At 38.0% G+C, this 144,179-nt stretch overlaps 1 protein-coding gene across 1 annotated transcript; it reads left to right on the forward strand.

Annotated features, from left to right (window-relative positions):
- The first annotated feature begins 31,198 nt into the window (after positions 1-31,198).
- On the forward strand, positions 31,199-94,780 carry FARSA (phenylalanyl-tRNA synthetase subunit alpha). The gene is made up of 13 exons (XM_053717876.1): positions 31,199-31,371; positions 33,307-33,444; positions 35,557-35,655; positions 37,776-37,894; positions 42,151-42,243; positions 46,538-46,666; positions 63,937-64,052; positions 66,476-66,560; positions 69,934-70,033; positions 70,527-70,695; positions 88,602-88,679; positions 89,696-89,810; positions 92,052-94,780. The coding sequence occupies exons 1-13, from the start codon at positions 31,222-31,224 to the stop codon at positions 92,155-92,157; spliced, it is 1,497 nt and encodes a 498-aa protein (XP_053573851.1). The 5' UTR covers positions 31,199-31,221; the 3' UTR covers positions 92,158-94,780.
- The last annotated feature ends 49,399 nt before the right edge of the window (positions 94,781-144,179 follow it).

Here is a 144,179-nt window from a genome sequence, read left to right on the forward strand (position 1 = left end):
GGGCACTGAGAGATCTGACAACACACAGCTTTATTCTGATTGCTGAGTATGATACTAGTAGACCAATATGCTACTAACTATACCAGTATTGCTACTAACTATACCAGTATTGCTACTAACTATACCAGTATTGCGCTATACCCAAAAGGGTTAAATTAAGGTGCATTAAAGTATTTATTTGATAAAAAAAATATTTAAAAAATGTAAATAATTATTACAATAATTTATTATCATTTTTAAAAACTTTAAAGGAAATGTTTTAATTAATATTTTATATGAAATAGATAATGTACCCTAATATAACTCCTGTCAGCTTTAGCATACATGCAGAACTTAGGAATCTCTATAGACATTCCTATGTTCTTCATGTGCGCTTTTCCCGACAGTAGTTATATTAAGGTGCGTTATCTGTTTTTAAAAGATTTTAATATGTTTATAAATAATTAATAATTATTAACAGAGGGTCATAAAATATATGTATATATATATATATATATACACACACACACATATATATATATATATATATATATATGTGTGTGTGTATATATATTAGGGCTGCAACTAACGATTATTTTCATAATCGATTAATCGGCCGATTATTTTTTCGATTAATCGACTAATCGGATAAAAAATAAATTAATACATTTTTTCCTATATTTAAAATAAAATCCTCATACTGAGTGTTATAAATATAAACTTCTAACTAAAACTTTACATTAAAACAACTGTTGGTCCAATTTTTTAAGCAGCAGAACAAATTTTTATAATTAAGCAAAACAAACCACAAACAGTTTGAAAAGAAGTAGAAAGAGGTAGACTATCACTGTTTATAACATTCTGTCAACATGCTCCTGGCTGAGGCTGGCTCTCTTTTTGCAGCTATTTTGCCTGCAGCAGAGAACAGGTGCTCAGATGGTGTTGAGGTGCCTGAGATGCATAAGTAGGGTTTTGCCAATATTACCAAGATGGGCTATTTATCTTTGTTAGTTCTCCACCAATGCAAGGGGCCTCTCAACAAAGTAAGCCTGTACTTCATTGTAACATAAAAATATCTTGAATATGTATATGCAGTGGTAAATAACCATCTATAAGGTTAGGGGGAAAATATCTAGTGCACTCTTAAAATAACAGATATATACTTACAAAGTTTGAATTTGGTACATATTCCAATTAATTAAAAATAGGGGAAAAAAAGAGAAACAAAAGGCAAAAGGGCTAAAGACTATATATCAGTAACAGGACACAGCCTTACACATTTATCTATAGAGTACATAGCAATAGCAAGCGATTCGCTAAAAATTGTGCAAACAGGTAATAGTGACATCAATTTATATAACAAATGCTATGAATCTAGGGCTAGGTGTAAATAAAAAGCTCAGCACTATACCATGCAAAGCATACCCCCAAATCACCTGATTTAATATTAACAATCCAAATGATGACTCCTATTTTATTTCTGGGTTGCACATAAGTAGAGCTGCAACAACTAATCGTCATAATCGATAATAATCGATTATGAAAATAGTTGTCAACGAATCTCATAATCGATTAATCGATTAGTTGGTTTGCAATTAGTTGGTCTGTGCACAACACCAGCTGCTTCACTCCAATGAACTCCTGCATATGGTATTGTGTTTTATGGTTATGTCCTTAGCCTAAAGGACGTCTACTTTTCACTTTTTCAGGACAGTATACATTTACAACTGCCCCTGGCTTATGTGCAACCCAGATATAATAGTCATCATTTGGATTGTTTATATTAAATCTGGTGATTTGGATCTATGCTTTTTCATGATATAGTGCCAAGCTTTACACTTAGCCCCTAGATTGATAGGAGTTTATTTAAATTGATGTGCACTATTGCACAATTATTAGCGTATTGCTTGCTATTGCTGATTATATGTACTGTATAAATAAATGTGTAAGGCTTTGTCCTGTTATTGATATACAGTCCTTAGCGCTTTTGATTTTGTTTTTTTATATTTTTAATAAATTGTGATAATATGTACCAGATTCAACCTTTATAAGTATATATTCGTTATTTTTAGAGCGGACTAGATATTTCCCCTCACCTTATAGCTGGTTATTTACCATTGCATATAGATATTCAAGATATTTTTATGTTACAATTAAGTCATGGGTTACTTTATTGAGAGGCCCCTTGCCAAGGTAGAAAACACTTAGCATTGGTGAAGAGCTAACAAAGATAAATATCCCACCTTGGTGAAATTGGCAAAACCCTACTTATACACCTCAACAGCCTTTTCTCTGCTGCAGGAAATATAGCTGCAAACAGAGAACCAGCCTTAGCCAGAAGCATATGGACATGTTGAGATTTTTGCATTTCAATGCAAAGTTTCTGAAAGAGTGAATAACAGAATGTTATTAACAGTGATAGTCTAACTCTTTCTAGTTCTACCTCTTTTCAAACAGTTTGTGGTTTTGTTATGTTTAATTATAAAACTGTGCTCTGCTGCTTAAAAATTGAAGAAACAGTTGTGTTAATGTAAAGTTTTAGTCTGAAGTTTATATTTGTAACACTCATTATGTGGATTTTATTTAAAACATAGAAAACTATTATTGATTCTCTTTTTATCCGATTAGTCGATTAATCGAAAAAAATAATCGGCCGATTAATCGATTATGAAAATAATCGTTAGTTGCAGCCCTACACATAAGCAAGGAGTAGTTGTGAACTTAAAAAGAAACTTATAGTGTCCTGAAAAAGTGAAAAGTAAAATGTCTGTAGATGTCCTTTAGGCTAAGGGCATAGCCATAAAACACAATACTATGTGCAGGAGCTCATTGGAGTAAAGCAGCTGGCGCTGTGCACAGACCAACTAATTGCCAACCAACTAATCGATTATGTGATTCGTTGACAACTATTTTCATAATCGATTATTATCGATTATGTCGATTAGTTGTTGCAGCTCTAATATATATATATATGTATGTATATGTGTGTGTATATGTATGTGTGGCTATGTATATTATTATTATCAGATATTTGTAGAGCGCCAACAGATTCCCCAGCGCTGTAAACATAGTCGTGTTACAGGATAGCTTTTGTAGGGGTCAAGTGGGTAGAGGGCCCTGCCGAGAGTTTCACTGTTGTAGTCGGCTCTTATGAAGCGATCTGTAAACAGCTGGGCCCATAGGCTTACATTCTAAGGGGTTCAAGGGGAAAGCAATGGCGTTAGGGAAGGTTAGGTTGGTTGTATGCATCCCTGAATAGTAGAGTTTTTAGGGAGTGCTTGAAGCTGTTAAAACTAGGGGAGAGTCTTATGGAGCGAGGCAGGGAATTCCACAAGATGGGGGCCAGTCTGGAGAAGTCCTGTAAACGTGAATGTGAGGAAGTAAGAGGGGAGGAGAGGAGGAAATCCTGAGCTGATCGAAGGGGACGGGAGGGAGAGTATCTAGAGACAAGTTCTGAGATGTAGGGGGAGCAGTGCAGTTGAGAGCTTTATATGTCAGGGTGAGGATTTTATGTTTAATCCTAGAGGCAAGAGGAAGCCAGTGAAGGGATTGGCAGAGAGGTGCAGCAGATGAAGAGCGACGAGTAAGGAAGATGAGCCTGGCAGAGACATTCATAATGGATTGTAAAGGAGCTATGCGGCAGCTAGGTAGACCAGAGAGGATGGAATTGCAGTAGTCGAGGCGGGAAAGGATGAGAGAGTGGATTAAAATCACATACATATACACTGTGTGACCACTTTATTAGGTACAGCCCTGCTGTGCACACAAATGGTTAGTTCCAGTACGTTGCACGGCACGTGACCACAGTTTTGGTATAAATGCAACAACCTTCCTTCTATCAGTTAAGCGTACAAACTGCTGCAAGAGTGGGGAAGAGCAGTGATCTAATAGACTTTGAACGTGGAATGATAGTATATGCAAGACGTGCTGGAAGAAGAGTATCTAAAACGGCGGTACTCCTGAACTTTTCACATACCACAGTTTAAAAGGTGTATCGAGAATGGTGAAATGAACAAAAAACATGCAGTCAGCTGCAGTCACGCTCTTTGATGAGAGATGTCAGAGGAGGATAGCTAGACGTGTGCAAGCAAACAGACAGGCCACAATTTCACGAATCACGTCAGAATTCAACCTTGGTGCAGAGTAAAACCATATTACAACGCACCACTAGACGCATCTTGTTGCGGATGGGCTACAACAGGTCAGACATTGAGAATAAGTTGGAACTTTACCAACTCGCAGACTATGAGAATCAAGTGAAAATTATAGAGCAGAGGTTTTCACAAAGAGTTTATGACAACTCCATAATAGAGGAAGCAGTAAATAGGGCAAGCGAGACCGAAAGAGATCTTATTAAATATAAAAGTTAGAAATACAAGATGAAAACATCAATACACCATTTGTGACCACTTACAATAGTGATCACAACTCTACTTATGTAACTTATGCCATCACCTGCATTTTGTGCAGGCGACAGTATGTTGGACAAACAACACGTGACGTGGGGTCGAGAATTAGAGAGCATTTCTCCACCATATTGATTGGTAAATCCACTACCCCTTTGGTCCAACATATTGCCCTCTGTCAAAATAAAAGTCTTGATTCTTTCAGGTGTCAGGTAATAGATAAAATTACTCTCCCTAAGAGAGGGGGTGATAAGAATAAAATTTTAAGCAAAAATGAAATGTATTGGATTTTTAGGCTGGAGACAAGAGTTCCGTCAGGATTTAACTCGGAATATGATTTGATCAACCATTGGCAGGCGTCAAATATAAAGTTCATATTCTGAATGTCTACCACCAGCTTAGAAATGTCCTTCTGCTTATCTCTGTCCTCTGTGTAGTATTATTATCCTGTTTATAATACTCAGGAATTATAATTATATCTGGGACATTGTTACATTGTTTAGAGTATTACCCTCTCACCCCTTATATTGATCTTTGCTGTTTACTACAGATAATGATGCATACTATTTTCTCCCTTCTTTCCCTATCAACTTAGCTGTAGCATAGTGCTTAGGATGTTGGATTACAGAAGCAGGGTATGGGAGTTTGATACCCTTGAGGTATCAATATAATAATTTTTGGTGTATATTGTTAGATTAATAATTGTATATATACATATGTTCCTTTAAACATCATGCACATTCCTTCCCCTGTGATGCGGGGCATTAGGTGGGCAAGTTTGTAAGAGACATTATTGAGCTATTTGTTTTCATAGCCCTAAGATTAAGTTCACCAAGTGTGGGTACGTTTTGATAATTATACCCAGATATTTAGGGAATATGCTGTGCACATATTTCTGTACATATATAAAACTTTTTTGTACTTTTGTAATTCTGTTACTATAATGTAAATGTAAATATGATCTTGATGTGACAGTAGGGTACTATACATATTATTATCATTGCACATATATATATAATACAAAGGGGATTTATTTATTAGAAATATTTGGAAAAAGATATTTCGCACTTTGGGGGGTATTGTTCCTAGCACTTAGGGAGCCCAAGTGTATGTGCTATATGATTATATTGTATTTCTCTATCTATACACTACCCTCATAATCGGATAGTTTTTTAGGGGAAATTTCTAGGTGTTTTTTTATTTACCTATTAGTATATTTCTTTCATACATCTTTTTCGTTCCTATATATATATATCAGACATTGAGAATTTTGGAATTCTTTTATAGGATTTTATTTTATATATATATTTCTACACATGTATATATAATTCATTTACTTTACATTTATACATATCATTTATATCTATATTTAGAATTGTGTATTCCCCCTTAGCTTTGCGCTTGATTAGTTCCAGAGCTTATAGCACTACTGGTTAGTGGCATATTCTACTTGTATATAGCACATATATATATGTAGTAGTGTGAGTTAGCGAGCGAGTGCTTTTTCTGTACACTTAACACATTTACACGCAAACACATTCAATACATACATACATACACTTATCAATAACACTACATACACTCCATACCCCATACCCTCTCATACTACACTCCATACCCCATTCCCTGTACTCCCATTCCCTGTAATCCCATTTACTCTTATCCCATACCCCATCCCCATCCCCTAGTTACATTGTGTTTACATATCCTCCTTTTTGTCTTCTTCTTCATTTTGTTCATTTAAATACTCCTTACCCTCTTTTATTTATATCCCTTTCACAATTTCAGCACTTTTTTGATCTTTTTAGTTCTTTATTTTGACCCCCTTTCATTTGATCACACTCACTTTTGGTTTGCTTAGTTGGGGTTTAGTTTAGGGAAGAGATGGAGGGCAGGCAGGGGAGAGGTAGAGGGGGGAGGAGAGGGAGGGGGAGAGGAACAGGGCAGGAAGGGGGGCAGGAAGCGGTGGGTGGACCCAGCCACTTGGTTCAAGATGAACAAGTGGCTGGGCCCAGTGGCGGACAGAGTAGGGCTTCACAGTCCGGGAAACAGAGGGCATCGTCACAGGGGAAGGCCAAGGCGACTAGGGAGGCGAGGTTTTCTATGGAGGAGAAGGAGGCCCTCGTAGAAGCCTATATGGCCAGGTATAGGAGGCTGCAGCATCAGAAGACCACCCCGACTGAGAAGAGGAAGCTCTGGCATGAGATAAGGAATGCAGTCAATGCCGTGGGTGGACGGAATAGAGATATGGACTCTATAAAACATCGATATCGGGACTGCAAAATGGATCTCAAGAAAAAGTTAAGCCTGGAAGCCCGACATGCCGCAGGAACCGGTGGCGGCCCTGCACTGGAAATCGAGTACTGCCGATGGGAGGAAATGTTGCGTCCCAGCATCTCCGAGGTGGATGTAGTCGGTATCGGAGGAATTGATACCGGGAACCTGCCATTCTCATCTGACGGTAAGCTCATTTAAGAATAAATTCACATACGAATGTATTTCAAGGGACACTATACGCAAACCTTTACTTTCATGATTGAGGTAGAGAATACAATTTTCAAAAACATTCAAATTTACTTATATTACCTAATTTGATTCATTCTTTAGATATACTTTAATGAAGAAATAGCCATGCACACGGTGAACCAATCACAGGAGGCAGCTATATTCAGCTACCAATCAGCAGCTTCTAAGCATATTTAGATATGCTTTTCAGCAAAGAATATCCAGAGAATGAAGCTAATTAGATAAGAAAAGGACATTAGAAAGTTGATTATAATTGTATGCTTCTAAATCATGAAAGATAAAACATTGGGTTTCATGTCCCTTTAAGGATCAGATTAATGCTATTACGTTGTTTACACGCATTCACAATTACTTTGCGATTACATCAGTATCTAGGCTATAGGTTAGGTGTGCATTTAAACAGACTGAAAACAAACGCTAAAACATTCAGATTGACCACAGATATCACAAACACGGTTTAGAAAATGCGGAAATCGTATTGATTGTTAGATTTTAAATTGGATTAATGAGGCTGCATTTGTATTTGTATCGTAAGCTAAGTAATTTAAAGCTTTATTTGGAAATATGCTAATATATACATTTATTTCTTTTTAAAATATACAGAGTCTGGGGAGGAGGCAGCACAGCAAATACAGGCTCCTCCTTTTCCCCGGGATGAGAGTGGTGGGGATGAATCTCTACCTCGGAGGGAAGAGGACCCCCGTGACGAAGAGGCCACGGAAGCAGATGAAGAGGCCCCGGAAGCAGAGGAGGCCGCGGAACCAGAGGCCCCTCAAGGACCCGCACCCCGCCGTGCACGGGTACCCCGCCAAGCACAACAAGAGGAAATAGCGGAGGTGCGGGTTCTACTAGACTACATAGACCAGATGCGTAACTCCCGGATACAAAATATAGAAGGCCGAACTAGAATTCTTGCAGGACAAAACCAAATAATTGAAGGCCAAAACCAAATAATAAACATACTTACTCGAATAGAAGAAGGGCAAAACAGAACCTTTAATCTACACCAAGAGATGTTTAATTTTTTCCGGGAGGCGCATGCTGGTCTGCCTCCTGGTCCGCCTCCTGCTGCTGGGCCTCCTGCTGCCGGGCCATCTTCTCCTGCCGGGCCATCTTCTCCTGCCGGGCCATCTTCTCCTGCCGGGCCATCTTCTCCTGCCGGGCCATCTTCTCCTGCCGGCCCATCTTCTCCTGAAGGGCCATCTTCTCCTGCCGGGACATCTCCTCCTGCCGGGCCATCTCCTCCTCCTCACCTTGGTCGTCCCAGTACTCTTCCTTCCACTCTTCCCACAACATATCCAATGAGAACTCGTCGGAGTCGGCAGTTGACCCTCCCAGAGCCTCAGCCCCGTGGGAAGAGGGGAAGGAAGAGGAAGTAAGTATTTGTTTTCATGTTTAATGTTATTTTTATTTAATGTGTAATGGATAGGTATGTAATGATGTGGTTTTCATACACTTGTGGACCATACTCTGTATATAATCGACTTCTATGGGACCGGGTCCATGGAGGCAGATTGTTTGCAGAGTGTGGGTTAGAAGTGTGTGAAAACCACATCATCACATACCTATCCTTGTTCATGATATTGATTGGTTTCTGTGATGTGATGTCCAAACTGTTTCCCGAATCGCAAACAAAATTACCATTACAATTATCCATGATGGCATATTACTGTTTGAATGCCAATAACACAGCTTAAAGGGACAGTAAAAAAATTATTGATTACAAAGAAAACACTGTATTACGCATTATCAAGTTGGAAACAACAAAACATGGAGAAATACGTGTGACTTATGTGCTTACCCTTGTAACTATGACTATGAAAAATGACCACTTATTTGTTGTTCTGACATAACAACATTTTAGACATCAATGATCAATACATGGTAAATAATATGCTGTATGAGCACAAGGTTTTAGATATACAAATGATATCCAAATGCCCTCTAGTGGTCAAATTGCATAATGATTAAATGCACTCTTCAAGCTCTAAGAAATGAGCACACGAACCTCATAGGTTTAGCTAGCAAATTAAAATAAACACAGACAAATGATTAATTGGTGAGAAACCTTTGATATCATTGAAATTACAAAATTGACTTTTATAATAATGCAAAACATGATTTGTTTTATAAACTGTCCCTTTAACAAAATTACATATGCTAACATATATTTGCAGATTGTTGGTATATCTACATGTACTTGTTCAAACAATAAATATTGAAAAAAGATTTATATTGACGTGTTAAATAAAGTCTATTTTCTTTATTTTCTTAAAGAGACATTATTGTGTTAATTTATTTTTATAAAGACATTTGTTTTAACAATGAATATGGTTTAAAGTCCTTTTAGGAGTAGGGGGTGAAAATATGCTAACAATAATATATTTGGAGATTAACCAATGTGGAACTCATACATGATACAAAAATAAACATTTGCATTAAAGGGACAGTATACTATCTTTTTAACAGAACTGTATATAATAGACACTACTAGAAACAACAAGATTAACATATACTGATATCAATATTACAAAGCTTTAAACAATTTCAAAGAAAATCGGGTTAGCTCTCTTGAAAATATAGATGAACCCCCATTACAACCGTAAAACAAGACAATACCCCATCATTAACATATGAAAAGACCCTTTACACAAACAGGAGAAAGCTGGAGATGGTACTCACATGAAACTTTGAGGCTTGGCGAGGAGTCTGAAAATTACTTACATTTTATTTGAACAGAAGCAAAATGAGACGTTTATTTGGAAAACAATGGACTATCTAACTAGAGACCAAATAAAATATTTTGATTTATAATGTGAGTGTCTAATGAACCTTTAATAAAATATAAGACGAAATTACAATTAGAAGAAGTCGGCATCATATATTTAGCATATGATAAAGATAAATGCATATTGATTACTTGATTATAACACAATAGCGCATATTTATGAATTAGATATCTTTAACATTAAACACAACAGTCATTTTTCATAAAAAGGAACATATTGTTGACAAACATATTAAACAACATGGACTATAGAGATTTGCACTTGCCTCGAAATATCTTATGCATGAAAACATTTTGCTTTCGTTCGTTTATTCAACCAGACATCCAGCAAAAGAGAATGTGGTGGTCTTTATCAGCTATGGGTCAACAATGTAACATGATGCAAAAAATCCATATTCGCCATGTTTTTAAACCTGTCTTCTCATTCACAAACGTGTTTAATATTGCGGGAATACGTAATACAATCAGACGTTTTTTTACCTTTGCATGTGACGTCTTAATTAACATGGCGCTTCCTTGATCACGTAAGAACGCAAACCAAAAAAAGGCGCATCCTTGATCGCGTAAGAACGCAAACCAAAAAAAGGCGCATCCTTGATCGCGTAAGAACGCAAACCAAAAAAAGGCGCATCCTTGATCGCGTAAGAACGCAAACCAAAAAAAGGCGCATCCTTGATCGCGTAAAAACATCACTCAATACAAGGAATCATTGGACAGCCTGGCAGGTGACGTCTTAAGCAACATGGCGCATCCGAGATCGCTGAAAAACCGCAGCCAATACAAGGACTCAGTTGACAGCTTGGCATATCAATAAGAAACGTATTTATATTTTAGTAACTAGTATGTGTCTAGATTGCTATCTAGGAATGTCACGAAATCATGAAGCATCTTTTCGGACTTGACTGTCCCTTTAACTATAGCTATGGTGTATATCTTTAACATTTAAAAGATACACATGAGAAATACATATGCCATTGATGTTTTAAGATATGTTTAGATTGTTTTGGAATAACAATAATGACACATGTATTGATCAAACGTGTCATTTATTCAAGTTGAAATATGGTCAGCCTACCTATAGCCATATATGGGAGGAGAAGTATTTTTTTAAAATATTTGTGGAAAAATATTCCTCATCTAAAATATGCGCATTACACACAGAGATTGATTTGGCTACACTTTTACAATAAGATAGAATTGAAAATGAAATACATGTGCTGTCAACATTACAATAAGATTGTTTATTAATAAGATTATATGTCCTTGTTCATGTAAAAAGGACAAAAACGCTTTAGAAATGGAAATACATTCATTAACAATTGTGCTCCCCATCACTTAAAGGGACATGATTTTTATTTATAAAAAGAGGATACACAGAGACAATACTAATTCAATAACATGAACACTTTACAGGGATTATATCATTGTATCAATCCTCAGATCATTTGTTAAAGGTGCATCAATTCATGCAGAGTTTATAAATACACACATGGATGTGAAATTTGAAATATACATATATATACACAAATAACTATCAATATATACATATATAAACAATTACTATGCTAATCATAATCATGCAATGATAAAGCTTTTCGAAAAATATATAAAGACAAATAATAAAATTACATTGGAGATGTTAATCTTAAAGTCATTTACAATTGTATTACATATATGATTCAGGAAACACCATTATTTTTGGTAAGGTCCCTTTAAGGATCAACCAGATAAAATAGAGATTTCAATCAATGACATGAATACGGAGGACAAAGAATCGTGCAATGACATGTCTTTTATTAGTATGTCAGAAAACATCAACAACGTTTATAAATAATCATGTAAATATCAGGAAAATTGGAGCCATATGAAGAGGTAAGAGAGTGCATCACAGTCCATGAAGAGAGTTGCCAAGGGCCAGCATAGCCCCATTTGAGCCATATGACAAGGTAAGAGAGTGCATCACAGTCCATGAAGAGAGTTGCCAAGGGCCAGCATAGCCCCATTTGAGCCATATGACAAGGTAAGAGAGTGCATCACAGTCCATGAAGAGAGTTGCCAAGGGCCAGCATAGCCCCATTTGAGCCATATGACAAGGTAAGAGAGTGCATCACAGTCCATGAAGAGAGTTGCCAAGGGCCAGCATAGCCCCATTTGAGCCATATGACAAGGTAAGAGAGTGCATCACAGTCCATGAAGAGAGTTGCCAAGGGCCAGCATAGCCCCATTTGAGCCATATGATAAGGTAACAGAGTGCATCACAGTCCATTAAGAGAGTTGCCAAGGGCCAGCATAGCCCCATTTGAGCCATATGACAAGGTAACAGAGTGCATCACAGTCCATGAAGAGAGTTGCCAAGGGCCAGCATAGCCCCATTTGAGCCATATGACAAGGTAAGAGAGTGCATCACAGTCCACGAAGAGAGTTGCCAAGGGCCAGCATAGCCCCATTTGAGCCATATGACAAGGTAAGAGAGTGCATCACAGTCCATGAAGAGAGTTGCCAAGGGCCAGCATAGCCCCATTTGAGCCATATGACAAGGTAAGAGAGTGCATCACAGTCCATTAAGAGAGTTGCCAAGGGCCAGCATAGCCCCATTTGAGCCATATGATAAGGTAACAGAGTGCATCACAGTCCATGAAGAGAGTTGCCAAGGGCCAGCATAGCCCCATTTGAGCCATATGACAAGGTAACAGAGTGCATCACAGTCCATGAAGAGAGTTGCCAAGGGCCAGCATAGCCCCATTTGAGCCATATGACAAGGTAAGAGAGTGCATCACAGTCCATGAAGAGAGTTGCCAAGGGCCAGCATAGCCCCATTTGAGCCATATGACAAGGTAAGAGAGTGCATCACAGTCCATGAAGAGAGTTGCCAAGGGCCAGCATAGCCCCATTTGAGCCATATGATAAGGTAACAGAGTGCATCACAGTCCATGAAGAGAGTTGCCAAGGGCCAGCATAGCCCCATTTGAGCCATATGACAAGGTAAGAGAGTGCATCACAGTCCATGAAGAGAGTTGCCAAGGGCCAGCATAGCCCCATTGTAGATATATGACAAGGTAAAAGAGTGCAACAGGCACAACAATAAACAGAAAAAAAGGCCAAATGGCAACCATAAAAAAACATCAACATGTGGACGGAGGATTCTTATCTGCGCCCTTGGAGCATCTCCAGATCCTCCACTTACTGGTCATCCCCTTCATCGTCCTGTGCATGTCCAGCTCCAGATTCAGGCATTGAATGTAATCGCATGATCTGCCGCAGAGTCAAATGCTGAACCTGGAGCTGGGCCTGCATGGTGTCGTTCATCCCTCTCAGGACAGCTGTGTTCCTCAACACGGCCTGCTCTACACGTGCTATACCTTCTAGCATGAGCCATGTTGAGTCACAGCCTAAAATAAAGAATAAATAAAATATTAAGGATAATTACACAACCGAAGAAAAAATAAGCAAAGATACATTGTCATCATAAAGACAAATCATTCTTTACATCAATTTGTTGAAATTGATTCTTTACACATTAAATATGTTATTCAGACAGACCGAAATCATTAAAGGGACAGTTTACTCAAACATGTTGTCCCCTTTAATTGGTTTTCGATGATCCACTTATACAGCTTGAGTGTATAAAATCTTGTTAAAGGATTTACATTGTACTTACATTAGCAATTTAAATATTTTAATTATACTGTGGTAGGCACACCTATCCTTAAACATTTTGGCGTTGAGGACAAGCTGTGTAAACATAGCAACCTGAAGAAATTACATTCCCACTGGGTTAGACAAGAGATAATGTATCAACATTTGTACATAAATTGTTGGATCCAAGTAGTGGTGATTGGTATATGTAGTGATATCAAATTAAAGGGACACTGAACCTAAATATTTAATTGACTGATTCAGATAGAGCATGACATTACAAATAATAAAAAATTACACATATTCTTTAAATGTTAGAATTCTCTAGCTAGATTTTGAATGCAAGAATGTAGGTTTATAGGGCAGGCCATATTTGTTTATCAACTTTGGTTGTCCCTGCTGATTGATGGATACATTCATCCAACAATAAAGAAATGATGTCCAGACTTATTTTCGATTTAAAATTAATTCTAGGCATTTCTTTGTTTCAATAAAGATAGCAAGAGAATGAAGAATAATTCATAAGAGTAGTAAATTAAAAATTTGATTAACATTGCATGCTCTATTTGAATCACAATAGAAACAATTTGACTTCAGTGTACCTTTAAGTATCTTATAATGTTGATTTTGAATGATACTTACAGCTGTGCCTGGGAAGGACAATCCGACACCCAGGACAATGAAGGTTGAGACAGGGGGGAGGGATGGGATTGGGTTGGGGAGGGATGGGATTGGGGAGGGATGGGCTGCTGCTCTGGGGTAGCCCGTACAGCTGGGGAGTGGTGAGTTGGGGGCTGGGCAGCTGGGGTAGCTGTACGGGCCAAAAGACGGGGAGAGCGGCGAAGGGGGACGAAGGGGCGTTTTTTGGGAGGGATACGACAGGACAAATGGGAAGGGCCGGGAGGGGAAGGGGACTGGGCAGGGGGCTGGGCAGGGGACTGGGCAGGGGGCTGGGCAGGGGACTGGGCAGGGGGCTGGGCAGGGGACTGGGCAGGGGAGGAACAATGATGACCAGAAGCAGAGGATCCATCTGAAATAAATATAATAAATATATTAACATCTCATACATCATGAAATCAAATCAACGCATTTCAACTTGATTATGTTTGCAATATACTTAGAAGTGTGTTTGAATTTCTAAACAATGATGACATGAGGATATGGTACGCATATAGGCACTCAGATGAATATCAATGACTGTCTGTACAATTCAAAAATTATTATTGTGGTTTGGCCTAGAATATGCATGTGACATCATGATGGCATGAATTTCAAATCCAAATATTTAAACAAATCCAAGCATATCTTCATGCTGCCTGATATATAAAGGGGGCAGTAGTGTATTTGAACAGACAAATAATATTCCTTTTTAAAGTGCAAAAGCTGTAGACTTTGAATGTCTTCAATAAAATGATTTCCAATAAAAAAACATGTTGGATACATGTTAGATATATTTCACATACCATCAGACTCCAAGGAAGCCTCTTCCTCCTCCGTCCCACATGTTAAATCAATCTCTGTAAAACATAACATGTTGTGTACACGTTAAGATCAGATATTATAACATATGTTACTGTTGCTCAAAGACACACATCAATGTTGCATTAAAGATATACACACCCAAAGTTATGATTTACATCATTTTGATGGAGCATACAAATTACATTATATTTGTTATTATCAATGATTCAGATTTTCTATTTATTGTTTGTATTAATTTTCAAATCATAAAAGCATAGTACATTGAACATTTAAGATTTCTCATGTGTGTATCACTTGATGATTGCTGTCAAAAATGAACCTGGAAACAAACATATGCTATACATCTTCTGAATAACAAAGGTGTAGACTAAGAAAGTTTTAATTCTTAATCTTTCAATATTCAAATAAAATTAATATATAATCAGAGGAGTCAATTATATGTTTGTTTCAAATGTTATGCTTCATCAGAATCATGCTCATAATATTGATTACCAATACACCTTCAATGACATATAAATGAGTCAATGGACTTACCAGAAGACCGCAAAGGCGGCTCTGTGTCAGTGCTGGATTCCTCAGGGCTCCCCACACCAACTCTCTCTATGAATGATATAGATATATATTAGTGAACACATTTGGGATAGCACTAAATCACATCTGTATCGATTTATAAGAATAATCAACTTGAAAATGTGAAGAATAGAGCAGTCATTATAAAATAAAATGCTTGATTGAATCAAGGGGATTCTGTAAAAAATGATGTATTGAACATATGTTTAATTTCTGACTATATTAGATATCAAACTCATCTCATACGATGCTATTGCATATCTAAATATACCAATTGATCAATGTTCTTCAAAGAATACACACAAACCACATTTTGAATAACAGCTGTTGACAAATATAAACAAAGACATGTGGCACATCGTACAGTAATCTTGTTTAGGACACAACACATATTGATCACAATACCAAACCAAATTGATTAGTACAAATATGTAATCATGGTGCTGTTAGAGTATGCTTATATCTAGAAAGTAACTCCAACAGTGAATATGTGAATTATATATCAATATTGTCTAATCCAAAGAATGGAAGGATTAATGAATCTATTGTTTATTAAAGGGACACTGACATGATTTATTTCAATCATTGATTTCACTGTTCAAACTGTTCCAAATGATTTAACATTGACTCCTATTATAATTTTAATGTTGCTACATTTTAATCTTAAAGGCAGATAAGCAATATTGGATTCAATAAATATTGTTTGTTGAAGGTATCCACCAATCATCAATAAAAACCCAGGTTGGTCAACCAAAATTGAGCTGCAGATAAACGTACATTCTTGATTTTAAAATACATTTAGCAATAGAATATTTCACATATGATTATAGTATTATATTTAAATGTTGCTTAATATTGCATGCTCTATCTGAATGACAACATTAATAATTTTAGCTCAGTGCCCCTTTAATATAAAAATATATTGATTTGACAAGGTTGGTGTTAATGAATTCTCTACTCCATATGTTGATGTAATGAATGGGATTGAGCATGCAATTTGAATCTAATATGTTATTTAAGGATATCCTTTGAATTATTTAATTTTCATCTATTAAAGGGACATGAAGCTCTAAATGTGTAATTGTATACTTTTTGAAACTATGTACTACTGTTATCTCAACACATGATTTTAACTTTTGATCCAATGCCAATTTATGCATAAAAAAACAGCCGGATAATACCAGTAATGCATTGTTTAACCTAAACCAAAATCAATATGTTTTTAGAAGAACTAAAACAATAGACTGAACCAATGTAGATCATAAAATGTTTAAACAAAACAATAAAATCACGTTTACAAATCATTCAATGTAAAATTTCGTTGGCATGTCCCTTAAATGACGTGATCAATTTCAAAAATGGAATCTATATTTTTAAAAACAAATCATATGCAAAAGTGTGTGAGTTTTTTTAAAAATGTATACAAATAATATTAAGCAATACACAAGGGAAGAATATAAATTGGACATTCAAAGAATCTTACCTTAAAATTAAGATATCCAGAATAGATGGGATATTTTAAATTTGATAAAAATTCAGAGTAGTCTTACAATGTAATCCTCTGTTAATTTTTTTAAAATTCTTATTTGTAAATATTTTACTAATCCATTTTGCAGATACATATAAATCTTGAACAATGTGGATTTAGTATGTAATGTTCTGTCCATGTTTCTAAGACAAATGTCAATTAAAATGAGACATACCATATTGTGACAAGCCCTGGCTTGAGGATCCAGCACCAACATCCAGATCTGTAATATATTAAATGAGGATTGGATATCATTAATACAAATCATGCCATGTTGAAAATCTTTACATTATTAGCAAATCAATTAAAAACTATTAATCTTTTGGTAGTCCCATGAGTTAATTGTTTCCTCAATTAAATTCATGATAAATATATCCTGTACTCTTATTTTCAATCAGTTGTGTTGTTTACTGTAGCTTTAATTATTTTTTGGTGTTATTTCATTCTCATCAATTGATGGGCATATGTTATTTTTTTTTTGGATTCTGCTTTTTTTTTTATTATGTATAATATTGAAAAGAAGAATACTGTATTCTTCACATATATAATAATTCACATTTCATTTTGACCAACATGTATAAAGCAATGCCACTTACAGCAAACCCATGTTAACGTGTATGCGCAATTCTAATTTTCGCGATCATTGCGCAATGATTCCTTGAGGAATTACGCATCCGTCATTTGACCAACATGTATAAAGCAATGCCACTTACAGCAAACCCATGTTAACGTGTATGCGCAATTCTAATTTTCGCGATCATTGCGCAATGATTCCTTGCGGAATTACGCATCCGTCATTTGACCAACATGTATAAAGCAATGCCACTTACAGCAAACCCATGTTAACGTGTATGTGCAATTCTAATTTTCGCGATCATTGCGCAATGATTCCAAGCGGAATTACGCATCCGTTATTTGACCAACATGTATAAAGCAATGCCACTTACAGCAAACCCATGTTAACGTGTATGCGCAATTCTAATTTTCGCGATCATTGCGCAATGATTCCTTGCGGAATTACGCATCCGTCATTTGACCAACATGTATAAAGCAATGCCACTTACAGCAAACCCATGTTAACGTGTATGCGCAATTCTAATTTTCGCGATCATTGCGCAATGATTCCAAACGGAATTACGCATCCGTCATTTGACCAACATGTATAAAGCAATGCCACTTACAGCAAACCCATGTTAACGTGTATGCGCAATTCTAATTTTCGCGATCATTGCGCAATGATTCCTTGCGGAATTACGCATCCGTCATTTGACCAACATGTATAAAGCAATGCCACTTACAGCAAACCCATGTTAACGTGTATGCGCAATTCTAATTTTCGCGATCATTGCGCAATGATTCCAAGCGGAATTACGCATCCGTCATTTGACCAACATGTATAAAGCAATGCCACTTACAGCAAACCCATGTTAATGTGTATGCGCAATTCTAATTTTCGCGATCATTGCGCAATGATTCCAAGCGGAATTACGCATCCGTCATTTGACCAACATGTATAAAGCAATGCCACTTACAGCAAGCCCATGTTAACGTGTATGCGCAATTCTAATTTTCGCTCTGTGACGCATATTCTGTAGAGCGCAAGAAACATCATTCCTATTTCATGTGTCACTAATCTAAAATCAGATATCTAAACATCATATGTAGTGTATGTTGTGAGATCTGGATAGGTTTAGTATCTGACTATATACACATTTTTAAATAAATAATCAAATATTAAGATATTATATGAAGTTGGATAGTTACCTGGTTCAGATTCTCTATCAGCTCCTCCCAGGCCACCGGACGGAGAAGCAGCTGCCCTGGCCCCCGCGTCAGGACTTTTAGATCCCGCAGCTGGGAGGGAAGAAGAGGAGGCCGAGGATGGCGAAGATCTAAATCTTTTGCGGACCCGGAGATTGAGGAGCTCGCATAAAGTCACCTCATAAGGGAGTAGGTATAGTTTCCGCGGGGCCTTTCTTTGGCCCCCTCTTTTACGGGCTTGTACCCACTCCCTTATGAGGTTGACTTTTTTGGTCAAGCGCAACCTCATATCTCTGAATCTCCTCATGATTTGATCCTGGCTCCTCCGGACGTCACACACCAATTGAACCGCATTGGTGATAGACTCCCAGAGGGCCTTCTTAACAGGCGCATCTGTCGACCTCCTCTTGTTCCCAAACAGCTGGGGATAAAAGTCCTTGACGGCGTGGACCAGTGCAGCACTCTCTGGCTTGGTGAACCTGGGAGACGTCATGCCTGCTGGGTTTTCTTATAATATATATATAAATTATATATCCAGTACGCCTGCAGGCATTAGAGAACTGACAAAGATGGCAACGTGTAATGGACTTTTATATGGTGAAGTAAACATGAGATGCACCATGGGACAAGTTATCTGTACATCTGATTGGATAAAAGTTTAAAATATTGTTAGAATGTCTGTGAGACCATCCTGACTCAAGTTGTGTTTGTGTGATGAACTCGGATTGGCCGTTCCTTAATGTTTCATATCTTAGTAACTTCCTTACACATACCGCCTGGTGGTGCTGTTACTTCATTTTTCATGTAGACTTATTTGTAACTCATGGGCCTGTCATGCGGATATGTGTGACGCAGATTTAATATCCGTGATCCGTTAAATATTAATGTTTAAATTCTCTTTAAAATCTAATACTGTCACATTATTAAATGTTGTAGACATTTTTCGGTTTAATAACGGTCTGTTTCTTTAATACAAATACACATTTAATATTGTATGTCTTTATTGTTCATAAAATCAATTTGTTGACTTATTGTGAAGTATTGACATTGCTCTATTAAATGTATTTCATAATGCACATTGATTGTGTGCTATTGCGTGACATTAGACTCTAATGTTTTAAAGATGCAAATCTGGTGTTTCAAGATCCGTTTCCCACGCAATATTTCTGAATGTTCAAATTCAGGTTATAATGTCAGTAACTTGGATAATCTGTTTATAAATGTTAAACTACAGGTTTGTTTGTTATTAGTAAATAAACCTCGAGCTTGTATTTGTCTGAACTGCTCATATATGTTATTGTGCAATGGCGTCTTTATTTTTAAATAGACATTAAAAACAAACAATTGTATCAAATGATCTGTAGAGATAGAAAATTGTTTAGACTTTAAAATGTAACTCAATTTATCTTAGTATTTAGATATCCTCAACAGAAGAAATTTAAATGCACATGGTTGAGCCAATCACATAAGGCATCTCTGTGCATCCACCAATCTTCATCTACTGAGCCTATCTCGATATGCTTTTCAAGCAAAGTATGTCAAGATAAGAAGAGAAGTAAATACACTCTTTAAATCTCTTAAAAGGACACTGCCCAAACAAATTTAGTGTTCGTGATTCAGATTGGGCATGAAATGTTAAGCAACTTTATAATTTAATCCGATTCTCAAATGTTAAGAATTATCTTGCTATCTTTCTTTGCAAATCAATAATGATATTTTAGATTACGGACAATTTTTAAAAAAAACCTGGGTTGTCCTTGATGATTGTTGGATCAATTAATCCAACCAAAAAAAACAAGTTCTGTCCAGAGTACTGAAGCAAATAAATTATCTATTTAATGCCTTATTTTTAAAGTAATGATAGCAACATCACAAGGAACATTAATAATATGAGACAATTTTTAAAGTTGCTTAAAATAGAATACTCATTCAGAATGTATAAATCATTAATTTTTTAACTGTCTCCCTTTAAGTATATTTTGAGTTCATGTCCCTTTAAAGAGACATTTCACAATAATGCTTGAAAAATCATAAACCTAGGCACCTTCCTTTTGCTAAATTAGTATAACATATGAGTAAAGCATATTTATATTAACTTCTGGATTGTTTTACACACTGACTGAAATATATATTGTAATGGATGTATTTCGCAGTCTTCAGCTTAGAGGGACATTAAGCTATATGTTATGTATGCATTTTGGATAAGATTATAATATTTTAACAACTTAATATGTTTTGGTATTCAATCATTAGATTGTAATTATATATATTCTTGGATTAAATACATATCTACATAGGCTATTTTGATGATGATGATTGTTGGTTGCACATAGATGCCTTATGTAATTGACTAAGATATGTGCATTAATGTATATTTTTATAAGTATATTTAAAGATGGAATGTAATTCTATAGTACTTTCTAAATATGTTTAAATTCTTTTATGATTTTTTTTTTAAATTAAGACACAATATACTTTGTGAATGTCCCTTTAAGGACCAAAACATTTTGAATGTTGATTTAACATTGACAAAAGAAACTAAAGGGGAATGAAAATTATATATAGATATGTGATGTCTAACCCAAGAGGTAAGATTTTAAAAACTACATAATATTAATAACTATAGTAAAATGTCCCTTTAAATGACTCCACAAGAAAATAAAATCTATTAACATGGCATCTAATAACTAGCTTGTGAAAAATATGAAGTTAAATGACCTACCATTTATAAATGTAAAAATTTATAAATTTAATAAAATAATGTTTTGAGATACCTAAGGAAGATACAAGATCTTATAAAATTAATTTAACATTCAACAACACTGTCACTTTAATGTAAGTGAACCACTTCCCCTTCTTAAAAGTGAAACGAAATAATTTATGTCAAATTTTGACTACATATCCGAAATTATTTTAACATCTAAGAATTTCAAAAGAAAAGCATCGATGGATCTCACTCCCCAATTAATTTAAAAAAGATAGTTTAATTTAATATTCTCTGAATCAGTGGATTTTCTAAAATTAATGCATTATTTGATCTTATGCATGTGCTTGTCAAATAGACAACTACTAGTCATGGGAGTCAAATTGTTTTTTATTGACACATTATATGGATATTTATTATAATCTGTTCAAAAGAGTGTATTTAATAATAAAATGTTGATTATTACCATTTAAAAAATTAAAAGTTTTTGAAACAAAAACAAGAAAATATTCCTGGAAGTCATCAGATGACAATCTGAAATTAAAAAACAAATTTTTACAAAGTTAATACACACATTGTCAAATATTCATAAAATACATTTACAATCATCTTGTGTCTATGCTCTAACTTTGTTCAACATTTTATCAAGATATTTATGATTTAAATTTTAAAATAAATAAAATAAACATACACCATTATATTGTGTAATAAAAATTAAATTTAAATATCAGAATTTCGAATTATACATAATAATGTATATCACATTCCAATAATAAATATATATGTATGCTGAACATAAATGTAATATTTCATGTCCATTCAAATACCTCTATATCAACTATAATATGTATTCCTTTTTCTGATTGTGATCCCTAAATATCTAATTATGAACTAAATATGACTAATGTATGTAAGCTACTAATATTCAACATTCTTCACTAGCATGCATTGGTACACCAACCTGGATAATGCATGGTCTTTGAAAGTCAATTCAGGGGTAAACAGTTGATCTTCAATAGGTGTCTTATTCATCAGTTCATAAAATAGAGGATTAAAATCCAATCTAAAAATTAGAAAATCATCTAAGTGTCTGATTGTGATCCCTAAATATCTAATTATGAACTAAATATGACTAATGTATGTAAGCTACTAATATTCAACAGTCTTCACTAGCATGCATTGGTACACCAACCTGGATAATGCATGGTCTTTGAAAGTCAATTCAGGGGTAAACAGTTGATCTTCAATAGGTGTCTTATTCATCAGTTCATAAAATAGAGGATTAAAATCCAATCTAAAAATTAGAAAATCATCTAAGTGTCTGATTGTGATCCCTAAATATCTAATTATGAACTAAATATGACTAATGTATGTAAGCTACTAATATTCAACAGTCTTCACTAGCATGCATTGGTACACCAACCTGGATAATGCATGGTCTTTGAAAGTCAATTCAGGGGTAAACAGTTGATCTTCAATAGGTGTCTTATTCATCAGTTCATAAAATAGAGGATTAAAATCCAATCTAAAAATTAGAAAATCATCTAAGTGTCTGATTGTGATCCCTAAATATCTAATTATGAACTAAATATGACTAATGTATGTAAGCTACTAATATTCAACAGTCTTCACTAGCATGCATTGGTACACCAACCTGGATAATGCATGGTCTTTGAAAGTCAATTCAGGGGTAAACAGTTGATCTTCAATAGGTGTCTTATTCATCAGTTCAAAAATAGAGGACTGTGAAATACCATCTAAAAATTAGAAAATAATATAAGTGTCTCCAATAGGATGCCTCCACAGCCTTATTCTATCAAATAGTTGGCACTTACCATGTGAACATGTCTTTGTATGTTTTTCAAGGTCAGCAGATTGGAAAGATAATGCCAGACATGATCCCATTGGTATACTTCAATTTCAATCTTGGCTTTTTCCACTGTCAGTCTGGGCAATCTTCACTGTCAGACTTCGAATTCTTCCCTTTCAGTCTTTAGATTAAGTCAACTCCCTAATGGCAGAAAAATTAAAAAAAAAAATATTACTACAAGTGTGGGAATCAGTTCTGTACCCCTCTCCCACCCCCCATTTCTGAATCAATTTCTGTCACTAGCTTACTAAGCGTGTGTAGCATCTTGTGTTCTGTTCTATCAAGTGTGAAGATGAGTCATATTGAGCAGAACGAACCTCTAATGTGTGACATTGAACCATAGCCATGCTAGAGGATAGTTATGCTAGAGGATCCCTTTCTGAGTATGTACATTTTAAGTAATGTGTAAACTAAATACTAGTTTTTAAAATGTATGCCATATGATGTATTTGTGTACAATTCATGCCAGCAACAGTCCATACATTTATACTTACCAGCTGATGTCCTCTTTAAAAACCAGGTGGCAAAGACTCGCTACAGGACCCAATGACCAGAGCATCACCTATATTAATAAATCAAACACATTTTTAGCATTTGATGAACAATCCTAACATGTTTGCACAATTCTCTACTTGTCATTTCCCTAGAGTTCACATCTATTTAGAGCTGCAACAACTAATCGTCATAATCGATAATAATCGATTATCAAAATAGTTGTCAACGAATCTCATAATCGATTAGTTGGTTTGCAATTAGTTGGTCTGTGCACAACAACAGCTGCTCCACTCCAATGAACTCCTGCACATGGTATTGTGTTTTATGGTTATGTCCTTAGCCTAAAGGACGTCTACAGACGTCTACTTTTCACTTTTTCAGGACAGTATACGTTTACAACTACCCCTGGCTTATGTGCAACCCAGATATAATAGTCATCATTTGGATTGTTTATATTAAATCTGGTGATTTGGAACTATGCTTTGCATGATATAGTGCTGAGCTTGTTATTTACACCTTGCCCCTAGATTGATGGGAGTTATTTAAATTGATGTCAACTATTATCTGTTTGCACAATTATTAGTGTATTGCTTGCTATTGCTGATTATATGTACTGTATAAATAAATGTGTAAGGCTTTGTCCTGTTATTGCTATACAGTCCTTAGCGCTTTTGATTTTGTTTTTTATTTTATTTTTTAATAAATTGTGATAATATGTTCCAGATTCAACCTTTAAAAGTATATATTCGTTATTTTTAGAGCGGACTAGATATTTCCCCTAACCTTATAGCTGGTTATTTACCATTGCATATAGATATTCAAGATATTTTTATGTTAGAATGAACTCAAGGGTTACTTTATTGAGAGGCCCCTTGCCAAGGTAGAAAACACTTAGCATTGGTGAAGAGCTAACAAAGATAAATATCCCACTTTGGTGAAATTGGCAAAACCCTACTTATACACCTCAACAGCCTTTTCTCTGCTGCAGGAAATATAGCTGCAAACAGAGAACCAGACTTAGCCAGGAGCATGTGGACATGTTGAGATTTTTGCATTTCAATGCAAAGTTTCTGAAAGAGTGAATAACAGAATGTTATTAGCAGTGATAGTCTAACTCTTTCTAGTCCTACCTCTTTTCAAACAGTTTGTGGTTTTGTTTTGCTTGATTATAAAACTGTGCTCTGCTGCTTAAAAATGGAAGAAACGGTTGTGTTAATGTAAAGTTTTAGTCTGAAGTTTATATTTGTAACACTCATTATGTGGATTTTATTTAAAACATAGAAAACTATTATTGATTCTCTTTTTATCCGATTAGTCGATTAATCGAAAAAAATAATCGGCCGATTAATCGATTATGAAAATAATCGTTAGTTGCAGCCCTACATCTATTGACAATACTCCAGTCTAACTTCTATTATTTACCGTCTAAAGTTGCGGTTGATGACGTCTGCTCTGACATTAAGCCCCTCGTCCCGGATTGGCCCCTCTAGAACAGGATTATCCTCCTCATCTCTGAGGAGGTTTCGGTGCGCCTGGACGCCCTGCAGCATCCCAGCCCGCTGTGCAATATTATGCAGGACACTACAGGCTACAACGATCTTAGCCACCTTCTTTGGGTTGTACTGGAGGGCTCCTCCCGACCGGTCCAGGCACCTGAACCTCATCTTCAGGAGCCCGAACATCCGTTCAACCACCGCCCTGGTTCTCTTATGAGCCCTATTGTAGCGCTCCTCAGACACATCAGTCGGGCTACGCAAGGGGGTAATAAGCCAAGGCCGGCTCATGTACCCAGAATCACCTATAAATTATGAACAGAACATAATTCAAACTGAATCCTCAAAATAGTATTTTGATTCCAATAAAAGTTTTTGTACACGATAATCCCCTACCAAATGTTTATTTTTTAAAAGAATAATCTAGTTCAATCTTATTCTCTATCTTCCCATTTCAGCTAAGACATGCTACATATGCATATTTCTCCTAAACCAAACCTTGTGTAAAATGCAAACTAAATGGTTACATTGCATTCTCTATCTGAGCATTTAAGGTAAGACATGCTACATATCTGCACTGAACTAAAAGTAGACATTAGCGGAAAGAGACAATGACATGGTTAAATTGCATTAGCTAATATCTTCCCATTTCAGCTAAGACATGCTACATATGCGTATTTCTCCTAAACCAAATCTTGTGTAAAATGCAAACTAAATGGTTACATTGCATTCTCTATCTGAGCATTTAAGGTAAGACATGCTACATATCTGCATTGAACTAAAAGTAGACATTAGCGGAAAGAGACAATGACATGGTTAAATTGCATTAGCTAATATCTTCCCATTTCAGCTAAGACATGCTACATATGCGTATTTCTCCTAAACCAAATCTTGTGTAAAATGCAAACTAAATGGTTACATTGCATTCTCTATCTGAGCATTTAAGGTAAGACATGCTACATATCTGCATTGAACTAAAAGTAGACATTAGCGGAAAGAGACAATGACATGGTTAAATTGCATTAGCTAATATCTTCCCATTTCAGCTAAGACATGCTACATATGCGTATTTCTCCAAAACCAAACCTTGTGTAAAATGCAAACTAAATGGTTACATTGCATTCTCTATCTGAGCATTTAAGGTAAGACATGCTACATATCTGCATTGAACTAAAACTAGACATTTGCGGAAATAAAAATAAATGGTTAAATTGCATCCTATAGCTGAACATTACGCTAACATTTTAAAACTACAGTGGCAATTGTCTAACTAATTAACCATGTTGTGCACAAATACTCACCAACGAGATAACCAGGGGGCATTCGTCTTTCCTCAAACGGTCTCCACAGGGACGACTGAGCGAGGATGCGGGCATCATGACAAGCCCCTCCAAAATTCGCACACACATGCATAATCCTCATCTGTGCGTCACAAACATACTGCAAGTTGAGGCTATGAAAATGTTTGCGATTTCTGAAGGGCAAGTCATCAACTGGAGCACGCAGCGCAATGTGGGTACAATCAATGGCTCCCAAGACATTGGGCAATTGAGCAATATCAAAGAATTCCCGCTTCAGGCGCCTCCAATCACCATCATTTTGTGGGAATCCTATGTATTGCTTACTGATACGTACCATGGCGTCCAGAAAGTTATCAAACACCACAGAGAATGTACCTTGAGCCAGGCCATGCATGTACATTTCTCCGGATTGAAAACTCCCGGAGGCCAGGACGTATAGACAACTTAGCATCTTACTCATGCCGGGAACAGCATTCCTTATTCGTATACGTGGCTCCAGATGAGGTTTAAGAAGATCGTAAAGGCCAATGAGCTGTTCGCGATTGAGCCGATACTTATCATAAACCTCAAAGTCGCTCATGTTTTCCAAGGTGGGTCTCACACTGTAGACACGAGGACCTCGAACCAGACAACCCCTTCGTCTCAGTCTGAGCCGCCGAGGCTGCCTGATTCGATCAACAGCTAGTTCGCCAATAGCAGCACCAGCAGCGTCTACCATGTCATCGTCATCCATCTTTCAAAACAGCGTAACAAGGTAAGCACTTGATCTGATGTGGATCACAAGTGATGCTTTGGCCATGTTGTTTGGGGGGATTTATAGTACAATTAGTCCAATGGTAGTGAGTTTGTAATGATTGCTGATTGTATTCACTTGTTTGTATGTGTGCGGCGCGAATGCTTTCAAAGTGGGCGTTTTTGTTTTTTTGGCTGAAATGTTGTTTTCCCCCCAATGAATCTCAATGTGAAAGTGTCAAATATCACACATACAGTGCATGTTTGTAATGTTTGTTCATATGCGTAATCAATATTTCTTAAACGCGATCTTATAGTAACAAGCACACGTCCAGGCTAACATGAATGAAAGTGCATAGTTGTGTATAATGTGCATCGAATGTGATCGATCAATGTTGCTGCAATATTGTTTGTAAACGATAAAGTAACATCTGCCATCTGTAGTATTGTATATATAAGTGATTGCCGAGCTGTCAATATTGTATGCGTCCCATTCAAATGGCACTAATACTGAATAACTTCCGGCTGTCATCTGTAGTATTGTATATATAAGTGATTGCCGAGATGTCAATATTGTATGCGTCCCTTTCAAATCGCAATAATAATTCCGAACTTCCCGTCTGCCATCTGTAGTATTGTATATATAAGTGATTGCCGAGATGTCAATATTGTATGCGTCCCTTTCAAATCGCAATAATAATTCCGAACTTCCCGTCTGCCATCTGTAGTATTGTATATATAAGTGATTGCCGAGATGTCAATATTGTATGCGTCCCATTCAAATCGCACTAATACTGAATAACTTCCGGCTGTCATCTGTAGTATTGTATATATAAGTGATTGCCGAGCTGTCAATATTGTATGCGTCCCATTCAAATGGCACTAATGCTGAATAACTTCCGGCTGTCATCTGTAGTATTATATATATAAGTGATTTGCGATCTGACAATATTTATTAATTGTCCCATTCAAATCTCCCTAATAATGCTGTTCCAAACTGTTATTTACGTATATGTTGTATTGTAGTATTGAGTGGTAAAGTTCAGAAAGGGGCGGTACAGTCGTGAATCTGTGATGTGTATGGTTGAATCTTCTAATGACGTCATCATATTATTAACCTGCCTATGTAGTTCTGAAATCCTCATTGTGTTGTTGTATTGTGCTACATTGTTATTGTGTGCTGAATAAAATATAAATGTGTGCTTTGTGGTTGCGTGATGGGTGATGCGTGTTATGTACATCTACGTATATATTGTGATTGTGTCCCACATATGCTGACTTCTATATAGCGGTCTGGCATTGTTGTTCCTTCCCATAAAGTGACATCTGTAATCTGGTGTAATGATGTTCTTCTTGTACGTAATTCCTAATGGTATATTGTGAGTGAATCATGATGTTAAAAGTACATTAAAATCCATATGTTCTGTTTTGTGATTCCTATAGAGAATGTAATGTGTTTTTCCCCCATCATTTGAATGCACATGTATGAGTGAATGTTAAAAGTAATGTATGTGCATCCATGACTGATCATGTGTTAAGCCTATGTAGATATGCAGTTGCTGCAAGCATATGAGTTGAATAAATGAAATGCAATAATAAAGGTAAATGAGAGGTGTTTCCCATTGTGTACTGTTTGTGAATCCTGAAAAGTTTAAATTATTTTTGTGTCCGTTTAAATGTAATATTTTTTTTAAAAAAATGTGTTACTAGTGATGTTGATTTGTAGTTGATGTAATATAAAAGTCTGAAACAATTTAATGGTGTTGTGAATATTCAATAAGTAAAATCCCTAAGTCCACCATAGGGAAATAGTCATTTCTTGATCTATTTATCATAGCTGGGTGCAACGCAGAAAAGCATGTATTTTTTTCCTATTTCTAGCGCTGGTATTTGGAGTTTTTTTGTCTACGCTATTTGCGTGTGTTAGGGAAATCGGTCTGTCGCGTGCACGAGCACGTCTTCCCCATAGAAGTCAATGGAGGCTCCAAATTTTGGTCAATTTTTTTTTCTAAGACTGGTTTTCCTCGTAAAGTGAGTGACGTCATGAGCTTGTGTTAAAAAGTAGCTAAATCGTGTTCATTTTATGATAAATAACTTTTTAGTGTATGTAATGTGGTGTATATTGTTTGTATGCATCGATGAGTGTATGTTTGTGATAATCTTATTAGTTAGATGTAGCTATATGAGGGTCTTTTCCCGTGTGTCAATGTAAGTCAATGGGAAAATGGATTTGTGTTGTTTTTTTTCTAACACCCGAGATCTCACAACTTTGATCCTTTGTATTTGGATGAAAAATTATTAAATCATAAAAATAAATATTGTGTTGTGTTTGTATGAGTGTAAGTGTAGTTTGTGTAATATTTGTTTTGTGATTCGTGGATGTTTATTTTGTCGGTATATGTTTACTACTGGGTTTGAGCTGTCGGTAAAGATTTGTGCGTTGGGTGATTTTTGAGTGTCGGTAAATGAACTCTAAATACCGGAGTCCGTAAGAAACCCGCGTTAGGAGCCTCTAACGCTGGTTTTCACGGCTAACGCCAAACTCCAAATCTAGGCCTTAGCTAATTAACAAACTATCTTTCAGCTGTAATAGTTTTTTGTTTTAACCAATAGCTGTTTAGTTTGGGAGATAAAGAGTGAGTTTTTCACTTCCAAGTTAAGCAATGATTATGGCTCTTTAGCTGAAACGTGTAAGCTTAACCTATTCAGCTGTTTTTAATGTTTTGTTTTTTTTTTTAATTCCTGGTGGTGTGATTATGGACTTTTAAATATCATTTTGGATTCAATAAACGTTATGTTTTATACATTTGGATATTGCTTCGCTCTCTTTTCCTCTCATAGTAATACCTAAACCAGGTAATCATTTGAAGAAATTTGATTATTTTTGCTCTATCTCTTGAATCAATATAAATGTTAAAGGGACACTGAACCCCAATTTTTTCTTTTGTGATTCAGATAGAGCATGCAATTTTAAGCAACTTTCTAATTTACACCTATTATCAATTTGTCTTTGTTCTCTTGCTTTCTTTATTTGAAAAAGAAGGCATCTAAGCTTTTTTTTTTGGTTCAGTACCATGGAAAGCACTTGATTATTGGTGGGTGAATTTATCCACCAATCAGCAAGAACAACCCAGTTTGTTCACCAAAAATGGGCCTGCATCTAAACTTACATTCTTGCATTTCAAATAAAGATACCAAGAGAATGAAGACAATTTGATAATAGGAGTCAATTAGAAAGTTGCTTAAAATTGCATGCTCTGATCAATTGTGTCCAATATATATTTTAAACATTTTGCTAAAATTTGGGGTTGAGTTTTCTCTCTCCAGTCACTTTAAGTTCTAACAGTACAAGACATTGTTGCTCAATATACCATATAATTTGTATTCTTCTTATGGAAGCCTTGGCATTTGACATTAGATAACATAGACATCCATGAAATTAGTTTGAATGGTATTACCCTCCAAAAAGTAGCATTATTCACAGATTTTGTATTTATATTTGCATCTGTCCTATAGTTGTCCTATCTCAGTGTTGGAATATTTCGAGTAACAAAATAAACTGATCATTTTACAGTACGAAATGACAAGCTGTAACTCAAGAAAGCAAAAATTTCAGCCGCATATAAAAATATATTGAATACGTCTATTTTTATTTTTGTCACACTGTGTGTAACAGCATAATATTGATATTTACAAGATGAACACTAAAATCTTCACCCATTAGCTTCTTTATATGCAATATTACTAGGAGGAAGAGGATACAGGTTTCAGCATGGCGTATTTCCTACCTACAGCGAAAAAGTGAGAGCACAAAGATGGAATTAGCGTAAAACGGTGTGCTGGTAAGACAGACTTCTCAGCAATGAGAGCACCAAGATGGCATCTGGTGTAAGGGAATGTCATTTCCGTATTAGGGAAGCGCATGCGCAGTCAGAAAGCCGGTGGGCAGCATGGCGGATAACTCAGTGTCAGAGCTGCTCCTACAGAGACTACAGGATGGGGACTCAGAAGGCCTGGACAGTCTGGATCTGGCAGCTGAGTTGGGTGTGGATCATCAGCAAGTCGTTGGGGCCGTGAAGAGTCTGCAGTCCCTGGGAGAGGTGAGGGGAAATGAGGCTTAAAAAGGCTGATGCAATACGGTTGTCATAGGCACTGATACATGATGTCCTATAAGCAAATAATATAAATGACTAATATAGTTATCTGTCAAATAAAGGTGCTATTTGACAGAATAATATGTTTCCAAGAAAAAGACAACCACCACCCATCAGCACATTTTTTTTGATGACATATCTCATTGGACTTGAAATATCACAGGGGGATAACTGGAGTTGGACCTAATTTTAATACCTGGCTGTATTATTCGTAAAAATTAATAACAAAAGCCCTGGTGCTGCCTTAGAAACTAATTGTATTAGACCTTTATGGTGTAGTTCTACAAGAGTAGGTGACATCCAGACTGTGAACAGCAGAATGTGTTCCAGGCTCCAGCCCTCTTTCTTGGCAGGCAAAATATTAAACTGTGATAGCAAATGTAAATATTGTGGTAAGAAGTAAATATAGATTGAAATTAAAACGTGAACATTGTGCAACAGTATGGATAAACATTGTATTGATATGTTATTACACATGCATGTTTAGATGACAAATTTAGTAGTGGTGAGCATAAATCTGCAAGGAGAGAAAGTAATTCTACAGTTTATTAACTTCATATAGCTTACTATTATTTAGTTGTATTATTTAAAGGGACATGAAACCCCAGGTTTTTCTTTTGTTATTGAAACCTAGTTAGACAATGGAGCAGTATTGCACTACTGGGAGCAAGCCGCAGATTGGTGCATCTTCTCATTGGCCCAGGCCCACTCACTGTTTTCAGCTAGCTCCCATTAATGCATTGCTGCTCTTGCAACAAAGAATATCAAGATAATAATGACAATTTGATAATAAAATAAGTAAATAATAAAGAAAAATGTATGCTCTGTCTGTATTGCAAAAGAAAAAAATATTTATCAGATTAACTTTGTCAGTAACTATTATATTGCAACATTATGATGAGGATGTTCTATGGATGTCTAATTGGGTGACTTAACCCCTTCATTACTGCAAATTTTCGAGAAAAACTTGCCCAAAATACAGGAGAATTTTTAGCATTCTTTATATCACTCCGTTTAAACAGAAATGGAACGTTTTGCTTATTTTGATTTACCTATGAAAACAATGTTTTTAGGATCGATCTAGGACCATTTTGATATATTTCATACCACTGTTTCGCCGCCATATGCGATCATATTAAAAAAAATTAACTTTTTCACGGACTGGGTTTCCCACTGAAATCATTTACATGACACTTGTGCAATCATGCAACTTTTTTTTTTTCTTTCTTTCTTTCATGATTCAGATAGAGCATACAATTTTATTATTTACTTCTATTATCTAGTTTGTTTGTTTTTTTTCTTTTTCAATTTATTTCTATTTAACTTGTTTTGTTCTTTGTATCCTTTGTTGAATAGAATACCTAGGTAGGCTCAGAAGCTGCTGATTGGTGGCTGTACAGATTTGCATCTTGTCTTGGATTTTAGCTAGCTCCCAGTAGTGCATCACTGCTCCTTCAACAAAAGATAACAGTTTCTTTATTAAAATATACCTCTCCTGTTTTTATACGTTTATTCTATGTGTTTAACCTCTGCAAAGAGGTTAAAACGCTTAGTTAAGGTACCGTTTGGGTACTGCAGAAAACTGCCGGTCTTGAGCAGCGCCAGTAACTCAATCCAGCCCTTTAAGCAAACCTAGGTTACAGAATTGCATTTTGTCCTTTCTTGGGAGTATGAGATGAGCACAATTTTACACAAAAGTAAGAAAAGTTTACAGCGCAACTGCGCAAATAATGAAAAAAAATGATTGTATATTGTAAAGTTGCTTTTACTATGTGTAAGTGTTGTATGTCACTTTAAGATGAATGACCTATATATATATATTTCCCATTAAATATGTTTGTCTCCCATATATTATTTATTTTTTTATAATTGCTTATGCAGATAATTGAAGCAGAGCAGAGGTCCAGTAAGCGCTGGGAACTAACTGCAGAGGGTGAAGAAATTGCACGTGAGGGCAGTCATGAGGCCAGAGTCTTTTACAGTCTTCCTCAGGATGGATTGGCACAGACTGAGCTAATGGTAAATATATAAAAAACATACATAAAATTATATAATAAAAGAAAGAAAACACCAGCGCTAGTATACTCCAAGAGAAAAACAAATAAATATTTGAGACCAGTACATTTCAACAAGAAATGCTTTGTGGTATTAATATCCTTATATAAAATATTCAAAGATTGTACAGCACTTCTATTAAAAAATTGTTAACACAAAATTAAATTAATACAAATATATGTAAAAAAAAACAAAAAAACATGCAATTGATCATGAAACTAAAAAGTAAAAAAAATTAAATGACAACTCATGCTGCTATGGAAAGAGGCAGTGTACCCCTTGACTCTGTAAAATATAGAAAAATAAAGATAAAATCTAAAAACAAAGCACACTGAGGTTATAGTCTCTAATCAGAGTGAAATGGTATGGTCCATCCAGTGATGTAATTAGGATAGGTTCCACCTCCACATTTATTTTAAGTGAGGATATATCCCAAATAGAAAGATGGCTTTAGGCTTACCAGATTCTACCTCAATCAAATGAGGTAAGTTGAATACTCCAGGAGAGGCAAATGGCGCCACCCTTCGTCCTCCCGATGTGAATTATCGGATGCAGTTCCTCTTGGTAGGAGGATGGTCTTTGTAGGGGGATACACTCAAAGATATGTATTTTGAAGGAAAAAAATAAAAAATCGCATAGTGTGATACAGTATAACAAAAGTGAAAATTTATTGAAACAAGATAGTTATACACACACTTTAGGACCTCAATCACAATGAGGTACGGTACAGGCAAAATTAATCCCAATCCGACTTTAGGGAACAGGACTGCAGTGTAAAAAATGCAGCAGTATACCGAGTATATACACTGGTGCACATCAACAGCTCCTGTCGTATTTGTTACTGTTACCCGGGGACGGGATGTGTGTCATATCTCTCTTTAGATGAATTTGCTCTGTTAAGACATATTTCTTTAAATGTGGTATTTTTATATGTGAAATTTGTGATTTTGTTTATTTTAGAACTAGGAAGTTTTTTATTTCACCACTTTTTTTTTTTACCACACTGTTTTTACAATACTGTTTTGCATTATCGGTATTGCTTTTATTATGCTTATATTATGTATTATTAAATGTATCATTATATGCTTATAAGTCTTAAATCCATGGATTGTTATTAAGATACTACACTTGATATTTAGTAGATTTTGGTCAGTATTTTGATTTGTACTTGGATTTAGTTAATTAGCAGATATTGGTCAGCAGGTTTTAAATAGGAGAATTTCACTGCTCCCTATTTTTTACTAGCGCTTCCTTTTGTTGTTGTAATAGTTGTCTTTATCTTTTGATTTTTTTTTTCTCTGAATCAAAATTTTAAAGGAAGTACAATATCCCATAATTTTTTGCACTAAGAATCAGTTCCTATTTTTTAACTATGCTTATAAATTACCAATGCATGTCATTAGCAATCCATGGGGGATTGCCTGCTTCATTGCAGTTTCTGGAATATACATGGTTAAAACTAACCTAAAGATCTCTTTTCTTTTTCTCTTTTTTCTTTTTCTCTCTCTTTCTCTCTCTCTCTCTTTCTCTTTCTCTTTCTCTTTCTCTTTTTCTCTCTTTCTCTTTCTCTTTTTCTCTCTCTTTCTCTTTTTCTCTCTCTCTCTCTCTTTCTCTCTTTCTCTTTTTCTCTTTTTCTCTCTTTCTCTCTTTTTCTCTCTCTTTCTCTCTTTTTCTCTCTCTTTCTCTCTTTTTCTCTCTCTTTCTCTCTCTTTCTCTCTTTTTCTCTCTTTTTCTCTCTCTTTCTCTCTTTTTCTCTCTTTTTCTCTCTCTTTCTCTCTTTTTCTCTCTCTTTCTCTCTTTTTCTCTCTCTCTCTCTCTTTTTCTCTCTCTCTTTTTCTCTCTCTCTCTCTCTCTCTCTCTCTCTCTCTCTCTCTCTCTCTCTCTCTCTCTCTCTCTCTCTCTCTCTCTCTCTCTCTCTCTCTCTCTCTCTCTCTCTCTCTCTCTCTCTCTCTCTCTCTCTCTCTCTCTCTCTCTCTCTCTCTCTCTCTCTCTCTCAGCTAATATTTCATAAACATATATTGTGTGTATGCTATTTAGCAACTTCATAAATTTGTATATCCATTTTGTTTCTTGTAGAAATTATCCTTTGGAAAAGTTGGATTTAGTAAAGCCATGTCGAACCGCTGGATTCGTTTAGACAAATCTGCAGAAGGGGGACCTCGTGTTTTCCAAATTGTAAGTAGGAAATTACTATCCCTCCACATATTTCTATTGGCTTTAAAAAGGCTTCTTTTATTTTCCATTTGTCCTTTGCTTCTTAGTTTGAAATATTACGTCCTGTACCGTATACTTTTTTTATTTTTAGTTTAAAGGGACAGTCAACACCAGAATTTTTGTTGTTTAAAAAGATAGATAATCAACTTATTACCAATTCCCCAGTTTTGCATAACCAACACAGTTATAATAATACAAATTTTACCTCTCTAATTACCTTGTATATATGCCTCTGCAAATTTGCCCCCTTATTTCAGTTCTTTTGACAGACTTGCATTTTAGCCAATCAGTGCTCACTCCTAGGAACTTTACGTGTGTGAGCGCAATGTTATCTATATGAAACACATGAACTTACGCACTCTAGTGGTGAAAAACTGTCAAAATGCATTTAGATTAAAGGGGGTGTTCTAAAATAAGTTGTATACCATAAGAATGAGGGTACTACGTCTCTTCTGGTGACGTGAAATCAGCTGTTGGAGGTGTGTGTCGCTCACTGCTATATTTATATACTTTTTACCTCTGTGATTATCTTGTATCTAAGCCTCTGCAAACTGCCCCTTTATTTCAGTTCTTTTGAAAGACTTGCAGTTTAGCCAATCAGTGCTGGCTCCCAGGTAACTTCACGTGCATGAGCACAGTGTTATCTATATGAAACACATGAACTAACACCCTCTAGTGGTGAAAAACTGTTCAAATGCATTCTGAAAAGAGGTGGCCTTCAAGGTCTAAGAAATTATCATATGAACCTCCTAGATTAAGCTTTCAACTAAGAATACCAAGAGAACAAAGCAAAATTGGTGATAAAAGTAAATTGGAAAATTGTTTAAAATTATATGCCCTATCTGAATCATGAAAGTTTATTTTGGACTAGACTGTCCCTTTAAGGCTACTTATTTTAGAACGGGTCGAGGAATTCTATGGCCCGTAATCTTCATTGCGCATGCGCGAACAATGCCTTGGTTGTCAAGACAATGACTACACGGACCAATCAGATAACTCAGTAACACTTTTTTCCTATGTATTATCTGATCGGTCGTAGTCCGTTTGATTTGCCCACCTCCATTCAATATACTAATTGGTCCATCCCGCGCCGCCAACTTTCCATGCCGGGGGGGGGGTGCTTATGGGGGTTACAGGGGGTGCTGATGGGGCTTACGTAAGTTACACAGGGGGTGGTTATAAGGGTTACAGGGGGTGCTGATGGGACTTATATAGGTTACACAGGGGGTGCTTATGGGGGTTAGTACCTACATAAGTCCCATCAGCACCCCCTGTGTAACTTACGTAAGCCCCATCAGCACTAAACCCCCACCCCCCCCTCGGGCACGGAAAGTCGGTGACGCACGATGGACCAATTTGTAAATTGAATGGAGGTGGGCAAATCAAAGGGACTACGGACCGATCAGATAATACAAAAAAAAGCGTTACTGCATTATCTGATTGGTCCGTGAAGTCACTGGCTGTACAACCAATAGGGTCGTGTTGCCTGCCGGTGTGCTGCCTACGCCTTGTCTCTGATGAGTGAGGAGTAGGGTCGGTTGCGCATGCATGGCATTGTTTGCGCAATGAAGTCCTATTATTAGGACATATAATTCCTCGACCCGTTGCCTTGTTTTAATCAGCTGTTTTGAGCAGGTTGGGCCTCTTGCGCATGCACAGTAAATGCCACACACCTCCAGCAGCTGATTCACGTCACCGGAAGTGACGTAGGTCACGCATTCTTATGCGGTATACAACTTATTTTAGAACAGGGGCCTTTAAAGTCTAAGAAATTAGGATATGAACCTCCTAGGTTAAGCTTTCAACTAAGAATACCAAAAGAACAAAGCAAAATTGGTGATAAAAGTAAACTGGAAAGTTGTTTAAAATTACATGCTCTATTTAAATCATGAGGGGTTTTTTTTTCTTTTAACTTGACTGTCACTTTAAGCTATTTTTGTTTACTTTTGTATTCTATTTTAAAATTGTACTATTTTAAAGTGTTTTGGGTTTTTGTTTTCACTCTTGTACATTTGCCTCTAATCGTACAATCCTTCCAACATCTCCAATGCTCCTTTTGTACTTTTATTAATGTATAACAGGTGGATAAGGTGGAGGACGCTGTAAAAGACAAGCTTCAGTTGATTCTGCAGGGAAAAGCGGACAAGCTTAACGAAAAAGACAAGAATGAGCTGAAGAAGAGGAAGCTTCTTAATGAAGTGTGAGTGCTAAACAAATGGAATGGCTATTGGAACCTCTCCCCTTCAAAGATGTCACTTTTCTTGTGCTTAGGACGCAGAATTCAAATTTATAGCGAGTTAAAGCCACTTTCCTATTTTATTATTAAATTAACTTTTATATCTTGGTATTCATTGTTGAAACGTATCAATACCTAGATAGGCGCAGGACCTTGCATGGGACAGGAGCACTGTAGGGCAGTGCTACAATGCTTGTATCAATGTTATACATATAAGGCTCAATACACACTTCTGAGCCTATCTTGCTAATATCCCATGAATAGTTTGAACAACAGAAAGCAGTAAATTTGAGAAGCATAAATTTGTTTTCCATGTCCCTTTAAACATGTTTCATTGTTAATTTCCATTTGAATTTCTTGTTGTTTTGGATACAATTATTTTTCCACTTGGGATACAGTGTAACTGATTTGTACTGCAATGCTTGTGCATATTTATCCATAGATGTAGTTTGGTATGACTACGTAATTGTTGTTTTTGCATTATTCTTGCATATATGTAATAGCAAATTTATGGAAGCACTCCCATTTGTACAGCTGTACAAAATAAATCACTAGCTTTTACTTGCAGCATGTTACTTGTCACAGAATAGAAGCAGCTTTCTATGTGTGGTCACTATAAACTGTCAGGTAATGAGATTCTGGCCCTAGTCTCTAGAACACTGAGACTTTTGCATAGCTACCACTTACAACCCACTAAATTGAACCCTGTTCTGGCTTCACTTTAATTAAACCTTAATGTTGCTGGCCTGGCCCACAGATGGCAAATATCACTAACCATGATCTAGTCCCCACTTTTTTTTTATCATAGAATTCAGCTCAACCCATCCTCCAAACCACAACAATCTGTATCGTTGCCCTACCCCTATAATCACAGCTGAAGTGGCTGTTTAACCAAAACACATCGCCAATTGTGACCCTGCCCCCAAAGAGCAGCAAGCACTAACTGCACCTCACTAGACTGGGCTACCCCTACACAATTTCCCCCACATGCACATCTCCTTACCACCAGCACTCGGGTAACCCCCCCCGAACCCTCTCTTAAATATGAAAACCCTATTTAAAGGGACACTGAACCCAATTTGTTTCTTTCAGAATTCAGATAGATCATGCGATTTTAAGCTACTTTCTTATTTACTCCTATTACAAAATCTCTTGGTATCTTTATTTGAAAAGCAAGAATGTAAGTTTAGATGCCGGCCCATTTTTGGTGAACAACCTGGGTCGTTCTTGCTGATTTGGGGATAAATTCATCCACCAATAAACAAGTGCTGTCCATGGTTCTTAACCAAAAATTGGCTGGCTCCTTAGCTTAGATGCCTTCTTTTTCAAATAAAGATAGCAAGAGAATGAAGAAAAATTGATAATAGGAGTAAATTAGAAAGTTGTTTAAAATTGCATGCTTTATCTGAATCATGAAAGAAAAATTTGGGTTCAGTGTCCCTTTAATGTTGAAGAATTGTATTTTATCAGCCTCTTCTGAAAGCCAGCAAAATATCTCTTGTGGGGTTTTCCCTTGCCACAGTTTGGTTGGAGATTCCTCCTATTTATAGAAATATTATTCAAACCTGATTAGTTATCTAATCAGTATGACTCCTCCTTTTACTTCTGATTGGCTAATCAGCAGCATATGCTCCCCTTGGAATGATATTAACCACCTGAGGATCAAAACTCATTGCAGTAGGAAAAGGAGACCCTTTAAAAACTCTAAAGGAGTCTTTAGTAGATGGTTACCATAAAAATGTCAGTCACTGACCCAATGTATTAACGCTATAGTGCGCAGTGTTTCAATGAACCGCTATCCCTGAAGACAGCACACAATTTCCCTTACATGAAAGTACAGTAATTTGTCTACTTGGTGCCTTTTACATTGCGTTGGGCTTTAAAAGACACTAGAATCCCAAAATAAGCATTCCAACAGAGTGAGACGTCTTTTGAAAGAGAAGGGGGTCCCCCTTTCAAAGGAAGTTTTGCATGCCCAAGTGACTATCCACTTATCACCATGGTAACAGTAATCAGCTGAAAGAAATAGAGGTATGGCACAACATCAGAGGATAGCCTCTATTTTGCCCCCCACAATGCATAGAGAAACCTGAAGCCGCTTATTTGAAAGCAGCGAATCAGTGGTCCAGTGTTTATCAATTTGCCAGATGATTGTAATAATGATAAATACCTGTATATTTTTTTTATTTTTTTCCGAGGGTTTTGGGTATTAAGAGATTTTTTTTATTACCCTCCTCATCATAGAAACGTATCATAAGACCCCTCCCCTATTTTTGACTGAGGTTGTTTGGTTAAGCCAATTTGACCACCTTAAATAATCCTTCTGCTACTCTTACATTTAAATTGGATCAAAGCTGCCATAGCAGATACTGCAAGCATTTGAAATCCCCTTGTTTCCTCTAGAGGACTGACAGTGCTGTTTTCCCCCCACAACATTTATTAACATACATATATCTCCCACCTTATACTGGGGAATTTGAACATTTTAGTTGTAGTCGTTTATTCTGATTCTTACTCTGTTTTTCCTTTATTTTCAATTCATTAATATGTTTGCATACACACATTATCTGTTCTTTTGGTTGCTATTTTGTTTTTTGCTTTTTATGTTACTTAATTCTAAGTCACAGTTTTCATTTTTTATTTTATTTTTAATTAAAAAGTGTTAACTTGGGGTATGGTGAAACAAAATGTAACCCTATTTTTTTATATTTAAATTTGGTTTATTTTTAGAATTTATATAGTTCCTACTTTATGTTAATCTCAGTTTGACCACTAGATGGGAGTGGTTGCGCTTCAAATTGATGTGCCCTATCTTCTCCTCATTTGTACTTTGGGGATTATGTTTAGTTTAAAGGGACATAAAACAAGTTGAGATCTGTGCATATCCTAAAAGGGCTAATTCATTAAAAATAGTTTGCATAACAAAAATGTTTAAAAATTGCTGGCAAGTATTTAAAACATTTAAAAAATAAGCAAAATTAATTACATAGCTAAACTGCCTGGAGCAGCAAAATCCCCCCCCCCCCCCCACCACCACAACTTTATCAGTATTTAGACACAGGCATTGTATTTCAACGGAGTTCACAGCTTCTAGGCATGCTCCAGCAGATAATCCCTATGCATTTTTGTATTCTACCAAAATAAAAATAGATATAGATACAGCCATAGAAGGAGATGTGGGGGGAGTTAAAGCTTTACAATTCAGAAACTAAAAAGAAAGGGTTAATGGTGGGGCACTGCAGTATATATTTGCAGGTAAAGTAATTCAAGTACATATTATATTTTGTCTCTATCCCAACTTGTTTTATGTCCCTTTAAAAGGACATTGTACACTAGATTGTTCTTTGCATAAATGTTTTGTAGATGATCCATTTATATAGCCCATACAGTTTTTTTTAATGTATAGTTTTGCTTATTTTTAAATAACTTTGTGCTGATTTTCAGCCTTCTAACCAAGCCCCTAAGTTGTAGAAGTAGACTGTTGTCTATCTTCTCCAGCTTGCTCCTGTTTGTATAAAGTGTCTTTTCATATGCGGGGGGGGCTGCTGTTTTTGCTTTCCAGCCCCTTTCAGTGGGTGTCCCAGCCTAACATTTTTCAACAGTGCTAAACTGGGAGCTTCTAAGTAAGTTTTTTAAAAGGTTTTATACTGGATGTTTGATCATTATCTCTGCATCTTCTTCTTTATAGTAGTGTCTATTACATGCAGTTATATGAAAATAGGTGTAATATCATTGATTAATTTGAGGTTAAAGAACCTGCGTGCCTCTCGTGCATGCAATTTTGTCCTTGGTGCTCAGATTTCTGTGGCCCCATGTTGTGTGTCACTATAGTCATGAAATAAAGAAGAAATTTCACACCTGCACTTTGCAGCAGCTCCATATTTGTTGATTTGATGTGTTTTTTTTGTTTTTTTTTATACATTATTGTATGTGTATCTATGTACAAAAAAAGATTGCCACTATGACTAGCTACTATATTCTGTATAAACTTGTCAAACCCTGCTATAAAAGGCACGGCAAATGTCAGGGAGCCACAGAGCTTTAACATTTTACCCCTGATTATAAAAATAAAAAAAGATGTTTATTTTATTAATATTATTTTCTATTTTACACACATTTTTTTATTTTTGTTCATGTGCCAGTTTGTTTAGAACAAAGGAAAGATCTGTATTTCTGTGAGTTGAAGGCACCCTATTTAATAAAGCATACTTGTATTACAGGACAGTTAAAACCTACCGGGTAACAAAGGGAAGTGGATTCAGCACGAGCATCAGCAAACAGGAGACTGATCTAACCCCAGAGATGATCGCCAGGTAAGTAGAGGGAATGTGCTGTGCTGTTTTATCTTGCACAATTGATAAATACTCAGGTTAAAACATTTGACCAGACTTGATTTCAAATAAGTGATTCACAGTCCACACACATTAAATTGCTTGTATGCCCAGCCTTTTATAGCAAGTTAAAGGGATGTAAAAGTAAAAAATACATTTTCAAAGTTCATACAGAGAATGCAACTTATAAAGACTTTTCAATTTACTTCTATAATCAGATACTTTATTTTCTTGTTAGCCTTTGTTAGAAAGTGTGTGTGTGTATGTATGTATGTATGTATATGTGTATATATATATATATATATATATATATATATATATATATATATGATATATATATATATATATATATATATATATATATATATATATATATATATATATATATATATATATATATATATATATGATATATATATATATATATATATATATATATATATATATATATATATATATATATATATATGATATAAAAAGTCTACACACCCCTGTTAAAATGTCTGGTTTCTGTGTAAAGGGAAATAAAAAAAAAACAACTAAAATAATATGGTTGCATAAGTGTGAACACCCTTTTATAACTGGGGATGTAGCTGTGTTCAGAATTAAGCAATCACATTCAAAATCCTGTTAAATAGGAGTCAGTACACACCTGTCATCATTTAAAGTGCCTCTGATTAACCCCAAATAAAGTTCAGCTGTTCTAGTAGGTCTTTCCTGACATTTTGTTAGTCGCGTCCTACACAAAAGCCATGGTCCGCAGAGAGCTTCTAAAGCATCAGAGTGATCTCATTGTTAAAAGGTATCAGTCAGGAGAAGGGTACAAAAGAATTTCCAAGGCATTAGATATACCATGGAACACAGTGAAGACAGTCATCATCAAGTGAAGAAAATATGGTGCAACAGTGACATTACTAAGAACTGGATATCCCTCCAAAATTGATGAAAAGACGAGAAGAAAACTGGTCTGGGAGGCTGCCAAGAGGCCTACAGCAACATTAAAAGAGCTGCAGGAATATCTGGCAAGTACTGGTTGTGTGGTACATGTGACAACAATCGCCCTTATTCTTCATTTGTCTGGGCTATGGGGTAGAGTGGCAAGACGGAAGCCTTTTCTTACAAAAAAAAACATCCAAGCCCGGTTAAATTTTGCAAAAAAACATCTGAAGTTTCCCAAAAGCATGTTGCAAAAGGTGTTCTGGTCTGATGAAACCACAAGTTGAACTTTTTGGCCATAATTCCAAAAGATATGTTTGGCGCAAAAACAACACTGCATATCACCAAAAGAACACCATACCCACAGTGAAGCATGGTGGTGACAGCATCATGCTTTGGGGCTGTTTTTCTTCAGCTGGAACTGGGGCCTTAGTCAAGGTAGAGGGAATAATGAACAGTTCCAAATATCAGACAATATTGGCACAAAACCTTCAGGCTTCTGCTAGAAAGCTGAACATGAAGAGGAACTTCATCTTTCAATATGACAACGACCCAAAGCATACATCCAAATCAACAAAGGAATGGCTTCACCAGAAGAAGATTAAAGTTTTGGGATGGCCCAGCCAGAGCCCAGACCTGAATCCAATTCAAAATCTGTGGGGTGATCTGAAGAGGGCTGTGCACAGGAGATGCCCTCGCATTCTGACAGATTTAGAGTGTTTTTGCAAAGAAGAGTGGGCAAATCTTGCCAAGTCAAGATGTGCCATGCTGAAAAACTCATACCCAAAAAGACTGAGTGCTGTAATAAAATCAAAAGGTGCTTCAATAAAGTATTAGTTTAAGGGTGTTCACACTTATGCAACCATATTATTTTAGCTTTTTATTTTCCTTTACCTAAAAGAGATTTCAGTTTGTTTTTCAATTGAGTTGTGCAGTTTATAGGTCACATTAAAGGTGGAAAAAGTTCTGAAATGATTTATCTTTGTCTCATTTTTACATCACAGAAACCTGACATTTTAACAGGGGTGTATATATATATATATATATATATATATAAATATGTATAAAACAAAATAAGTGACCACGTATAGCATAACTGTACGCATTTCGGGCTCCACTCAGGCCTTGCTCACCAGCTGTATGCTAATGTCTCAAGTAAGCACCTTTTTATATACATTTCATCAGTACGTTAACTCCTTGTTTTCCTTAAAGCTGTATACTCTTCACATCACAGTTTTGATCCTCTGCTAATTTCAACAATAATTGCAACATCTAGTCTTCCTGTATAAACATAATCGTTACAAAAGTAATCTTAAAGGGACATGAAACCTACATTTTTTTCATGATTTAGAAAGAGAATGCAATTTTAAACATCTTTCTAATTTACTTCTATTATCTAATTTGTTTTATTCTCTTGATATTCTTTGCTGAAAAGCATATCTAGATATGCTCAGTAGCTGCTGATTGGTTGCTGCACATAGAAGCCTCATGTGATTGGCTCACCCATGTGCATTGCTTTTTCTTCAAATAAGGATATCTAAAAAATGAAGCAAAATAAATAATAGAAGTAAATTGTAATGTTGTTTAAATGTGTATGTTCTATCTGAATCATGAAAGAAAGATTTTGGGTTTAGTGGCCCTTTAAACTTACGGTTTAGTACATTGTTACATAGTAAAGCCTAAACATTTAGTATTTAGTTGAAATGCTTAAAAATAACATAACATTTAAATAAAAAAATCATCTCAAATCTGGAGCTAATGGCTAAAACCTCTTCATTAAACATAGCACACAACTAGCAATGAAATATTGAATCCTTCTCATATTGTTAACATGATTTCTCTAAAATCTGCTGTGTACTGTTTCAATTAACTATATTTTATACACCATTAAACTAGGGATGCACCAAAATTTTAGCCGCAGAAAGTTTCGGCCGAAAATGGCATTTTTGGTTATTTCGGTTTTCTGATTTTTTGCCTTTTATTTTCGGTAAAATTATTGTGTAGCATATTTCAAATTTGATGCCAGCCTAAAGCTGCTGTTTGAGTTCATTACTTAACTTACTGTTTTGCATATAATAATACTTTTATAGGACTATACTTTATTTTGAAAATTGGTAAAAAAAAACAAAAAACAAAAGGTTAAATCTGATTATGTTACACAGAACTAAATAAAGAATAATACTAGCGATGCACCAAAATTTAGGCCGCCGAAAATCTGCAACTCAAATTTCGGCCCAAAGAGGAACAAAATGGCTAAAAATGTACAGTCCTCCCCTGTTCTATTGAGTTACATGTCTATCCTTAGCATAAGGTGAGCAACACAGCACTGGCATGGTACACAGAGCACACACATAAGTACCATGACATGATGATATTTGAAACCAGCAGTGCCCTTTTTTTTTTTTTTTAGAAGGAAACCAAAGTTCTGAATACAGTATTCAAAGGAGGATAAGTAACATGTTTATAAAGACTTGATATTATCAGACACAGACCTAAGCACACACAGTGAATATGTATAAGCCTTATATACAGTGCTTATACATCAGCCTCTTGTGCGTAGACATTCTATTCGCCTGAGGCAAATATGCGTGCACACTATATATGCATAAGCCCCAAGCTTAGCACCCACCAGACAGTGTATACAAAAAAGCACAGTAACTTTCTATAACCACCTTGCACGTAAGGTCGTAGCTAAGTCCGGTGGTCCTGGTGATAGGAAGACTCCATTTGGGGCTCCAGACATATAATCTGACGGGTCAGTGTGAGACCCGAACCAGGAACTAGGTGGAGATACGATAAGAGACGATCAGGTCCAGCCACGCCCATAGCACAGATAACTACACCCAAAAACAAAAACACGTCCACCTCGTATTGTTGTCTGGCTATAACCATGCTCTCCCTTGTAGAGCTTCACCAGTTTCACTGCAGATCACGCCCTACGGTACAAGTGACCACACCCATTTGTTGGAGCTTTCCCGCCTACAAGCTCAGCTACACACACACACACTGTAGTTAAAAAAGAAAAAAAACAATTTCGGTTTTGTTTCGGTTTTCGGCCAAGAGCATCCTGAATTTTCGGTATCGGTTTCGGTCCAGAATTTTCATTTCGGTGCATCCCTACATTAAACAAATTACTAGGCAATATAAATTTATTGAGGCTTAAATTGCTTACTAGTAACAGCGAGAAAAGAAAGAAAACATTACCCTTTAACTGTGTTACCGTAGCTAATAGTTATAATAATAATATTTTTACTCTAATGCAGATACAATAGTATATCCTTTCAATACTGCTGGAAAAAAATTATTTATATTTCATTTTTATCATGGGTCTTTTTTGTAGTGGGTCCTGGAGAGAGAAGAAGTTTAAAGCATATAATTTTAACGCACTGGGCGTGATGCCAGAGTGTGGTCACCTGCACCCACTGCTGAAGGTGCGCACGCAATTCCGACAGATATTCCTTGAGATGGGGTGAGTTAAAAATGTATTTTGCAAACTATTCCTTCTTACATGTTTTCACACTTGATTATTGAATGTTTATTTTTAGAAAGAATATTTTGCTACAAATTATTTTTTAATTATGTATTGCCAAATGTTTTACATACAATAATATAATAGTATAGATACGTTCATTAATTTTACACTATTTAAATTAATTTTCTTATTTTACAATAAAAAAAAAATCATAGCTAGAAAATTACATTTTGTTGTCCTTTTTGTAGAAATACTTCTTATATCAATTTTGTTTTTTATTTTTCTGAAAAATATCATAGTAAGATTAAAAGTATTTAATAATGCTAAAAGGGACAAAAGTTGTAATTGATGTGGTTCCAGCACTTTTTGCTGTATATCTGCATAAAAGTTTAGAAACACAGATAAACCTGCAGAGTAGTCAGTTTTTAAACATGCGTTGCAATTTGCTGCCCCATTTGATGTCACTGCCACTTGGGGAATGTTCAGGAGGAGTGTGTATGCATAGTGCATATTGCCGTATCGGCATACAGCGATTCATTTAAAAAACAAAAACAAATTATGTGTGCAACAAATGTTCCTTATATTTAAAATGCTCACCTTTTGCATTAAAATACAACTTATCCCTTCAATTGATTCCAGTTTTAAAGGAACATAAGTGTTTGGCTTCTTTAATATCCATTGATGGTTTCTAGATATTTTTTGTTTTACACATCATATAAATTTGCCTAGTTAACACCACAGTCCTTAACCACTCAATGTTGACCCATTTCACACCTCAAAGCTGAGCTGTTTTGGAGCTTTTAGATCGTTTTAAGCACTTATGGAATCAAAGGGACAGTTTATCGTAAATTTTTCTGCCCTTTAATTTGTTCCCAGTGATCAATTTTACCTGCTGGAGTGTATTAAATTGTTTACATATAGACCTATTACCTTTTATATTGGCATTTGAAATAGCTGATTTTGGCTGTGGTATTCCTACCTATACTGCACGTTTATGTACTGTAAATATAGACTATAGAAAAGCTGTGTAAACATCACCAGGGGAAGATATTACACTCGCTCCTAGCGGGAGGTATTAGAGATAAGCAATAAAATATTAATTTTGAATTGTTCTCTATGTATTTGACTTTAGTATATACTATATAGAGGGAGATAATATAAAGAAGCATGCATGTGGGTGTACAGAAAGTAATAAAATACATCTGATTTCGCTTCTCCCCTGGAAGTCAGTTTAAAAGAAAAAAATCCATAAGGGATTGCAACTATGCACAGACTCTTTGATACGGTTCCAATGACTATCGCTATACCAACTGCAGATAGACAGGTACAGGACGTACTCACCACTCTAAAAGCCCTTCTTCTTCCAACTTTCATTAAACTGGAAGCAACCATGCAGAGCCTATTGACTGAGACGCAGGCTCTTAAGCCGCCATCTTTGTTGGCTGACCGCCACCTTCTCCCAGATGCTCGACTTTGCGAAGATGTTAATCCAGCTGAGTTACAGACACTTGTGAACCTGGAGCAGGACAAACTAGAAGTGGAAGTTGCCGCGGGGTCCTTTGAACAAATGGGACTATATATGGCCTCTGGTAAGCAAGCAACTGAAAGCTTACGCTGTGGGACTGCGACTCTACATGGAGAACGGCGTCTCTGGCGTGGAGATGGTGACCAGCAAGAAACGGACACGGCCTCACCTTCTCCGCACATGAGACTCCCATATTATCAGCTTACCTCATTCTGTGAGTCCTTCAATACTCCAGGCGGATCTAACGCTGCATACAGTGACAGACATGAGCGTCCCATATCCGGATCTAGACAAAAGCCCACCCAACCAGCCGGTACTCCGAGAACAAACAGCCTTGCTTACATACAGATTCCTTTAGTCAACACCCTGACCTCTTTTTATGAACATTTCTACCGTGAGACCGGGCAGATAATTAGTGAGGAGAAGCTGCTGTATCCCTGCTGTCCTACCGGAGTTGGTTAATATATGAACTTATGGAGGTGACGCTGGTTGCACGGTATTGGGACATACAGGTTTATTTTCATGAATACAACTGGACATACTTCTGTTATAAAATTTTAAGCAACGTTTCTTAAAGGTGTCTGACCCTGCTCCCACATACCAGTTTTCGTTGTGCTAGTATAGGCAGAGCAGCCGGTAGCGAGTAATAACTTTTGATTGCGAGGCTGTCTCCTGAGAGTTCACATCTCTCTTTATGTTTACTATTGTTCTGTTTTTGTTAGTTTTCTGATTATATTGTTTTAGTTTGTTTATTTATCAGTTTAAGGGAATACACCGATGAATCACTAGTTTCTCATCGTAGCCATATATTCACTTGGAACTGAGCATATTAACTGTCATTGTTATTACTGCTTTAATCTCTAACTAAATCATGTTAACTCCCATCAACCCTAGTCTGGGGTAAGTTTACTAGGTAGGCTTAGCAATAATGGAACCTATCTTTATTGTTCCTAGCCCCATATTAACAATGTGTTTGTCTGCTGGAGAGGAAGCTTACGACTTGTTGTGAACTTGAATCTTGTTGTGCAAACAAGAGATAATGCCACCTACAGTATGGGTTATGCATTCATGTTGCTATGTTGCTCATCCAGACAAAAAAAAAAAACATATATACAAATTAGATATGCCTGCATGTAATAGTGCTGTTCCTACCTATACCTTATTGATTAGCTCATGGTCTCCTTAGGCTATGAATGTCAGGACCACATGCTGCCGCCCAAGTTTTTGGAATAGTTCCTTTAGAATCCTCCACGTAGATACTGTTGAACGGCTGTCACAGGTTTACTCCTTAATGCTCACATAGACCATGAAATAGTTCACAATAGATCTTTGTTTTACTTGTTCGCTATATCAGACGTAGAAACACATTTTATCATTTTATCATATCCTTACTGAAAGTTTTTTGCGCAGTGTTATAGCGGGGGGTTTTGCCTTTTCTATCACAATTGCTACTCACACCATTATACACGCTTATTTTGGGCCGCAACACCCTCACCTTCAATTCGAAAGGCATGTGCATGTTGACCTTTAACATACTGTTTACTGTTTTAATTGCTTGGGTTATATCCATACAAACATTTTCCTTCACTCTCACTTTATGTAGTGATAGGCGACTGTTCAGTGGGGCAAGAGACATAGGTTTAGAAATTCAAACTGCTGTTACATTAAGAGAAACATCCTTAAATGACAATACACCTCAATCTGCATGACCCCCAGACTAGGGATCTCTGTACCGGTGGTTTTAATTTATTAGACAGTTGGGGGGGTGGGTAGGGGATTAGTTGGGGATACTGTTAAAAGGTAAAATGGAAGGGGGGCGGAGCCTGGCTACAGCTACGATGGCTGTGTAACTCCGGTGCTCCGCAAGAAGGGACTCTCCTAAAGCTATCCTGGAGTAGTTATATCTAACTAAACACTGACCAACGGTGACCTGGGGCAACCCTAACATATGTAGAGGCTGTAGATCGAAGATCACCTCCATACAGTGACCGCAAGGAACAGCGTGGCCTCTCGAGAGACGAGAGGCCTCACAGTCTACCACCAGCCTGCCTGTAAGCCAACGGACCGACCGCAACACAGCCGCGGTCTTCTGTATACAAGGCACAACCTGACTGCAGCGGACAAGCGACCGAGCGCTACAAGGCACTGCGGCGACCTGTGACCAAGGGGCCCTTTACCATCGCCGCCCGGACTCAGACACAGTCTCAACACAGTCAACCGCAAAAGGTATTTACCTGCTCTAAATCTGACCTAACGGTCCTTCACAGCCCACAGGTACACCTACAAGGGCCGAAGTGGTGACAGCTGCTTCAATTGAGACTAACGCACAGGACAAATAAATAAATTGAAGGAAAAGGGAGCCAAGGCAGACGCCATTATTGCGGCCTGCTTTGTGCTATAGAAACTACGCAACCCGCCCACGGACAGTGTTAAAATATGATACGGGCATAGACAGAAACACTGTAAAAGGCAGAGTTAGGTGAGGCATCCTTCACTCACTAGATATATCACAGTTTATGCTAACATAAATCACTTCCTACCTACCCCAGAAAACAGCTAATAGCCAGTGAAGGGAGAAGAAGTAAAAGCTACACGCAGGGGCGAAAATTCAATCACCCACCTCATAACCCCTTATCCCTCTTAACAAGCAGGGACAGTAATATAATACAGCAAGACAGAATAACACAAGGAGTGTACACCATATCCAGTCTTATTGAGGTTTATCCCGCAAAACATATAAGGCGGTTCCACATTGTGCACATAGCAAGCTGCTGGTAAATAGAGGTCTGGACTATAAGCTGCCCCTTATCTGCTTCATAAGCAACTTTAGGTTATTCACACTGAAGCTATACTGTAATTAACCATACAATGATTGCGGCTAGAAGAAATACAAAAACAGACAAAAACTTAAAGCAAGGCACAACTAAATCCCACACCATGCCGTCTTTTTTTGCCACGGAGCATCCATCGCCTCCGATGACTTCTCAAAATAAACATATCTCTTCGCACGGCCACATAGCCGAATCCTCACCCTCACTCAACATCCCAGAAAATATCCCCTCCTCGCTACTATCCCAATTTGCGACAAAACAAGAAATATCCACTATATTTAGAACCTGCCTCCGCGAAGAATTAATGGAGATGAAACAAGAATTACACAATTTCGGTTCCAGAGTGGATATGATAGAAGCAGAAACAGAGGAAGTGAGGGAAGACATTCAAAGATTAGAGGAAAAGACGTCAACGCACCAAGATACATTTACCGCTTTAATGGATAAGATCGACGATCTAGAGAACAGGAGCAGGAGAAAAAACCTAAGGCTCCGCGGTATTCCTGAGTCCGTTCTACCGAAAGACTTTCATGAATATTTACAATCCCTCTTTACCTCCATAAAGGACTCCGCTTACCCAGACAACATACTATGGGTAAGAGCTCACAGAGCCCTCAGACCCAAACCTCCAGAAAATGCTCCCCCCAGGGACATCATCATTAGATTTAAGAACTTCCTTGAAAAAGAAATGTTATTAAATCAATCTCGCAAACGACAACCTGTCAGATTTAGAGGCAACGTTGTACAGTTTTTCCAAGACCTCTCCACAAGAACTCTACAGATAAGAAAAGAATTTCTTCCTCTCACAACCACACTCCGCAACAAAAAGATCCCGTACAGATGGGGCTTCCCAGTCCATTTAATGGTAATACAAAATGACCGTCGATACACCTGTCACTCACCTGATGACATCTCATCTTTCTGCAAAGAACTGGGTATAGATCAACCCTCAATAATACCCTCTGCCCTTCCTCCTACTTCAGCACTACCTAAGAGACCAAAACCTAACTCCACGAGATGGCAGACTAAGATGCCACGAACAATCTCTGATCACAAACAAACTGGAAGACGCAACGAGGAAACTACGCAGGAGTCCCCCGGTCGCCTCAACTCTGAAGATGACTGACTACAAAACCTTTTAATTTGCTATTTGACATTGAAATGTACTGGTTGTTTTTATGGACATACCCCAGAGTCACCTGTTCCCAGGAGGGTAAGAATCTAATTCAAGTAACACTGTCTAAATTATGTCTAATTATATCGTAACAATCTGACCCCCCCCCTTCCCTCCCTCCCCTTCCCCCCCCTTTCCCTCCCCCCCCTTCCCTCCCTCCCCTTCCCTCCCTCCCCCTACCCCCCTCCTCCCGCCCTCCCCACTCCCCCCCCCCCTTCCCTCCCACCCCCTACATATTTTGCCCCATTAGCTTGGACATACCTAATGGTACGTTGCCCTAGGTCACCCTAGAATCTCAAAATCTAAGAATCTACCCCAGATGTTTACAAAGACTTTCCCCCACCCTCAGACAATTTGTTGTGAGGGAGGGGATGGCCAAGTTCTACCACTATGAGTCCCATTCTCTTGTATTGTTCCCCTAAAGGACTTTTTCTCTAATTTATGTCTATTGTTAGACTTAGAGATATGTTTGTATTTTTTTTTATGTTTATGTTTTCAGAATATGTTCACAATGCTTATTTTGCTCTTTCCAGACAATGTGAAGGCTATGAAAAAATGTGTACTCACTGTGCAATTGAGACTTATTCATGTATTATCAATATAATGTATATTCCACTCTATCTATCCCACATACACTTACTCTTACAACATGACAAGTCGGAATAACAAAGACTCTCACCCCTTGATCATTCTATCACAGAATGCAAAGGGTTTAAACTCACCTTGTAAACGCTCTAAGGCAATGATAGATCTAGCAAAGAGAGGCGCAGATATTTATCTACAGGAGACTCATTTTAAGAGAAACTGCTATCCTAAATATTTGGGCCGCACGTACACCCAACATTATCATAACACAGGCCCTACCAAAAAATGTGGGGTCAGTATCCTGCTCAAGAAAACATTGCCTTTTACACTTCTGAACAAAATAGCAGACAACGATGGCAGATTTTTAGGTTTGGTAGGCCTCCTGTACGGTAGACCTATAACCCTTGTTAATATATATGCACCCAACACTACTCCAAAACCTTTTTTTAATAAACTATTTAGCAGACTGCTGGACACCTCAAAGGGCCCGATTTATCTGGGAGGAGACTTTAATTTTCCACTCCAACCACAGTTAGACAGCACTAACCCCTACACCAATCCCAATACGAAATTCCTTACATACTTCTGGAAACACCTCAAACTGCACAATTTATATGATACATGGCGATACTTACATCCGGAAGTCAGGGATTACACGTTTTATTCTTATCCCAATAAGTCATATAGTCGAATCGACTATATTTTCGCTAACCAGATAGGCCTATCCCATATCACCAAATGTGAAATCACACCTACCCCATGGTCAGACCATTCTGCAGTCCAGTTACACATTAATTGGCCAGAACGCAACACTAACCACAGTCATTGGATGCTGGATGACACTCTCCTAAATAATGTAGAAAATGTTACGAAAATAGATAAAACCATAGAGGAATATTTTCTTATCAACTCCCCTTCTACACCCAATCAGTTTGCAGTCTGGGAGGCACATAAGTGCTTCCTCAGAGGCGAATTTATCAAATTGAAAGCTCAGATCAACAAGATACAAAGGCAACAATATTTAAACCTTACCTCCAAACTTTCACATTTGTCCCTCCAACATAAACTATCCCCGACAGATTCCTCTATTCTAAATGAAATTGAGGTGATACGGAAAGCACTAGACGACTTTCTTCAGATAGAGTACATTACACTAAAAAGGGAAACAAATAGCTTATTCCACTTTGAAGGAAACAGAGCAGGCAAATACCTGGCCAGAACCCTTAGAAAAAAGAAACTTAAGTCATACATATACGAAATACGCACTCCAGGCAAACCTTCTCAGAAAACCACCCCAGACATTCTCAAAGAATTCCACTCCTTCTATTCAAATCTATATAATATACACTCTGAAATTCCCTTAGACCAATTCTCACAGGATATCTCTAAATTTCTCCAAGGGTGCCCGCTTCCATCCATTGATAAAACACAATTGAAGGATCTTAATTCACCTATTACCCCACAAGAAGTCACATTTGCGATACAGGAGTTAAAAACGGGGAAAAGTCCAGGCCCCGATGGATTCTCCGCAAGATATTACCAGACTTTCCGAAACACTATCATACCACACTTAACAAAGCTATTTAATTCTATAATAGATGGAGAGTTATTTCCTCCTTCCATGCTAGAGGCACATGTGGTTGTGCTTCCAAAACCGGGTAGGCCAGCCACAACACCTTCTAACTTTCGGCCCATCTCATTGTTAAATCTAGATATTAAACTTTATGCGAAAATCTTGGCCACTCATATGAACAAAATTATCCCTGACATTATACATACAAACCAAGCAGGTTTTACCCCTCGCAGAGAAGCCCGAGACAACACCATTAAAATACTGAATATTATTGAATATGCCACAACTAACAATATCCCCTCCATAATTTTATCACTAGACGCTGAAAAGGCGTTTGATCGCCTCAGTTGGCCTTTTCTAATACAGACCTTGAAAAAGTTTGGATTTGATGACCAATTCACCCATATGATCTTTGCACTATACAATAATCCCACAGCCAAAATAAAATTAAACGACTCCCTATCCCTCCCTTTCCATATAAACAACGGTACTAGACAAGGCTGCCCGCTCTCTCCAACACTGTTTATCCTAGCAATGGAAACCCTTGCAGCATATATCAGAACCACACCCTCGATCAATGGTATCTCCATAGGACAACAAGAATATAAAGCATCCTTATACGCGGATGACATCATCCTCACACTCGCGAACATTCCCACTTCCATCCCACCATTGATACTTCTATTTCTCCAACATAGGTGTGTCCGGTCCACGGCGTCATCCTTACTTGTGGGATATTCTCTTCCCCAACAGGAAATGGCAAAGAGCCCAGCAAAGCTGGTCACATGATCCCTCCTAGGCTCCGCCTTCCCCAGTCATTCTCTTTGCCGTTGTACAGGCAACATCTCCACAGAGATGGCTCAGAGTTTTTTGGTGTTTAAAATACCTAGCTTATGTGTTCCCACCGTTTCCTCTCATTCCCAGGCTGGTAGCCAGGATCAAACAGGAGAGGGTATCGGTGATCTTGATAGCTCCTGCGTGGCCACGCAGGACTTGGTATGCAGATCTGGTGAATATGTCATCGGCTCCACCATGGAAGCTACCTTTGAGACAGGACCTTCTTGTTCAAGGTCCGTTCGAACATCCGAATCTGGCCTCACTCCAACTGACTGCTTGGAGATTGAACGCTTGATTTTATCAAAGCGAGGGTTCTCAGATTCTGTCATTGATACTCTTGTTCAGGCTAGAAAGCCTGTAACTAGGAAAATCTACCATAAAATATGGAAAAAATATATCTGTTGGTGTGAATCTAAAGGATTCCCATGGAACAAGATAAAAATTCCTAAGATTCTATCCTTTCTTCAAGAAGGTTTGGAGAAAGGATTATCTGCAAGTTCTTTGAAGGGACAGATTTCTGCTTTATCTGTTTTACTTCACAAAAAGCTGGCGGCTGTGCCAGATGTTCAAGCTTTTGTTCAGGCTCTGGTTAGAATCAAGCCTGTTTACAAACCTTTGACTCCTCCTTGGAGTCTCAATTTAGTTCTTTCAGTTCTTCAGGGGGTTCCGTTTGAACCCCTACATTCCGTTGATATCAAGTTATTATCTTGGAAAGTTTTGTTTTTGGTTGCAATTTCTTCTGCTAGAAGAGTTTCAGAGTTATCTGCTCTGCAGTGTTCTCCTCCTTATTTGGTGTTCCATGCAGATAAGGTGGTTTTGCGTACTAAACCTGGTTTTCTTCCGAAAGTTGTTTCTAACAAAAATATTAACCAGGAGATAGTCGTGCCTTCTTTGTGTCCGAATCCAGTTTCAAAGAAGGAACGTTTGTTGCACAATTTGGATGTAGTTCGTGCTCTAAAATTCTATTTAGAGGCTACAAAGGATTTCAGACAAACATCTTCCTTGTTTGTTGTTTATTCTGGTAAAAGGAGAGGTCAAAAAGCAACTTCTACCTCTCTCTCTTTTTGGCTTAAAAGCATCATCAGATTGGCTTATGAGACTGCCGGACGGCAGCCTCCTGAAAGAATCACAGCTCATTCCACTAGGGCCGTGGCTTCCACATGGGCCTTCAAGAACGAGGCTTCTGTTGATCAGATATGTAAGGCAGCGACTTGGTCTTCACTGCACACTTTTACCAAATTTTACAAATTTGATACTTTTGCTTCTTCTGAGGCTATTTTTGGGAGAAAGGTTTTGCAAGCCGTGGTGCCTTCCATCTAGGTGACCTGATTTGCTCCCTCCCATCATCCGTGTCCTAAAGCTTTGGTATTGGTTCCCACAAGTAAGGATGACGCCGTGGACCGGACACACCTATGTTGGAGAAAACAGAATTTATGTTTACCTGATAAATTACTTTCTCCAACGGTGTGTCCGGTCCACGGCCCGCCCTGGTTTTTTAATCAGGTCTGATGATTTATTTTCTCTAACTACAGTCACCACGGTATCATATGATTTCTCCTATGCAAATATTCCTCCTTTACGTCGGTCGAATGACTGGGGAAGGCGGAGCCTAGGAGGGATCATGTGACCAGCTTTGCTGGGCTCTTTGCCATTTCCTGTTGGGGAAGAGAATATCCCACAAGTAAGGATGACGCCGTGGACCGGACACACCGTTGGAGAAAGTAATTTATCAGGTAAACATAAATTCTGTTTTCAAGAATATGGGATGCTGTCCAACTTTCGTATTAACCATACAAAATCAGAATTCATTAACTTAGGGACACCTCAAGAGGACCTATGTATATTAAACTTACATAAATTCAAATATCAACCAATAGCAATCAAATATCTAGGGATCCTGATCTCCCCCCGCTTACAAGAGTTAGTCCCTCTAAATTTCAACTCCCTGAAATCCCACGTCAGCGCCACACTACACTCCTGGGCCAACAAACCAGTCTCTTGGTTGGGAAGGATAAACGCTATTAAAATGGTGATACTCCCTAAAATTCTATATGTTATGCAGGCATTACCCATCCCTATCCCTGACTCCACTATCTTCTCCTTACAGAAGCTTATCAATGCGTACATCTGGAGCCATAAGCGCCCCCGGATTGCTACACAAACTTTATATCGCCCCAAGCTAGAAGGAGGGCTTGGAGTGCCCAATATACTATTATATCGCTATGCTACCTTCCTTACCAGGATAGTGGACTGGAGTAGACATGCACAACACAAAGAGTGGGTGGGCTTAGAGCAGGAAATCGCAAGAGAAGGCCAACTGGGAGGGAGATGTTGGCTCACAACAACAAAACGTGAAAGGAATACTACAGAACTCCCATTTCTAGTTAAAGAAACGCTTAATGTATGGGGAAAAATCTTAAGAGGATATAAATCTATCTCTACAACTCATTCGCCCCTAACACCTTTCATAGGCAATCCAGAAATTCCATACCAACCTCCCCCTCGTCACAGTAATAATCCCACCCTTACCCAGGTACTACCTCATTACTCACTTATACAAAACGGTAAATTAAAGCCCAAGGAAGAACTGTTTGACATAATGGGACCGGCCATAAATAACTGGCTCATATACCACCAACTAGCACATTATCTCGCAACTCACGCAGAGAGACATAATCTGACCCGACCCCTAACTCCATTTGAATCCTTATGCTACCTACCTTTTCCGACAACGGGCATCCTATCCACATCGTATAAACTACTAATCACACACCGATCACTCCACCCTCCATCTTACACCGTGAGCTGGGAGAGAGAATTAAGTGAACAACAATCACCTAAGACATGGAAAACAATTTATAAACATATGAGTTCATCTGCTTCCTCTATGAATATAACAGAAATGAACATGAAACTTCTCTGTAGATGGCACTACACCCCAGACAAACTGGGAAGATTGTTCCCAGGCTCCAACACTAACTGTTGGAGAGGATGTACAGAAAGAGGCACCTTCCTCCATATTTGGTGGTCATGCCCGATCGCCCAATCTTATTGGTCAGATATTAGGGAGGAAATAAAATTAGTGATAGGTACTCTTCCCCCATTCACTCCGTGGACCTTTCTTTTTAACTACCTGCCACAGACATCATGCTCATTGCGTCTTAAACTCCTTACTGTAATGATTAATGCAGCTAAAAGGTACATCCCATACTATTGGAAACAACCTAATTTACCATCTATACCATTCTGGCGAGATAGAGTTTCCACTGCCATAGCCATGGAACAATACCACTACACAAAACAACATAAAATGGAAGAATTTTTATCCATTCGTCTACTTTGGGAGGAATACCTCTACTCCTTGAAACCCATTGCAGTACTAAATACATGTAATTAGGACCTAGGCACGTACACACACATACCAAACTAGACCTTCTTATTGATATTCATAGTCAAAGAAAGACAGACATATTCTGGACCTGTTCTCTTTTCCTTTTCTTCTTTTTTCCTTTTTGAATTCTTGTTGTGTGAATTGTTACAACTTATATTAAGAGAGATCAAGTTGTTTGTCCAATATTGGCTGGAAGAGTTACGACATGCTTACCGAAGGACATTCTTCACTTTCTGAGTACCACAAAAAGTGTAACTACTTCTGATTATACCCTGTCTTTAATGGTGCTACTGTTTGTTCTTATGCACCATGATCAAGCTGTATTACTACTGAGTATTGTACATTTTAACTTGATACAATAAAGGTTTTCAAAACTTAAAAAAAAAAAAAAAGGTAAAATGGAAGAGCGGAGTATGTGGGGACAGCAAGACTGTGAGCGGCATTGGAAAGATGTAAAGTGCCTCTTGTGTACTGACATTTGTCATATATTGCTTTCATGGACTACTGCTATGTTATACACAATGTTACCTCTGTATAGGTTGAATCTTTATTGTATTTGTGAATGTAATTCTCATAGTATTATCTGGAAATGTTATTTGATGTCTCCACAACTTGGCTCTCAATAAAAAGAAATTTAAAAAAAAAAATACATCTGATTTCCCTGCAAGCTCGACCCATATAAATGGATTGTGGTTTCAAAAACCAAAACCAGCTATAATAAATGTAAAAAAGCAATCTCTTATACATTTTATATTCTGCAGCTGATATAACACAAGTCATTGAAAACACATTAAGAGAAAACAATTATACAGTACCTCTGTCCCTTTAATTTTCCAGCAAGAAACAGACATAGCTTTGTTCTATACATAGAAGCTTCCATGAGCCTCTATATATATATATATATATATATATATATATTTATATTTTAAAGGGCAATTAAGCTGTATATATTTGCCGTCATTCAGCTTCATTCTTACTGAACGAGCCCATCCCTTCTGGGTTTTTGGGGCATGGTGACATTACAAAGTAAACACTTGGTGAGGTCACCAGCATAGTCTGTTTTCTTCTGGCAGTGACAAACACCCTTGGTTATCTTGCAACCATCTGGAGTGCAGTGGGGGCGCACTTTTCTCTAAAAGCCACCCCCTTTTATCAGAATCACCGTTTCAGATCATGCTCCTTTTTGGCTGACTGTAGAAAAATGCCAAGAAGAAACACACCCATTGGGGTTCAACATTTTATTTGCATTTTTAAAAACTATCAAATAATATGGGAACAATATTCAAAACCAGAGCTTGATGTTAAAATTCTGCAGAGAAAAAAATATTTTCTGACAATTTTTCTTTCTTTAATATGTAAATGTTTTTATTAACATATCTCCATAAAATATATATTATCACATTAGGAAATATCAATAGTCCATTACAAAAAAAAAAAAAAAGGCAAATCAGTCTTTAAAAATATTAGAAAAATGCAATTTTGAGGAAATACACTTTTGAAAAAACACCGGTGTTAAAGGGACAGGAACCCCTAAAATTTTCTTTCATGATTTTGATAGAACATACAATTTTAAACAAATTTATAATTTACTATCTTCTAATTACTTTCACTATTATCAAATTGGCTTCATTCTCTTATCATCCTTTGCAGAAGGAACAGCATTGCACTCCTGGCAGCTAGATGAACACATCTAGTTAGCCAATCACAAGAGAAAAATGTGTGCAGGCACCAATCAGCTAGCTCTTACTAGTGTAAGATATGTGGGTATTCTTTTTCAACAAGGGTTACCAAGAGAACGAAGCACATTTGAAAATAGAAGTGAATTTAAAAGTGTCTTAAAATGACATGCTCTATCGGAATTGTGCACGTTTAAAAGGACAATCTACACCAGAATTTTTATTGTTTTAAAAGATAGATAATCCCTTTATTACCCATTCCCCAGTTTTGCATAACCAACACAGTGATTTTAATATACTTTTAACCTCTGTGATTATCTTGTATCTAAGCCTCTGCAAACTGCCCCTTTATTTCAGTTCTTTTGACAGACTTGCAGTTTAGCCAATTAGTCCCTGCTCCCAGATAACTTCACGTGCACGAGCACAGTGTTATCTATACATGAACTAACACCCTCTAGTGGTGAAAAACTGTTAAAATGCATTCTGAAAAGAGGTGGCCTTCAAGGTCTAAGAAATTAGCATATGAACCTCCTAGGTTAAGCTTTCAACTAAGAATACCAAGAGAACAAAGCAAAATTGGTGATAAAAGTAAATTGGAAAATTGTTTAAAATTACATGCTCTATCGGAATCGTGAAAGTTTATTTTGGCCTAGACTGTCCCTTTAATTTTTACTTTCCTATCCCTTTAAGCTATTGACTGTACAACTTACCAGTAGCAATCACAGTTGTTGGCAAAAAGCTTTTTTTTTATGTATATATATATATAGCAGTCACTTTTTCTTTTTTAAATTCTTTGATCATTTGCAAGACGTTTTTAAACAATTTTAGTACTTTTTCTCTTTGGATATTACCCCATGGCAACAGTATTTACAGACTAGGAAATAACAAGTGTCGATTACAAACAAAAACATTTCCCAATGTAATAATGATATATATGGTATATTTTATTGTGATTAAAAAAATAAGTGTTTACATATATAGAATACAATAGAGAAAATCTTTTTAAGGAGACTTTTTTTGGAAAAGTTTTTTGCAAGATTTTAACATCCAGCGCTTGTTTTGAATATTGTTTGTTTATTATTTAATAGTAGATATTTGAGAGAAATATATAGTAAAAACAAAGCTAAAAAAACTCAAAGACTTTGAAAAAGGGCACACAGTTGTACACTTTGTTTTATAAACAATGCAAGCGTATCTCGACTACTGCCAGCAGATGTTACTACCTAGCAAAAGATCAGAAATCATTTCTTGCAACTCACCCCTTACAAAAATATCAGTGCATTTTCTACAAATTTGCTTTAGCGGCTGTCATGCTGAAGTAGAGCACACTCTTCCGTCAGTTCACGGAGAGGGTTGTACTGCTTGTGATCTGAAGGTCTGAAATCTATATTTAAAGGGACACTGAACCCAAATTTTTTATTTCGTGATTCAGATAGAGCATGCAATTTTAAGCAACTTTCTGATTTACACCTAATATCAATTTTTCTTCGTTCTCTTGCTTTCTTTATTTGAAAAAGAAGGCATTTAAGCTATTTTTTTTGGTTCAGGACCATGGAAAGCACTTGTTTATTGGTGGATGAATTTATCCACCAATCGGCAAGAACAACCCAGTTTGTTCACCAAAAATGGGCCGGCATCTAAACTTACATTCTTGCATTTCAAATAAAGATACCAAGAGAATGAAGACAATTTGATAATAGGAGTCAATTAGAAAGTTGCTTAAAATTGCTTGTTCTATCTGAATCACAAAGGAAAAATTTGGGTAAAATTTGGGTTCAGTGTCCCTTTAACCCCTTAATGACCGGACCATTTTTCAATTTTCTTACCCTTAATGACAATGGCTATTTTTACATTTCTGCGGTGTTTGTGTTTAGCTGTAATTTTCCTCTTACTCGTTTACTGTACCCACACATATTATATACCGTTTTTCTCGCCATTAAATGGACTTTCTAAAGATACCATTATTTTCATCATATCTTATAATTTCCAATAAAAAAAATATAAAATATGAGGAAAAAATTGAAAAAAACACACTTTTTCTAACTTTGACCCCCAAAATCTGTTACACATCTACAATCACCAAAAAACACCTATGCTAAATAGTTTCTAAATTTTGTCCTGAGTTTAGAAATACCCAATGTTTACATGTTCTTTACTTTTTTTGCAAGTTATAGGGCCATAAATACAAGTAGCACTTTGCTATTTCCAAACAACTTTTTTTCAAAATTAGCGCTAGTTACATTGGAACCCTGATATCTGTCAGGAATACCTGAATATCCCTTGACATGTATATATTTTTTTTTAGAAGACAACCCAAAGTATTGATCTAGGCCCATTTTGGTATATTTCATGCCACCATTTCACCGCCAAATGTCATCAAATAAAAAAAAAAGTTCACTTTTTCACAAATTTTGTCACAAACTTTAGGTTTCCCACTGAAATTATTTACAAACAGCTTGTGCAATTAAGGCACAAATGGTTGTAAATGCTTCTTTGGGATCCCCTTTGTTCAGAAATAGCAGACTTATATGGCTTTGGCATTGCTTTTTGGTAATTAGAAGGCCACTAAATGCTGCTGCGCACCACACGTAAATTATGCCCAGCAGTGAAGGGGTTAATTAGGTAGGTTGTAGGGAGCTTGCAGGGTTAATTTTAGCTTTAGGGTAGAGATCAGCCTCCTACCTGACACATCCCACCCCCTGATCCCTCCCAAACAGTTCTCTTCCCTCCCCCACCCCACAATTGTCCCCGCCATCTTAAGTACTGGCAGAAAGTCTGCCAGTACTAAATAAAAGGAGTTTTTCTTTTTTTTAATAAAAAAAATTAAAATGTCTTAGCTGTGATGGACCCCTGCCTTAGCCCCAACCTCCATGATCCCCCCCCCAGCTCTCTAACCCTCTCCCCTACCTAATTGCCGCCATCTTGGGTACTGGCAGCTGTCTGCCAGTACCCAATTTGCCCCCAAAACAAGTGGTTTTTTTTGCCATTTTTTGCCATTTTAATGTTTTCTGTAGTGTAGCAGCCCCCCACAATACCCCAACCCCCTCCCCCTCCCAGATCCTTATATATTTATTTATATTTCATTCATTTTTCTCCCCCCTTCCTTTCTCATTGGTGTCAGTGGCCATGTAATCGGGCGCGCACGCGCGCCCCCGCACGCTCCCGGCACCCGGCGTGCACATAGCACTTACAGGAACCGGATGCCGGGTAGCGATGGGCCGCCCACCCGCCTCCCTGATGTGCTCCCACCCACCAACGAACCGGCACCATCGCTACCGGTGCAGAGAGGGCCACAGAGTGGCTCTCTCTGCATCGGAGTCTTCTGAAAAGGTATTGCAGGATGCCTCCATATGGAGGCATCACTGCAATACCCTGAGAGCTGCTGGAAGCGATTGCGATCGCTTCCAGCACTCTCTTAGACAACTGACGTACCAGGTACGTCTATTGTCATTAACTGTTAGTTAATGCATGACGTACCTGGTACGTCAGTTGTCATTAAGGGGTTAAAATGCGCTTTTGACATTTTATATATGATAAATATGCACTACTCCGTTCAGTTTTGTAAGTGTTTTTTAATAAATAAACTTTAGTGTTCCTTTAAGCAAATTGTCTGTCATGTGCTTGTTTGTGCTACACAAACCTGATGTCATATTTTTTTTTTATAACCTTTCATAGCTTTACAGAGATGCCCACAAATAACTTCATAGAGAGCTCGTTCTGGAATTTTGATGCCCTGTTTCAGCCACAACAGCATCCAGCCAGAGATCAACATGACACTTTCTTCCTGCAGGGTAAACTCTTTATGTATTTGGATTACGCTTTAGTTCTTGTCTAGTGCATAATGTGGTTATTTTTACAAATGGTGATTGATGAAAGAGTAAAAATGATGAGGAAAAATAAAAAGTACAAAACTGTAGAAAGCTTTCACCTTTTGCTTCTCATCTGTAATACAAGTTATTTAGAAAGTAAATGGTGTATGTGGGATCTTTTTTATGCAAAACAATGTAAATATTATACATGACTTGCTATGTTCCTTGATTTTGACTTGAGCATAAACACCTTATATATATTACACACACACACGCACACAACGGGACTGTACTCTCAGACTGGACTGGGTACACATCCCATGACCCTGCAACATGCACAGCCTTGGGTGCTCATTACTACTCTGAGAAGCAGCACTGTCCCCAGAGTCACAGGCAGTTAACCCCAGAAAGGTCTGGGTGCAAGGCCCATAGGGAAAATTACAAAATATATTAATACAACACACAGAGAAAGTCCAGCACTCACTTGCGAGCTCTCAGCTAAGATTAAAAACAAAAATAAAAGAGTTAGTAACTGCATCTGAAAAAAAAACTTTGAAAACCTCTGGAATGTGATCAAGAGGAAGGTGACTGGTCAGTAACCATCAAAACAGAGTCGAGGTGCTTTAACCTTTGGAGGAGTGGCATAAAGTAACCCAACAACAATGTGAAAGGCTGAGAGCATGCTAAGACGCATGAAAGCTGTAATTGAAAATCAGGGTTTTTCAACCAAATATTGATTTCTGAACTCTTGCTAGTAATTTGTTGTTTAACCCCTTAAGGACCAACGATGTACAGGGTACGTCCTACAAAAAAAAGGTCCTTAACGACCAAGGACGTACCCTGATCGCTTCCAGACACTTTCATGTTATTGCAGTGATGCCTCGATATTGAGGCTTCCTGCAATAACATATTTTAGCTATCCGATGAAGAGAGAGCCATTCTGTGGCCCTCTCTGCATTGGCCATCGATGACCGTGATCGTTGGTGGGTGGGCGGCCATCGATTGGAGGAAGGAGTAAGAGGGGGACAGGATCATGGGCGGAGTCCCCGGGGGCGCGCACAGAGAAGCATTTACAACCATTTGTGCCATAATTGCACAAGCTGTAAATAATGTGAGAAACCTAAAGTTTGTGAAAAAGTGAACGATTTTTTTTATTTGATTGCATTTGGCGGTGAAATGGTGGCATGAAATATGCCAAGAAGGGCCTAGATCAATACTTTGGGTTGTCTTCTAAAAAATATATATACATGTCATTGGATATTCAGACAGAGATCAGGGATTCCAGACAGATATCAGGGTTCCAATGTAACTATCGCTAATTTTGAAAAAAAGTGGTTTTGAAATAGCAAAGTGCTACTTGTATTTATTTCCCTATAACTTGCAAAAAAAGCAAAGAACATGTAAACATTGGGTATTTCTAAACTCAGAACAAAATTTAGAAACTATTTAGCATGGGTGTTTTTTGGTGGTTGTAGATGTGTAACAGATTTTGGGGGTCAAAGTTAGAAAAAGTGTGTTTTTTTCCATTTTTTCAACATATTTTATAATTTGCTTTTATAGTAAATTATAAGATATGATGAAAATAATTGTATCTTTAGAAATTCCATTTAATGGCCAGAAAAACGGTATATAAAATATGTGTGGGTACAGTAAATGAGAGGAAAATTACACAAACACTGCAAAAATGTAAACATAGCCCTGGTCCCAAACGGACAGAAAATGGAAAAGTGCTGTAGTCCTTAAGGGGTTAAAAATTAATATGAACTTGCTTTTGTTGCATTATTCAAGGTCTGAAAACGCTGCATCTTTGTTATTTTGGCCAGTTGTCATTTTCTGCAAATAAATACTCTAAATGACAATATTTTTATTTGGAATTTTGGAGAAATGTCAGTAGATTATAGAATAAAACAAAAATTTTCATGATTTTACGCAAACATATACCTAAAAATAGTAAAACAAGAGAAACTGATAATTTTGCAGTGGTTTCTTAATTTGTGTGTGTTAAAATCCTGCAGAAAAAACTTTTCAGAAAACTGCTCCTTAAAAAGATTTTCTATATTGTATTCTATATATGTAAATGCTTGTTTTTTTGTTTTTTTTCGTTTTATATATCACAACAACAAAAAATATATATGTGTATATATAGCTATCTTCACACTGGGAAGTGTTTTTTGTTTGCAACCAACACTTGATATTTCCTAGTCTGTAAATACTGTCACCACGGGGTAATATCCAAAGAGATAAAAGTACTAAAATTGTTTAAAAACGTCTTGCAAATGATCAAAGAATTTAAAAAAGAAAAAGTGACTGATATATATATATATATATATATATATATATATATATATATATATATAAAAAGCTGTGAATTTAAAATTCTTATAATGTTGTGATAACTATTTTAGATCCAGCTGAAGCAACAGAATTCCCAATGGATTATTTAGAGCGTGTGAAAAAGGTTCATTCAGAAGGCGGTTATGGCTCACAAGGGTAATATTTTTTTGTATGATGTTTAATTCTGTGTTATATGCTATATCTGCGGTTCGAGAAAGTGAAGAGGGGTAACGCAGCTACAGGTTCAATCAACAATGTCCGCAACTTCCTCCTGGTCACTGCAACAACCATACAGGGCAGCGTATAACAAAGCAACAGTTTATAGTGTCAAGTAGCGAGGTGCAAGCCAAAAAAGTAGGGCTGAGCAAGCCAACAGCGATAGCAACAAAAAAAGGAAGGATTAGGCAGCACACCGGGAAATCCAAAAATAAAAGTTCAAACTTTATTCCATTTGAAAGAATACATACACTCAAACACAGGAGGAGGGGGGCGTGTCCTTACGCGTTTTGTGCTGTGCGGAACTAGAAAGAGATACATCAACAGTATGAATTGTACACAGTACGTTATACATAAAAACACTCTAGTGCAGTAATGCATATACATATAAAATATAAAATGCACAATAAGGAATATATTAGAAATACAATATTTAGGTGAACACTAAATTATGGAAAGTGGTCAATTTCTTGCAATTGTAAATAATCCCAGAAATAATATAGAAAATATTCTTGAAAATAATCCTACCGAAATTATACTGTGATTAAACTACAATAAGAAGAGAAAATAGACCATCACAAGTTCATTAGTCCGTTCCAAAACCAACACAATATTATTTATGACATTAGACCATTATGAGTCGAGATGCATTAAAACTGGCAAGTATAGAAAGAAAACAAAGATTATAGGAGAAAGGAGAGTTCCAATTCAAAGCAACTGGATATCAAAAGAGATGAGAAATGAAGAAGACGTGGGCCAGCACTTACCAGGGACAATGCATGTTCAGCCTTATTAGCGCTGCGGAATCTGTTGGCGCTCTACAAATAACTGATAATAATAATATATATATACACATACACACCCCACTAATCAACAAAGAAACTAATGTCCCACTCCTTATTCATCCCTGTAGGTTCTCTTGTATTTAATGTTGGAATCCAATATTCTTTTAAACTTTTATCACCACCTCTAGGTGGTAACTTAGCAATATCTATCACCTTAATACTAAAATTGGATCTATGGGTAAAGTGTAATACGTTAAAATGCCTAGCTACACTAGAGTCTTTATCATAGTTTTTAACGTCTATTTTATGCTCGCGTATTCTGGACCTCAGGCAGCGTGACGTTTGACCCACGTATTGGGCATGGCAAAGGTTACACTCTAAAAGATAAACCACAAATGTGGTACTGCAATTTGCATAGTGCTCAATTTTAAATTCAGCACCAGTAGCGGAGCTTTTTAAAGTGTCTCCCATGACAACTACTTCGCATGTACCACAATTTTGTGAGAGGCATCTAAAGGTGCCCTTTTTGGGTAACCGTCTTCCTTTCTCACTGCTATGATTGTTAGAAACCAAACTGGGAGACCATTTATTTCCAAGAGTCGGTGCCTTTCTTGAAATAAACTTAATCTGATCAACATAAGGGGATAATCATCTCCTTTTAGGAATGGTAGTTTACGTTTTATGATATCACAAATATCGCTATATTGCAAGGAAATTTCTGTTGAGAAGACCATAGTTTCGTTGAAATAACCACCATCCCCTCTCTGACTCTTATTTTTCACACTTGATCTTGGTTTATCTTTTAGGAGATTCACACCATAACCCCTAGCTCTCAATCTTTCTATAAGCTTATTGGCCTGTATATCAAATAATGTTTCAGGGGAAGCATTTCTCCTCTGTCTCAAGAACTGGCTTTTCGGAATGAACTTAAGTGTCTCGGGTGACATGACTTGGCATGGAGAATTGTGTTCCCTGATGTTGGTTTTCTATAGGTATCCATGATGACAAAATTCATTTCAAATGAGCCAGAAAGATTTAGATCTAAGTACTGGACCCTTGTCTCATGCGTTTCTCCTGTAAATCTTAACCCTAGCTCATTCTCATAACTCAAAAAATCCTTAAAACTGAATGTACCTTTTCAAATGAGATTGTCAATATACCTCATATATAATTGTATATTATTCTTAAAGGGATTGATCTCACTGTATATGAGCTCCCACCATCCCATAAATAAATTTGCGAATGAGGGGGCGAATTTTGCCCCCATCGCCGTGCCACAGGTTTGTAAGTAATATTTTCCATCAAACATAAAAGAATTATGGGATAGCAGAAGCTCAACACTTTCCCACAGGAATATTTTGAATTTGTCTGAATAATTTGTCCTTTTTATTAAAAAAAAATAAATAAATAAATAAAGGCAATAGCTTAGATACCTAAGTGATGGGGAATATTGGAATACAATGACACCACATCTATCACCACCCACCTTTTTTTCATGCCAATTGGCTTCTTCCAACAATGAGATAAGATGACCAGAGTCTCTCAAATAGCTGCTCAGGCCCCTAACCAATAGCTGTAGGACTGAGTCAACCATTCTTCTTCATTTCTCTTCTCTTTTTTGATACCCAGTCGCCTTGAATTGGAATTGGTACTCTTTTCTCCTATAATCTTTCTTTTCTTTATATACTTGCCAGTTTTAATGCATCTCAACTCATAAGGGTCTTTATGTCATTATAAATAATATTGTGTTGATGCTCTTCTTGGTGAGTTTTGGAACTGACTAATGAACTTGTAATGGTCTATTTTCTCTTCTAATTGTAGTTTAATCACAGTATTATCCCGGTAGGATTATTTTCCTTATTTTTTAGAGTATTTTCTATATTATTTCTGGGATTATTTACAATTGGAAGAAATTGACCAATTTCCAAAATGTAGTGTTCACCTAAATATTGTATTTCTAATATATTCCTTATTGTGCATTTTATATATATATATATATATATATATATATATATATGCATTACTGCACTAGAGTGTTTTTATGTATAACGTACTGTGTACAATTCATACTGTCAATGTATATCTTTCTCACCTTGTTGAGGGCTAACATTCTTTTATTCACAAATTAGGACAAAGTCTCAGCACCATATAGAACAACTTTTAACAAATATGTTTTCTTCACTGGGTAAGGATATATGTTTGCTTCTTTTCCGCAGCTATTACTAACTCTTTAAGCACAAAGCGCTTAAGGACACGCCCCCTTTTGTGTTTGAGTGTATGTATTCTTTGAAATGGAATAATGTTTGAACTTTTTATTTTTGGATTTCCTGGTGTGCTGCTTAATCCTCCCTTTTTATATCCTGCTGTTGCATACCTGTCATTGCTTTCTGTTTGTATTGTTTGTGTTCAGTCAATGCTACATGATTTGTTTTTTGGCTAATAACCTGTATTATTCTTCCCCTTCTTTTTTTTTTTTTTTTGTGTTTTTTTTTTTAAATAAATATATGGTCTCTTTCTTTTCTTTGCAGTTACAAATATGATTGGAGTATCTTAGAGGCTAAGAAAAACCTCCTGCGCACTCACACCACTGCAGTGAGTGCTCGTATGCTGTACAAACTTGCTCAGCAGGTAAATGCTTCAGTTTAGCTACCTAAAGATATATTAAAATTATATATATATATATATATATATGTATATGTGTGTATATAATATATATGTGTGTGTGTGTATATGTATGTATATGTGTGTGTGTGTGTGTGTATATATATATATATATATATATATATATATATATATATATATGTGTGTGTGTATATATATATATGTGTGTGTGTATATGTATTATTATATATTGGCAAAATTGACAATGCTGCAGCTTTGTAAAAAAAAAAAAATACATTATGGAGAAAAGTCTTAAAAGTAGCTATGGGGAAAATATCTTTTTGAAAAGAAGAAGTTCCCTGCAGTGTTTAATAAGCCACCTTTTTTACAGAGTTACAGGTCTTCAAATTAGAGACCATTTATTTGAGGTGTTAATATTTTAACACTGTAATTGTTCTTTTTTTGCCCCCACATTATTTCTTCATCTTTACTTCACTTACCATCTTTTTATACCCTGCAGAAAGAGTTTACACCTGTGAAGTATTTTTCCATTGATCGGGTGTTTAGAAATGAGACCCTGGATGCCACCCACTTGGCAGAGTTTCACCAGATTGAGGGAGTAGTGTCAGATTACGGTTTAACCCTTGGAGATCTCATGGGCGTCTTAAAGGAATTCTTTAACAAGCTAGGTATGTTTCTCATATTCCCATTAAACAGTCCTCTTACATCTCCTATCTACTGCTCTTCTTTAGCTACTTTTAATTTCCTTTAATACAAGTACATATTCCTTTACATGTGGCAGATTCTACTGCTAACCTTCCTTTCATGCTTTTCTCCAAAGCAGAAAACAATATCTGTTTTATAACTTCAAAAACACTGATTCTTTCTCCCCTAATCCCCTGTGTTACACAAACAGAATATTTAAAGGGACATCATTGAGCAACAATAAAGTGCTAAAAGAATTTGTTGTTGCAAGATTGCTTGCAGAGAACTATAGACAATTGTTATAGTTAAAATCTGAAATAGAAAATGAACCCTCCCTCTTGACAGTCAGACTTGTGTAAATATTTTAATTTCTAAACCATAATATGTACTGTGTACAAATAAATGTCTCATGGGTACCGTAAGTATTGTTCTTTAACAGTCCTCGGTCTTTTAGAACCAAGCCAGTAGTAATAAACAAACAGTGATGAAATAGTTTCCCAGGTTAACAGGTTGACATGTCGGTAACGGTCAGATTACTATGCACACATTCCCTCTGTCAGTTACAAGTGTGACCGACCGGCTCCGGTCCATGGAGAGTGGTTAACTTTGAGTGTAATGTGTTTTAGGAAGTCACAAGCGGACATAAGTATTATATAGCATAAACACTCACCACCTCTCCTCTTCAGAGACTCCGACCTAGCACCTGCAACCACTTGAGTGCTGTGTTCAATCCGGTCCCAGATCTGCGCCGTAAAGAGAGCTCTACCCGGGTTAAGGTACAAAGTAGTAATCCAATAAAGAAAGTACCCAGGGAGCTCTGGTTAAAATACAAAGTGCTTTATTTATTCAATTTCATTAAAACTTTTTCCTTGCAGCAGCAAAGTCAGCAAACAAACAAACAATCCGTGTGCTTGCAATCAAACACACATGGTGCTTCCACTGAGGTAGCGTCAGAGGGTCAGCTGACGCGTTTCGGCCAATAGCCGTAGTCAAAGCTGTATGACCCCCTCACACACCTCCGTGCTTTAAAACACAAAAGGTTATTTCTCATTGGTTAGATAAAAACATGATGCTACTCAGTTGCTATTGATGGTACATTTCAATGCAATCAGTGAAAGTAACTTAGTTTCTGTATACATTTGTAAATTTATTATACACATTTTATCTGTTTGATATATGTTACTAAGTACATTTTCCTAGTATATCGTTAAACCGCTGCTGCTGAAACTCTTTACCCATTCTCTTGCATGCATATCTCTTTGTAAATGTTTCCTTATTACCTAGTGATTGTATTTTATAATATGTCAAATTATTTTTGCTCGAGTTAAAACTATGTTTGTTTTATTTGTTTATTTTGTTTATTTGTCTATTTCTCTTATTCCTTTTATAAAGAAACTAGGCGATTATGACTTTTGATCTTAATAAATTTGTCAAGGTTGTTGTGATATGGTACTCCTATTTAAATACCCATTTTCGTTCTGTTCTGATTATTTTCCTTAGCTTATCTTTTCTTTTTCTTTTTATTTTTAAGGGATTTATTCACTGCCAGAAATTTATTACATCAGATTCCATATTTAGACCCTTTGGATATCTGGTCTGCAATTTTATCATCCAGTAAACTTCTTGTTTACCTAAGATGTAATCTAGATTTCCTCCTCTAGCAGGTGCCCTAACTTTCTGAATTATGGTCCATCTCAGCGTATTTGGACTTTTATTATGTTTCCTTGAAAAATGTTCTATAAGGGGTGTAGTCATAGTTCCTGTCTTGATGTTTGTGACATGCTCCCGTATCCTACTTCTTACCTCCCTTGTTGTAAGACCTGTGTACTGTATGTTGCAGGAGATGCATGTTAACAAGTAAATGCAATTTACAGATCTGCAATTTAAGCATTCATGATGGTTAAATGTTCGTCCAGTGGCCTCACTTTTAAATTCATCCCCTGGACTCAGATACTCACATGCAGTACATGTACGATTGCTGCACGGGTATACTCCTACACAACTTAACCAAGAGCTTGTGTTAAGTTGTGTAGGAGTATACCCGTGCAGCAATCGTACATGTACTGCATGTGAGTATCTGAGTCCAGGGGATGAATTTAAAAGTGAGGCCACTGGACGAACATTTAACCATCATGAATGCTTAAATTGCAGATCTGTAAATTGCATTTACTTGTTAACATGCATCTCCTGCAACATACAGTACACAGGTCTTACAACAAGGGAGGTAAGAAGTAGGATACGGGAGCATGTCACAAACATCAAGACAGGAACTATGACTACACCCCTTATAGAACATTTTTCAAGGAAACATAATAAAAGTCCAAATACGCTGAGATGGACCATAATTCAGAAAGTTAGGGCACCTGCTAGAGGAGGAAATCTAGATTACATCTTAGGTAAACAAGAAGTTTACTGGATGATAAAATTGCAGACCAGATATCCAAAGGGTCTAAATATGGAATCTGATGTAATAAATTTCTGGCAGTGAATAAATCCCTTAAAAATAAAAATAAAAAGAAAAGATAAGCTAAGGAAAATAATCAGAACAGAACGAAAATGGGTATTTAAATAGGAGTACCATATCACAACAACCTTGACAAATTTATTAAGATCAAAAGTCATAATCGCCTAGTTTCTTTATAAAAGGAATAAGAGAAATAGACAAATAAACAAAATAAACAAATAAAACAAACATAGTTTTAACTCGAGCAAAAATAATTTGACATATTATAAAATACAATCACTAGGTAATAAGGAAACATTTACAAAGAGATATGCATGCAAGAGAATGGGTAAAGAGTTTCAGCAGCAGCGGTTTAACGATATACTAGGAAAATGTACTTAGTAACATATATCAAACAGATAAAATGTGTATAATAAATTTACAAATGTATACAGAAACTAAGTTACTTTCACTGATTGCATTGAAATGTACCATCAATAGCAACTGAGTAGCGTCATGTTTTTATCTAACCAATGAGAAATAACCTTTTGTGTTTTAAAGCACGGAGGTGTGTGAGGGGGTCATACAGCTTTGACTACGGCTATTGGCCGAAACGCGTCAGCTGACCCTCTGACGCTACCTCAGTGGAAGCACCATGTGTGTTTGATTGCAAGCACACGGATTGTTTGTTTGTTTGCTGACTTTGCTGCTGCAAGGAAAAAGTTTTAATGAAATTGAATAAATAAAGCACTTTGGATTTTAACCAGAGCTCCCTGGGTACTTTCTTTATTGGATAGTTAAAATCTGCCCTGGAGAGGAAATGCACTGCTGAACTTGAGCTCAAAACATTCAATAGGCCAATCCGAGTGCAGCATATTTAAGTACCCGCCATTCACTTGTTGTGTTCAGCTCAGAAGTGGAAATGTATTATTGCTTTGCTTCAGAGCTACAATGTTTTCAACTAGTTTTGTGTGAGTTTAATACAGGTCTGTGCAAGCAGAAGTGCAGTCATATACTGTTCCAGAGTGTTAGAGCATTTTATTATATCACCTTAAAGGGACATTAAGGGCTCCATGTACTAAGAGGCGGGCGGACAGCTTCTTAACTCGCGAAGCTGTCCGCCCGCCTCCGCTACACACGGGCAGCGGATCTATTGATCCGCTTGCCCGTATGTATCATTACACACTCAGCGGAGTGTGTAATGCCCGCCCCTTCAGTCGCGCGACCAATCACGCGACTGAAGGGGCTGTCAATCACCGAGAGCGAGCGAGCTCTCGGTGATTTTGCTTCGCCACCTAAGAGGTGGCGTAGGGTGTAGGAAGCAGCGGTCTAATGACCGCTGCTTCTTACATTGCGGGAAGCAGGCTCGCATATGCGAACCTGCCCCGCAAAGGCTCCGGAGCAGCTTACGCTGCTTCGTACATGGAGCCCTAAAACCACATTTTTTATTTCATTATTCAGATAGAGAATACCATTTTAAACAACTTTCTAATTTACTTCTATTATCCAATTTGCTTTATTCTCTTGATATTCTTTCCTGAAAAGCATATCTAGATAGGCTGAGTAGCTTCTGATTGGTGGCTGCACATAGATGCCTCATGTGATTGGCTCACCCGTGTGCATTGCTATTTCTTTAACGAAGGATATCTAAAGAATAAAGCAAATTAGATAATAGAAGTAAATTGGAATGTTGTTTAAAATTGTATTCTCTGTCTGAATTATGAAAGAAATTTTTTGGGTTTAATGTCCCTTTAAGGTTTCTTTAATAGCTTTTGCTCTGAAACAGTTATTATAAAGTGTGAAAGTAATTATGGCCCTTTTTTAACATGTGAACATATGCATGAAGTCATTTTTAAATGATAGTGGTTGCCTTTTCGCTGGTACATTTATAAGATCTGTTTACAGCACCTTATTAACTTCAAGTGTGGCTAACTTGAGTCTTAAATTGTGATCACAGTATCTCCAATACCTTTTTCTCTTACTTGGTGTATTCAGTCCACGGATTCATCCTTACTTGTGGGATATTCTCAATCCCTACAGGAAGTGGCAAAGAGAGCACACAGCAAAGCTGTCCATATAGCTCCCCTCAGGCTCCGCCCGCCCAGTCATTCTCTTTGCCGCTCTAACAAGTAGCATCTCCACGGGAGGGTAAAGAGTATGTGGTGTTAGATTTGTAGTTTTTATTTCTTCAATCAAGAGTTTATTTTAAAATAGTGCCGGTTTGTACTATTTACTCTGAGGCAGAAAGTGATGAAGATTTCTGCTGAGAGGAAAAAGATTTTAGCATGTTGTAACTAAAATCCATTGCTGTTCCCACACAGGACTGTTGAGTACAGGAGAACTTCAGTTGGGGGGAACAGTTTGCAGGCTTATACTGCTTAAGGTATGTTCAGTCATTTTTTCTAACAAGACCTGGTAGTGCTAGAAGACTGACAGAAATCCCATGAGGGAAGGTAAGCCATTTTCTGAGACACTGTATAGAATGATGGCTTCAGTTAAGGGCTTTAATACTGACAGACACTGTGATGGGCTAAATCGATTACTTTATTAGGGTAATCTCATGTTTATTAAGTGTTTTAGACGTTGAAAACACTTTTTGGGGACTTTTTTTATGCCTGGCATTTTGTAAGACAGCTAATCTGACTCAGAAAGGCCCCATAACTCTGGAGTGATGAAGGAGGGGGCCTCATTTTCGCGCCTCAATTGCGCAGTTAATTTGCAACACAGCTCCATGCAGCTTCATCTGTAGAGCCTTTAGAGTACAGGAGGACTTCAGGGAGGCTTAATTTACACCTGCAATTAACCCTAAAGGAAGGTAAAGCCACAGCAAAGACTGTGGCATAGTACTGTGGGTTAAACCGGGTGTTTACTTCATTTTGCTCCGGTTTGGGCATTAAGGGGTTAAACGATTTGTGTGTAATCATTTCAAGGCATTAGGATCATGTGGTGAAAATTTCATTAAGATCGGATGTTTTTTGATGATTTGGTAAAAAAGTGTGTGCCTTTTTATTATTTAAAGAGATAGTAACGTTTTTTCAAAAAGTATTTTTTTTAACATTTTAGTGTTGTCTGAGTCTGTCAAACATGTCTGAGCCTTCACATAGACCTTGTTCTTTATGTTCAAAAGCCATGGCAGTACCCCCATTGCATTTATGTTTAAAGTGTGCAAAAACATCTAAGCATTTTAAAGATCATCCAGTGACAATTAAAAATGCTGCCCAAGATGATTCCTTAACGGAGGGTAATGAGGATAGTCCTTCTTCCTCCCCCCATGTGTCTACACCAGTTACGCCCGCGCAAGCGATGCCTAGTACCTCTAGCGCATTGGCCCCTATCACTTTACAACAATTAGCAGCAGTAATGGATAATTCCCTTTCAGCATTTTTATCCAAACTGCCAGTTTTTCCAAGAAAGCGCGATAGCTCAGTTTTAAATACAGAGGATGAGCAATCTGAAGCTTTGGATAATTTATCTGTAGTACCCTCACAAACTCAGAGGTAGCAGTGAGGGAAGGGCTGTCTGAGGGAGAAATTTCTGACACAGGAAAAGTTTCTCAGCAGGCAGAGTCAGATTCCTTAGCGTTTAAATTTAAGCTGGAACACCTCTGCGTCCTGCTTAAGGAGGTTTTAGCTACGCTGGATGATTGTGACCCCATGGTGGTCCCTGAAAAATTGTGTAAGATGGACAGATTTCTAGAGGTCCCTGTATACACTGAGGCATTTCCGATCCCAAAGAGCGTGGCTGATATTGTGACTAAGGAGTGGGAGAGACCAGGTGTACCCTTTGTTCCCCCACCTATCTTTAAGAAAATGTTCCCCATAAACGACCCTAGGCGGGACGCGTGGCAGACGGTCCCTAAGGTAGAGGCTCAGCGTACAACTATACCAATAGAGGACAGTTGTGCTTTCAAAGATCCTATGGATAAAAAATTGGAAGGATTGCTGAAGAAAATGGTTTTTTGCTTCAACCAATTGCCTGCATTATTCCGGTAACTACTGCAGCGGCTTTCTGGTTCGAGGCCCTGGAGGAGTCGCTCCAGAGGGAGACTTCATACGATGAGGTCATGGATAGAATTCACGCTTTGAAGCTGGCTAATTCTTTTATCACTGATGCTGCTCTCCAATTAGCTAAACTAGCGGCGAAAAACTCAGGTTTTGCCATTATGGCGCGAAGAGCGCTTTGGCTCAAATCGTGGTCGGCGGATGTGTCGTCCAAAACAAAACTGTTAAATATTCCCTTCAAGGGGAAAACCCTATTCGGCCCAGAGCTGAAAGAAATTATTTCAGATATCACTGGGGGCAAGGGCCATGCCCTTCCACAAGATAGGCCGTATAAGGCTAATTTTCGCTCCTTTCGCAACTTCAGGAGCGGACCTGCTGCAACCTCTTCTGCCGCAAAGCAAGATAACGCTTCCCAGCCCAAAGCAACCTGGAAACCCTTGCAGGGCTGGAATAAGGGTAAACAGGCCAAGAAGCCTGCTCCTGCTACCAAGACAGCATGAAGGGGTAGCCCCCGATCCGGGATCGGATCTGGTAGGGGGCAGACTTTCTCTCTTTGCTCAGGCTTGGGCAAGAGACGTTCCGGATCCCTGGGCATTAGAAATAGTTGCTCAGGGTTACCTTCTAGAATTCAAGGATTCTCCCCCAAGGGGAAGGTTCCACATTTCTCGTTTGTCTTCAGACCAAACAAAGAAACAGGCGTTCTTACACTGTGTAGAAGATCTATTAAAAATGGGAGTGATACACCCAGTTCCGGTTGCAGAACAAGGACTGGGCTTTTACTGAAACCTGTTTGTAGTTCCCAAAAAGGAAGGAACTTTCAGGCCAATCCTGGATCTAAAAATTCTAAACAAATTCCTCAGAGTTCCGTCTTTCAAGATGGAAACCATTCGGACAATCTTGCCGATGATCCAGGAAGGTCAATATATGACTACCGTGGATCTAAAGGATGCGTACCTACATATTCCTATCCACAAAGATCACCATCAGTTCCTAAGGTTCGCCTTTCTGGACAAACATTACCAGTTTGTGGCCCTTCCTTTCGGGTTGGCCACCGCTCCCAGAATTTTCACAAAGGTGCTAGGGTCCCTTCTAGCGGTTCTAAGACCGTGGGGCATTGCAGTAGCACCTTACCTAGATGACACATTAAAACAGGCGTCGTCCTTTCACAGAGCCAAGGCTCATACGGACATCGTTCTGGCCTTTCTAAGGTCTCTTGGGTGGAAGGTGAACGTAGAAAAGAGTTCTCTGTCCCCGCTCACAAGGGTTCCCTTTCTGGGAACACTAATAGACTCGGTAGAAATGAAGATCTTTCTGACAGAGGTCAGGAAGTCAAAACTGCTGAATACTTGCCGAGTTCTTCATTCCATTCCTCGGCCTTCCGTGGCTCAATGCATGGAAGTAATTGGTTTAATGGTTGCGGCAATGGACGTAGTCCCTTTCGCCCGAATCCATCTCAGACCACTGCAGCTGTGCATGCTCAAACAGTGGAATGGAGATTACGCAGATTTGTCTCCTCAAATTCAAATGGATCAAAGAACCAGAGACTCTCTTCTCTGGTGGTTGTCTCAAGTTCACCTGTCTCAGGGAATGAGTTTCCGCAGACCGGAGTGGATCATTGTCACGACCGATGCCAGTCTGGTAGGCTGGGGTGCGGTCTGGAACTCCCTGAAGGCTCAGGGACTATGGTCTCCGGAATAATCTCTTCTCCCGATAAACATTTTGAAGCTGAGAGTGATATTCAATATGCTCCAGGCGTGGCCTCAACTAGCAGAGGCCAAATTCATCAGGTTTCAGTCGGACAACATCACGACTGTGGCGTACATCAATCATCAGGGAGGAACAAAGAGTTCCCTAGCGATGAAGGAAGTAACCAAGATCATCAAATGGGCGGAGGATCACTCCTGCCATCTATCTGCAATTCACATCCAAGGAGTAGACAACTGGGAGGCGGATTTCCTAAGTCGTCAGACTTTCCATCCGGGGGAGTGGGAACTCCACCCGGAGGTTTTTGCTCAGCTGACCCAGCTATGGGGCATTCCAGAGTTGGATTTGATGGCGTCCCGTCAGAACACCAAACTTCCCCTTTACGGATCCAGATCCAGGGATCCCAAGGCGGCATTGATAGATGCATTAATAGCGCCTTGGTCATTCAGTCTAGCTTATGTCTTTCCACCGTTTCCTCTTCTCCCTCGGCTAATAGCCAGAATCAAACGGGAGAAGGCTTCGGTAATTCTGATAGCGCCTGCGTGGCCACGCAGGACTTGGTATGCAGAACTAGTGGACATGTCATCGGTCCCACCATGGAAACTGCCATCGAGGCAGGATCTTCTAATCCAAGGTCCTTTCAAGCATCCAAATCTAGTTTCTCTGCAACTGACTGCTTGGAGATTGAACGCTTAATCCTAGCTAAGCGGGGTTTCTCTGATTCAGTTATAGATACTCTGATACAGGCCAGAAAGCCTGTCACCAGGAAAATTTACCATAAGATATGGCGGAAATATCTTTGGTGGTGTGAATCCAAGGGTTACTCGTGGAGTAAAGTTAGGATTCCAAGGATATTGTCTTTTCTCCAAGAAGGTTTGGAGAAAGGTCTGTCAGCTAGTTCCTTAAAAGGACAGATATCTGGTTCCGGAGGAGGAGCTTGCACTCAGGTTCAGGTGTGCAAGGTGTGCACGCTTCTATCCCCTGCAGTCAATCCATTGGCGGAGCTCTCGCGCTGGATTCCTTACTGACCGAGGAAAAGACTTTGTAGCCGGCTTGGCCTTTTTTAAGCCCGGAGGAACCATACAAAGCGCAGAACCACACAGCGCTTTAAAATCTCCAGGATCGGCTCGGCACAAAGAGCAACCTGTTTAAACACCTGAGAGAGAGGTATAACAACGTCGGCTATCCCCCCCTCCCTCCGATGCAGCGTGAGGGGGGTAGATAGCCAAACACCAAGAGGATCTGTAAGCCGATAAATACAACATACGCTTAACGAAATCTGAAAGCAGATAAAGCTTATCTCTAAAACCGCATGAATAAATATGTGGAAAGGAAGTCAGCTGTGAAATTATACGAGCATACACCCGTTACTAAGCACACTGAGATAAGGTCAGAGAACCAATCTGTCTAAATAAATGCATCAACAATCTCACCGGATCTCCAGCGGGGAACAAGCATCCTGAATGTAACCAGAGGACCCCTTGACCGAGACCAGTGTTTGGAGGTGAATAGTGCAAAACCGGCAACAGGAGCGGATTAACGGAGGATCAATATCCACGACTGTCTCTACATCTCCTCACCCCCACCGGTGCTGCGAGGGGGAGGCAACGTTGCAGCGCTACAGAGTCTCCAAAGGGCCAAATCTTCAAGAAACCACAAAGTGAAGGTATCGGAGAGTGCGGGCAATTAGAGCGGGCCTAGATTTAATGCCCCTACACAGATAGATACACCAGCACGATCTCACCTTGCACCGCTTGATAAAAAGCAAAAGTTAAAGTCACAAACGTTATTGTCAGCCCGTGGTAGTCTGTGTTAATCCAGGAAACAGAGGGGCTGCAGAGACATCCTACCGGAACAGAGTCGCTGGTGGGGTGAGTGCTGGACATTGTTGGAGCTAACCTTAGCCACCAGACAGGGGTTATTAATTGCAGAGACATATAAAAGGGGACCCTTGGACTGATACCCCTCATAGTTAACTAACGGGAAAGAACCTGTCTAACTTAGTTTAGTTAAGAATTATCTTGTTTTGTTTAAACTAATACTTCTGCTTTTAAGAATACTAAGTAACGATAATCATTATATATTCATAGCATTATCTGTTACTTGCTAGCATTAAGAAACTAAGAGTACTTTTCAATTGGAAATTTAGTAACTATCCCTAGAAAGTTGTTAGAATCTTAGACCTTGAAAAATTAGATCAGAGGCTAAAATTGAATTGGTTGAATTATCATAAACTGTTTAAATGTTAAACAGTTCATGTCTATAAACTCACAAACTTAACTGTATTTTTATATATTAATCACTGAGACCATTAAGGGAATATTCTAATACAGGAAACAGCTAAACTTAAGAATTGTCATTGTATGAATGTTCCTAGTAGGAATCACTGAAAATTAGAGGTTTAATTGACATATCTATTTAGGTTAGAAGAGTTGGTTGAATTAGAAGTTGTTTCTATATTCAAATATTAGTATTTAAAAAAAAAGGTACTGCTTATCTCTGTACATCTCGAAGGAGTTTGAGATTAATGAGTCAAACTTAACATAGTGGAACCCCCTGACAAAGCATACAACCGATATCAGAACAAATAGAGTATCCTTAATTGAAACTTATTAAGTGCCATATTCTGGTCCTAAGCACATAAGAAAAATAAATCACAGTTTTTAGTGCATAAAATCTTTTCCCTTGTTTTTTTTGTTCTTCCCTTTTTTTTTTTTTTTTTTTTTTTTTTTTCCATTCCTCTCTTGGTCTATCACTATCACCCTAAACACTCTCTTCTATCCTCACATTGGAATTAAGTAATTCACTCTTTCTTTCCTTATTGTTTCTTTTTTATCACTACGTACATGGATAAATTCATCACCTCACCTTCTGTCACAAATAAAATTAAACCAGATATGGCAACCAAACACAGGGAACGTAGAAGTAAAAATCCCACTGAAACTTCAGCAGAAATTCATTCTGAAAGCAATAGTACAACCACTCAAAACCCTAAAACAGCTCAAGAAACACAACTTCTAGTTTCTAGTATTTTAGAGGCAATTACACCTAAATTTGAATCATTAAAATCAGAAATCAAGCAAGATATAATAACTTTAACAACGGAAGTAAGACAATTCTCTAATAGACTCCAGGAAGCTGAACAGAGGATTTCAGACCTGGAGGATGTGACAAATATAGTCTTACCAAAGCTAGAGAGTACTCAAAATGATTTAATTAAAATTCAAAATAAACTAGATGAATTGGAAAACAGATATAGACGAAACAATTTAAGAATTATTGGAATCCCAGAATCCAATCAACCCGAAGATCTCATGAAGTTAATGACACATACTTTACCACAACTATTAAAGATTCCCCCACCTCAAGCACCAATTATCATTGAAAGAGTACACAGACTGGGGAGACTAGGAGACAGCATGGGGGATCCTGCTAGACCAAGACCAATCATTGCAAGATTTCTTAATTATCAAGATAAAGAATCGTATTTACAATCTTATCGTAAAAATCAACCAATATTTCACAACAATGCTAAGGTCTTGCTCTTCCAGGATTTCTCTGCTGAAACGTCTAGAAAACGAAGGGAACTCTCCCCAGTGTGTGGGAAAATGATTAATGCAGGATGGAAGGCCACCGTCATATATCCAGCTAAGCTTAAATTGTTGCTTGGGGGCCGCACTTTCCTCTTTGATTCAGCCTCAGAAGCAGAGAGGAAACTTGCGGAGCATGGAATTAAACAATAACAAGTCAATATGACAACTTAATGGCTTAGCTGAACTAATAAAAATTGCTGGCAAAACAATAAGCTATAGGGCTTCCCAAACTTTTAAGCTAGGGAAGCAGATTATTATGAATTTTTTAATTACGTGTTTTTTTTGTTTGTTTGTTTTGTTTTGCTTTGTCTTGTTTTTTCTCCCCCCTCTCCCTCTCCCACCCCCATTTTTTCTTTTTTTTTATCTCATAAATTAATTAAAATAATATGAAAAATTCTATTAGGTTTACCTCCTGGAACGTAGGAGGCATAACTTCCCCTATAAAACGCAAAACAATATTGACACACCTTAAAAAATTTAACACAACAATTGCCCTCCTACAAGAAACTCATCTAAATACTGCAGAGTCTATTAAGTTAAAATCTTCATGGGTAGCGGAAGTATTTTTTACCCCATCTGTAAAGAGAAAGAATGGGGTGGCCATTTTGTTAGGAAAAGAGTTAAAATATGAGGTAATGCTATCCATTAAAGATCCAGAAAGTAGATACTTAATTCTTAAATTAAAAATTGCTAATACGATATATACCATTTGTAATGTATACGCACCAAATGTAATTGATACTAATTTTTGGGACATTCTTCAAACCAAAATTTTGCAGGTGACTGAAGGACATCTAATTATGGCAGGTGATTTCAATATGGCACCTCAATATCCACTGGATAGGTTAAGACGAGGCACACATTACAAAAAAACAAAAAAAGATAATCTAGAAACTAAAATATTTAAGTCTATTTTTTTTAATCTTGCACTCAGAGACATTTGGAGATCACAGAATCCGGATACTAGAGGAGATATACCTGTTACTCTAAAGCCTTCAAATCATTATCTAGGATTGACTTATTTTTAATAAATGATAGTCTATATAAAACTGGAGTAAAAGCCTCAGTATCCGAAATCTGTATCTCCGATCATGCCCCTATACAGTTAGATATTCCAAGTATAAATAATCAAGCACAAGCGAGAGGTTTTGCATATCCAAAATATTTAAATAAGAACTTGAATTTTAGAAACTGGCTTAAATCTAAGCTAGAGGAGTATTTTCAATTTAACACAGACTCAGTTGATAATTTCTCAATAGTATGGGAAGCCGCAAAAGCAATATTAAGAGGAGAGATAATTGCTTACACTGCTAGATTTAAAAAGAAGATTAAGTTAAAAGAGAGGGAAGTTACAGCAGCGGTAACAAATGCATACAATAGATATTTAAATTCCTCCACAAATGATAATTGGAAAAGATATATTGAAACAAAGAAGGAACGTGACACGTTTTTAATCTCGCATACAACACAATCAGAATTAAAATACAGAGCACAGCTATATAAATTTGGCAATAAGTCGGGTAAGCTATTAGCAAAATTAATAAAAAAACTCTAAAAGCTCAACGGTAATTGAATCCATATTAGCCAACGAGAAATTAATTACTCTTCCCGAAGAAATCTCTGAGTCTTTCTATAACTACTATAAAGCAATTTATTCCTCTTCCAATGTGGGGATAGAATACCAGGAAATTTTTGGAAGTTATGACTCTATTACAGATTAGCCCTGAATTTAATCTCAAAATTAACTCCCCTATTTTGGAATCAGAAGTAAATCAAGCTATACAAGCTTTAAAACTAGATAAAGCCCCAGGCCCAGACTTCCTCCCAAATGATATCTATAAAAATTTAGCATCAACTTTTCTCCCACACTTAACAAAATTATTTAACAATTTTTATAAGGAGAACACTCAGATTCCCCCTAATTTTGTGGCGTCACAGACAATACTTATTCTTAAACCAGGTAAAGACAAAAATAAAAAAGAATCGTATAGACCAATCGCCCTCTTAAATACAGACTATAAATTATTCACCTCTATTTTAGCAAAAAGACTCCAAGAAGGGCTAGCTGAAATTATACATAAGGATCAAGCAGGGTTTCTTTCTAACCGTAGTTCAGTAGCAAAAATCAGACAATTACTTTTGACCATTGATTATTTTAAAAACACTGATAGTAGTGCCCTAAAAGATTACCCTGATGCAGCAGTGCTAGCCATTGATGCCGAAAAAGCATTTGATAGTGTTAACCATAATTACTTACTAGATTCCTTGCAACAATTTGGGTTTAAGGGGAATTTTTTAAGTCTAACCAATAAATTATGCCTTCATTCATCCACTAGGTTAATTGTTAATGGCATAAAATCAAATATAATTAAACTAAACAGAGGCACCCGGCAGGGGTGCCCTCTATCACCTCTGCTTTTTAACATAGCAATCGAACCGCTAGCCATTAAAATAAGGCAACAACTTGAGGGCATAAAAATTCAAGGGAATGTAACGAAATTGGCATTATACGCAGATGATCTATTACTATACATTTCAAATACTTCCTCAAATATTCCAAAGCTTATCAAAATAATTGAGGCATTTGGTAAAATCTCTGGGTATAAAGTCAATAAACTCAAATCCGAATTACTCTGGTTAAGGAAAACAGAACATTCCTTAACAGAAACCCCTTTTAAAACAGTGACAGATTCATTTAGATACCTCGGGATCAAGGTCTCTGTAGATCCTAGGGAATGGTATTCCTTGAACATTACCCCAATGCTTCTTCAGATCATTACACATATGAGGAACTGGCAAAACTTGCCTCTGTCCATATCAGGACGTGTTGCACTTTTTAAGATGGTACTTCTGCCGAAAATGCTCTATCTATTACAAAATTTGCCCATTCTCTTGAGATCATGCGATATCAAAAAATTTAACACGGCAGCTAGATATTTTCTATGGCAATCTAAAAAACCAAGAATATCTCTTTTCAAATTATCACTCCCCAAACAATATGCAGGTTTGGCATTTCCAGATTTACAAGCATATAATTTAGTCTTCCTTGGCCGAATCGCAGTGGGATGGATTACAGAGATGGATCACTTTACAGATAATAAGCTAGAACATAATATGATCCACCCTTTTCTACCTATAGCACTGATACATTTACCCTACAACCTAATTCCTAAGCAGGTAAAGTTATTTAAATCCATATATATAATAATCCAAGCTTGGAAAAAAATTGGTAAACGGGTTGAATTGGATACATCGATTCCTAAATTCCAAACTTTCCTAGGAAACCCAGAATTTCAGGAAGGTATACAATCCCCCATTTTTAAGAACTGGCGTAGTAAGGGTCTTTACCTGGTATCACAATTTATCAATGTAGCAGCAAAAAATATCAAATCCTTTGAGGAACTAAAACAAGAATTTGAATTAAATAATCAGGACTTTTTTGCATATCTGCAAGCTAGACACTATACTCAACAGCTAGTAAGAAATTTTTCGTGGAAATGGACATGGAAAACATTAGATAATTGGCCAATTGTGGCCAAGGCAGGTCATCTTTCCATATCTACATGGTACTCACTGCTGACATCATATAAGGGGGAAGCTAATCTTGAACATATAGCTCAGAAATGGACCTCCCTTACCTTAGATAACACGATTCAGAGCCTGCAAATATCACTCTCCTTATCAATATTTAGTACAACATTAGCAGAAACGTGGAGAGAATCGCACATTAAATTGATATATCATACATATAATACTCCAGAAAAAGGATTTAGATGGCACAACAAAAAATTTAATAGCTGCCCAAAATGCAATTACTTAGCCGCAAATATAATCCATATGATATGGGTATGCCCCAAAATACAACAATTTTGGTTGAAACTGCAACATTGGCTATTAAGAACACTTAAGGTATCTCCCTTTATACTTTCCTTAAACATTATACTTTTCCTAATGCATGAGAAGTTACCCTTAAAAGAACTCAAGATAATTAATTTAGCCATATTAGCGGCTAGAAACTTAATTCTTAAAAAATGGAAAAATAATTTCCCTCCAACAATCTCGGAAGTCAAAAACTATCTCAAAAAACAATACGTAATCGAGCAATTAGTAACAGATTTAAACTCCGATCAAGAAATAACACTTTTTTTTAACAAATGGTCAAAATTTATTAAAATATTTCCTCCTAACGAAATAGATCAACTGATCTTTCCATTTAGAAACTCGGAAATAGTTTTACTGGATATTTGGTAGGAGGTTGGGAGAAGGAGAGGGGTAGGACATTATATATTTTTTTTTTTTTTGTTTTGTTTTTTTTTTCTCCTCTTCAAATATATATAGGTATATATATATATGTGTATATATATATATATATATATATATATACCTAGAATGCATGTAACGACAAGTTTTCTTTTCTTTATACGTAACAAAATAGAACAAAACATTACTTCATTAATGTAACAGGAACGATAGTATAATACCTGTAGTAAGATAAGAGATATGATCTTTTATTCACTAATTCAGGTATAGCGTATTTTCCACGCTACATAATAAGTTTATACATATGTTTAGCATATTTACAGTTAGGAAAAAAACTAGAAAATATGAGGTTAAGTATAGTTTTTATATGTCTGAATTTATTTTTCTTTTTTATTTTTCATGGTGAGGCTCTAGACACGACTTTGTATTCTCAACGAAATGTATGTTGTGATTCCTTTCAATTGTATCTATATATTATTTGACATGCTTCAATTATGATGTATTTTGCCTTTAACCTCAATAAAAAGTAAATGTATAAAAAGGACAGATATCTGCTCTGTCTATTCTGTTACACAAGCGTCTGGCATCTGTACCAGACATTCAGGCGTTTGCACAGGCCCTAGTTAGAATCAAGCCTGTCTACAGACCTGTGGCTCCTCCATGGAGTCTAAATTTAATTCTTTCAGTTCTTAAAGGGGTTCCGTTTGAACCTTTGCATTCCATAGATATCAAGTTATTATCTTGGAAAGTTTTGTTTTTAGTAGCTATTTCTTCTGCTCGAAGAGTTTCAGAATTGTCTGCTTTGCAGTGTGATTCACCCTATCTGGTGTTCCATGCAGATAAGGTTGTTTTACGCACTAAACCTGGTTTTCTTCCAAAGGTGGTTTCTAATAGGAATATTAACCAGGAAATCATTGTTCCTTCTCTGTGCCCTAATCCAGTTTCTAAGACGGAACGACTGTTGCACAATCTTGATGTGGTTCGTGCTTTAAAGTTCTATCTAAAAGCAACCAAAGATTTCAGACAAACATCATCCTTGTTTGTTGTGTATTCTGGTAAGAGGAGAGGTCAGAAAGCGACTGCTACCTCTCTGTCATTTTGGCTGAAAAGCATCATCCGTTTGGCCTATGAGACTGCTGGCCAGCAGCCTCCTGAAACAATTACTGCTCATTCTACCAGAGCAGTGGCTTCCACATGGGCTTTTAAAAATGAGGCTTCTGTTGAACAGATTTGTAAGGCAGAGACTTGGTCTTCACTGCATACATTCGCCAAATTTTATAAATTCGATACTTTTGCTTCTGCGGAGGCTATTTTTGGGAGAAAGGTTTTGCAAGCAGTGGTGCCTTCCGTTTAGGTTACCTGACTTGTTCCCTCCCTTCATCCATGTCCTATTGCTTTGGTATTGGTATCCCACAAGTAAGGATGAATCCGTGGACTGAATACACCAAGTAAGAGAAAACAGAATTTATGCTTACCTGATAAATTACTTTCTCTTACAGGTGTATTCAGTCCACGGCCTGCCCTGACATTTAAGTCAGGTTCAAATGTAATTTACAATAACTACAGTCACCACTGCACCCTATGGTTCTCCTTTTTCTCCTAACCGTCGGTCGAATGACTGGGGGGGGGGCGGAACCTGTGGGAAGCTATATGGACAGCTTTGCTGTGTGCTCTCTTTGCCACTTCCTGTAGGGATTGAGAATATCCCACAAGTAAGGATGAATCCATGGACTGAATACACCTGTAAGAGAAAGTAATTTATCAGGTAAACATAAATTCTGTTTTTGCATTAATTTGTTTAGAGGGTTAAACATTATGTTCCACAACTAATGTTCTATTGTCTTATTTTTGTCTTAACTCACTTTAACTTTTTTATTTTTTTGTTCTAGGAATCACTAAATTACGTTTCAAGCCAGCATATAACCCTTACACTGAACCAAGTATGGAAGTGTTTAGCTACCATGAAGGTGAGGATAGCTTTCTGCAGAGATAGTAATGCAATATACAGGGGCTGCTGATTCAGTTCAGTCTTACAGCCTTCAGTCTAATAATCCAGAGTTTCATTTGGAGATGGGAATTCTGCCATGGGAAAAAGCCAACACAAGAATATACAAATGTGCGATACAAAGGGAGCAAGAATGTTTTATTTAATTGCACATCAGAGCATTTAAAATTATACTGGAAGTGTTATTGCAATATTCATGTGTTTGTTACCAAAACTTTTAAAAGTTATCACTGCCTATTTAGTGGCAATTAGTGTATATGGGCACATGACCCCAGTACATACTTTGTGTGCTGTCTGCAGGGTGACGCCACTGACACGCGGAGCAAGCATAATAGGCAAATATTTGCGCATGTTTTCTGTCATATCACATGAATATGAAAATGTATTATTTACACACTGTTTTTAAAAGTAGCATTTTATCATGTTTGAAATGCACTGCAGTCCCTTTAAGGGAACATAGGCACGCAAAGAATTAGAGAATAAATCAGTGTTTATATATTGTGCCGAGCTTCGAGATGAAATTAGATATTGCCTGTACTAGGATTTCATCCAGGCTAACATTGTTTGTTTGTTATTTAGTGAATTAAGGAACATCTTTGTTAGTTTAGATCAAATTGACCACATCTGTCCCTTTTATTAATCTTTTATGAAAATGTCATGTAGTTGTTTGATTCACCCAATAAAATAGTCTCCTTTTGCAGATTGCAGGATTATACGGTTATGTAATACAAATCTTCTTAGAGCAAATTAATGCCTGACAGTTAGTATTCCATCCACTTGGCATCCATAGAAAGAAAAACCTATCACAGATCTACAGTGGATTGCGGGTTGGCTACATAGTAACTCCTTGATTGCCATAAAGGACTGTGACACATTATTTTGCAATGTGTAAAAACATGGTCAATTTAAAAAAAAAAATGCTAGAAATGAGTAAAATATTAAACTTGTTTTTCCTTTCACTTTTATTTGTTGTCACAGGTTTAAAAAAATGGGTCGAAGTTGGTAATTCAGGAGTCTTCCGACCAGAAATGCTTCTGCCAATGGGTTTGCCTGAAGGGGTATCTGTCATTGCTTGGGGACTCTCTCTAGAAAGGTGCGTAGTGTCAGCCAGGTTATGAAATGGGTGATGTATTGTCAAGTAGGTAAAGGCATTTTAGTTTAGGGAAGATTGAAATAGCTGTGATGCCATATTTCATGGTGTTTGATTGACAGCTAACTTGTACATCTGTAAGCTAGGGATCCAGGTATGATACAGTGGCGTGGCAACTGGGGCCTATCACTATTTGGTCAAATGCTGTAATTAGCTTTTCATTGTATGCTTTTAATTTAGCTCTATATGTCCCAGTTTTCTCCACAGAAAATGTTGCCAGCCAGGTGACATTATGAAGTAGCCATGTGGGGGCAGTGTAATATTTTCTATTATATAATTTTGCTGCTATCCAAAGCACAAATTAATTGCATAATTTAACATAAATGTATTTAATGATAACCAGTGCAATAAAAATTGAACATTTTTAATATTACCTAATTTTAACTTAATACTGGCTAAAATTTTAGCTGGGTGGTCAGTAAAATCATCCAGGGGTGCACCTGCTAAAAAGGTCCTGGGGAGAACAATGTGTCCAAGTGAGTGCTGGATATCCTGTTGTGAGTGTGTGTATAGCCATGGAAGTGAATGATTAATTGGTAGGTCTTTGTAATTAATTGATAACTCTTCTCTACTTTTGACTGTGTGCCTCTCCCCAAGACACCTCTGTTCCCCACAACACTTCTGACTTTTCAAAGTGTATAAGTTTGTTTTCAAGTTGTAGATATTTTGTTGAATTAGTAAAATTCCATAAAACATTTTCAAGTACTATATATTTGCTATATTGTCTAATATCTCACAGACCAGTTGTGCACTTTTTCTCAGATACCTTTTTAACCCCTTCGCTACCAGGAATGTCAGAGAAAAACTTGCACAAAGTACCAGAGAATGTTTAGCATTTTTGCTATCACTCTATTTAAACAGAAATAGAGCCTTTGTTGTGGTGTTGTGTTTTTTTTTAACCTATAAAACCAATATATATTTTTAAAGTAGACAACCCAAGGTCTTGATCTAGGCCCATTTTGGTATATTTCATGCCACCATTTTCACCCCCAAATGCGATCATATAAAAAAAAAAAATATTACTTCTTACTTTACTTCTTTGGGTTTCTCACTGAAATTATTTATATATCACTTGTGCAGTCACAACACAAATGGTTGTAAAAGATTCTCTGAAATCATTTTGTTCAGAAATAGCAGACATGCATGGTTTGTTATTTCTTTTTGATAATCAGAAGGCTGCTAATTTCAGCTGCGCACCACACTTCTGAAATTCCCGGGAGTGAAGGGGTTAATTAGCTGGTAAGGTTTATAGTACTGTAATGTAGGTATTACCCTCCCACCTGACACCTCTCTGATTCCTCCCAAACAGCTCTCCCTCCCTACTCCACGCTGCTCATCTACCACCATCTTAGGTAGTGACAGACAGTCTGCCAGTATGCAGTTTTAGGGCTAATTTTAGTAGTGATCCCTCCCAAACATCTCTCTAACCCTCTCACTAGTGGCAGCCATCTTAGGTACTTGCAACTGCTTGCCAGTACCCAGTTTATTGTACATTTTTATTTATTTTTCTGTAGTGTACGGATCCCCCCTTCCCCTCCCCCGCGATTGTTATATAGGGCCTCCCCCTCTCTGTTTTTTTCCGTAGTGCAGCGTCCCATCTTTCCCCTTCAACATTTATTTTCTATAGAGTAGGGTCTCGCCTCTCCCTCCCCCCTCAGCCGCTGTTCCTACCTTCTTCCCTCTTGTTGCCATATAAAGGCATATGCTGGAAGCCCACAAAGAGCAAGTCTTGGTTTTTATTTGACAACCGTGACTTCTTGGGCATCCGGCATTATGGGCATAGATCTATATTACGTTATACGAGGGCTATGTACCGCATGATATAGATCTATGTCCATGTGGACTAATGGGCAGACAAAATCATGGTTTTCGATTCCAACAGCTTTCAAGGCCTCACAGATTAATTCTTCAGATGTAGAGAAAGGAGACTTGTGAGGTCTTGAAAGCTTATGGAATACAAAACCTTGTTGGTCCATTAAAAGGTATCACAATCTACTAAAAGGAGCAATACAGCAATAACCCTTTTCTGTTTAACAGTCGCAATGATCTTAGCAACATGTGAGTCATAAACTTTTGTGTATGCAGCTATAAAATAAAAATGTTGCATTTACCATAAAAATGCAAATTCATTTTTGTAAAAATGTATTTGTTATTAGCTAACATGCTATTTTCATCTTCTTTAAGGCCAACGATGATCAAATATGGGATTAATAATATCCGAGAATTGGTGGGACACAAAGTGAATCTGCAGATGGTATATGACAGTCCTATATGCAGGCTAGACTCATGATGAATTGGTCCGCATGGAATGGAAGCTCTAACTTGTAATGTTTTCTTCTTATGGGAACATGTTAAAAATCTAAACTCCTAAAATATTTATTTTCATTCATAGTGTAAAACAAAATACATGCAAACTGATCATTTCTGACTTTGGTAAAATGTTGAAATACTAAAAGCCTGATGTATTTTATGCAACTTCCCCTCTTGCATACAATTTGCTCCTTCGTCAGTGAGCCCATTTAAATAGGTTTGTATTAGGACCTTTTTTATGTTTATCTCCTTTTTGGTTTCTTTTTAAACTTGATAATTAGAATGACATCCTTTTATTATAGTATTAAGTACATACTATAATACATAGAGTAAAGGGAGAACACAGGACAATGGACAATTTGAAAGTTAATTTTAGTAAGCAATATAAATGGACAGTAAAGTCAAAATTAATCGCGATTCAGATAGGGCATGCAATTTTAAACAATTATCCAGTTTACGGCTATTATCACATTTTGCTTTGTTCTCTCTGTTTCCTTTGTTGAATAGTAAACCTAGATATGCACGGTTTGCAACTATGTATGGCATTGCTTTAAACATTGTTGTAAATAGGCATGCACATTGCTTAGTTATTCGGCATTCGTTTAAAAAACAAATGCAAAATATTGCCGCGGGCATCAGATTTTTTTTAGTGCAAATCCAGTTATTTGTGTGATGCACATTAACACTTATAAATAACAAAATAATGCACATGCCTAGTTGCAATCACTGCTGGCAGATGTCTAAAGACGCGCACACTTCTGAGCTCTCCTTGGAGCTTTAACAATCGGTACCAAGAGAACTAAGCAAAATTGATAACAGAAGTAAATTGGAATGTTGTTTAAAATGTAATGCGTTATCTAATCCATTTGTTAAATTTTAATTTTTCTGTCCCTTTTAAAATAAAAAGATGCATTAATAAAAATGAAGCTGTTTATTTTTGCCATACTGAGGAAAATAGAACAATGAAAAACATATGTTTAGAATGTCAGTGAAGACTTAGCTAAATACAGCTCACAAAGGGTTCATTCCTGTTAAGCTGTTGGCTATTGCAGCTTTTTCTAGCAGTAAAGATGTTGAAGGGACAGTAATTACAAGACATTTCTCTTGTGTTGCTATAAAATAACAGCCAAGTATAAACGTCTTTAAAACAAATTAACCCTTTCGGGAAGGAGGCAACTTTTTAACTTCGAAACGTAAGCATCCGTCCAAAAAGGATGTCAAATGATTGTAACTGCAATCATGTGACTCCAAACTCTGCTGATTGGCTCCTGGGGGACTTCCTGTGGTGCTAGACACATCACCTAGTGGGATCAACAGGAGCTTTCACAAGGAGGGAAGCAGGATGTCGCAAAAGTTAGGATATTCCATGCTGTTCTAAAGGCGTTAAAGCCCAGCGCTTTTAGGACGGCATGGAACGTCCTAACGGCATCTAGGGGTTTTAACAGCATTTTTACTGCAATTATTTATCAAAAGCCAAACTCCATCCACCATTTGTGTTATTTGAAGGAGCCAATCTGGATTTTAGTCCACAGACAACAAGGCTAGCCCGGGCTATAATGTTAGTAGAAAGTGCATTGTTTTGCAATTGTTATCAGTTAAACCCTATTGGGGACAGATATGTATAAAAATGGACATGCATGGAAGGTTTTTTCCAGCTTCTGTTCTATCTCATGGAGTGCTGTTCTTTCATTGTGTTTTATTGGGGACAGATATGTAGCAGGGTTATCTTAAAAGTCAGCAGGGTGCCGTTTAAATTACGGGAATTAGAAATTGCTCAATTTTCAGAGCTAAATTACATAAATATGGTGCAAAATAATAATGAAAATATATTGCAGGGTTGCTGCATTATGCATAACTGAACATTTTATAGAAATCTCAATGTGTTTAACCTTAATGACAGCATCATTTTGAATTGACACTAGTAGGTTAACAGCAGGATTTTCTGATTAAACTTCATTTTAATACCAACAATCTCCCATATTGGCCTGCTTAACTTATCATGATGACTGATATTGCTCCAATTATGTATTCACTAGATTTCTGCTGACTGCACTGTATAACCCTTCACATGTACCATCCAAGACATTTTATTACTGAGTGAGCAGCTGCTATAGTTCATATCACTGTTCCATATAAGGTCCTTATTTGCCTCATATAAACCTTTCTGTTTAGAAACGTTTTTTCACTGCAGACTGCAGTAGGATAAACAAACATCTGTTTTTGTTAGCCTGGATATTGAGTACATCTCCCTCTTCTGCATTACGTGACCTGTATACTGACCGCTTCACTCTAGATTGCACAGATGGGACTTGTTCCCTTTTTCTACCCATCATATTAACCAAGTATTCTCTCATTTGTAACTGTTCTAACACAATAAAAACTGTTATTAAAGGGAAACAGACCCCGGCCAGCATTCTCTTGCATTTACTTGTACTGTTCATAAAGTAATAACAAAACTGAATATACTGCTGGTCATTGCTTTTATTTTGTAGACAAATTGAGCTAATGATAACTGATTTATTACTGTGTAGCATATTTAGTAAATATGTATGTTATGTATAAACACTCCCATTGGTAATACATTAAAGTAACATGAAACTATATATATTTTTTTCTTTTATGATTTAGATAGAGCATGTCATTTTAAACAATGTTCTAATTTACTAGAATTATCAAATTGTCTTTGTTCCTAAGGTATCCTTTGTTGAAAAGCAGACAGGTAAGCTCAGGGGCATGCATGTGTTGTCAGCACTATATGGCTGCAGTTGTTCAAGAATGTTATTCATTTGCAAGGGCAATATATGGCAACAGTGTTTCCGGCCATGTAGAGCTCCAGGCATGTGCACACTACCTATCTAGGAATCTCTTTAACAAATAATGCCATAAGAATGAACCAAATGTGATGATAGAAGTAAATTGAAAACTAAGTTAAAATCATATGCTCTGTCCCTTTAATTGTGAAAAGATGCCATGTTTTATGATTGCAGTTTCCAATTCATTTATTAGTATTGTGATGCAAGCTGGGATACACTAAACCTAAAACTCAAAGCAAATTCTAAGCAAGGTCGCCATGATAGTGTTTCCCAAATAGTATCTCACTTCAAAATTGCCATTTTACTTTAGGTGCTATCAACATTCCATATGGCAGGAGCATTTCTCAAACTCATTCACTAACCGCGCTGGTTTTTGACTAAACTGGATATCCCTATGATAATATCAACAAGAATAGTAGATGCCTGCTTAAATATTTAGACCAAAGAGAATTCAAAACAGCAGCCAAGTAAGCCAAATATCAATTTATTGAAGTGTTTGTAAGTAAGCTATCAAGCAGATATGCTTATATTATGTAACTAAGACGTTTTACAAAGCAGATTCACAAGATCTCAGCTCTGAAGATTCAGAAGAGTTTACTTCCAGAGATTAAAACGGAATTGGCCTCATCCCAAAATGTGGATTCTGGTATAATATTAACAATGGAGAAACTCATCAGACACACACACACAACCAAAATTTTGTATGGAGATTTGAAGTATCTAGTATGGGCTTTCAGCAATAGGGAACTGTGTGTGACATGTTCTCCTCAAGCTTCTACCTGCATAGCATCTTCCTCCTGATTTTCACTATGTTTGTAGCTAATGTTCCATATAAATTATTACTTCTTTGAACCTGAACTAGACCCTATTATCACTGACCGAAAAGGAGACTTTACCCTAAACCAAATTGATTATTCTTTCAGTTCCTTTTACTATAGGGTCACTGAAAGTGACTTCTCACATATGGTTTCTTAAACGGACAGTCTACACCAGAATATTTATTGTTTAAAAAGATAATCCCTTTATTTCCCATTCCCCAGTTTTGCATAATCAAACATGTAAAAAGTATATTAATAAAACTATGTGATTACTTTGTATCTAAGCCTCTGCAGACCCCCTTATTTATTATTATACCCCCTTATTTCAGTTCTTTTAACAGGCTTGCATTTTTTATTTTATTTTCTTTTTCAAGATACGATGAGTCTATGGATTTCATCCTTACTTGTGGGATATCGCCTCCTGGTCAGCAGGAGGAGGCAAAGAGCTCCACAGCAGAACTGTATAAATAGTTCCTTCCTTCCCTCCCAACCCAGTCATTCTCTTTGCCTGTGTTAGTTAGATAGGAGATGGCAAAGTGAAGTGTTAGTAAACATTCTTCAATCAAGTGTTTATTATTTTTAAAGTAGTGCCTCTGAGTGCTACTTTGTGCTGGGGTGTAGCCTAGACCAGATCAGTCTCTTCAGTAGGAAAAGAGAAGCATTTGGTGGCTTTAAGGCAATAGGAACTGGTGGGACATTATTCTCGCTGCGCCTCCTATACATATTTGCTGCCCTAATTCAGATAGCCTAAGCACTTTTAACTCAGGCTGATCTTTGTCCACAGGGCTATGGGAGGGAGAGGACCTCTGAACACCTGCTGGACTGCCATGCTGTCGCTCAGCTTTCCAGGTAAGTGCTGACTTTTTGTTCTGGGGGATCTCCGAGAAGTGGAGCACTTTATTTATGTGCTTGGACTCCTGCATGTAAAAGGAGGAACACATTCTTAGCAAGGGCTAACAATCCAGTAGTTACGTGGAAACTGAGGTAATGGATGTTCACATGAGCACAAACAATCTGCATGTCGGGCTCTTAATGTGATGGGACATGTCACCTTTCCTAGTAGGAGAGGTCTAAGGCAGAGATTGTGTACGAGCGTGTGTAGTGAGAATAACTGCGCACACTGATAGTGAGAATAACTGCGCACACTGAGCACTGAAAGGCAGAAAATTTAATGTCAGTTTATATCTCTATTGTACATTACAGACCGCAAATGTTAGGGGGTGATGTGATAACATTTGAAATGGTTGGATCACTCTTGTTGTTTTATTATGCTACTTAAGATCCTTAACGATGAACGTGCGGTAGCCTGCTTGTCCCCAATCTATGTCTGAGGGTTTTGCTAACTCCCGTTGGCCTAGCTAACAAAGTTTTAATGGCGACCGGGAGATTTTTATACGCCCACGATGGGCGGAGTTACTAGTTTGCGCCGTTTTCGGGCGCTTTCGTTATCCCTAGAGCATGATTTTACAGATGTTAGAGTCTACACGCTCACGATGGACGAAGTGGCTTGTTCGCGCCGCTTTCAGGCGCTTTCTCTTATACTTCTGCAAGTGCAGGGAGTTGGAGCGTCGTCACGCCCACAAGGGGCGGAGCTTTGTGACGACTGTGGGGGATTCGCTCTTCATGTAGTATACAGGAGGCAGAGCGTCTCACAAACCCCAATGTTATTTTCCTTTGCATTGCAGGTCTAACTCGCTGTGAGAGTGCAGTTTGATTGCTTTTCTAAAACTCGTTTTTACTCAAACACTTTGCATGTTTGTAGAAATATGTGTGTTTCGCAAAAGGGAAAAAAAAAAAAAGGGGGGGTTGATAGGCATCACTCTATAAAGTACTTAATGAGACATAGGTTATATACCTTTTGTTTGGGCACTTCAGCATGATTTCTGAGAGATGCTGCAGTTAATCAATCCAACCCTGCATGTGTAAAGAGAAAAAGTTACTGTGTAGTATTTAAAGTGACAGTAACGTCTTTTTCATTTGTTTTTTTTTTATTAAACATTTTCAGCTGTTTATTTGTTATTTCATCCATTGTGTCTTAGGATGGAACAAATGCATGCAAATAGGACAAGAAATGACAATTTCTTTCACAATTTAAAGAGACAGTACCGTCTTTTTCTGTGCAAATTTTGTCAAAGACTTTCAGTTGTTTAATTGTCCCTTCATCTTTTGTGATTTGGGATGGCACAAAAGTTATACCATTGTTCTGCAGAAATAGGCGTTCTTTTTACAGTTAGAGACGGTAACATTTTTTCTACGTCAATTTTACTGAACGAATTGCAGGGACTTATTTGTTTATTCATCCTTTATAAAGTAGGATGGTACAAAGATGAGTCCCTTTAAGATTTAAAGGGACAGTACTGTTTTTTGTTCTCTGTACATTATGATAAATGTATTTCAGATGTTATTTGTTTCTTCATCCTTTACGACTGAGGATGGAACAAACACACACAAAATTAGAGTTACGTTTTTAGATTTCAAGGAACAGTATCGTTTTCCTATGTCAACTTTATTAAAATTGGTTCAAATTTATTTTTCCTTTTGAACCTACTCCTTCTACGGCGATTGCTGTTTTGGAGTCTCTTGTCATTGGCCACAACATTTTATGGCCCACAGGCAGTGCCCTGCTTTTCCTTCATACTCCATTCAGGGATTATGATGCGTCCTATATTTTTTACAAAAGTCCCACAATGGACTAGTGGTAAACTTTGCTGCTTTAAAAGCTGAAGGAGTCTAGCTGTGGCTATGTGTTCCACACAGCAAGTCCACTTTCACTGGGGGGGTTCCAAATAACCTTGCCTACACAATGATTTGCAGGCTACCGAATTTGCCTTTAAAAAAAAAAAAAATTTAAGGTAAAATCATGGGCTTTCCATATTTTTGGAAGATTGTTTTCCCATAAGCCGTATCAGCTAAGAGGCTTAACGACTTTCCTTAGGGGAAGGAGTAGTTTTGACCCTCTACAAGAACTTCTATACTCTTAGAGTTTAGTCCTCTGGACGGATTTTTGTATTGAGGCACACGCCAGGGTTCCATTGGCAACCATCTGTGTACTTGGCTACCGTCACTGGTGTGATGGTATTTTGGTTGCATGCGTTGTCTGAGGCTATTAATCAGTATCTTCCCTGGATAGGATCCGGGACTAGATTAAGCTTCAATTGGCTAATCCCTTTATTTTACTCTTCCCTTCCAGTTATCTGGGAGCATAGGTAACTCTGCGCCAGTTCTTGGCACCTTAGAGTTAGAGTTTTGTTTTGCGAATATATGTTTTAAGTTGAACACATATCTTGCTGTTGATTCACTTATTTTTCTCTCAGAGGAAATTTCTGCATTCAGGTTTTCTGAGGATCAGACGAAGGGAGAGATGTCCTTACAGGGAGTGCAGAATAATTAGGCAAGTTGTATTTTTGAGGATTAATTTTATTATTGAACAACAACCATGTTCTCAATGAACCCAAAAAACTCATTAATATCAAAGCTGAATAGTTTTGGAAGTAGTTTTTAGTTTGTTTTTAGTTATAGCTATTTTAGGGGGATATCTGTGTGTGCAGGTGACTATTACTGTGCATAATTATTAGGCAACTTAACAAAAAACAAATATATACCCATTTCAATTATTTATTTTTACCAGTGAAACCAATATTACATCTCAACATTCACAAATATACATTTCTGACATTCAAAAACAAAACAAAAACAAATCAGTGACCAATATAGCCACCTTTCTTTGCAAGGACACTCAAAAGCCTGCCATCCATGGATTCTGTCAGTGTTTTGATCTGTTCACCATCAACATTGCGTGCAGCAGCAACCACAGCCTCCCAGACACTGTTCAGAGAGGTGTACTGTTTTCCCTCCTTGTAAATCTCACATTTGATGATGGACCACAGGTTCTCAATGGGGTTCATATCAGGTGAACAAGGAGGCCATGTCATTAGATTTTCTTCTTTTATACCCTTTCTTTCCAGCCACGCTGTGGAGTACTTGGACGCGTGTGATGGAGCATTGTCCTGCATGAAAATCATGTTTTTCTTGAAGGATGTAGACTTCTTCCTGTACCACTGCTTGAAGAAGGTGTCTTCCAGAAACTGGCAGTAGGACTGGGAGTTGAGCTTGACTCCATCCTCAACCCGAAAAGGCCCCACAAGCTCATCTTTGATGATACCAGCCCAAACCAGTACTCCACCTCCACCTTGCTGGCGTCTGAGTCGGACTGGAGCTCTCTGCCCTTTACCAATCCAGCCACGGGCCCATCCATCTGGCCCATCAAGACTCACTCTCATTTCATCAGTCCATAAAACCTTAGAAAAATCAGTCTTGAGATATTTCTTGGCCCAGTCTTGACGTTTCAGCTTGTGTGTCTTGTTCAGTGGTGGTCGTCTTTCAGCCTTTCTTACCTTGGCCATGTCTCTGAGTATTGCACAACTTGTGCTTTTGGGCACTCCAGTGATGTTGCATCTCTGAAATATGGCCAAACTGGTGGCAAGTGGCATCTTGGCAGCTGCACGCTTGACTTTTCTCAGTTCATGGGCAGTTATTTTGCGCCTTGGTTTTTCCACACGCTTCTTGCGACCCTGTTGACTATTTTGAATGAAACGCTTGATTGTTCGATGATCACGCTTCAGAAGCTTTGCAATTTTAAGAGTGCTGCATCCCTCTGCAAGATATCTCACTATTTTTGACTTTTCTGAGCCTGTCAAGTCCTTCTTTTGACCCATTTTGCCAAAGGAAAGGAAGTTACCTAATAATTATGCACACCTGATATAGGGTGTTGATGTCATTAGACCACACCCCTTCTCATTACAGAGATGCACATCACCTAATATGCATAATTGGTAGTAGGCTTTCGAGCCTATACAGCTTGGAGTAAGACAACATGCATGAAGAGGATGATGTGGTCAAAATACTCATTTGCCTAATAATTCTGCACTCCCTGTATACTACGTAGGCGACCTCTCAGACCTAGGAGGGCTAGCTGGAAGCTAGCTCAGCATACTAATGCACTGTGGTTACTGTGCACTGTAGCAAACCGAGGGTTGCAAGTTTACTCAGCATTTTCCTCTTTTTGAGGTTGATATGCTGAGCAGCGCCTTGAGTCCCTTATGGGGAGATTCGCCGCGCCCTACAAGTACAAATCTTTTAATTGTTCCGTTCCTTCCTTGATCCTAGAGGGTCGTTATGTTAAGGATGGATTGATGGTTAAAGTGCCTTCATGTGCCGTTCAAGAGAATCGTCTCAGTTCTAGGGTTTGCCTTTCTGGACAAATGCTTTCCGTTCTTGGTCCTTCCCTTTCCTCCAGTTCAGAGTTTTTTTTTACGTAGGCTCTGGGATCGCTGTTGGCGGTATTTCAGTTATGGTGCAGGCGCCCTATCTGACCGATATCCTCGTCCAGGCATCATCTAGGTTTACATGGCCAGGAGTTTATACTTCCTGTTAGCTCGTGGAAGGTGACTTGGGAAAAGTTTTCCTTAGTTCCAATTCTAAGGATTGCTTTCTTAGGGATCATGTCGGATTCCATATCATTGTAGATATTTCTGGCTGAGGTCAGGTAATCTGGTCTATCTATAATGGACTGGTCCTTCAGTCCACCTCTCAGCCTTCAGTGGGTCAGTACATAGAGTTATGGGGTTGATGGTGATGGCATTGGTCATCAGCCGAACAGTGGGCTCAGCAGGCTATGTCTCTGGCCGCACTCGGTTGCAACCTGTGGGTTGCAGGTTCAATCCCCGGCACGGTCCACTCGATCTTTTCTCCTAAGGTTGGTAAAAAGAGCGGCGCATGGTGTCTCTTACACATTCCATTTGTTTGTTCCATTCCAGACCTGTGCTGTTATATATACTCAATGGAACGGAGATTACTGGTTCAGGAGACAAGGGACTCTTTCTATGGTGCTCGTGTCTGGATCACCTATCTCAGGGAACATGATTTCGCAGAGTGTGGACTCAAGTGGAGTCTGTTCTTTTTCTAGTCTTCCTGTAAATGAGAGCGAGCTTCAGGGCTCTTCTGGTCTGGCCTCAGTTGGTTTTTGGCTGAATTTCTTTCTTGGTATTGGTTGGCGATCCATATCCCAGGGGTGGAAGCTTGGGAATCGGATTTTCTGAATAGTCAGATTTTTTTCACTCTGGAGAGTGGGTATTTTCTAACCTGGTTTTTAAATGAGGATCTGTTTCCTCCGTTTGAGCCTCTTTGCCGTATGATTATTTGACTCAAATAGAAGACGGCATCAATAATCCTCTTCGCTTCTGTGTGACTTCTTAGGATTTGGTTGACTGGCCCGGTGACCATGTCATCTCTGTACCTTGGAGCCGGGCAGATAACTCAGCATGCTAAGGCTCCGTGGCTGAGCTCTGTGGCAGCGCACAGGTTGCGGGTTTGTTCCCCGTCAAGATTCTCTAGGTTTTTCATCCTTCCGAGGTCGATAAAATGAGCAGCACCTTGAGGCCCTTAAGGGTGCTTGGCCACGCTTTACAATAAGGTGATATGCTTCTGTTGAGGAAGGACCTTTAAACCTGGGTCTCTTCTTCAGTCCAAGTCTAGGTTCTCTGAAGCTGATGGCTTGGAGATTGGTTGCTTGATCCTATTCAAGCAAGATTTTTTATACAAGCAAGGTTTCTTTCATCGGCTTACTTCCGACATGTCAGCCTGTATCTAAGGAAATTTGCCGTAAGATAAGACGTCATATCTTTAGTGGTATGAATCCAGGGCTACTTTTGGAGTAGAGTTAGGATTCCCAGGATTTTGTCTTTTCTCCAAGTAGGATTGGAGAAAGGGTTGTCTGCGAGTTCCTTAACAGGACAGATTTCTGCCTTTTCTATTTTGTTACCCAAGCGTCTGGCTGCTGTTCCTGATGTCCAATCTTTTTGTCAGGCCCTGACTAGAATCAGGCCTGTATTTAGATCAATTACTCCTCCTTGGAGTTTGAATTTAGTTCTTGAAGTTCTTCAAGTGATTCCGATTGAACTTATGCATTCCATAGATATTTAGTTATTATCTTGGAAAGTTTTATTTTGGGTTGTTATTTCTTCTGCTCGAAGAGTCTATGAGCTTTCGGCATTACAATGTGATTCTACTTACCTTATTTTCCATTCGGATAAGGTGGTGTTACGAACCAAACTCGGTTTTCTTCCTGAGATCGTTCAATGAAGTATATAATTCAGGGACTTGTTGTTCCTTACTTGTGTCCTATCCCTTCTAAGAGGGAGCGGCTGTTACATACTTTGGACGTGGTCCGTACTTTGCTCTGTGGAACAGCTTTGCAAAGCTGCAACTTGGTTTTCTCTTCATTCTTTTTCAAATTTGATCATTTTGCCTCGGCTGAGGCTGTTTTTGGGAGAAAGGTTCTTCAAGCAGGGGTGCCTTCCGTTTGGGTTACATGTCTTGTCCCTCCCGTTTCATCCGTGTACTATAGCTTTGGTATTGTATCCCACAAGTAAGGATGAAATCCGTGGACTCATCGTATCTTGAAAAAGAAAAGGAAATTTATGCTTACCTGATAAATGTATTTCTTTTTCGATACGATGAGTGCGCGGCCCGCCCTGTTCTATGAGACAGGTTATTACATTTTTGTTCAACTTCAGACACCTCTGCTCCTTGGCTTTTCCTTTCTCTTCCTAACTTCGGTCAAATGACTGGGTTGGGAGGGAAGGGAGGAGCTATTTCTACAGTTCTGCTGTGGAGCTCTTTGCTGCTGACCAGGAGGCAATATCCCACAAGTAAGGATGAAATCCGCAGACTCATCGTATCGAAAAAAAAATAACTTTATCAGGTAAGCATAATTTTCCTTTTTATTACATTTTTTTATTGAAAAGTTTTAAAATATACAGCAAATAAATCCACAAACAATATGATACAGACTTATTTGCGTAGAGCACGATTAACAAAAAAAAATCTAAATAGTTATTAGGTACCAAAAAATGTCAATCCCTCACGCAAGGGGCAGGATATTAAATGAAAGTGTGGAACTGTGGACAGAAGCATAATGTAATCAAACAAAGTCCATTGTCCTTACATCATTAAGTAAAAGAACAAAAAAAAGGAAGTACATTGATGAGAAAAAAGAAGTAAAACAAAGATTAGATTAAAGTAAAGGGGAGAGAAGAAAGAAGACAAAAGGAAGGCGGAGAAAGCCAACCTTGGAGCCCAGAAAAAGGGGATTATGAGATATAGGGGAAGGGGGGGTTGGGACCTTGCACATTTTAAACCTTTCATGGTATGTATGTTTAAGCTATGTTTGTTGTCTCCATTGTGTTTGCAGAGTTTCCCAATAAAATTTAACATTGAAAAACATGTCTTGTCTATTTATTTATTTGTAAAGTAGGAATATTCCTCCAATAGCAACAATTCCTGCGTTCTCTCCTTCCATTCTGCAAAAGTGTGATATATTAGATCTCCATTTTCTTGCTATTAAATATTTAGCTCCATTTAGGCAAATCTGTAAGAGGGAAAGCCTGAATTTACACCAAAGCCTAGGTTTGTTATTAAATAAGATCATCATATGAGTCAGTTTAAATGTAGGGTAGATAAGGGGACGTAGAGCTTTTCCTAAGGCAGTCCAAAGAACCTGCAGACGGGAGCAAGACCACCACATATGTTATAATTTACCTAGATGGAGTTAAATACAATCTCAAAAGATTTTGTAATTCATTTCAAGGATTTGAGTAGACGTCAAATATTTTTACCATTTTGTTGGAGGAATCTCCACACCCAATTCCTCCTGCCAGGACTGAGTAAATTTTGGTAATGTTTTATAGGTACAATCATCTAAAATTTGTCTGGACAAAGCTAGAGATCCTCTCAGAAAAGTATTTCATTTACAGAGTTCTTCAAATCGGGTAAGGGGACGAAGGAGTAAGGACTTGGGGGGGGGGGGTGATTGATGTAGGAGATGTTGTAACTGTGAATACTTTAGAAAAAGTGCCCTCCAGGATTTCATTCAAGTCATGTCTAGGTTTCAATTTTCCTTGCTGAAGGAAATCAATTAGTGGTGATGAGAATCCTAGGTCCCTATAATGAGTATTACCTAAGGCAGGGGTCAGCAACCTTGACTCTCCAGATGTTTTGAAACTACATTTCTCCTGTTAAGTGTAGTCAGTCCACGGGTCATCCATTACTTATGGGATTATATCTCCTCCCTAACAGGAAGTGCAAGAGGATCACCCAAGCAGAGCTGCTATATAGCTCCTCCCCTCTACGTCATATCCAGTCATTCTCTTGCACCTAAATAAAGATAGGACGTGTGAGAGGACTATGGTGTGTTAAACTTAGTTTTTATTTCTTCAATCAAAAGTTTGTTATTTTAAACGGCACCGGAGTCTGTTGTTTGTTCTCAGGCAGCATTAGAAGAAGAATCTACCTGAGTTTGTCTATGATCTTAGCGGTCGTAACTAAGATCCACTTGCTGTTCTCGGCCATTCTGAGGAGTGAGGTAACTTCAGAACAGGGGATAGCATGCAGGGCCCACCTGCAAGGAGGTATGTGCAGTAAATTATTTTCTAACGAATGGAATTGACTGAGAAAATACTGCTAATACCGATGTAATGTAAGTGCAGCCTTAAATGCAGTAGTAGCGACTGGTATCAGGCTGATATGTATGTATGTATACTCTGAGGTATTTCTGGGGAATGGAATTTCACTAAGAAAATACTGTCAATATTAAAGTAATATTTGAGCCTGCACTGCAGTGAAAGCGACTAGCAGCAGGCTTATTAATAACACTTCATAATTTTCAATTTTTAAAACGTTTACTGGCATGTTAATCGTTTTTTCTGAGGTACTTGGTGATAAAACTTTATGGGCATGATTTTTACCACATGGCTGTCGTTTTTTTCTGAATAAAAACAGTTTACTGAGCTTCCCCACTGTTGTAATATGAGTGGGAGGGGCCTATTTTAGCGCTTTATTGCGCAGTAAAAATTTAGTCACAGTCTTCCTATTTCTTCCTCCATGATCCAGGACGTCTCTACAGAGCCCAGGGGTCTCCAAAACTAGTTTTGAGGGAGGTAATCAGTCACAGCAGACCTGTGACAGTGTGTTTGACTGTGATAAAAACGTTTATTATTTCAACTGTTATCCGTTTTGGGTATTAAGGGGTTAATCATCCTTTTGCTGGTGGGTGCAATCCTCTGCTAACTTTATACATTTTCTGTTAAAATTTGGTTCATTGTTAATTCAACTGTGTCACATTTTTATGTTTTTCTTAAAAGCGCAGTAGCGTTTTTTTATATAGCTTGCAAATTTATTTAAAAGTTTTTTTCCAAGCTTGCTAGTGTTATTGCTAGTCTGTTTAAACATGTCTGACACAAATGAATCTGTTTGTTCATTATGTTTAAAGGCCAATGTGGAGCCCAATAGAAATTTGTGCACTCGATGTATAGATGTTACTTTGAATAAAAGTCAAACTTTATATGTTAAAAAAATATCACCAGACAACGAGGGGGAAGTTATGCCGACTAACTCTCCTCACGTGTCAGTACCTTCGCCTCCCGCTCAGGAGGTGCATGATATTGTGGCGCAAAGTACATCAGGGCGGCCCATACAAATCACTTTGCAAGACATGGCTAATGTTATGACTGAAGTACTATCTAAATTGCCAGAATTAAGAGGTAAACGCGATCACTCTGGGGTAAGAACAGAGTGCGCTGATAATAATAGAGCCATGTCTGATACTGCGTCACAATTTGCAGAACATGAGGACGGAGAGCTTCATTCTGTGGGTGACGGATCTGATCCAAGTAAACTGGATTCAGACATTTAAAATTTTAAATTTAAGCTTGAGAACCTCCGTGTATTACTAGGGGAGGTATTAGCGGCTCTGAATGATTGTAACACGGTTGCAATTCCAGAGAAAGTATGTAGGCTGGATAAATATTTTGCGGTACCGGCGTGTACTGACGTTTTTCCTATACCTAAAAGGCTTACAGAAATTGTTAACAAGGAGTGGGATAGACCCGGTGTGCCCTTTTCACCCCCTCCTATATTTAGAAAAATGTTTCCAATAGACGCCACCACACGGGACCTATGGCAGACGGTCCCTAAGGTGGAAGGAGCAGTTTCTACTCTGGTTAAGCGCACCACTATCCCGGTGGAGGATAGCTGTGCTTTTTCAGATCCAATGGATAAAAAGTTAGAGGGTTACCTTAAGAAAATGTTTGTTCAGCAAGGTTTTATATTACAACCCCTTGCATGCATCGCGCCTGTCACTGCTGCGACGGCATTCTGGTTTGAGTCTCTGGAAGAGACCCTTAGCACAGCTCCATTGGATGAGATTATGAACAAGCTTAAAGCCCTTAAGCTAGCTAATTCATTTATTTCTGATGCCGTAGTACACTTAACCAAACTTACGGCTAAGAACTCCGGATTCGCCATTCAAGCGCGTAGAGCGCTGTGGCTTAAATCCTGGTCAGCTGACGTGACTTCTAAATCTAAATTGCTTAATATTCCTTTCAAAGGGCAGACATTATTCGGGCCCGGCTTGAAAGAAATTATCTCTGACATTACTGGAGGTAAGGGCCATGCCCTGCCTCAAGACAGGGCCAAACCAAAGGCTAAACAGTCTAATTTTCGTGCCTTTCGTAACTTCAAGGCAGGAGCAGCATCAACTTCCTCCGCTCCAAGACAGGAAGGAACTGTTGCTCGCTACAGACAGGGCTGGAAACCTAACCAGTCCTGGAACAAGGGCAAGCAGGCCAGAAAACCTGCTGCTGCCCCTAAGACAGCATGAAGTGAGGGCCCCCGATCCGGAAACGGATCTAGTGGGGGGCAGACTTTCTCTCTTCGCCCAGGCTTGGGCAAGAGATGTCCAGGATCCCTGGGCGTTGGAGATCATATCTCAGGGATATCTTCTGGACTTCAAAGCTTCTCCTCCACAAGGGAGATTTCATCTTTCAAGGTTATCAGCAAACCAGATAAAGAAAGAGGCGTTTCTACGCTGTGTACAAGACCTCTTACTAATGGGAGTGATCCACCCAGTTCCGCGGTCGGAACACGGGCAAGGATTCTATTCAAATCTGTTTGTGGTTCCCAAAAAAGAGGGAACCTTCAGACCAATCTTGGACTTAAAGATCCTAAACAAATTCCTAAGAGTTCCATCGTTCAAAATGGAAACTATTCGAACCATCTTACCCATGATCCAAGAGGGTCAGTACATGACCACAGTGGATTTAAAGGATGCCTACCTTCACATACCGATTCACAAGGATCATTACCGGTATCTAAGATTTGCCTTCCTAAACAGGCATTACCAGTTTGTAGCTCTTCCCTTCAGGTTAGCTACGGCTCCAAGAATCTTTACAAAGGTTCTGGGCTCTCTTCTGGCGGTACTAAGACCGCGAGGCATAGCGGTAGCTCCGTACCTAGACGACATTCTGATACAAGCGTCAAGTTTCCAAACTGCCAAGTCTCATACAGAGTTAGTTCTGGCATTTCTAAGGTCGCATGGGTGGAAGGTGAACGTAGAAAAGAGTTCTCTATTGCCACTCACAAGAGTTCCCTTTCTAGGGACTCTTATAGATTCTGTAGAAATGAAAATTTACCTGACGGAGGACAGGTTATCAAAACTTCTAAATGCTTGCCGTGTCCTTCATTCCATTCAACACCCGTCAGTGGCTCAGTGCATGGAGGTAATCGGCTTAATGGTAGCGGCAATGGACATAGTACCATTTGCGCGCCTGCATCTCAGACCGCTGCAATTGTGCATGCTAAGTCAGTGGAATGGGGATTAGTCAGATTTGTCCCCTCTGCTAAATCTGGATCAAGAGACCAGAGATTCTCTTCTATGGTGGCTTTCTCGGCCACATCTGTCCAAGGGGATGCCCTTCCGCAGGCCAGATTGGACGATTGTAACAACGGACGCCAGCCTTCTAGGTTGGGGCGCAGTCTGGAATTCCCTGAAGGCTCAGGGATCATAGACTCAGGAGGAGAGACTCCTTCCAATAAACATTCTGGAATTAAGAGCAATTTTCAATGCTCTTCTGGCTTGGCCTCAGTTAGCAACTCTGAGGTTCATCAGGTTTCAGTCGGACAACATCACGACTGTGGCTTACATCAACCATCAAGGAGGAACAAGGAGTTCCCTAGCAATGATGGAAGTCTCAAAGATAATTCGCTGGGCAGAGTCTCACTCTTGCCACCTGTCAGCGATCCACATCCCAGGCGTGGAGAACTGGGAGGCGGATTTTCTAAGTCGCCAGACCTTTCATCCGGGGGAGTGGGAACTTCATCCGGAGGTGTTTGCCCAACTGCTTCATCTTTGGGGCAAACCAGATCTGGATCTCATGGCGTCTCGCCAGAACGCCAAGCTTCCTTGTTACGGATCCAGGTCCAGGGACCCGGGAGCGGTACTGATAGATGCTCTGACAGCACCTTGGGTCTTTCAACATGGCTTATGTGTTTCCACCTTTTCCGATGCTTCCTCGATTGATTGCCAGGATCAAACAGGAGAGAGCATCGGTGATTCTAATAGCGCCTGCGTGGCCACGCAGGACCTGGTATGCAGATCTAGTGGACATGTCGTCCTGTCCACCATGGTCTCTGCCTCTGAGACAGGACCTTCTGATTCAGGGTCCTTTCAAACATCCAAATCTAATTTCTCTGAGGCTGACTGCATGGAGATTGAACGCTTGATTCTATCAAAGCGTGGATTCTCGGAGTCAGTGATTGATACCTTAATACAGGCTAGAAAACCTGTTACCAGGAAAATTTACCATAAAATATGGCGTAAATACTTATATTGGTGCGAATCCAAGAGTTACTCATGGAGTAAGGTTAGGATTCCTAGAATATTGCCTTTTCTACAAGAAGGTTTAGAAAAGGGTTTATCTGCTAGTTTGTTAAAGGGACAGATTTCAGCTCTCTCTATCCTTTTACACAAACGTCTGGCAGAAGTTCCAGACGTTCAGGCTTTTTGTCAGGCTTTGGCTAGGATTAAGCCTGTGTTTAAGACTGTTGCTCCGCCGTGGAGCTTAAACTTAGTTCTTAACGTTCTGCAAGGTGTTCCGTTTGGACCCCTTCATTCCATCGATATCAAGCTGTTATCTTGGAAAGTTCTGTTTTAAATGGCTATTTCCTCGGCTCGAAGAGTCTCTGAGTTATCGGCCTTACATTGTGATTCTCCTTATCTGATTTTTCATTCAGACAAGGTAGTTCTGCGTACTAAACCTGGGTTCTTACCTAAGGTAGTCACTAACAAGAATATCAATCAAGAGATTGTTGTTCCTTCATTGTGCCCTAACCCTTCTTCAAAGAAGGAACGACTTTTGCACAATCTGGACGTCGTCCGTGCCCTGAAATTTTATTTGCAGGCAACTAAAGATTTTCGTCAAACTTCTTCCCTGTTTGTCGTTTATTCTGGACAGAAGAGAGGTCAAAAAGCTTTGGCTACCTCTCTCTCTTTTTGGCTTCGTAGCATAATACGTTTAGCTTATGAGACTGCTGGACAGCAGCCTCCTGAAAGGATTACAGCTCATTCTACTAGAGCTGTGGCTTCCACTTGGGCCTTTAAGAATGAGGTCTCTGTTGAACAGATTTGCAAGGCTGCAACTTGGTCTTCACTTCACACTTTTTCAAAATTTTACAAATTTGACACTTTTGCTTCTTCGGAGGCTGTTTTTGGGAGAAAGGTTCTACAGGCAGTGGTTCCTTCCGTGTAAAGATCCTGCCTGTCCCTCCCGTCATCCGTGTACTTTTAGCTTTGGTATTGGTATCCCATAAGTAATGGATGACCCGTGGACTGACTACACTTAACAGGAGAAAATATAATTTATGCTTACCTGATAAATTCATTTCTCCTGTAGTGTAGTCAGTCCACGGCCCGCCCTGTTTTTTATGGCAGGTCTAAATTTTAATTAAACTCCAGTCACCACTGCACCCTATAGTTTCTCCTTTCTCGTATGGTTTCGGTCGAATGACTGGATATGACGTAGAGGGGAGGAGCTATATAGCAGCTCTGCTTGGGTGATCCTCTTGCACTTCCTGTTAGGGAGGAGATATAATCCCATAAGTAATGGATGACCCGTGGACTGACTACACTACAGGAGAAATGAATTTATCAGGTAAGCATAAATTATATTTTCCCATCATGCTAAGACATTCTTTAGGCTGTTTGAGCATTATGGGAAATGTAGTTCCAAAACATCAGGAGAGTCAAGGTTGCTGAGCCTTGACCTAAGGTAAGATGTATATTCAGCATTCCTGTTATTTGTTTATTAATATTGTCCGATGTGGAAAATATGTGTTTGTATAGAGGAGATATTCTGTTTTTTAAAGGCCGAAATTTAACCGGTAGCCAACAAAGGGGGCCCACCTGAGGAGTTTTCAAGATATGTGTATCTAATGGTATCCATGCTTTATCTTGTAGGCGTGTATGCCAATTTAAAACTGGTAGAATGTTTGCCTGGTAATACCGGAAGATATGAGGGACTCCTAGCCCGCCCCTTTGCCTGGAGCTGTATAGAGTCTGCTTAGATATCCTCGGTTTGCGACCCTCCCAAAGAAGTTGTCTTTAAATAAAGAGGACATTTTCGGGGTAAGACTAGCACCTAGGTATTTAATATGGTCTTTAATCAATTGATAAGGGAAAACTTTAGAGACTTCATAAAACTTTTGAGGATTCATATTTACATTCAAAATATTGGATTTCTGATTATTAATCAAGAAGTGTGATAGATCACCAAAGCAACGGAACTCTTCAAGCACAGACAAAAGGGTTTGGGCAGGCTCAGTGATAGTTAGCAAAACATTGTCGGCATAAAAACTTCTTTTATAGTCATTGGGTCCTATGGGGATTCCTTTAATATTATGGTTTGATTGTATGAGAGATGCTAGTGGCTCCATCGTTAAGGAGGAAAGCAGGGGGGAAAGTGGGCAGCCCTGCCGGATTCCCTTGTTTATTGGGAGAGATTCAGATAGGATCCCATTGACTTTAACCTTAGCAACTGTGTAATGGTAAAGACTGAAATTCTATTTATCATTTTCGAACCAAATCCGAAACCTTTCAGTGTAGCTTGCAAATATGGCCAATTGTGTCTATCGAAAGCCTTCTCCGCGTTGGTAGAGTCAGGACCATCAGAAGACAGACTTGCATTTTCGCCAATTAGTGCTGACTTATAGGTAACTCCATGTGCATGAGCACAATGTTATCTATATGGCACACATGAAATAACGCCCTCTAGTTGTAAAAAATGTCAAAATGCATTCAGATAAGAGGCGGCCTTCAAAGGCTAAGATAATACTTTTTAAAAGAGATCTGGGAGGGGGTAGGGTATCTACACTACAGAAAAAGTGAGGGTTTTTAAAAAAAAAAATTAACATTTCATTGCAAAGTGGGTACTGGCAGACAGCTGCCAGTACCCAAAATGGTGACAAATAGTTAGTGGGGGGAGGGTTAGAGAGCTCTTTGTGGTGGATCAGGGCGGTTGGGGCTAAAGGGGGATCCTACACAGCAGAATATGATTTTTACGTTAGAATTAACCCTACAAGCTACCTAATTAACCCGTCATGGCTGGGAATAATACAAGTGTGGTGTGCAGCAGGATTTAGCGGCTGTCTAATTACCAAAAAGCAACGCCAAAGACATATATGTCTACTATTTCTGAACAAAGGGGATCCCAGAGCAGCATTTACAACCATTTGTGCCATAATTGCACAAGCTGTTTGTAAATAATTTCAGTGGGAAACCTAAAGTTTTAGATTTTTTTTTATTTGATCACATTTGGCGGTGAAATGGTGGCATGAAATATACCAAAATGGGCCTAGATCAATACTTTGGGTTGTCTACTAAAAAAATAAATATATATACATGTCAAGGGATATTCAGGGATGAAATGGTGGCATGAAATATACCAAAATGGGCCTAGATCAATACTTTGGGTTGTCTACTAAAAAAATAAATATATATACATGTCAAGGGATATTCAGGGATTCCTGACAGATATCAGTGTTCCAATGTAACTATCGCTAATTTTGGGGGGGAAAATGGTTTGGAAATAGCAAAGTGCTACTTGTATTTATTGCCCTATAACTTGCAAAAAATGCAAAGAACATGTAAACATTGGGTATTTCTAAACTCAGGACAAAATTTAGAAGCTATTTAGCATTGGTGTTTTTTGGTAGATGTGCAACAAATTTTGGGGGTCACAGTTAGAAAAAGTGTGTTTTTTTCCATTTTTTCTTCATATTTTATAATTTTTTTATGGTAAATTATAAGATATGATGAAAATAATGGTATCTTTAGAAAGTACAGTAAATGAATAAGAGGAAAATTACAGCTAAACACAAACACTGCAGAAATGCAAAAATAGCCCTGGCCCTTAAGGGAAAGAAATTGAAAAATGGCCTTGTCCTTAAGGGGTTAACGTACTCACTTTATATAGTCTGGGGACATAGACACATACACCAAATAAAATCTACTACACATGTAGGCAAAAGTTGGGCACTTTATAGAATAAATGCAAAAAATGATGCACTGCCTCTTTAAATGTGCACTTTGTATTTACTCTCACTGGAGTGCTGGTCTTGATAGCTGCAACCCCCTCTGGTTACCAAATTGACAGGGATTCAGTTCAATTCAGCTCCATACTTACATAGTCGACCTCAGGGACGTTGTTAGGTGTTATTTTCAGGGGGGAGTGTGTCAGTCAGCACTTGGCCTGGATCCTATACTGTCACCTGGAAATGAATGGGTTACTTGATGACGGGATATCCCAGAGAACAGGAATCAGGCCACACAGCAATCAGTCTAACATCTGTTCTGTTTATTGTAAGATGCACATAATACTTTTATAGGCAGTGATTACAGCATATAGGGTTAAACAGTGACGTGTTCATAACTACATTATTTTACACAGTGTTTCTCAGGAAAGAAATAAGCTCATTATTATAATTGGGTAAAAAGGAGTTTAAAGAAGAAGTATTTCTATAACCATAACAAAAGTACATCTGGGCCCATAGCCCAGCCCAAAGCAAGGTCGTGTGGGCATCTTATAGAGATAATGGGCTTCCAGGCTCATCACCAGGAACATTCACAAGGCTATTCTAGCTATACAAATATTCATAACATCTACATATTTCTTGATACCTAATAAGCTACTAGAATAAACCTTTCTTGGACAAAATGGATGCCTAAGACAAAATGGCAACTAAGACAAGATGGCATCAGTAATGCTAACACATCCTAACAGACATCCAGGATTAACTTTTTAGCGCAGGAGCAGAGTACCTTTTCCAGCTTCTCTCTTCACACAGAGAAATTAGCTATGTCTAATGCAATTGAAGGGGGCAACCTCCTAATTACTTACCAGAACTTCAAAAATAATGATAATAATCTAAACTTATATTCTTGCGTTTCAAATAAAGATAAGGGTTGAAAGCAACACCCTTGATTACATTGTCAACTGAATATGACAAAGATACACAAGAGAAGTGGGCGAACAAAGGTTTATACCGCATTGCAGATGCTTTGATAGGTACTAGACTACTGTCCTTTCATCAATACACAGAACTGAATAGACAAGAACGATCCATCTGGTTTCATTATTTTCAACTGAGAGCTAGAGTGCACACGGTTATGGGGGATAGTGGACCGGTTCCTAACTGATATTTAGAGCGTATTTGTCTAGCTCCTGGGCGTACAAGAGGTACCATTTCCAAATTATATATTCAATGTAATGCCCCTCCAAAATGGAGTAAACTACAGTTTATGCTAAAATGGGAATCTGATTTTAATTTTGACTGGTCAGCTGAGAAATGGTGCGACATATTAAGGAGGGGCACCTCTGTCTCAATCTGTGCTCATTTAAAAGAAAATTTTGTCAAAGTAGCTTTTAGATGGTACTTTCATCCATCTAGAATACATAATAGGGATCATACTAACACTAATTGTTGGTGCGGGTGCACGGAGAGGGGCACATATCCACATATGTGGTGGCATTGCTGCAGGGTATCTGATATTTGGTCCCAAACTTCGGCTCTACTGAGCGATATACTAAACAGGCCAGTCGTACTGACCCCAACCCAGACTTTACTACATGATCCTATCCCAGGCATAAATTCTAGGGCGAATAAATTGGTGGCCATCATCTGCACCATAACCAAATTAAGCATAGCAAGATATTGGAAAACTATGATTCCATCATTTTCAATAATTAGAAACAAAATTTAATATTATTATCAGAGGAGTAGTGCTTCCGCTGACATATTGGGCAACAAAGAGCAGTTCATTACGATATGGGAGCCTTGGATTATGAATACTGAGAATAGGAATAGACAGCAGGATAGGGGGGAACCTACTAGAGGCCACTCAGTTTTATAGGGCAGAATACCTCTTCTGCCTCTTCCGCTCCTGTCCAACCTGCTTGGATGGGTCATTGCATATTTCCTTTTCCCCTTCTTGTGAGTCGTATCCCAGATCCCCAGAGGCAGGAGACGAGTCTCCAATTTAGATCGGAGAGGTAAGTGAGAGGTTGTTTTTTTTTTTTTTGCGGGCTGCCCCCCCCCCCTACTCTGGAAGGAGATTTTGTATTTTGAAATAAATGTTCTGGTAAGGTATTGCTTATTTGGATTGTATAAAAGTTGCTTTCAGATGAAAATAGATCTGTTAAAAATGTGAATTTGATGGTAATTTTGATTCATAAGTTTATATTATGTATGTATTTCTTTATAATTGGAAAAATCAATAAAAAAAAATTATCACTAAAAGATAACAAGAGAATGCAGAAAATTTGATAATAGGAGTAACTTAGAAAGTTTCTTAAAATGTCATGCTCTATCTGAATCACAAAAGAAAAAATTTGGGTTCAGTGTCCCTTTAACCCCTCAGACCAAGGTGTCATTCCTGGGGTCTATAACTGATTCAGTGTCATTGAGTCTCTGACAGAACAATGCAGGCTCCGGTTGTAGAAGGTGTGTGCCCTACAACTCAATTTACTTCATTCAGTGGCTCAATGCATGTAAGTGTTGGTCCTCATGCTAGCGACTTCAGACGCAATCCCATTTGCCAGATTCCATCTGTAACTTTCCAGTTGAGGAGGTTGCCTAAGTGGAATGGAGATTACAAATATCTGTCTCAGAAGATCCTGTTAAACTATAAGACAAAGCAGTCCCTGACATGGTGGCAGAAGACTCACCAATCCATTTTTCATAGGGCTTCCTTCCTCTGGCCAACTTTTTTTTTTTTTTAATTATGTTTTTATTGAGGTTACAAGATATACAAGCATATGCATAGTTACAATATAGTCTTACACTTAAGCGTATAAAAACAGTTTTTCATAGTAGATTCCATCTTGTATACAGGAGATTTATTTAAAATACTATTGTTAATATGATATAATATAGAAATAGAAAATGTAACAATACAATCCAGAAATAGTATAATCATATAAATAATAGATAACTCTCCCTATTGTAGACACATCATTTTGTACATTAGTGAAAGAACTATACAACAGCAAACCTCTTTTATAGTTAAGTCTAACTATTTCCCCGTATTTCCAACAGCCACTCTTTGGCCATGACCATTGAGAATGTAGATAGGAGAGAATAGTAATGTTTAGCTTGCAAGGTTAAAGGGACAGTCAACACCAGAATTTTTGTTGTTTTAAAAGATAGATAATCCCTTAATTACCCATTACCTAGTTTTGCATAACCAACATAGTTATAATACTACACGTTTTCCCCCTGTGATTAACTTGTATCTAAGCATCTTCTGACATCCCCCTGATCTAGGGTTGCCACCTCAGCCATGTTTTCCTGGACACTTATAAGTTACACATGCTGCAGGGAGGAACATGTATTGTGTTTCTGGACAGCACTATTTATATTCCTCCCTGCACACCCTGCAGCATGTGTAACTTATAAGTGTTCTGTATTTTAAGGGACAGGTGGCAACCCTACCCTGATCACATTATATATTTTTTTTATTATCTATTGACTTTCATTTTAGCCAATTAGTGCAGTGTCTGCCACAAGCAACGGGTGTGATCACAATGTTATCTATATGGCCTACATGAACTAGCTTTCCCCTGTTGTGAAAAGCAAAAAAAAAGCATGTGACAAGAGGCGGCCTTAATTGGCTTAGAAATTACCATATGAGCCTGCCTAGGTTTAGCTTTTAACTAAGAATACTAAAAGAACAAAGCAAAATTGGTGATAAAAGTAAATTGGAAATTTGTTTAAAATTACATGCCCTATTTGAAACATGAAAGTTTTTTTTTTTTTAGTTGACTGTCCCTTTAAGAGATATATTTGGAGTTGCAGAGGCAAATTATAATGTGTTAGAACTAGTTGTAATTAATGGGAAAATTTATATAGCAAACATTTGTAGATTTCAGTATTGATTGGTAGTTATGAGCTATAGAATATCTAGTCTGGGAAACATTTTATAATCTTTTGCCTCTGTTGTAACGTTAGTTTATAATAATAATAGTATAGGAGGATGGTTTGTAGGATACATTTTCCTCTGTTATTGGGATTTCACTATAGAGTAGGGGTAATGGAGTAGAGTAAGATATTATAAGCTAGATTTATCAAAGCTAAGGTGGACAGGGGCGCGTATACACTCCCCTGTAAGCCTCAGATTGCCTGTGGCGGGTGAAATTACCTGCAGGTAATCACCATTGCACATGAGCGCAATTTTGCGCTCGCGTGCAATACCCGCCCCCTGCCTGCGCACAGCCACTGCTGGCAGCAAGACCGCACTATCAAAAAAACAGCCCCCATTCAAAGACAAGCGACTGTTGATAAGGGTCATTTAAAATATTATGGCCTAACACATAGCACCTTTCCAGTTCAAATCATAGGAATTGCAGAACTAAACCATGCAACGTACTTGCTTTGCAATGTTTTATTCCCTGTGAGAACTTGAGTTGCTGATAATTTCAGCACTGCTAGGAATACAAAGATTAATAAATGGAAATAACAATTTTGTAGTATGTGAAACATCTGTGTTTATTATGTACACAATGAAAGGTAAACAGACAGGTGGATTAAAATAGCTTTAATTAAACAATATTTACATCCTGAGGTTTGGTTTACAAAATTCATAAACTCAGATAAACCTGCATTTATTTTCATCTCACAATAATATCCAAAACAATTATTAGAGGGTCTCACAAGATCTTACGTAAATGGTTTATTGCTGTCATTCTGTTTTCAGCTTGATTTAAAATTAAAGGCAATATGCTAGAAAAGATAGATAAATGAATTTTGAACTTGGTCTTACCTGAACAATAGGACCTCTTGGCAGATTAACAAGCATCCAAGAATGTAGCCCAATGTTATACATAAAGTGCTTAAGATAGGTACATTTCATAAAAGAAGTAAATTGGAAAGTGTTTAAAAATGTATTCTCTATCTGAAGCATGAAAGTTTAAAGGGACAGTATACACTCATTTTCATATAACTGCATGTAATAGACACTACTATAAAGAATACGAAGCACAGATACTGATATAAAAATCCAGTATAAAACTATTTAAAAACTTACTTAGAAGCTCTCAGTTTAGCTCTGTTGAAAAGGTAGCTGAAAAGCCCACTGCAAATGGGAAATAAGACACTCCTGCCCTCGCCCCTTCTTTTGCATATGAAAAGACCCTTTACACAAACAGGAGCAAGCTGGAGTAGGTATCTGACGGTATTATCATAAAACTTTGGGGCTGGGTTAGGAGTCTGAAAATCAGAGCAATGTTATAAAAATAAGCAAAACTATACATTTTTTAAAAAACAACTTTATGGGCTACATAAATAGATCATCTGCAAAACATTAATGCAAAGAAAAAATGAGTGTATAATGTCCCTGTTTTCCATGTTCCTTTAATAGAAATGGTACTGTGATAACAAGAAACATAACAGCAAGATAATGCTGAGAAATGTAAATTAAGAAATATACAGATATCTGTACAATTGTTAGATTTAATTTGGCACAAAAATGGAAAGAATTTCAAATTAACAAAAATTGTCAGTGAGAGTAAACAGATATGGATGATAACACTCACTCACTATGCAAAGATATGGAACTTTTTGATTTTAACTTCAGTCTTCTATATAACATTCAGAGTAACATAAGAGTATTCTTGATGGGCTATTGACAGATGGGCTTTTTACCACTGGAGAGCTATAATAGGATCAGAAGTATTGTCTGATGGCAGTTTCCATAGAAAGTTAGAGGCATCTTGCTTTACACTCATTATTAAGAAGTATTGAAACTTCAATCTAAAGCTAGTTATTTTACATCGTCGATATAGAATATTTTTTAATTCCATATTTTTTTTATATTCATGTTTTAAAGGTTGATTGTATTTTGCAACTGCTTGCATCCAGCTAAAGCTTCCAACCCCTGGTAGTGACAATATAAATCTCTGTTCTGCTATGGAAATTAAGGTTGCTACTTGCCAGGTGCTCAGTGTGTAATCAGATCAGATCTAAATTGTCTGCTGGTTATCCAATAATATATATATATATATATATATATATATATATATATATATATATATATATATATATATATATATATATGAACACCGCTAAACTCATTGGGGCTGATCTGATGTGGGAATATAAAATTATAGGGACTGTATTCAAGAAGCTCTAACGAGGTTTAGTGTGGGCATAGGGTTGCCACCCGTCCCTTAAAATACAGAATACTTATAAGTTACACATGCTGCAGGGTGTGTAGGGAGGAATATGAATAGTGCAGAAACACAATACATGTTCCTCCCTGCACACCCTGCAGTAAGTGTAACTTGTAAGTGTCCAGGGAAATATGCCTGAGGTGGCAACCCTATGTGGGCATGTAGTTGACAAGAGTCAAGCCTTCATAATTTTGATAGAGCATGTAATTTTAAACATCTTTCCAATTTTCTGCTATCATCTAATTGCTTTGTTCTTTTGATATTCTTTGTTAAAAAGCATACCTAAGAATTCTCAGGAGCAGCAATGCACTACTGGGAGCTAGCTGCTGATTAGTGGTTGCACATATATTCCTCTTGTCAATGTCTACTGATGTGTTCAGCTAGCCCTCAGTAAAGCATTACTGCTCCTTTAAGAAAGGATACAAAGAGAATAAAGCAAATTTGATGATATAATTTGAAAGTTGTTTAAAATTGTCTGAATCAAGAAAGAAGATGTGCGGGTTTCATGTCCCTTAAAACTGGCAACCCTAATTGAAATGGATAGACTGTTGCTATTTATGTTACATTTAAATTTGCACCAAAAGAATAATAGGGATAAGTACAAAGTTTTAAGTTTCTTTAAGCAGATTATACAAGCAGTAGGTTCTCTGAGTACAAGCTCCGTCTCATTGTTTGTTGAGTTTCCCAGGTTTCTCCCACAGGAATATAAATATCACTCTGTGTGTCTACGCTATAAACGTTCATCTTGCCTTCTGTAGTATGTAAGAGAATTTCCTTTGAGCATCTGGGTACATGTTGTTCCTTATCTTCAGTCTGTGGTCCTAGAAGGCAATCTATGGGACAAGAGTGTTTCTTTAGTAAAATGCAGTGCACAATATGCAGCTATTTATTGAAGGGGGAATGGGAAAGAAGAAAGGGGAAAAGAAGAATGACACTACTTGGATAGAGATGTCCTATAATTGGTTAATATGAAAATATGATATATTACTATTTAGGAGCAGGTGCTGTACACATGAGTAAACAATGCAAAAGAAGGTCTAAACCTCCAGAAAACGGTGTAACTAAAAAGCACTCATCACCTCTATGCTAGCCAAGAGTAGAGACTAAGTATGAAATATGTATATGATAATGTGTAAGGTGGAAAAACACTAAAATATTTCTTAAAGGGAAAAACAGCGGATAAAATGTCAAACTTTATGGAGTATAGGTTAAAATGGGACAAAGACTTTTTAAAAAAACAAAAAAGTGGTGTTAGTCTATCCTATATATAGTGTGATTAGGTCACTCATTCCCTGCGGAGGTAGATATCTATAGCGTGCAAAAAGTGAAGCACACTAATATAAGAAATTCTAGCAATTTGCGCTAAAGAATAGTTTATATATATAATATATCAGGTATAATTAAGAGACAAAATATCAATATTATTATTGTAGCAGTCAAATGACACTTGGACAAAGCATCAGTGTTGAACTGTCATTATTATTATCAGGTATTTGTAGAGCGCCAACAGATTCCGCAGCGCTGTAAACATAGTCGGTGTATAGGATAGCTTTTGTAGGGGTCAAGTGGGTAGAGGGCCCTGCCGAGAGTTTCACTGTTGTAGTCGGCTCTTATGAAGCGATCTGTAAACAGCTGGGCCCATAGGCTTACAATCTAAGGGGTTCAAGGGGAAAGCAATGGCGATAGGAAAGGTTAGTGTTGGTTGTATGCATCCCTGAATAGTAGAGTTTTTAGGGAGCGCTTGAAGCTGTTAAAACTAGGGGAGAGTCTTATGGAGCGAGGCAGGGAATTCCACAAGATGGGGGCCAGTCTGGAGAAGTCCTGTAAACGTGAATGTGAGGAAGTAACAAGAGAGGAGGAGATCCTGAGCTGATCAAAGGGGACGGGAGGGAGAGTATCTAGAGACAAGTTCTGAGATGTAGGGGGGAGCAGTGCAGTTGAGAGCTTTATATGTCAGGGTGAGGATTTTATGTTTAATCCTAGAGGCAAGAGGAAGCCAGTGAAGGGATTGGCAGAGAGGTGCAGCAGATGAAGAGCGACGAGTAAGGAAGATGAGCCTGGCAGAGGCATTCATAATGGATTGTAAAGGAGCTATGCGGCAGCTAGGTAGACCAGAGAGGATGGAATTGCAGTAGTCGATCTAGATCTTATGTAACAGTACGGAAATCTTAGTTCTTATATAGTGCTATGTGCCCAGCTGGACAGACTGCTGCTCGCTAAATATATTATATCATGTAACATTGACTGAGTCTTTGGAAACAACGCCAAAACTACATATAGCATAGATTGTAGTACTATGTGAACAGCTTAGTAAGTTTATAACTCTCTAAGTTGATAATAATAAAAGGTTCATCAACGAGTTAAAATGCAATATTAAGATTATAGTAACAGTGCTAATATCTTTGCGTTGTACAAATATTGGTGCAATATGGACGAACCGGCAGATGTATATATTGATTTGCTATATGTGTTTGGCAACTTAGTAGTCCGCTGTAGTACTACACATGACTTCTATATTAAATGGTCTATTCCAAGAATATATTATCTTACACCAACAGTTATATAGATAGTATGGTTATTGCTACACACATAATAGTATGGAAATGACCTTGCTTAAAAATATACACAATGTTGTCTTAAGACTGATAATCTTTAGTGTAATTTCGGCATAGAGCATTATATTTCTACCTACCGCTATGTAGGCTGCAAATTACAACCCTATATTTTTTAGGAAAAGGTCTTAAATTAAGTTAAATTATTAAGGATAGATAAACCACTTTACTTTAAAAATGAGGATCCCAAATCCTCCAACAAAAGCTCCCTTTAAAATAGGTGTTCTAAACATTGCATGATACTAATGAAAACTACAATAATGTTAAAAATAAAGGTGGCCCTCAACGTCTAAATCACAATTAACTGTTAACAAATCCACCAGGAAAAGTTTTTTAAATGTCAACAAATCTAAAGACAACTTATGCGTGGGTTTGAAGGGATAATGCTGCAAAATATTTTTAATATTAGCTAATTTTAGCTTAATATTGGCTAAAATGTTAGCCCGGTGGTCAGTAACAATTAGTCGAGTGGTGCACCCTCTAAAAAGATCCTGGGGAGAACACCAGAATATCCATAGAGTTATGTTCTTTAACCTCTTTCTTCAAATCAAAGATGAAAAGGACTGTATAAGGTAAACCCTTGCAGCAGAATGCATGTATTGAGCAAAAACAATATCTTTTCTTTATCTGTGCAAAGACAGCCTAGAATAGCATTCCTAAATAGGCAGAAACAAAACCAAATCTGACAAGAACGTAGGAGGAGATGCCTTGAAAACATCTGTAAGGGTGTCTACCTACTCCCAAAAAGCAAGGGGCAGTATAGTTATTATTTCCCCCAAGAAAGAGGTTAACACAGGAATTTGAGTGAAAATATTGCTAGTTTATGATTTTATATGTATAAATAAACATAAATGTCTGCAAGTAAAAATATATTTATGCTAATCCCTAATGATCATATCACATATTTTGCCACATGTGCTCATTAATAAACGATAGACAATATTGATAAATTAGTAATGTTTCTTACTTACCTGCTATGTCATGTGCCAAGTCCTTAATGAGATGTCCAACAATAGCATAGACAACAGCAACCACAACCAAAGCTGCCATTAGCAGGTAGAGAACAGCTTTGGGGAGGGGTATGAGATCTCGATCTGGAGGCTTATAGTCAGTATAGGTAGGATTGTCATTGGCCACAGAATATTGATACACAGCATGTGAATGGCTTGAAGTGAGGTTAATGGTCCGCAGGCCAGACGTGAGTTCCATAACCTAGTGCAAGATGACGTGATTAGATACATCTGACCCCATTCAACAGGAAAACACACATAAGGGGAATTAATATGAAAACTAGTTCTTCCACTGCACAGTGACCCAGTGTTATAAACAAGATCCTTTATTACAGAGGTGTCAATTGTCCGCATTCCTGCTGGAAAGCCTTAAAGGGACAGTCTAGTAAAAAAATAAATATATATCATGATTCAGATGGGGTATGTAATTTAAAACAGCTTTCCAATTTCCTTTTATTATCAATTTTGCTTTGTTCTCTTAGTATTCTTAGTTGAAAGCTAAACCTAGGTAGGTTCATATACTATTTTTTAGCCCTTGAAGGCCGCCTCTTATCTGAATGCATTTTGCCATTTTTTTCACAACTAGAGGGCGTTAGTTCATGTGTGCCATATAGATAATATTGTGCTCAAGCATGTGGAGTTACCTAGGATTTAGCACTGATTGGCTAAAATGCAAGTCTGTCAAAAGAACTGAAGTAAGGGGGCAGTCTGCAGAGGCTTAGATACAAGTTAATCACAGAGGTAAAAAGTGTATTAATATAACTGTGTTGGTTATGCAAAACTAGGTAATGGGTAATAAAGAGATTATCGTTTTAAACAATAAAAATTCTGGTGTAGACTGTCCCTTTAAATAGGGACCTGCGTCCCCATTTCAAAATCCTCCCTTTATTTACAGACTTTAAATGATAATATGGAACTGTGATTATTGTCCCATGCTTTGTTGTTCTTGAGTCTAAGCCTTGACCTCTAACCACTAAAGCCTCATATATAGACTATCAAATTTTGCTTAAAGGGACATTCCAGTCAAAATTTAAATGCACATAGATGTATTACATCTTTGAATATAAATATAATTAATTACAATATGCATGTATTAGCAAAAATGCTTCTATTAAAAGTAATCAGTGTTTTAGTGTTAGCATTTTTCTCTGCACGTGCATGTGAAGCATAGGTAGATATTTTCACTGCACCCACATTTTTAATAATGCAGCTGCTCAGAGCACCAGTGGGTCTTGTATCATGTCAGCATTTAACAAATTGAGTCATTGCCAGATGGTACAATGGTTTATGGTTTAAAATGCTGGTGCATGGTGCATACTTAAAGGGCCAGTAAACCTAGAAAACAATGTTATATAATTCTGCACTATGTGACATAACATATTAGTGCTAGCTTACGTAACATAATATTGCCCTCTGTGCTCTACTGAGCGGGTCTGGTTTTCCCTCTCAGCGCATCTTGGCAGCTGTCTAGTCACAGTCCGGGCCGATCGTGCCATTACACTCAATGTAGCTCACTCCTGCTCTGTCTGATAGCGGGAGCGAGCTACATTGAGTGTAATGGCACAATCGGGCCGGGCTGTAACTAGACAGCTGCTCAGATGCGCTCAGAGGGAAAACCAGACCTGCTCAGTAGAGCACAGAGGGCGGGTCTGAAAACCCCTCTTTTTTTAATAAAAATTCCAGCTGCAATATTATGTTACATAAAGCTAGCACTAATATAATGTTATATATGCAGAATTATATAACATTATTTTCTAGGTTTACTGGCCCTTTAAATACACTTTTGAAACAGCTATAGCTTTTATTAGAAGCATTTTTGCTATTGCGTGTATATTACAAAATTGCTTCTGTTCCACACCCAAATGCACCCATGTGGTTTCCAATTTTGGCTGGAATATCCCTTTAACCCCTTGAGTGCTAACGACGGCTCTGAGCCGTTGCAGAGTTTCCCACACGGGTGCTAACGACGTGATGACGTCACCATGCAACTTTATTAAAAAAAGACAATGGACGGTATAGGGAAAGGGGGCATGCTGCTTAGAAGCCTGTATCTCAGGCATCTAAGCAGCTACAGACCCCCAAGACCCATCGTTAAAAAGGTAAAAAAATATATATATATATATATATATATATATTTAATAAAAATTAAAAACCCTCAAATCAGCTTAGTACCCAGGTAGGAAAGTGCTTAGCACTCAAAGGGTTAAGCTAGCCAAGCAATACCTCTAATCTATTATAAACTCAACCTAGTTTACCAAAATCACAGCATTAGGTTATCCAAATAAAACTAGACCTCCATACCCCATGTCCCATGGTGACACAAAAAAAGAGGAATTATGGGCAGTAGAACCTTTCTTCCTATTGCCTGCTGACACAGGCAGTAATGGGAAATTAAACGGATATGAAATACTAACATTTTCTTTTGTGATTCAGACAAAGCATACAATTTAAAAACAAATCCAATTTAGTTCTGTTCCCTAATTTGCTTAGTTCCCATGTTATTTTTTGCTGAAGAGATACCTAGGCAGGTGTCTGAAGCACTGCATGGCAGGAAATAGTGCTGCCATCTAGTTCTCTTGCAAATAGATAACATTCTTGCAAAACTGGTGCCATAAAGTGCTCCAGACATGGGCAGGCTCCTGAGCTTACGTTCCTGCATTTCAACTAAAGATACCAGGAGAACTAAGAAAAATTGATAACAGGAGTAAATTAGATATCTTAAAATTGCGTGCTCTATCTGAATCACATAATAAATTAGTTGGGTTTCATATCCCCTTAAAGGGATATGAAACCCAATTTTTTTCTTTCATGATTTAGATACAGCAGAACATTTTAAGCAACTTTCTAATTTACCCCTATTAACAATTTTTCTCCATTCTCTTGGTATGCTTTGTTGAATGAGCATCAATGCACTTCTGGTTGCTGACTGAACACATGCGTGAGCCAATGACAATCGGTGTATATATATATATATATATGCATCCACCAATCAGCAACTAGATTCTTTGCTGCTCCTGATCTTTCAGGGATAAACCTTTCAGCAAATAACAAGAGAAGAAAGAAAATTAAATAATAGAAGTAAATTGGAAAGTTGTTTAAAATTGTAATCTCTATCAGAATCATGAAAAAAGAATTTGGGTTACATGTCCCTTTAAGTTTGTCTTGCTCACACCTGGGGTCACAAAAACACACGCTGAGGAGGTGTTAAGAGACATGGTAGTCTATTCCAAACCATTACTCTGTGTAAAATCCCACCAATACTTTGCATTGAGAGAATTTCACAGTGGTATTCCAATCCATTAGAAAATATTTTTGCGCATTTTAGCATAATTTTTGAACTTTTCGATTTCATTAGCCTTGACCTCTTGATGTCGTTTTGGTCTATTTAAGTGAATGTTTTTGTGCATGCTTAATTCATAATAATTCAAGCTCATTATTTAGTACCAATATAACAGCTTCATGTTAAGGTCCTTAAAATCAAAATTCTTTATTAATTTAAATTTCACATTCTAAGGCAGGGGAAACATACTAAACTACTACAGTCTTCTCAAGCACATTTGGCAGTCATCCTCATCAATACTGGATCATTTAACCTGCCTTTATTATTTTTACTTTAACCATGTGCTTAATTGTTCGTGTGTGGAATCCCACCATGAAAAAAATTTGGTGAAAAAGCCTGAGACAAACCTGTTGCTTGCTTAAAGGGATAGTCAATTCAAAATTAAACTTTCATGATTCAGATAGAACATGCAATTTTAACCCCTTAATGACCACAGCACTTTTCCATTTTCTGTCCGTTTGGGACCAAGGCTATTTTTACATTTTTGAGGTGTTTGTGTTTAGCTGTAATTTTCCTCTTACTCATTTACTGTACCCACACATATTATATATCGTTTTTCTCGCCATTAAATGGACTTTCTAAAGATACCATTATTTTCATCATATCTTATAATTTACTATAAAAAAAATTATAAAATATGAGGAAAAAATGGAAAAAAACACACTTTTTCTAACTTTGACCCCCAAAATCTGTTACACATCTACAACCACCAAAAAACACCCATGCTAAATAGTTTCTAAATTTTGTCCTGAGTTTAGAAATACCCAATGTTTACATGTTCTTTGCTTTTTTTGTAAACTATAGGGCCATAAATACAAGTAGCACTTTGCTATTTCCAAACCATTTATTTTCAAAATTAGCGCTAGTTACATTAGAACACTGATATCTTTCAGGAATCTCTGAATATCCATTGACATGTATATATTTTTTTTTAGTAGACATCCCAAAGTATTGATCTAGGCCCATTTTGGTATATTTCATGCCACCATTTCACCGCCAAATGCAATCAAATACAAAAAATTGTTCACTTTTCACAAGTTTTTTCACAAACTTTTGGTTTCTAACTTAAATTATTTATAAACAGCTTGTGCAATTATGGCATAAATGGTTGTAAATTCTTCTCTGGGATCCCCTTTGTTCAGAAATAGCAGACATATATGACTTTGGTGTTGCTTTTTGGTAATTAGAAGGCCGCTAAATGCCACTGCGCACCACACGTGTATTATGCCCAGCAGTGAAGGGGTTAATTAGGGAGCATGTAGGGAGCTTTTTGGGATAGTTTTAGCTTTAGTGTAGTGTAGTAGACAACCCCAAGTATTGATCTAGGCCAATTTTGGTATATTTCATGCCACCATTTCACCGCCTGCATTGGCATTGCTTTTTGGTAATTAGAAGGCCTCTAAATGCCGCTGCGCATCACACGTGTATTATGGCTAGCAGTGAAGGGGTTAATTATGTAGCTTGTAGGGAGCTTGCAGGGTTAATTTTAGCTTTAGTGTAGAGCTCAGCCTCCCACCTGAAACATCAGACCCCCTGATCCCTCCCAAACAGCTCTCTTCCCTCCCCCACCCCACAATTGTCCCCGCCATCTTAAGTACTGGCAGAAACTCTGCCAGTACTAAAATAAAAGGTATTTGGCCCTTTTAAAAAAAAAAAAAAAAAAAAAAGCATATTTACATATGCTGATGTGTAGGATCCCCCCTTAGACCCCAACCTCACTGATCCCCCACCAAACTGCTCTCTAACCCTTCCCCGCTGCAATAATGGGCGCCATCTTGGGTACTGGCAGCTGTCTGCCAGTACCCAGTTTTGTAACAAAATGTGCCTTTTTTTAAAACAAATTCCCTTTTCTGTAGTGTAGCTTCCCCCCCCCCCCCCCCACCGAGACCAACTCCCAACCCCTTCCAGGACCCTTAGATTGCATTTTACTTTATTTGTGTTTTTAACTTTTAACTTTTTTTTCTGTAGTGTAGCGGTTCCCACCCGCTCCCGCCCCATGCACGCGCCCACCCGCTCCCGCCCCGTGCACGCGCGCGCTCCCGTGCGCGCCCCCGTAGCTCCCGCCCCCGATCCCGCCCCCCTCCACTCCACATAGAGCACCGATGGCCGCCCACCCGCCTCCCACGTAAGCTCCCACCCACCAACGATACCGGCCATCGATGTCCAGTGCAGAGAGGGCCACAGAGTGGCTCTCTCTGCATCGGATGGCCAAGGGGGGTTATTGCAGGATGCCTCCATATCGAGGCATCACTGCAATAACCGGAAAGCAGCTGGAAGCGAGCAGGATCGCTTCCAGCTGCTTTCCAGGCCAAGGACGTTTTGCCACACGTCCTCGGTCATTAACTGTATTTTTTTTGAGGACGTGTGGCGTACGTCCTTGGTCATTAAGGGGTTAAAGGGACACTAAACCCAAACTTTTTCTTTTGTGATTCAGATAGAGCATGCAATTTTACGCAAATTTCTAATTTACTCCTATTATCAATGTTTCTTTGTTCTCTTGCTATTTTTATTTGAAAAATAATGCATATACAGTAAGCTAAGAAGCCAGACAATGTTTGGTTCAGAATCTGGACAGAACTTGTTTATTGGTGGGTGAATTTATCCACCAATCAGCAAGAGCAACCCAGGTTGTTCACCAAAAATGGGCCGGAATCTAAATTTACATTCTTGCTTTTCAAATAAAGATACCAAGAGAATGAAGAAAATTTGATAATAGGAGTAAATCAGAAAGTTGCTTGCTTAAAATTGCATGCTATAGCTGAATCACGAAAGAAAAAAAATTAGGTTCAGTGTCCCTTTAAACAACTTTCTAATTTATTTCTTTTATCAAATTTTTTTCATTCTCTTGGTATCTTTATTTGAAAAAGCAACAATATAAGTTTAGGAGCCGGCCCATTTTTGGTTCAAAACCTGGGTAGCACTTGATGATTGATGGCTACATTTAGACACCAATAAGCAAGCGCTACCCAGTTGCTGAACCAATAATGGGCCAGCTTCTAATTGCTTTTTCAAATAAAGATAGCAAGAAAACGAAGAAAATTTGATAATAGGAGTAAATTAGAAAGTTGCTTAAAATTGCTTGCTCTATCTGAATCATGAAAGTTTAATTTTGACTAGACTATCCCTTTTAAAGGCTGTCAGATGTCCAATCTGAACATAAAAAAACAACATATTTTCTGTTATAATTTGGGTAGGCTTACAAATTAAATAGCAGGATTTATAATGATATACAACAATTTTAGTACAAAAGTGAGGAAATTAAATGTTACTCTCCTTATGGGTGTTGCAGCAACTGACAGGACCTCCTCTCCTCCAAAAAATAAAAAATCTATTCCACTAAAATCATGCATTATAAAACAAACATTATGTAAAATATAAATAAAAGAACTATTTAAAGGGACAGTCTTCAATAGAATTTTTGTTGTTTTAAAAGATAGACAATCCCTTTATTACCCATTCCCCCAGTGTTGCATAACCAACACAGTTATATTAATATACTTTTTACCTCTGTAATTACCTTGTACCTAAGAATCTTCTGACAACCCCCTGATCACATGACTTTTTATTTATTATCTATTGACTAGCATTTTAGCCAATTTGTGCTGTGTTGGTTATGCGTGTGTGTGTGTGTGTGAAACATGTGTTAGGGGTGTTTTGCACTTGGAGTTTTATCTCCTTTTTATGTGTGTGTGTGCCTGAACTATAATCAAGTGGGGAAGTTATAGATGGGGAACTCTAAATAATGTTAAACAATATATACTGTAGCTCCCGGATTGTAGGAGCTTAGCCCATAGTTGAGTTTGGTATGTATGGGGATAATGAATGGATGTTTTCACTAAAAATAGTTTATTCACAACCACTTAATACTGTATAATCATCTTCAGGCATCCTGCACATAGGAATAATAGTCACAGATAGGTACTATGTTAATATTTTTACAAACTAGTCACAATTTGTTGCAATTTTTGTTTAAGCAATTGAATATTGTTACATCTGACGGAGATTATTAACATAGTAGGTAAATCGCTATAGCTATTCAAGATCAAATTGTGGTAGATGTGTATTCATTATTTGTTACTTAAAGGGACAGTATACACCAATTTTCATATAACTGCATGCAATAGACACTACTATAAAGGATAATATGCACAGATGCTGATCTAAAAATCCAGTATAAAACCTTTTAAAAACTTACGGCTAGATTACGAGTTTGCAGTATGAGTGAAAAAGCAGCGTTAAGGCTCTTTTTCACTACCACTGGTATTACGAGTCTTGCAGGTTTAGGGGCACCGCACACTTTTTTGGCCGTAACGCAACGTAACTAACGCAGCTTTTAAAAAGTCCTTTTTCAATGGGACTTCCACAGCGCCGGTATTATACAGGGAGTGGAGAATTATTAGGCAAATGAGTATTTTGACCACATCATCCTCTTTATGCATGTTGTCTTACTCCAAGCTGTATAGGATCGAAAGCCTACTACCAATTAAGCATATTAGGTGATGTGCATCTCTGTAATGAGAAGGGGTGTGGTCTAATGACATCAACACCCTATATCAGGTGTGCATAATTATTAGGCAACTTCCTTTCCTTTGGCAAAATGGGTCAAAAGAAGGACTTGACAGGCTCAGAAAAGTCAAAAATAGTGAGATATCTTGCAGAGGGATGCAGCACTCTTAAAATTGCAAAGCTTCTAAAGCGTGATCATCGAACAATCAAGCGTTTCATTCAAAATAGTCAACAGGGTCGCAAGAAGCGTGTGGAAAAACCAAGGCGCAAAATAACTGCCCATGAACTGAGAAAAGTCAAGCGTGCAGCTGCCAAGATGCCACTTGCCACCAGTTTGGCCATATTTCAGAGCTGCAACATCACTGGAGTGCCCAAAAGCACAAGGTGTGCAATACTCAGAGACATGGCCAAGGTAAGAAAGGCTGAAAGACGACCACCACTGAACAAGACACACAAGCTGAAACGTCAAGACTGGGCCAAGAAATATCTCAAGACTGATTTTTCTAAGGTTTTATGGACTGATGAAATGAGAGTGAGTCTTGATGGGCCAGATGGATGGGCCCGTGACTGGATTGGTAAAGGGCAGAGAGCTCCAGTCCGACTCAGACGCCAGCAAGGTGGAGGTGGAGTACTGGTTTGGGCTGGTATCATCAAAGATGAGCTTGTGGGGCCTTTTCGGGTTGAGGATGGAGTCAAGCTCAACTCCCAGTCCTACTGCCAGTTTCTGGAAGACACCTTCTTCAAGCAGTGTTACAGGAAGAAGTCTGTATCCTTCAAGAAAAACATGATTTTCATGCAGGACAATGCTCCATCACATGCGTCCAAGTACTCCACAGCGTGGCTGGCAAGAAAGGTTATAAAAGAAGAAAATCTAATGACATGGCCTCCTTGTTCACCTGATCTGAACCCCATTGAGAACCTGTGGTCCATCATCAAATGTGAGATTTACAAGGAGGGAAAACAGTACACCTCTCTGAACAGTGTCTGGGAGGCTGTGGTTGCTGCTGCACGCAATGTTGATGGTGAACAGATCAAAACACTGACAGAATCCATGAATGGCAGGCTTTTGAGTGTCCTTGCAAAGAAAGGTGGCTATATTGGTCACTGATTTGTTTTTGTTTTGTTTTTGAATGTCAGAAATGTATATTTGTGAATGTTGAGATGTTATATTGGTTTCACTGGTAAAAATAAATAATTGAAATGGGTATATATTTGTTTTTTGTTAAGTTGCCTAATAATTATGCACAGTAATAGTCACCTGCACACACAGATATCCCCCTAAAATAGCTAAAACTAAAAACAAACTAAAAACTACTTCCAAAAATATTCAGCTTTGATATTAATGAGTTTTTTGGGTACATTGAGAACATGGTTGTTGTTCAATAATAAAATTAATCCTCAAAAATACAACTTGCCTAATAATTCTGAACTCCCTGTAAGTCTGCTGGGAGGCCAAAAAGTGAGCGGTACACCCTATACCATCAAGTTCATACCGTAAACTGAAAGTCAGTAGTTATGAGTTTTACGCTACAAAGCTGTAACATAAAACTCATAACTAAAATGCTAAAAAGTACACTAACACCCATAAACTATCTATTAACCCCTAAACCAAGGCCCTCCCGCATCGCAAACACTAAAATAAAATTATTAACCCCTAATCTGCCGCTCCGGACATCGTCATCACTATAATAAACATATTAACCCCTAAACCGCCACACTCCCACATTGCAAACACTAGTTACATATTATTAACCCCTAATCTGCCGCCCCTGACCTTGCCGCCACCTACATTATACTTATTAACCCCTAATCTGCGTTCCCCAATGTCGCCACCACCTACATTACAGTTATTAACCCCTAATCTGCCGCCCCCAACACCGCCGTCACCTACATTACACTTATTAGCTGATTGGAACAGCCAATAGAATGCAAGCTCAATCCTATTGGCTGATTGCATCAGCCAATAGGATTTTTTCACCTTTAATTCCGATTCAAGGGATGCCATCTTGGATGACATCATTTAAAGGAGAATTCATTGTTCAAGAAGACGTCGATTGAAGAGGATGCTCCGCTCCAGATGTCTTGAAGATGGACGGATGAAGATAGAAGATGCCGTCTGGATGAAGACTTCTGCCCGGTTGGATGGATGAAGACTTCTGCCGCTTCATTGAGGACTTTTGCCGGCTTCGTTGAGGATGGATGTCGGGTCTTCAAAACTGTAAGTGGATCTTCAGGGTTTATTGGGTGGGTTTTTATTTTTAGATTAGGGTTTGGGCAGAAAAAGAGCTAAATGCCCTTTTAAGGGCAATGCCCATCCAAATGCCCTTTTCAGGGCAATGGGGAGCTTAGGTTTTTTAGTTAGGATTTGATTTGGGGGGTTAGTTGTGTGGGTGGTGGGTTTTACTGTTGGGGGGTTGTTTGTATTTTTTTTTACAGGTAAAAGAGCTGATTTATTTGGGGCAATGTCCAGCAAAAGGCCCCTTTAAGGGTTTTTGGTAGTTTAGTGTAGGCTAGGGTTTTTTTTTTATTTTGGGAGGCTTCTTTATTTTGATAGGGCTAGTAGATTAGGTGTAATTTTTTTATTTTGTGTAATTTATTGTTTTTTTTTAAATTAATTAGTTAATTGTATTTAATTTATGTAATTTATTTAATTGTAGTGTAATGTTAGGTGTTAGTGTAAGATAGGTTAGGTTTTATTTTACAGGTCAATTTGTATTTATTTTAGCTAGGTAGTTAGTAAATAGTTAATAACTATCTAGTAACTATTCTACCTAGTTAAAATAAATACAAACTTAGCTGTGAAATAAAAATAAAACCTAAGATACCTACAATGTAACTATTAGTTACATTGTAGCTAGCTTTGGGTTTATTTTACAGGTAAGTATAGTTTTAAATAGGAATTATTTGGTTATTAATAGTAGGTTTTATTTAGATTTATTTTAATTACATTAAAGGGCCATAATACCCAAATGTTTAAACACTTGAAAGTGATGCAGTATAGCTGTAAAAAGCTGACTAGAAAATATCACCTGAACATCTCTATGTAAAAAAGATATTTTACCTCAAAAGTTTCTCAGTAGCCACATCCCATTGTAAAGGACTTCTAAGCAGCATATCAGTATGTCTGCCCCAGGACAGCCAAAGGGTTGAGCCTCGTGCACTCTCATGTTATTTCCCTATTCAGTGTAAGGAAGTTTACAATGAAATCTCATGAGAGTTAAGTCAAATCTCATGAGATCACAGTAAAAGAGTTCATTATGACCTCAGCACTGCTGATGCTGATTGACTGCTGTTCATTTCTTCATTTTTTTTTACCTGCAGCTGAGTACACAGAATTTACTCTGCTGAGCTGAGGAAATTGTGATGTAAAATATCTTCCTTTTTTACATAGAGATGCTCAGGTGATATTTTCCTGTCAGCTTTTTACAGTTATACTGCATCAGTTTCAAGTGATTTAGCATATTAGTATTATGTCCCTTTAAAGTTAGTGGGTGTTAGGGTTAGACTTAGGGTTAGGTTTAGGAGTTAATAAATTAAGTATAGTGGTGGCGACGTTGGGGGCGGCAGATTAGGGGTTAATAAGTGTAGGTAGGTTGCGGTGACATTGGGTGCGGGAGATTAGGGGTTAATAACATTATGTAGGTGTCGGTGATGTTGGGGGCAGCAGATTAGGGGTTAATAAGTATAATGTAGGTGTCGGTGATGTTGAGGGCGGCAGATTAGGGGTTAATAAGTATAATGTAGGTGTCAGGGACGGCAGATTAGGGGTTAATATGTATAATGTAGGTGTCTGCGATGTTGGGGGCGGCAGATTAGGGGTTAATAAGTGTAAGATTAGGGGTGTTTAGACTCAGGGTTCATGTTAGGGTGTTAGGTGTAAACATAAATTTTGTTTCCCCATAGGAATCAATGGGACTGCGTTACGGAGCTTTACGCTCCTTTATTGCAGGTGTCAGGCTTTATTTCAGCTGGCTCTCCCCATTGATGTCTATGGGGAAATCATGCATGAGCACGTAAAACCATCTTACCGCAGCTCACCGCAGCGCTGGTATTGGAGTGCGGTATGGACCTCAATTTTGCTCTACGCTCACTTCTTGCCTGCTAACGCCGGGTTTTTGTAAACCTGTAATAGCAGCGCTGTAGGGAGGTGAGCGGTGCAAATAACTTGCAAGTTAGCACCGCACCGCTCATAACGCAAAACTCATAATCTAGACGTTACTTAGAAGCTCCCAGTTTAGCACTTTTGATTAGGTTGACTGGCACACCCAGTGAAAGCAGACACTCCCCCCCCCTTCCTCTGTATATGAAAAGACGCTTTACACAAACAGGAGCCAGCTGGAGTAGGTATACATCAGTACACTCCTAAAACTTTGGGGCTTGTTTAGGAGTCTGAAAATAAACACAATGTTTTTTAAAAATAAGCAAAACTAAACATTTATAAAAAAAAAAAAACAAAAAAAAAAAAAAAACTGTATGGGCTATATAAATAGATCATCTACAAAACATATATGCAAAGAAAAATCTAGTGTATAATGTCCATTTAAGGGAGTAATAGGATCCTTAATATCAGTGCCATAAAACATTTTGAGTTATGTGCATATTATAGAAGGGTCAACTGAGGTAAAACAGTTTGTGAAAAATGAAAGTGTAAAAAAAAAAGAAGCTTATAAGTATTTTAATAAAATGCCCAAGTATCTGCAAAATTACTTACACTTTGTGTTGCCAAGCATAGCCTGCTCCACCCTCCCCTTATCAGTGTACTACGTGAGGATAATTACTTATGCATGCAGGGAGGGTTGAGGAGGGACAGCAGGTACTTCTATTGTTTGTTGCCAAGAGGCTTGCTTGTTTTCATGGAGATGATCTCACATATTTTGTAAAACCTTCTGCATTATATTGTGCACTGCTTTAGTCAGGTATAATGTGACTCTTCCCCCTACCGTGCACATGCAGAAGTGCATTCTGCTGAAGCTATGGCCTGCATAGCACCTTCCATATATGGAAATGCCCAGGGGGAGCTTGCTGCAAACAAAACTATGCCTGAATTAAAGGGGTTAATGGGGGTTAAAACAGAAACCGTTTTGCAGGTAAGCTTTGGCTGCCCTATATATTTAGAAACATATTACTTCATGCTGTTTTATGTACCTTTAACTTGTGAACAGATAAGTTTGCTTTATACTTTGGTGTATGTTTAGGGTGATATGATTGCACACTCTTATTTAAATACTTTACAAAACATCTATATATTTAAATAGTTATATCTTTCCCTTTGTCTTGTCATATTGCAATTTTTATTTTAGTATTACCTTTTTATATATATTACACAAATGAGCATTCATTAGCAATTACAAGAAAAAGTAGTGATTAACCCTTCTTGCTAGTTACCTAGACAGCAGTAGTTATCTCTTCACGACAGAACTAATGAAAACAGAGGTTAACTAGGCACACACAGAGCACTATGTAACCTAATTGCACCTCCCTTGCATTACAGTGTATGTTATGAAACACTGTAATAACTTTTAACAAGGGTTCTTTATCTCCCTCTATGTGTGCCATAGTATATTTGAGTCTAAGTCCTGGTTTAATTTCCATACCCACAATGTTACACCGTCTCCATATAGTGTATCTCTGCCCTTCTATAAATCAGAGTATAATCTTTGAGATATAGGCTTACCTAATGCTAATGGGCGTAATTCCTTATACTGTGTCTTTGGTTCTTTCTATAAAAAGAGTAAGCTCCTTCCTAATGGTCTTTCTTCCCTATCGCAAGTGTTTGTTTAAATAATAAGTGTATAAACTCTGCAGGGCATTGGTGGCTCTTTCTGCATATCTTTCTAAATACTAAAGTATAAACCCCTATTATAAATGATTCCACATATCTTGGTATTATGACTCCCCCTGTATACAAAACGTCATGCTCTTCAGGACAGGAGTTCTAATTGTTTACTCTATTTTTCTCTAATTATCTCTCTGTCTAGGTGTAAGCCCTACAGGGTTTAATTGACATCTCACCAATGTTTTTGTCCCTCTACATTAATATGTATTAACCATCAAAGCCAGTGCATAGTAAAATATATATGAATGAAAAACAAATATTGACATAATAACAAGGAATACTTACTCTAATAAGTCCAATAGACAGGATATGAAAGATAAACACTTCCAAAAAATCCCAGTTGCAAGAATACCTCTGGTTTGTTCTTGCTGCGGAGACAACACAAGATTTCTTGATAATGATTTGTTTAGTCATCTCCTCCCATCAATGTGCTGTCTGAGCCCTGTGACTTGGTGACATAACACAAAGTAAGGATTATAGGGGATAGGGATCTCTGTGAAAAGCCAACTGTTCCTTTTTTAATTCTCTGTGCAATGTTACAACAGCCAAGCTGTAACAGATTGTGTAGAAATGTGTGTTTTTTTATTTTCAGGTTTATTTGCATTCATAAAACACTTGGCACAAATAAAGTTCCTGAAGGCCACAATAACTAAAGCAAGTAAATATTAAATTTGAAAGTCTTAGAAAATGTGTGTGAAGTAGAAATCCTTCTATTTTGTATAGTTACAAAAATCTCCTTAGATTAACCACCTATAAGAGCACATTCAATTTTTCAGTAATTTATCTAAAAACACAATTTTAAAATATATTTAAACCCTTCCCTACAGGGAATTGTAGAGAAAAACTTGCTGAAAATGCCAGAGACTTTTTAGCATTTTTGCTAAGACTCCATTTAAACAGAAATAGAACCTTGTTTGTTTTTTTTTAATTTACCTATCAAAACTATATACAGGTGGCCCTCGTTTTACAACAGTTCAATTTACATCATTCAGAATAACAACCTTTTTTTTCCAGTCATGTGACTGCTATTGAAATGCATTGAGAAGCATTGCATTTATTAAAATAGCCAGTAGGTGGAGCTGTCCGCTTGTGTTGCAGCAAAGCCAAGCAAGCTGAAATTAATCAGTTTAACCAGACCTGAGCTACTGAGCAGATTTCAAAGGAACAAGATCTTCCTGTATATAATAAACCAGTCCAGATTGGAATGCATAGAAAGAACTGTTTGCAGAAAAATGCAAGTTAAGTCTGTGTTGTGTGATTATTTTATTAGGTTTATAATGCTGTTTAGCAAATGTTTTTGTTCATTTAACTTAGTTTAATTATATATTATGTGTTGTGTGATTATTTTATTAGGTTTATAATGCTGTTTAGCATTTAAAGTCTTCATTTCAAAGCTTTAAAAATAATGTATTAGGTGTTACTTATGACAATTTTGAGAGGGGCCTGGAACCTATCTCCCTCACTTCCCATTGACTTACATTATAAACTGCATACAAAGAGAGAAGCGCTCTACCAGGAACGAACAACAGCTCAGTGGCTTGTTCTATGGCGATTTACCACCCGGAGGCAGCCTCTTTTAGACCAGTGTGCTTTTCACAGAAGAAAACTTTCCTGAAGTATATCAGTCTGATCCCGCCAAGTAAGGTCAGTCCAGCCCCGAAATACCAGGCAATTCTCCTCTGAACAAGGAACATGACAACCCCAGACGATCGTTTCGGCCTCCTATGGGCCTCGTCAGTGAGGTGCAGCCACATTCCTCTAAGCACACTGGGCAAGGAGTCCACGTCTGGTTTCCCCCATCACCCATAGGGAGACTTCCCCAGGGTCATAATAATTTGCATACAAAGAGAGAAGCGCTCTACCAGGAACGAACAACAGCTCAGTGGCTTGTTCTATGGCGATTTACCACCCGGAGGCAGCCTCTTTTAGACCAGTGTGCTTTTCACAGAAGAAAACTTTCCTGAAGTATATCAGTCTGATCCCGCCAAGTAAGGTCAGTCCAGCCCCGAAATACCAGGCAATTCTCCTCTGAACAAGGAACATGACAACCCCAGACGATCGTTTCGGCCTCCTATGGGCCTCGTCAGTGAGGTGCAGCCACATTCCTCTAAGCACACTGGGCAAGGAGTCCACGTCTGGTTTCCCCCATCACCCATAGGGAGACTTCCCCAGGGTCATAATAATTTGCATACAAAGAGAGAAGCGCTCTACCAGGAACGAACAACAGCTCAGTGGCTTGTTCTATGGCGATTTACCACCCGGAGGCAGCCTCTTTTAGACCAGTGTGCTTTTCACAGAAGAAAACTTTCCTGAAGTATATCAGTCTGATCCCGCCAAGTAAGGTCAGTCCAGCCCCGAAATACCAGGCAATTCTCCTCTGAACAAGGAACATGACAACCCCAGACGATCGTTTCGGCCTCCTATGGGCCTCGTCAGTGAGGTGCAGCCACATTCCTCTAAGCACACTGGGCAAGGAGTCCACGTCTGGTTTCCCCCATCACCCATAGGGAGACTTCCCCAGGGTCATAATAATTTGCATACAAAGAGAGAAGCGCTCTACCAGGAACGAACAACAGCTCAGTGGCTTGTTCTATGGCGATTTACCACCCGGAGGCAGCCTCTTTTAGACCAGTGTGCTTTTCACAGAAGAAAACTTTCCTGAAGTATATCAGTCTGATCCCGCCAAGTAAGGTCAGTCCAGCCCCGAAATACCAGGCAATTCTCCTCTGAACAAGGAACATGACAACCCCAGACGATCGTTTCGGCCTCCTATGGGCCTCGTCAGTGAGGTGCAGCCACATTCCTCTAAGCACACTGGGCAAGGAGTCCACGTCTGGTTTCCCCCATCACCCATAGGGAGACTTCCCCAGGGTCATAATAATTTGCATACAAAGAGAGAAGCGCTCTACCAGGAACGAACAACAGCTCAGTGGCTTGTTCTATGGCGATTTACCACCCGGAGGCAGCCTCTTTTAGACCAGTGTGCTTTTCACAGAAGAAAACTTTCCTGAAGTATATCAGTCTGATCCCGCCAAGTAAGGTCAGTCCAGCCCCGAAATACCAGGCAATTCTCCTCTGAACAAGGAACATGACAACCCCAGACGATCGTTTCGGCCTCCTATGGGCCTCGTCAGTGAGGTGCAGCCACATTCCTCTAAGCACACTGGGCAAGGAGTCCACGTCTGGTTTCCCCCATCACCCATAGGGAGACTTCCCCAGGGTCATAATAATTTGCATACAAAGAGAGAAGCGCTCTACCAGGAACGAACAACAGCTCAGTGGCTTGTTCTATGGCGATTTACCACCCGGAGGCAGCCTCTTTTAGACCAGTGTGCTTTTCACAGAAGAAAACTTTCCTGAAGTATATCAGTCTGATCCCGCCAAGTAAGGTCAGTCCAGCCCCGAAATACCAGGCAATTCTCCTCTGAACAAGGAACATGACAACCCCAGACGATCGTTTCGGCCTCCTATGGGCCTCGTCAGTGAGGTGCAGCCACATTCCTCTAAGCACACTGGGCAAGGAGTCCACGTCTGGTTTCCCCCATCACCCATAGGGAGACTTCCCCAGGGTCATAATAATTTGCATACAAAGAGAGAAGCGCTCTACCAGGAACGAACAACAGCTCAGTGGCTTGTTCTATGGCGATTTACCACCCGGAGGCAGCCTCTTTTAGACCAGTGTGCTTTTCACAGAAGAAAACTTTCCTGAAGTATATCAGTCTGATCCCGCCAAGTAAGGTCAGTCCAGCCCCGAAATACCAGGCAATTCTCCTCTGAACAAGGAACATGACAACCCCAGACGATCGTTTCGGCCTCCTATGGGCCTCGTCAGTGAGGTGCAGCCACATTCCTCTAAGCACACTGGGCAAGGAGTCCACGTCTGGTTTCCCCCATCACCCATAGGGAGACTTCCCCAGGGTCATAATAATTTGCATACAAAGAGAGAAGCGCTCTACCAGGAACGAACAACAGCTCAGTGGCTTGTTCTATGGCGATTTACCACCCGGAGGCAGCCTCTTTTAGACCAGTGTGCTTTTCACAGAAGAAAACTTTCCTGAAGTATATCAGTCTGATCCCGCCAAGTAAGGTCAGTCCAGCCCCGAAATACCAGGCAATTCTCCTCTGAACAAGGAACATGACAACCCCAGACGATCGTTTCGGCCTCCTATGGGCCTCGTCAGTGAGGTGCAGCCACATTCCTCTAAGCACACTGGGCAAGGAGTCCACGTCTGGTTTCCCCCATCACCCATAGGGAGACTTCCCCAGGGTCATAATAATTTGCATACAAAGAGAGAAGCGCTCTACCAGGAACGAACAACAGCTCAGTGGCTTGTTCTATGGCGATTTACCACCCGGAGGCAGCCTCTTTTAGACCAGTGTGCTTTTCACAGAAGAAAACTTTCCTGAAGTATATCAGTCTGATCCCGCCAAGTAAGGTCAGTCCAGCCCCGAAATACCAGGCAATTCTCCTCTGAACAAGGAACATGACAACCCCAGACGATCGTTTCGGCCTCCTATGGGCCTCGTCAGTGAGGTGCAGCCACATTCCTCTAAGCACACTGGGCAAGGAGTCCACGTCTGGTTTCCCCCATCACCCATAGGGAGACTTCCCCAGGGTCATAATAATTTGCATACAAAGAGAGAAGCGCTCTACCAGGAACGAACAACAGCTCAGTGGCTTGTTCTATGGCGATTTACCACCCGGAGGCAGCCTCTTTTAGACCAGTGTGCTTTTCACAGAAGAAAACTTTCCTGAAGTATATCAGTCTGATCCCGCCAAGTAAGGTCAGTCCAGCCCCGAAATACCAGGCAATTCTCCTCTGAACAAGGAACATGACAACCCCAGACGATCGTTTCGGCCTCCTATGGGCCTCGTCAGTGAGGTGCAGCCACATTCCTCTAAGCACACTGGGCAAGGAGTCCACGTCTGGTTTCCCCCATCACCCATAGGGAGACTTCCCCAGGGTCATAATAATTTGCATACAAAGAGAGAAGCGCTCTACCAGGAACGAACAACAGCTCAGTGGCTTGTTCTATGGCGATTTACCACCCGGAGGCAGCCTCTTTTAGACCAGTGTGCTTTTCACAGAAGAAAACTTTCCTGAAGTATATCAGTCTGATCCCGCCAAGTAAGGTCAGTCCAGCCCCGAAATACCAGGCAATTCTCCTCTGAACAAGGAACATGACAACCCCAGACGATCGTTTCGGCCTCCTATGGGCCTCGTCAGTGAGGTGCAGCCACATTCCTCTACATTATAAACTGGGTTTCAATTTACAACGGTTTCGATTTACAACCATTCCTTCTGGAACCTAACCCCGGCGTAAACTGAGGGCTACCTGTATATATTTTAAGTAGTCAACCCAAGGTATTGATCTAGGCCCATTTAGGCATATTTCATGACACCATTTTACCACTAAATGCAGATCAAATAAAGAAAAATTGTTAGCTTTTTTACAAACTTATATTTAAGGTTTTATTGTTTTTATCCTATTATAGCAGAATAAATTAATTGTGATTGTTTGTAAGAATTATATATTTTTTTTTATACATATTATTAGTTCTTTTTTATTTTGCCCCTTTGGCGCTCTTTCCTCGAGTAAGGTTGCCCGTTTATTGTAGCTTATCTTTGTTCTTTTGAGTACATTTATTTCAATTGCTCCTTAAATTATTTAACTTTTTTTTTTATAAATCTGTATAATTATTATTCTTCAGGTTATGCACCTTGATACAGCCATTATGGCAAGAAAAATAAATGTTTGAATTTTCCCTAATGACAAACAAAAATATTGCTCTCTTTCACTACCTCGCAACTTAAAAATTGTTGAGATTAAAAACAGTAAATATTACATACAACACTTTTCATAAATATATGAAAACTATGAATATATATGGGCATTTTAAAATGCCATTAGAGATTAATACAGAAATTAGGCATTGCCAGACAAGTTATTGGCATATATTAAAGGCTTGTGAATGATCAAGGGTCAATTTGTTGACACATATGAAAAATTGCAACTTTATTGAAACATATTAACCTTTCATAAATATGGTGATATCATTTGTGAGTTTTTTTTTTTAGTTTTTTTTTATTTTACAACAAACGTATTTTCTTACTCTCACTTTGATAAATTTTGCTCTATATGTATCCAGGATTTGCTTCTGTCTGTGGTTTCTGGTGGTCCTGGTTAGTATTGTGTTGACATATAAGTTGTAGTTCATCTCCTTGTTGTGTGGTGTGTCAGTCAGTGTCTCGTATTGGATTTAGAATGATTTTATGTGTGAATTTATTTCATAGTCTGCATATTCCTTTTTCATAAGATGATTAACCATTATCAATATCAAACATGCACCTTAAATTAGTTAATTGTTTATATTTAACTAGAAAGAGTGTAATGTGTTTAAACAGCAAATATTTAAATTCAGAAGTAGTTCAAGAATGCTTCCCTCTGTAATGCGTTTTATAAATAATTATAATTTGTATCGCGTCATGTTTAAAGTTTTAACACCTTCCGTTCTCATTTTCTCTCCTACAGGTTTTCACTGAAAAACATTTGATGTGAAAATTAGCTATCACATTAGTATTGGCTTTTTAACGTATTTAAATTATAAACAGTGTACTACTTTCTCTTATAACTACGCTCATGAACTTATAGGTTATAACAAACAGACTAATGAACAGAACTTGCGCGCTTTCTAACCAATCAGAAGCCGCACAAATACAACGTGCAGATCACCCAAGAGCCATTTCTTCTGACAGTGGCTCAAGTTCCCGCCCTTATAGCCAAGACCTCTAGAAGGTCTGATTGTGGAACTAAAGTTGAAATATCCTCGCATCTTTATATTATTCGTTTTGGGTACAGTTTAATTTTTTTGATCGTAGCAAAGTAAATATAAATACAATTGTAGGCTGCCTAGTAATGCGCTACATGAATCATAAGGCGCACTCGCACACACCAACCTCAATGTATTAATTTATTTTTGCTAGTATATACGTTTACATTGTCTTTTAGTTAATGTGGTGTACAGTACTTAAATTTCTTAGTTGTGCTTGTATGTTTTTATGTTTAAATGACAGCAATAATTATAGAGTTTAGGAGATGTTTCCCCATATCTAACTATGTAGCAGCTTTTAGTAAAGGCTTTATGCCATTTTTTAAGACATTGTAATGTGAAAATAAAATACTCTAATTTTACACTAGTAAATAGACACTAATGTTAAAATAAATTCATTTTTTTATATATATATTTTTTTTATGTGCATCAAGAAAAAAAAACCACTCTTGCCAAACATGCATGCAAAAGAAATGTTTTAAAAGAACTTAACCCTTTCGTGTCAGGGCTAAAGTGCCTGCATCGGAACAACTGTTCCGATGTAGACAAATTCAAACCACACGATCGCGAGCTTTCAATTATTGGATCGCGTCTAGGGGGCGTCCCTACAACCCTAGGAA

The sequence above is a fragment of the Bombina bombina genome, chromosome 6 (genome assembly GCF_027579735.1).
Source record: "Bombina bombina isolate aBomBom1 chromosome 6, aBomBom1.pri, whole genome shotgun sequence".
Taxonomy (NCBI): domain Eukaryota; kingdom Metazoa; phylum Chordata; class Amphibia; order Anura; family Bombinatoridae; genus Bombina; species Bombina bombina.

Excerpts from the sequence above, each read along its gene's own strand:
- FARSA (XM_053717876.1), top strand. The coding sequence starts at position 31,222 with ATGGCGGATAACTCAGTGTCAGAGCTGCTCCTACAGAGACTACAGGAT. Across the intron at positions 31,372-33,306 it reads GTCTGCAGTCCCTGGGAGAG|ATAATTGAAGCAGAGCAGAG; the intron begins GTGAGGGGAAAT and ends TTGCTTATGCAG. Across the intron at positions 70,034-70,526 it reads TGTACAAACTTGCTCAGCAG|AAAGAGTTTACACCTGTGAA; the intron begins GTAAATGCTTCA and ends TATACCCTGCAG.